The sequence below is a fragment of the Diadema setosum genome, chromosome 11 (assembly GCF_964275005.1).
Source record: "Diadema setosum chromosome 11, eeDiaSeto1, whole genome shotgun sequence".
NCBI lineage: Eukaryota > Metazoa > Echinodermata > Echinoidea > Diadematoida > Diadematidae > Diadema > Diadema setosum.
Window position 1 is genome coordinate 7,826,761 of NC_092695.1, and position 117,515 is coordinate 7,944,275.

Genomic DNA, 117,515 nt, shown 5'->3' on the forward strand with positions numbered 1-117,515 from the left:
GAATCTGTGCCCCATCTACGAATCTCTACGAACTCCAGAATTCGTACGAACAGTGACATTCGTACGAACGCATCATTCGTACGAACCTTTGTGACCGTAGCTTTAGATATGGGGACGGGAGTCCGAGTACGGGGACTGTCACAGCTGATTGCTTTCGCGTATTCTCGGTCTTCCCGTCGTGTAGCGAAAACTCCCTACTATGTCTCTGAACAACGGGACAGAGAGTTCTTCAAAATGCATAGGAATAATTATTGCACTTATTGATGTCATTATGGCTTCGTGATGTAAAGGTTAACAAGAATGGATCTTAGAGACTTCAAGAAAATGCGACCCATATTAGGCTGTTTTGATAGACAAAGTCCTATTGGATTCATTAGATAAATGCTATGTATTAATGATAATCTAATCTAATATATATTTGGCGTAAAATGAAGTGTAATGTATATATATTAATGTTATTCAGTATCAATGATATATATATATATATATATATATATATATATATATATATATATAATATCTATTGTTATTTTTCTCTTTTTAGATTAAGAACATCATGGTAAGTATATATTCTGAAAACATCATTTTCCACCTTTATTTTATTTTTCCTTCTTCTCTATCATGTAGCAAAATGCGACACCGTGACTGAAATAACATGCAAAGGCAAAAAGAAGGCTTGCGTGGATCGCCGTTTTGAGTGTATTTACGAGCGTGATAAATACGGATTTCCAAAGGGCTGCCGTGATTTCACCCATCTAGACCATTGCAGTAAGCGTGATAAATGTATATCACCTTTTTTTTTTTTACTTTCTTCCCTTCCGGAGGCAGAGGGAATAATATGCCTTAGAATAGAAATATTTTTATCACCAACAATGTGTGTTATTCATGAATAAAGCATAAACAGAAGTGAAATTCACTTCATATTTTTGTTACATTACGTGATGTAACGTATTGTTGAATCCTTCTCATCCATTGTAACGATACTTGGATGTCTCATAAACAGTAAAAAATAATCACTGAAGTGTCCGATTGTCCTTTTTTTCTCCAACTGCTCATTCTGTTCAACGAGCCCCTCCATTTCTCGTACATTGCATATACTGTATTGTTTACTCCACACTGATTATTCATTGCAATTTTTTTATTACTATAATGTTCTCTATTGTTGTTTATTCTGTTTATTTCACATCTCATTGTGTATATTGTTTTCTGTTGCAAAATAAAGTGAAGCTTCCGTTATGTCTCTGGCGAAAAAAAATGAAATAAATATGAAATGAATTGAACTGAACTGAATTACCTAATTTTCATGAACTTGTGACACAACATTAAAGTGTTGTGTTATTCTTATTTCTCAGTATTATCTGGAATCATAATGAATTGTATTTGCGGTAAATACCGTGCGATAAATGTAAGATACAACTCGAAACATATCTATTTCTCTTCATTTGACATTCGAGGGAATTTTACGTGTCCCATCGGGTCGATAAAGTGTCCAGATTCCTACTGTATTCCGCTGAGATATCGGTGTGATGGAAACATGGATTGTCGAAACGGAGAAGACGAACAACTTTGCGGTAAGATATAACTTTATATCAATCTGTATTTCAGTGCCTATAGTTAGTTATGATTCTCTAGAAGTGCGACGAATGAAAACAATATTATTGGTGACAGATTTAAAAGGTTTTAGTTTCAAGGGAAAATGATATTGTGTTGTTTTCAAACCATCTCTTTAATATATAACTTATTTGTGAGCATCTCGAGCAATATTTGTTACTGTAAAAATTATGATTAGTACTGCACCCAGTAATGATTTTTATTATTTGCATCATTATTATCATCGGGTTTTTTTTTTTTTGGGGGGGGGGGATGGGAAGTGGGGATCCCCCAGTTTCTGATCTTTTCTCTTTGGAAAATGATGTTATTAGCCAACTAACTATATTTTTAATCTATCATGTGCACGGTATAGTACTATATCAGTCAGCTGGATTACATATAAAATTCCTATTCATGCGCTGATTGGAGCACCATTATTTGTAATCACATGAATGTATCTTATCAGATTCGTATGTATGTCCACCTGCATCGTATCGTTGCCATGGAGCTTCATTCTGCATCCAGCAGCATCACGTGTGCGATGACGTCACGGACTGCCCAGAGAGGGACGATGAACTTTTCTGCGGTAAGATTGTCTGCTGACGTAGAAGCATACCTAGTTTTTATGTTAAGGATCAAATTCGTAAAGACTTGTGTAAATGTGGTTGTCTTTGTATTCATGTGAATGCGGGTATGTAATCTAAAGAAAAGATACATTCATAGATGGATATAGTATGATTATAATAATCTTTAATCTTTTTAAGATATATATATATATATATATATATATATATATATATATTATGTATGTGTGTGTGACGTAATGCCTGCTTGAACGTATAGCACAGTAACATGCACATACATGAAAATCAATTGCTTTTTATGCAGACATAGGACTCCCAAACTGTGGTAACCTCGACCAACACTACTTTAATGTTACTTCCTTTTACCAAATGCGGAACTTTGCGTTATATGCATGATTTTAGTCATTAATCATTACTATTTTATGTATATTTTTATATACTTCTTTATATTACAAAGTTCAATGTATCTGATGAATCTTAAACATATTTTGTGTGTCTCAGAGTCTTGTCCCAGTGGGTGCACCTGTGACGGATTGTCCTACAGCTGTAATGCGACGTCATCAACCCTTTATTCGCTGTCACGACAAATCCGGAAATTGTGAGACTAATTGTTTAAAGCATGCATTTAGTTTCCAAAAACTGCATACATGAGGTAGTGTAATAGTTTTATTGCGTCTGAATAGTGAAGTTTTGAAGTGTAAATGAATATGAGGTATTAGCATGCTTGAACACAGATTAACGCATTTATAGTCTTTAGTTTGCTTAATTTCGTAGGTTGGTTTGCAAGAGACCATTCCGAATATCGTGAGCAATATGCTGGTTCCAATTTTATTTTTTTCCCGATTTACATCAACTCGCAGTAATATTGATATAACCTATTTAAGTGGCAATGTTTGGAATGTCCAGTCATAACTCTATGCAAAATGTTTCATATTGGAGCTCAGCGGACCGAAATCTTGTCTTGTTCGGCATGTTCGGTATCAATAAAGGCTGATGTAATATAATGTATTAGACATCGATTTATTTAGGAATTGTTGTGACTAGCGTGAGTTGTGACTTTTAATTGAGAGGTATTTGGGTAATTTCGATCTGTAAACAATCTAACACAGATATCTTTCGACGATACATCCCCGAGGTAAAATACGGATATTGATTTCTGTAACTGTAAATAATGTTCAATACTTATTTGTTTGAAGGTCACTCGAAGGTAATAGTTCGTCTTTGGTTGTTGCGACGCCAACAGTAACCACCAATGTTACTGAGGGAGACGTCATGTTTGTACTGCCACCCCTGCCGAATTTGATGTTCCTGTAAGTATTGTTGAATTTCACAATGATTTACTAACTAACCATCAAATTTAAGAAATATAGCATCCTTTTGAGAGATTATGAAAAAAAGGCGTCATCGCCGACGTTTAAGCCCAGTCAGGTTGAATGTTTTCCCATCTTGGGTTATGCGTTTACATTTTATCATAGTTGATCTGAATCTAAATTCACAAGGATGATCCAGTATCATCACAGTTATAGATCTTTTCAAAGATGCTGCTTTATCAAGATTTGTACAGAGATAATCAACATTTCATAACAGTTCCTAAATCTTTGATAAAACGTTGGTTGAATTTAAAGATTTCCGCCTTTGATCCAAATAATGTAACAGTACTGAGTTCTCTCATAAAACATTGGTTGATTTAGACTTACAGCATTGATCAATATTACATAACAGTTCATAGACGTTTTATAAAACGTTTGTTGATTTATATTTATGGAGTTGATAAAAAAACTATATGACACTTTCCAATTCTTTTTGCAAACGTTGTTTGATTTCGATATACAGATTTTACGGAGTAGTTCAAAATTACCTAACAGTTCCTCGATCTTTTATATAACGTATTCCATTGCATACATACAGGCTGTGCCATGACAAAAAGTCGTGGGGATTAGTCTGTTTTCTTAGAAAATATCATCCTGAAGGATACCAGTAATATATGAACTATTGAAACTATCTCGTGCGTGGATACAACGATAATGCAAATCAAGGAGTTATTGTCTGATAACTCCTTGATCAAATCAAATCAAATCAAATCAAATCAAATCAAATCAAATCAAATCAAATCAATTTAAATGGAATTAGTACTTCAAAACTTAAGGATCAATTACCAAAGATCGAGAAGGATCTTCTCTGGTGATGTATTGATATCCTGACATCTTTTTAATATAAAACAGGAAAATATTCATCTCATCTGTGATACGTAAGAGGGGTGTGCTTAACGCTTTCAAAGCAAGGGAGTTTTCTGTGCCAATTTCGGCTCAAAGCACACAAATGGTTAAGGAAAAATTGGCTTTATCTCTTCCCTCACTCCTCCATGCTCCCTCTGACTTCAACGTTCAATTTCTCCAGGGATTTACAGAATACCGGTGTTCATTGGATAAACCCTAGGTCCTTTAGTGAAACAAGAAATATCTTACATCTGTAAGTATCAGGCACTGCTCATATAATGGCTTCTGGAATTCGTGTATGCATAGAAGTGTTTACAAATTATGTGTGTGTATATAATGATGTATATTAGATGAGGAATTCATCACACATGTGTTATATACGTTGAATCATCATTACCACTTTTCATTCAATCACTCAATATCATTCGTTGCTCATATTATTGTGCAGCACCGTTGCTCAAAATTCTCTACCGGTAGATCGTGTGGTAGTACCGGTGATAATTCACGGCGTCTCTCTCTCTCTCTTTCTCTTTCTCTTTGTATCCTGTATGTACCATTGCACTTTTATGACTTTTTATGTTGCTATGAGGATTTTTATCTGTCAGTATCCTAATGATTCATTTGATTTTATAGTGATTGTATCATATGATTATTTGGAACATTCACTGTAGTCATCGATTTTGATATGCCTACAGATACATTTGGGTTGACTCTGATTTTAAAAACACGATATGACGATAACTTAAAATGCCAACTTATTTGTGCCCAGCCTTTACTTGTGTGAATCATAAGAATGTAATGTATTTACAAAAAAGAAAAGATAAATCCATACAATGTCCATTTTGACGATATTGTTGATCTCTTCATTCATTTTTTTTCCCGTTTGATTTCAGAAACCTAGCTTTGAATAGATTACGGTCACTGCGGTTTGGAATTTTTCATGGCTTACAACGATTGCTTAAACTGTAAGTTTGAATGTTCACCGAAGTTCAGATATCGTGATAATCAACAGATCACACTATGAGCAGTACAGTGCGTGTCAAAACACAATATCATGTGCATTCTAGAATGTCAGGTCCCTTAAATGGTGGTATGAAATGCCAAAAACCAAACTTATACCAGTAGTAAGCTGTATGCTTTCTGTTGCTAATGATTATAATGACGATATCTCAAGTGAGTGTAAAATTAGAAATGAAATAATTCATCGTATCTATCCTGAATGAATGCCTTTTTATGTGTTTGATTTTATAAGCGTAAATAAATGTTCTTTATTACACAGTCGCCTACAAAGTGAAGCTAACAGTATAATCTTTTAAGATTCTAAGTTATAACCTACATTTATATTGTCCACAGAAATCTGTCTGGAAATCCTCTCCAAGAAGTAGACAGAGGGACATTTGCAGCTCTGTCAAGCATGGAAGAATTGTAAGTAGAATTTGTGTTCCAAATGTGTTCCAAATCAGGAGTTGCCTCAATACTTTTCAAAAATTGTCTAAATATTGTTCAGTTCAGTTCAGTTCAGTTCAGTTCAGTTCAGTTTTTATATTCTAAATATTGTTAGAAGAATATACAAAGAAAATTATCCTGTTTTGCATAATATGGAATGATAACTACGTGCATTTATACGCTATTTACCAATGGTCAATTGGATGATTGTAGAGAGCCAAAAGTAAAGTGATTATAGAGAGCAAACTTTATTGTTCGTTTTTTCCATACCAACAGAGACATTAGAGGTGCCGCAATTCCCGTTTCTGCGACCTCCAACACGGATTTGTTTAAGGGTTTGCACCTCACAACAATGTAAGTATACAAGCTCCGTAGTTAATGAAATATGACATCTAAAATTTGCTAATTGGGTAGGCCTATTAGACTATGATATGTTATTACATGAGTTCTTTTGGATACATAATATCCATTGTGCACAGTAACAAAGGATACAATGCCTGTCGCCTTTGTAATAGAAAGTTCAGAAATCTGCACATTAGCTTACTTATGATTTTTTAATCGAATTTACAACTGTCAACATGGAAATGCTGTAACAGTATGGTTATAGACTTTTTGTGCATGTACATGTATACTTGTACAGTATTTTAATATTTCCCTCTTGGAAAAAATCTGGCAACATTACACTTAGATTACATGCCATGTGATTGGAACTATAAAATATATGTTGCTATCCGTGCAATGAAACCGGTGGACCATGATATGCTATAATTTGCATGGGCGAAATATATCATACAGTAGTATTCCTTATTTTTTTATTTATTCGCAGACACGCAGATGAGTACAAATTCTGCTGTCTAGCCGGACTGCGCGATGATGACGTAGGTTGCAAAGCACCACGTGACCAGTTTTCTTCCTGTAAAGATCTAATGTCCAACACTGTTCTGCGCCTCTTCATTTGGGTCCTTGGTTCTAGTGCTTTCATCGGCAACGCGTTTGTTGTTGGATACAGACTGGTCCATTCGAAACGCGACAGAAAGAGTAGCGTCCAGGACAGCCTTATCACCAACCTGGCTATCTCAGACTTCTTGATGGGTCTCTACATGATTACCATAGCGGCAGCAGATCTGCAGTATAGAGGAAAATACGCCCTCTATGCTGATGAGTGGCAGTCAAGTTTTCTCTGCAAACTTGCAGGGATCACGTCAGTCATCTCGAGCGAGGCCTCTGTATGTCTTGTTATGATGATCAGCATAGATCGATGCTGTCATGTGGTGGCGCCTTTCAACCATAAACTCCACCTTTCTCTCAGAGGGGCGCGTTATGTTGAACTCACCGTCTGGATTCTGGCCCTATCAGTTAGTCTGCCCCCGGCGCTGATACCGTCGTACGTCGAAGGGTCCTTCTATGGCCAATCTGGGGTGTGTCTAGCATTGCCCTTGACAGCCAGTCGACACACGGGATGGCTCTACTCTGTGCTCCTCTTCATCGGCGTCACTTTCGGTGCGTTTCTCGTCACACTAATGTGCTACGTCGCCATCTTTGTGTCCTTCCAAATTTCCAAGCACAGACTTGGTAAAGCGGAGAACAGAAGCCATGAAAAGAGACGACTTGTGGCTGAAATCAAGATGGCGTCCAAGATGGCGTTGGTCGTTGGAACGGATCTACTATGCTGGATGCCAGTTATCATCATGGGCATTATGTCTGCTGCAGGCAAACTTGTTATCTCGTCGCAGGTATGAAGTCGGATGATGTCCGTTGTTCCGAAGGTTCGTTAATCCCAAAAAGAAATAAAGTTCGTTATTCCGCAGGTTCGTTATTCCGAAACACAAAATGCCCTATTCCTGATTGAGATCCGTGAACTTGTAAATAGAATAAGGCTCGTTGATCTAAACATTTGTGGCATGATTCCCAAGGTTCGTTATTCGGAATGTTCGCTAATCCGAAAACTTTTTTCATTTTTGGACCACCGAACCTTGAGAATATCGAATCTATATCCATTTTTGGATGAACAAATCTTTAAAATAATGAAATTTATTTCATTTTCTGAATTGCGAACCTTCGGAAAACGAACCTTACCTTATTTTCGGATTGGCGAACCTACCGAATACGAACCTTGTTTCATTTTCGGATTAACGATCGCTATTCATTTCCGGATTAACGAACCTTCGGAACGACGAATCTCATTGAAATTTTCGGAATTACGAACCTTTGGAATAACGAATTTTATTTCATTTTGGGAATATCGAACCCCCAAACTGACAAAAACCTTATTTCATTTTGCGGATTAAGGAACCTCCGGAATAACGAATCTTATTTAATTTTTGGAATTACTAACCTTCCGAATGATAAACTGAAACAAAAAAAAAAGTTTTCGTTATTGTATTTTTTCCGAGATCGTTGTTGTTAATTATTATATAGTAATCAACAAAAAGGAAAGATAACCTGAGGAAATACACATGTATCTAGTTTCGTATTTTCCCTTCTTCACCAGGTGTATGCATGGATTTCGGTGTTCATCTTACCCGTCAACTCTTCCCTGAACCCATACCTCTACACTCTGTCAAGCGTGTATGGGTCTAGGAAACGAGCCTTCCCGTTTATAGGAAACGCAAGAGGCGATCAGACGAAAGGTAGTGCAAGCACGCGATTTTACCTTCCATATTGAAGTTATTGAGAGTATTTTTGATCAGTACATTACATCCTTGTTGTGACCGTGTGTCTATTTTGTTTGAAGTTTGGAATCTAATAACGATATGTAAAGAAAATAATTTTTCCTAAAGATGAGAAATGGTGAAAAGAACTACGAAAGAGATAATTGACGATAACATAGGTTGTAAGTACAACAGCAGTAATGACGATATCAGAAGTTGTTAGTAAGACAGAAGTAATTGCTGATGTCATAAGTTGTAAGGATGACAACGGCAATTAATTGACGATATCACCAGTTGTAAAGGATGACTACCATAAAATTGACAATATTATTATAAATTGCAAGCATGACGTATCGGAATAATTAATGATCATAAGTTGTAAGTATATCAGCAATATAATTGACTATAGCATTTACAAGTTGTATAAGGGGGACAACAGTAATTGACGATGCCCTAAGTTGTAGGGATGACAATCGGAATGACGAGCTGATAACAGCACCAACCAAAACATTCTTGGGTGAAGATAATAATTTCTTGATGTCTTGCTCTTCTTGCAATCCAAGGGAAAAACTATTTGGACGATACTTGTTCTTCGCTGGTCACATCATCTAACGGTGTACTAAGTCCTGGGTCAGAGCGCATGCGCGAGTGGCTACTACGAAACAAGCGACCTTTCACCAAGGAAGAGCTGATGATCTTGACCAATGACCTTTGTGAAGCCGTTGGTCACGTGATTGAAGGAGGAATTCAGGCAGACTACTTCTTGAACTTGGATTCGGTCGCTGTCCAAACGGTGAGCCCATAAGCCATATTACTTTTTTTTTTTAATTTAATTTCCTTTGGTACTGAGGGTTAGTCTGGAAATTAGAGTCAATAAAATCTTACAAATCTTACAAATACCTTCTGTATCTACCGTTTTTTTTAGTATGGTTGTGGTATAAGGCGGTGCAATCACAAACGCAAACGTCTGCAAAAGGGTTCTGCATAATGTATAGACTTTATAGACAGAGATAGATCTGTCTGTCTACATGTCTGTTTCTCAACATATATACCATATGATATGAGTGTCCTCTAATATGAAAAAAAAAAATGACATGGAAACCTACCACCCTCTATTTTCCTATAGGATGCTTCTGATTCCATCGAACGGGCATTCCTGGTCATGGACCCGTCCTCAGTAGCTGCGGAACTGACCTTATTCAACCAGCAAAAGTCCAGTGACAAGGAGCAGAGGGAGGCAAATACACTTCAACCCTTAAAACAGTAAATGGCCTCACCGATTGGGGGAAAAAAAAAACTTGTAACGTCAAGAGCACATGATAGAGCTATCGCTTCTTGAAAAGTTCGCACATTAGTTGTCTCACTTAAAAGCCATTTCCCCCAATCTGTCTGGTCTCTATAATTATGTTCAAACGCAATGTGTACGCCGAAAGAGAGAAATTAAGCACTCGGTTACACAGTCCAATTTTCACAATGCATACGAGCATGTATATATGCTTTGGTATCATACTCGTTATTTGTATCATATTCATTACGCACGCAAAAAAGTGAGTTGTTGTTGTTATTTTAAAGATCGAAAGAAGAGAGAGAGAGAGAGAGAGAGAGAGAGAAATGGGGCCCTATACAAATAATTGGCCCCAGACAGCACTTATAACATAAAACAAACATTATAGATCTTAAAGAGATATAAACAAGAATATTAAATGCATACCAAGTCTCCTCGAGGGAGCTCATATCGTCTCCACGAGGGAGCTCATATTGTCTCCACAAAGGAGCTCATAAAGTCTCCACGAGGGAGCTCATATTGTCTCCATAAAGGAGCTCATTACGTCTCCACGAGGGAGCTCATTTGATTGATGAATACCTCATATTATTCTTCAGACAAACTCAAATAACTACACAATACACGCGCGCGTGTACCGCACACTAACTCATCCACGTGCACACACTCAACCACATACACACACCTTCAACCACGCACAGACACATCCATATCATGGTTCACCCCAAAATAATGTACAGTATTTAAATAGAGCACACACACAATGATATGTTTTTTACAAAATAGATAAAATTACTATAACTGTATCATTGTTTCGAAAGAAAGAAAGAAGAAGAAAAAAAAATATATATACAGTGTTTATATCAAGGAGCTCTAAGGCGTTGATACAGAAAAATATTTGCATATACAGAAAAATATTTGCAGTGTTTATATCAAGGAGCTCTAAGGCGTTGATACAGAAAAATATTTGCAGCAAACAACGGAGAAATATGATACAGATATAATCCTGGAATCAAAGACGTATGAGTATACCTGCGGGCTTCAAGCCCCAAAAAATAAAAAAGTACAATTTAGTGCCAGAAAGTGGGAGTCATAATAATCTTCAAAATAAATTCAAACCACAGATTTAAAGTATTAATTAGGTGCAGGCGACTCATACGAAAGGGGATTAACAAACATTTTAAGTTGTTCTCACCACAAAAATGATGAACGGTTTATCATTTATAAAATTACACTATAGGTATATGAACGAAAGGATCCCCTGTTCTTGCTAGGGAAACGCACGCAAGGAACGTAAGACAATATACATGTATATATTTTATATAAGAGAGACCCATTGAGGGAGATGCCGGGATCTGCAGCAGCGAGTGACTCCCCAAACCCGCTTGCTGCAGATTCCGGCACCTATAGGCGAGGTGGACGGATGGAGGCCTCGACGTGACGGCTGACCAAGGTGGGCTTGTTGTCGGAGGGGACCGGAGAGCGATGTCCGCTGCGAATGTCGTGAAGGTCTATTACGCTGAGGATAGGGGAGATTGAAAGTCCTTCCCCTGTGTACTGGGAAGGGGAAAACGAGACTAAATAAAACATAAGTGAGATTTATCACAATCAAGCATGAAAAAAAAAACAAAAAAACAAAAAACAAAAAAGTGAGTAAAACAAAATAAAAGCCATACCGAGGGAGCGTCTAGACAAGACGCAATAGCCTGTAGAGGTAATTGCCAACTGATTTTTGGTTGTGTCAAAACGAATTTTTCGCATTGAAATAAAAAAAGGGTATGTGACGATAAGTTTTCCTGTTCAATTTAGAACTTAGTGCATGGCGTGCAAAAGTATTGATAGATCTTTCATTTTTGCATATAGTGCGTGAAAAAAGGAATAAATAGGTCATTCGACTTCGCTGTAAAAGTAACCAAATTATCCAATCCATGCCAATCGGCATGAATGCCTTCGTTCATATTGAAACCAACTTTGCTCGTGAAACTCTTTCGAACTGAGAAGTTAGAGCATTCGATGTCGCCCTATCCAAGGGCATCATTATTTTGTGTATTCAATTTAGCACAAATATGTCTATTTGTGTTCTACATACATTTATTGCTTTTTAAATCACTTTCTCATGTTTACATCTTCGTCCATTGATTCTACTTTCCTTTGAAGGGGAAGGGATAATTCTCTTCAATCTTTGACCGTATTAAGTTGCAGAATGTAATAATGAAAATATCTATCGGATGTCCTCCCATATATGCCAAAAAAGAGAATAGCAACTTTATCTCTCAAACACAAAAGAAAACGTCAATAATATTGTTATGTTGTGTAGTCGTAGACCTCTTAAGCATTAATAGGATAGTGAACAAAACCAGCAAAGCGAAATGTGATCTTAAAGAAGTTAGGACGACGTTCATAAAGAAATCTATCACTTCATTACATAAATGATTATCTTTCATGTACTGTATGTAATACCGTGTACGTCTATACAGTTCTACATTGAATGCACTTTAAGCTGTGGATATAAATACAGTGGCGTATCTAGGAGGGGGGGGGGGGGCAAGGGGGCACGTGCCCCGGGCGCCACTCCTTGGGGGCGCAAAAAAAAAAACCGAAAAAAAAAACCGAAGAAGAAGAAGGAAAAAAAAAACGAAGAAGAAGAAAAAAAGAAAAGAAGAAGAAGAAGAAGAAGAAGAAGAAGAAGAAAAACCTCCCCGGAAGGGGGGAGGGAGAATGGTTGGGGGGGGGGGGGGCAGAAAACCAAATCAAACAAGATAAAAACAAAACATGATGATGACGCGGACAAAATGACAATGTTTATTGTGTTCACACAAAAATTCCATGTTCTGTGAGCTGGAATACAAAAATTTTCGGCTCGCTCTCTGCGCTCGCTCGCCAAAATTTATGTAAAAAAGAAGGTAAGAACAAAATGTGATGATGACAAAATGACAGTGTCTATTGTGTTCACACATGTCATTTTATAGCAGGCAAAATGTTTCACGGAGCAGCGGCTGCAATTTCTTTCGTTCTGAAGCGATCGCCAATTGGATCAAAAGAAGGCGCCAACGGTTTCGAACATACGGGGGGGGGGGGGGGGGGCGCAAAAAAACCCCGAATCAAACAAGATAATAACAAAACGTAATGATGACGCGGAAATATACAAATTTCGGCTCACTCGCTCCTACTAATTTAGAGTATTTTTTTCAAGTCTTCAGTCTGTTGGTATAAATCGTTATCTATAAGGCCATCACTATATCTTGATAACATTGTAAGATTTAATAAGCAAAAAATGACAAAAGTTTCATGATTTGTAAGCTGAAATACAAAAATTTTCGGCTCGCTCGCTGCGCTCGCTCGCCAAAATTTGTAAAAAAAGAGAAGAAGATAAGAACAAAACGTGACGATGACGCGGACAAAATGATAATGTCTATTGTGTTCACTCATGTCATTTTATATTTAGCAGGAAAATGTTACACGGAGCAGCGACTGCAATTTCATTCGTTCTGAAGCGATCGCCGATTGGATCAAAAGAGGACGCCAACGGTGTCGAACATACGGGGGAGGGGGGCGCAAAAAAAAAAATCAAAAAAGATAAGAAAAAAAACCGTAATGATGACGCAGAACAAATTTCGGCTCATTCGCTCGTACTAATTTAGAGTATTTTTTCAAGTCCTCAGTTTGTTGGTATAAATCGTTATCTATAAGGTCGTCACTATAATTGTGAGATTTAAAAAGCAAAAAATGACAAGAATTCCATGTTTTGTAAGCTGAAATACAAAAATTTTCGGCTCGCTCGCTGCGCTCGCTCACCAAAATTTATGTAAAAAAGATAAGAACAATACGTGATGATGACGAGGACATATACAAATTTCAGCTCACTCGCGCGCACTAATTTAGAGTATTTTTAAAGTCCTCAGTTTTGTGGTATAAATCGTTATCTATAAGGCCGTCACTATATCTTGATTAGAATTGTAAGATTTGGTAAGCAAAAAATGACAAGAATTCCATGTTTTGTAAGCTGAAATACAAAAATTTTCGGCTCGCTCGCTGCGCTCGCTCGCCAAAATCTATCAAAATTCATTACATTAAATTTAAATCACCCTCAAAAGATCCCTTTTAAGTGCTTGAAAAAGCATCATGTGGACTTTGTTTAAAGTCCCTACCGGGATGGGGTTGGGGTTGAACACTTTTTCAGAAATTAGGGGCGCACTTTTCGTGCTTGCCCCGGCCGCCGTTTTCCCTAGATACGCCACTGTATAAATACCCTATTTATGGAGAAACTGAATGGCAAGTTCTAGTTTCAGCCACGTGTCCTCTTTTGCGAAAATGAATGAATTTTTCATATTTATGAGTGCTGTATGGCGAATTTGAATGTTCATTCTGCATTTAGCAACCCTATGGGGGATGGCATATTTATCTTCGCACATGCACTAAATGCGAAAATGCATGGGAAATCGTGTACCCGATTATATTCTAGGCTACACATTTCGTGGAAAAAAAAAATCAGATTTTATGTTTGCATAGTGTCAGTGTTTGATGAATCAAAAGGACCATCGTTATGGTAAGTGTGTCTGCTATAACAAACGACAATAATATGATATTTCACTCATCTTGTATACAGATAATTGAATTTGACCGAACTAATTTCTTTTCTCATGGCCACATTATCTTAATTTTTCAATAATAGAAATAGGTACACTCGTATCAGGTTAAACAGTAAACATAATTATTTCATGAATATGTGTTGTCATGGAAAATTAAGTCTATCATGCCTCGTATACTGTCTGAATATGTGAGAGCGTACTTACTATTGTAGAAGCCCCACATCATGTCATACTTGACAGTTTTCGCATGATTATCGTGCTTTATAATAATTCGAATCTTTCGTAAATCGTTTCACTATTCAATGTTTTTCTTTACTTGGTCAAAATACGTGGTATTTCAGGCACCTTATTGTAATTACCAATTCTCACTTGATTTTCTTGGTTTATTGATTCATTTAAATGCGTATATTGAAATGATCGTGTTTTCATGTAATATTCTTTATTTCATTGGCCACAGAAATGAAATTTGATGATTTTTTTTTTTCAAATCTGAAAAGTTAGTGTCGATCCTTGTAAATATTATATTAACTCACGAATGATGTCATAGAAACACACTGTAATGATGCAAATGAGAACGTAAATAGAATGGCATACCGTAAAGAGTTCAGTGTGTTTTGTATTGTGTGGTGTAGATAAGTATATTCATATGTGTTTGTGTGTTTTGTATTGTGTGGTGTAGATAAGTATATTCATATGTGTTTGTGTGTGTGTGTGTGTGTGTGTGTGTGTTCTCGTTGTCTGTTTTTTGGTACCTGTGTTTCCCATTTCCACGTTTTAGCGTAGCTTTTAGGAAACCATCAAAACTCCATATTTCTCATGACTACAATGCTAAGATAAAGTTCACACAGATTTCTCTTGAGAAAGAATTGAATTTCGGCTATAAGCTGGCATGACATGCGTTACCAATAGTTTCATAATCAAATTTGTACAGATTTCTTTCAGAACCCGAAAAGCTATTGCTGAGCGATCTTCCATTTAGCGAACAGCCATATTGGAAAAGTCTTCTGCTTTTATTTACGTGCGTTGGGGATTGGCTGGGAATCCACTTATTTGATTTTATTTGATAATTGCATAAGTTTCTTTTACTTTTACTATCGATTACACAAAGAAATCATCATAAATGAATTCAAATATCGCGTTATTGTAACACGTTATACAATGTATTTAGACAAATGAATTACACATCGGTATACTGAACAAAAATCTGTCAAAATGATCATACGATCGAACCTATAATTATAGCTGCAGCCTTCGAATTTAGATGGAAAGTAACTACCGACCCAAAAGTGAAAAAAGGGCATTACAGTTATGCTACGATAACAGTCAACATTTATACGTGCAGTAGCTACTGCTCTCCCATCCATCCACACACACACACACACACACACACACACACACACACACACACACACACATATATATATATATATATATATATATATATATATATATATATATATAGCACTATACTATGATGTGAAAAATTAAAAAATTACAACGACAAAACGACAACATAACATTGTTCTCATATAAAGCAGCATGACCAATGTGTGTGACAAAATTAATATACATTTTTTTTTTAACCTTGATGTTTGAGTTTTGTTTGGGTTCTATTCATTGTTCATCTGAAGTGCTGATTCGTATCTTTTAACAGGGACATTTCCTTCAATTGTGATAGCATCCCTGAAACATTATTAGATATATCTCTGTTTGATTCAAATAGAACAGTGCCAACTTACTCAAAATTTTTAAGAACACAACTCAATATTGGTATTTTATCCTGTCATCAATATTTTGACAGATTAGCATATTGCTAATCGTATACAACATAGTAAATCATATTGCTAACATTGAAAATCAAACGAATACATTTATTTTGCATCGTTTGTAATATAAGTTTTGTTTTATTGAAAGAGATGGCGTATTTGTAAACAATCATCTAAGTATAAAAGGCCTTGTAATATAGGGTTAGTGATATATATTCCAGCCTTCGGTCAATACTCGTAACAAGATTTTATGAAAGGAGGGATTTGTTTAGTTTATTAACAATATTATATTTGCACCTTAGGTATTCAAAGTTATTCATGCATTACATAATCTTTGTCTACTATGTTCAGTCCCATTTGTGTTTGTGTTTTGAATGCCGAAATAGTGGTAGGCATCGACCGTGGGGTGGATTGGGCGGTGTTTTGTGTCTGTGTATGAGTGCATTATATTCATGCATGAGAATAAACACACACAAACATATATATATATATATATATATATATATATATGTGTGTGTGTGTGTGTGTGTGTGTGTGTGTTCATATTAATCAAGATCTGGAGGAGCTGTTCTATCCAACATTAGAGTACATAAAAACGTATTGACTATCATAAGAGAGGAGGAAAACGAGATAGCCGTCAAAGGTAGTAAAATAAGATTGCAAATTTGTAAATTTGTTTTCAAATAATTGATGATTGTACTCAAAGTTTCATTAATCTATTTTATGCACATCACGTGAATGCTTTTGATTACTGCACTGATTGTTTGGAATTACATGATTCCTGAAAAAGGGGTTCCTGAATGTGCATATATATATATATATATATATATATATATATATATATATATATATATATATACATACACACAAATATGTATGTATATACATATATATATATATATATGTACACAGGTATATATGAGTAATATATATATATATATATATACATATATATATATATATATATATATATATATCTATATAAATACATATATATATATATATATATGATGTATACGTACATATATGTATATATACGTGATGTATACGTACATATATGTAAATATATATATATATATATATAAAAATATATATATATATATAAATATATATATATATATATATATATATATATATATATATATAAATATATATATATATATATATATATATATATATATATATATAAATATATATATATATATATATATATATATATATATATATATATATTTACATATATGTACGTATACATCATGTGTGTGTGTGTTTGCAACCAATACAAGAAATGTGTGCATCTATCATCCATATATCCGTATGGATACATTTCATATCACTGAAAACACATCTTCTTGAGAAAACTGGCGATCTAGATTTACACTGAATTCCAGTTTCTTGACATTAAAGGAGCAGACTGCCGCAATAGTAAACACGAAAGAGATGAACAAAAGACTACCGTATTTTTGTTCAAAAGGGCCTTCATTATTACTTTTATTGAGGAAAATCTGAGTTTGGCATGAATATGATGCACATATATATATTCTTTAGCTATATACATTTCTCAATAAAGACAAGATTACATAGATTAGCACATGACAGTGAACATAAACACCACCTACCTTCAAAAACCTACATACACACATAACCACTCCAACTCATGTCAGACTCAAATTATACACTGAACAATTTTCGTCAGTATTTCTGTGTACAGACATAGTAGCTATTTCAGCTATCATAAAACTCAACATTCAAATGAAAATAGTTGTGAGTATCACACCAATAATACATTGATTCCCGTCGATACAGCACAGGGTAGGATGTCAATAATGTCATAATAATTTCACATAAGAGGAGGTCACCTCTCTTCCTGCAAAAAAAGAAAGCACATATAAATTGCAAGGAGCGTTTCTGCTACACAAGTCTTAATTCAACACAATATTCCCATGTAAGATTACACTCCAAGAAGAATGCATTTACATCTGGCATAACTATCAACTCATATCAATTACACAAAAAAATATTTCCATACACACACACACACACGCACGCAAAAATATAGATAGTTACCCAACCATCATACATCAAAGTGGTATACCATCATACACGTACATGATAATCTGCTATCTATAGTGATTTATAACGGCAAGTCTGAAAGACCCCAGGACTCTGAGCATTACTGAGGAAGGATCTTTGCTTGAAAAATCAAACTGTTACACAAAACAAACGGAAAGGATGCCAGTTGGAGAGTGACTCGGCTACGGGTGCATAGTTTTCAACCTTACACTTGGCAACAAGTCAATCCAGAATGTACGCCTCTGCAAACAAATCAACTCAATATAAAATACATTACCAACCTTAGTTTGGTCCTATGAGTCACTGGTAACTTGCAAAAAATACTACGCAACACAAGACTGGAACCCCTTCTAAAGCGTTCACTTATTCCAAATATTGACACAGTCAGAACAAGATACTCGGGCAGTGGGATGTATTTTCACAACCTTCATACCATTGATCCTTTGCAACAGTATGGTTACGAATTTCCCTACACTCTGATTCTCGCTTTGTTATGTTCATAATCTGCATCAGGTTTTCTTTCATTTTTCCATTGACATTTTGTATTCTAGATGACACAATAAGGATGACATTAGCTCCGAGATTTTACATCAGTAACAAAATATTAGATATTTACTTAACTTTTGTTTTGATTGAAAGTTTCTCTACGGGCAATTCATAATTTGGTCTTAAACTTTTAAACACCACTAAACATACAATCCTCACTGACACTTTGAAATTGTGGAAGCCGATTAAACTGCAGTGATAATCAATGATGTGGTATACATTCAGTGACTTGTACCATTAATCATACCATTGAGCCACAGTGGCAGGGTCCATTGAACATCTTTTCAAAGTCCATTGAAGGGAATAATTACGATCAAAGCTGATGAGGGGTGCAGCTGTGATGGTTGAAAGTTTATTACATTTGAGATCCAACATGAAATGTTGAAAACAGGTGTTTTGCACCTTTGGGTACTATACCATTGATTTCTTTTTTTGAGATGATCCTAATGGTTTGGCGCAAGAAGGCTATTACAACACATAATTAAAATGAAACCAGCACTGGCTAAATTCTATCAGCATCAACAGTCCCACATAGCTTTTCTACTCACTCTAAGAAAATTTGTAGAACTCTTTTTCTCTTACAGCATTTCATTTTTAATCCAAAGAAAAAGCATTAACTGCACTCCCCAAATAGCTTTGCCATAGTTTTTTTTATATTATTGTTAGATAACCAGTTTATAAAAAAAAAAAAAAAAATGGAAACAGAAAGTTAGTTTGAGAGTGATTCTTCTAAATCCTAAAGTAAGTGTAATGGCAAGTAAATTACATACAATTACAAATTATTGCAAAACTGTTTACTACAATTCCTGTACATGTTATATGAGCACAATTTGCAAATCTCTGGCAAGGGATGTTGTTTCTACATGTTTTTTCGTACTCCAAATGTGACATAAATTACAATTATCAACCCATCATTTTCAGAACAGACGACTTGAAGTGGGCCTGTGCTTTGTCAAAAGTCATCCCAAAAAAGCATGAACAACTTCTCTTCCATACTATCTTGAAATCATTCTTATGACAGCTTAAAAAAAAAATAAAGCTAGTCTAATTACTACAACGGGAAGGAGACCATGTACCATGACAGAAAGAGCAGAAATGCCACCGATACGCTAATTCTACACACTGAGCCGACCCAACACTGCAACGGTTACGCCGCGGAGTCCGCATTTTTCACAACAAATCCCTGGACGGATGGTGTGCTAATGCTTGCATCTCAAAGTTTTGGTTGTTCTCGCTGGACAGAGGACTACCAAAGAGCACTCTTGAGAACACCTTTCAACTAGACAAAAATTTCATTCACTCAATATATATATATTTTTTTAGTTGGCATGGCTACTTTGCACTTATAGACACATGCACAACTTGCAATGCATTCACAAAGATTAAAAAAACAAAAACAAAACAAAACAACAAGAACAAGCATGCCAGAGTGGGATGGCAATCTCGACACAAATTACTAAAAAGTGATTTCAAGTCATTCGCATTGACACAGGAGACAAATAGGATTGAGTCTTGTACCAATAGCCAATAGGTCTTACAGGGCAGCTTTGATTAAATTAAAAGTAAAAAGAGGAAGACCATCATTGCGAGATGATCCTTGAATACACTTGTATTCAGTGAGTTGTAAATTTGCAAGTACTTTCATTCTTAAACTTGAAAAGCAACCATGAAAATTTCCATACCAACACCTTAACGACAAGATTTTGTCAGGACACTTCGTCGGTTGAGAATGATAAGGGCGTTAAGTTGCCACAAAACCCATAGTGTTCAAGACAACTTAACGCCCTTCTCATTCTCAACAGATGATGGTCCCGCTCTCATACAAAAGTCCAAGTAAATGCATTAATTTCCCAGGGACCCAGGATTACTGTTTCGAACTACTTCACATATACCGGACTTACATCCCTTTGCACTCATACTTTGGGAATTATCGCTCATGCATCACTACTGCAGCACAGGCCCAAAATGTCTATGTGTCTATCATATTTCAACTCTTGTGCCTAAGTTGGGCATTCAGTAACAACAATAAATGCAGAACTGCCATTTTATGCCATTCTCAAATGACAATAAAATCAAATATTAATCACATGTAAAAAGTAAGATGGAGATAAGAAACTGTTGTATTATACCAAGTATTGACAGTTAAATTACACTATGTCTATGATGCATTTATACTGTTGGTCTCCACAGAATCACAGCTCTTGTTCAGTAACAGGGAATAGGCCAGCTGATGTAAAAACATCTGCTATCTATCAAACAGAGATATGATAAATTCACTCATTATGCATGCTTTCAAGAAATAGCAACTGCAATTTCAGAAAGTGAACCCAACGAGCACACATCATGCTATAAATTATTGGGTGGGAATTCTGCAGTATGTCAGCATTGGTATAAATCACAAAATATGAATATGGACTTCTACAATTAGATCAAGCTGTCTATCAACACACCTGAAACTTTTCCAAACCAACAATACTAAAGATTTAATGTCTCAGACTGAATAAACCAAATAAATGTATATCAAACCAGGTAACATGCATTACCACTAAATATCACACACATACCAATGGCATCTGGGAACAAAAATGGTCCCTCCAGTTTTTCGCCCCTCCTAACCCCAATCTGGCCCCCATAGACCCACACTCCTCAACCACCCACAACACTCGCAATCACATCATCATGTTTCTTTGCAGCAATTAATGGCATATAATATATATACTTCTATATATAGTTCTGGTTTATAATATAAAACTCCAAGCATAAGTTTGTGTGTAGTAACCACAGCTTTCATAATAACTGATGATCATTCTCTAGGTAGGTGGAGATCAGCACCACTAAAATAACTGAAGAAAAACAATACACAATAAGTGGATCACTTTCTGTAGACAGAGAGGTTTCACACTAACAAAAGAACCTGTTGGAATGTTCTCTAACAAGTTTCACACTAATCCAGTTACTTTTTGCAAGTCTAAAGGCAAACTTGCATCATCCTTCTCCAAAAAAACGTTTGCCTAACTAATCACATTTGGCCAGCTGTGGTCTCAAAGGAGCTTACATATCAAATTCTGAGCAAAATGAGATACAAATTTACAGTCTGAACTATCTGACCCTTAAAACAAATGTTCGAAGAGGAGCTTTTCTTGATATTGGATTTGTTTCCACAATGGTGTGAGGTCATGCATACTTATTCTTGTAGGTATGTTGCTGTGAGTTGCATAATATAAGATAGACTGGCCAGATATGACATCGCTGTGGTATGGAATGTCGTGTGCCAGCAATGTCGGTGTGGATTCACCAAAGTGTCTGAACATTCCATAAATCTCTGAACACCATTCGAAACGTGATTACAAGCAAGTTCTTTCGAAAGTCTGAAACCCTCCACAGCCACCTAAAATGGAGTCACGCAGAATGTTTTGAAAGTATTACGAGCAGCACAAATGAAATACAAGAGTCAGACTTTTTTTGAGACCTACTTTACTCCTGCAGAGATTGGTTCTCATAGCTCACATAAAGAGTTCCTTTATGTCATGCAATGTCTCATAATGACATACACTTATTGTCTCATTGGTACCATGTATTTGCACTGACTACCCCATTAAGCTTGAAAGTTAACCTAAAAGACAAGTATTCTTACAGGGACTTTCAAAGTTAGACCAATATTTAACTCTAAGCCACTGGTACAAATAAGTCTTTTTTAACATAGTCAAAATGAAGAGAAAATTATTATTATTATTATTATTATTATTACTATTATTTATAGTGCGCTTTTGATGAAATTTACAAAGTGTTTATAAAAACCATATTGCAAAATCCTGCATAATATTTTCAAAGCTATGGTAGAAACTTCCACTACAGTGATCTACTATATGTGCTGAACACTCTCTAGCCCATGGACGTCTGTTGGTTTTTTCTAATGTGTCAACATTACATGACAGGCTTCAATATAGCATACAAAAGGGACATCACGCAGGGTGACATGGTTCGTAGGTTTGTTATCACGTCACATACTTATAATTTATGTGCGACTTAAAAGCAGAGATGAGGGTGTTAAAAATCATATCATAAGACTTGTGTTCAGAACCCATCCCTAGACTACATCACAGTATTTGAGATACAAAAAAGAAAGAAAACCAACAAAGAAGACACATAGTCACCACTGCTAAACAATACGCATTACATAAACATGTAAACAATGAGTTCACACAGCAATTCACATAGTAAGCAATGTTAATTCATCCATACCACATGTACATCGGGGGAACGTTACAGTATCGAGTTGGTCTTCACACAAGAAGCATACGGTACACACTTGCTCCCAACACAAGAAACAAAAAAGCAAAATCATTTTTGCTTTGCACGCAAAAGCTTGTTGCCCAGTGTGCAAACTCATTTCATGGAGCAACTACCCTCAATCAGCATTATTTCTTTGCACAGAATTGCATTGGCCCCATAATGATTGGTTCCAGATTTGGGAAGTACAGCTGCGAGACTTTTCCCAAAGACATCTAATTGCCCAAAAATCTTGGCATTTCTTCTGCAAAAAGAAAGAAGCTATAAGTCACAACTAGAAGACAAATTTTGAAATTTTCTACCAACATCAACAGTGATTGTAACACAAAAATGGTCCCAACCCTAGCCTCTCAGAGCACAACATATACACCACGCTGCATGTTCCTCATCGAAACAATCTTTCCACATCGTAATTGGCCTGAGGCTATGACTACGACTAAAAATTTACTGCGTGAATGAGGCAATCAACTTGCCCACCGTTACTGTGACTACAAGATTTGAATGAAACTGCAAATAGGTACGACAGAGGGCAAATGGGAGGTACAAAATCAGCATATTTCTGGCCAGCTAATTGAGGTAATCATATCCAACCTGGAGAGACTTCACCACACAGCCACTTCCGATGTAGGTACTCTTCAAGTAAACACAGCGTAAAAGCAAATCCAGGTGAGCAACCAACTCACTCAATCTGTGCTAAAATATGTTAATATTCACTATACAGATGGGATATTTCTGAATGAAATGTAAAAAGTGGATGGTACATGTGTGGGCTAGGAATAATAATGATGAATGAGAGTAGGTTTAAGCTACGTGTAGAGTAATGTTCAATCATTGTTGCACCTTGTACTAATAATCCTCCAAAAAAAAGTTTTGAAGCATTTGATACAATTTCATCAACAGGCAGCCAATTGCATAGCCTCAAGACTTCTTGATGGCTCGGATCAATACAGAGGAAATATAATTGTGAGTAAATATCAGCTAGAATATACACTGACTCTTTTAATTCAATGCACCATTGATAAATGCCTTGACACAAAGGGTACGCCAAGCGATGTGATACCCTTAAACCATCCATAATACCTTACTTCCAACAAAAACAGGGACTCTCTTAGTGGGCTACACCTGCTTGATCCATACAATAGTTTGAGCTAGACTCCCTGACCATTTCCTATACTGCTCTGCTTCACTTGATTCCATTTAACAAGACAAAACACACTTAGTCTAAACTTTGCAAAGATAAGTGATGGTGGTACAAAAAAAACCCTCAAAAACACACAAACACAAACACTCAAATTCACTGCCACATACTTGCACACACTAAGAGTTTGGCTCACACTGTTACAGCCCGCTCATTGTTTCACTGACCACTTGCAGACGTCCAGCGACACAAATTCTTCTTGCGTGGTCAAGTCGGCAGTGCAATGGCTCATACGTACAAACTGGACTTCTGGAACAAAAGATATTCAGAGATATTAGAGCCATTGTGTGCTAAAATCGGTGCCCGCCTCACAAAAAGTGTTGAGTTGGGAGGTGGGTATCTCGCTTGGAGACATTCATTGAGTTGAGTTTGCCTCTGCAAGCACACACTACACACTCCATTCTACCCTGAGATGCACACACAAAGCCTCAAAGGGGATCAAAGTCCTTTTTAATCTCCAATAATAATCCACTGATGTCTGTGCTTGGTGGAGACACCAATACCAATGCGTGGAATGGAGACAAGTTTTCAGGGGCCGTGGTTGAGCCCGCACAACTTCAAAGCAGCAAAGCTGTGGAAAAAGGACCTCGTACCAACGGGGCAAGTTTGCCCCGCCATGCGGTAGTGGACAGGAAAAAGGTAAAGCGCGGTGGAGTGAACGCATGCAGAACGCCGATCAGTGCCTCTTCATGTGGAGGGAGAGGTGGTCGGATCGCGAGAACGCCCTCTCGCAGTGCGGACATTTGAAGGGCTTGTCACCCGTGTGCTTGCGATAGTGTCTGGTGAGTTCGTCTGAGCGGGCAAAGCTCCATCCGCAGCCTTCCCACTGACATTTGTAAGGCTTTTCACCTGCAGGTAAAGCACAACATGGAAAATAGAACAGGTTGAGAAAAATCTATACAGTTTCACTGGTTTAAAGCCTTGCATTGATTTCTTACTACCCACATGTCTGATATCAAATAATTATTACAATCACCAATGAAAGCTACTGTAAATATACTACTGCATACTTGTAGCAAGAGTTTGAGCACTTTAATAGCAAGAGATGGCTAGCCATGCATCCAGTAAATTTGCCATGCATTGGTCAATACTAGACACATGATAGAGAGGAATGGATTTTCTACAAATATTTGTCTCCTGTTCTAAAAAAAAACAGATGATGCACATATCCATATGCATCCAGTAAATTTGCTATGCATTGATCATTCATTACCTCACACATTATAGAGAATGGATTTTTCTTTAAAAAAAAAAAAAAAATTGTCCCCTGTTCTATAAAACAGATGGTGCACACATCTCTTCATGTGTCAGTAGGAGTAGTGTGCATACATGAACTATGGAGTCTAGTCTAAACCCATTTGGCTGTGCCTCCTGGGTTAAACAATTCCATAGTTCCCTTATGCAAATAAATGCTACTGATGCACTCAGACCTGTGCATCATTTGTATTTTTAATGCATTTCAACTTTAATACTGATTGTAAAAAACACAGCTGGAGTAATTGTAAAACTCATTTGTCATATCAAAGCAATCAAATCACACAAGTAAAAGACTTCTGGGCCCATTATTCCAGCACAGCAAATTTCACTTTGGGTTATCAAATGTGAAAATCACCAAATAATATAAATGTTCCAGCACTAACTGACTTTTGCTAAATTTGCTTAATGTATACAGACACTGGAGGGTGATGAATTTCAGGTCTTTCTGCTACTCACTTGTGCTTGTGGTACTCATCAAATCAAAAACTCCCATTTACACAGGAAGGGGTGAGAAAATGTTCATAAAGTGGTATAAAAAGGGCTCTGTGTCAGGCTGGAGGTGAGACTAGTGTGTTTGTGTGTGTGTGTGTGGGGGGGGGGGGGTGGGGTGGTGAATAGTTGTTTTTGTGTCATTTTGTTCTTTTACAATGAAAAATATGATCTGATCTGCCATAATTTGAGGTGAAGCATGAGCAGTACTCCCCCATAAGGCCTGTTGGGTATTCTTTCTTGGGTGAGTTCACAAAAGAACGGAGCAAAGCAGTCTTGCAGCATAACATTTTTGATGGGTCGACTGTCTGTTGTTGATGTACGTTGCACCCAATACTCTCTACAATCATGTCGTAAGAATGCACACTCACCCGTGTGTGTTCTTCTGTGGGCCTTCAGGTGGGAGCTCTTCGTGTAGACCTTGTTGCAGCCATCAAAGTCGCACTGGTGGACCCGGCGCCGCTTGCCGTTCTCCATGACGACCGTCTGCAGGCTGAGAGGTAGGTTGGGGTCGGGCACGTGGCCGGCGAGGGCCATCCGCGGCCTCCGGCCGCCCGGAGTGGCCTGGTGGTGACTGGTCTGCCACGACCGGGCCAGGTTGTCTGCGATGAGACTGCTGTTCGTTGTGAAAGAAGAAAAAAATGCCAAAACAGCAATAAGGACTAGAATAGAACCAATACACAATAAAAGTACAAATTTTTGCTGTGTGGAATCTTAAGCACATTTCAAACGACACATTACTTGCGCAAAAATAAAGCACAGGACTATTTTGCTTCTTACACTATATTATAATACCATTTCATATTTTGATCCTGTGTGATGAAAAACATACAAAAATCATCTTACCTGATTGAGTGCAATAAAAAACTAGAACAACAACAAAAAAGACACTCAGCTGAACATTTTCCACATTAACAGATGTGTGGAGTGGTTTGGAAATACAGTGTACGGTGAATGTCAAGAGAACTTGATGTACCTCTTTCAAAAGGCAGGGGGAATAGTATTAGCCTTAACATGTGTCAGTAACAAGTAGGAAGAATGTGTTGTTTTCACACACACACACAAAAATGAAATTGTGTTTAATTTCCATGTATATTTCCTTTGTATCATTCTTCATACGTGGAGGTTATGTTTTTGTGGGTATTGGTTTGTCTGTTGTACCTCTTTCAAAAGGCAGGGGGAATAGTATTAGCCTTAACATGTGTCAGTAACAAGTAGGAAGAATGTGTTGTTTTCACACACACACACAAAAATGAAATTGTGTTTAATTTCCATGTATATTTCCTTTGTATCATTCTTCATACGTGGAGGTTATGTTTTTGTGGGCATTGGTTTGTCTATTTGTAAGTTTGTTTGTCTCTTTGTGAAATATCTACAACAGCCATGGACAGATTTGGATGCAAATTTCAGGAAAACTAGATAGTGACATGACACAAGGAATGAATGATGAGATTTTGATAGTGATTCCGAACACAGCAAGAAGGTAAGGTAGAGACAAAAGAAAGGATTCTTTAACATTAGGAAATAAGGCAGAGGTCTGCGCTCTCGGAATGCTTTTCTTAGATATGTTTCTCTCTTTCTATAACACTAGAAAGAATTCTTAATCAGGAGGAAATAGGGCTATTTTCAGCATAATATGTGAATGTGGGCGGAAGAGAGCTGTTTGGTGGAGGTCTGCACTCTCCGAATGCTTACCTAGTTAAGATATGTTTCTTGTTTTCTATCATAGAAAGCCTTGATCTCGTGTCTTAGTCTTTCTCTGTCTCTCTGTCTGTCTGTCTGTCTCTCTCTCTCTCTCTCTTAAAGGGATGGTACAGTTTGGGTTGTGATGGGGTTTCAGGTTTCCAATGTATTTTGACGATGATTTTTTGAGAAAATAAGAAACCTTTTATGAAACATGAAAAACACAAAATTCTAAGAGGAATTCAGATCTTATTGGAGGAAAATTGGTTTTGAAATGCCTGAAATGTTCCAAACAATGCACTCCTAATAAAAGGTGGGATCCACCCTTTTATTAGGATCGCTCTGTTTTACTTTGTTATCAAATACCTCAGCCATTTCAAAAACTGATTTTTCATCAAATCAACTTTGAATTCCTCATGGAATTGTATGCTTTTCAACATTTCATAAAGTGGTTTCTAAATATTTCACAAAAAGTTAAAAGCTGAATCCTCACCTCAATTAACACTATACTATCCCTTTAACTCAAAATGCACTCTTTACCTGTATGGTAATTCATAACACATGCACTGTAATTATGTCACAGATGTATTTGTAATCAAAATTGTTGAAATTGTAGAAACGAGCTATAATGAGCATCATATTTGTATATATTATGTTTGATTATGTTGATAAAAAAAATGTAAATGATGCCACACAAAGAATAAATAAATCAAATCAAATCAAATTAAAATCAAATCAAATCAAAAGACATCTGCTTACTCAGCTGCTCTGGTGATTTTGATGAGGGCGCCAGCGCCGGTTCTCTCAATGCTCTCGAGGCTCACGTTGGGTTGGTCAGCATCGTCCTCGTCCTCCTCTTCCTCCTCATCCTCCTGCTCCTCCGCTATCCTGACGTCGTCGACCTCGTTGCGGCGGCCGTTGTGTCTGAGGACCGGTGAGGGGATGTTGAGGGTAGCCGCCGAATGCTTCTTCAAGTCTAGCGCACCATTGCCTGCCGTAACAAAACAGATCAGAAGTACTGAGAAATAGGCCAGCAGGACACAATTGCATTCAACAGCAATTCCAAATTGGGGTGAATTCCATCAGTTATGTGTTTACAAAGTGTATTATCATTATTATTATTTTATTTGGCAGAAAACCTACAATATAAAACCAAAAATTGAGATAACAATAATTAATCATTGTAGTAACACTGCTGATTTTTCTATTTCATGTCTTCTCTTGGCATTGTTTTGTCACCTTTTTTTTTTTTCAACTTTTTAACTTGATGATATTGCTAATGGACCAAATGCGGATAATTATTTTTGAGTAGTCTTGCAGACATGTGGGAGGTGATTTGGAATAACAAAATTTTGCTTCACACAACAAGCAATTTCAAGCTTCTTATAAGACTTTGCACAAGTCATATGCCACAATAAGAGCATATGGTGTGCACATTTACATATCCTATCCTCAACAGCTTTTTACTATCATACTAATTTTTTAGAGCTACAGTATATGAAAATCATACATATTCAGGCAGTGACACCAAAGTTGTAGGGGTTTCATACTCGCAATTTCTTTCCCATACTGTAAAGCATGATATTTTTGTGGCATGAAAATTTTCAAGAATTGGAGCCAATGGCCTTTTTCGTGGCATGCAATTTTCTTGAATTACCACTTGCATTCAATACATTTTAATAGTACAGACAAACAAGTGAAGAACTTTTGTGTGCATTTTAATTTTGCAAATCTCAGCTCTTGCGAAATTGGCAAAATGAAAATGTATGTGAACATTCCTGGTTTTACAGTAACTAGATTAGGCTTGTCCATACTGTGTATCAAAAGTGTCACATTGAGGCATTGTCTCTGCTGCCACCTAGTGTTGGCTCATGTCACATTTGACCTCTGCCAATGCCCCTACATTATTCATAGCAAGGCTTCCATTGCATGTATACATGATATCACCTGGTATAGCTGTTAATATCTGTAGTACCTTCCCTTGCTGTTGTTTCTGTTGAGCAATACTGAATACACCACATTTAGCTCAATTGCAGGAAATACGCCTATTTACAAATTTTTCTTATTACAATTTTGTGTGTGTGTGTGTGTGTGTGTGTGTGTGTGTGCCCACATTGTATCTACAGGAATGGAATTCTCACATATACACAACACATAATTTGAATGTACTCTGAAGGTTCATAACTGCACAGTACATAACACCAGTCATATGCCACTCTCTAAATTTGCAAGATCAGCATGAATCCACTTCGCATTCTATCAAATGTTTACGTAGACTCTTTTGGTTTATGTACCTTGGGTGCGCAACTACATATTATGAAGTATGATATTTTTTCTTGTGCGAACAGCCAGACCATCTGTCAACAATACCTGCACTCTTCTGACTTCCTGATCATATTTCTATACACTAAGGTCCTTACCTTGTCATACCAACAAAAAAAAAAAATAAATAAGCCATGGTCATTTCATGCCTTCAGATCTGTATCAAATTTCTTGAAGCGGGATTTCCGTAAATACTCTTTGCGAGAGCAGGACATAGATGAGAGCAAAGTACTCTCAACATATTAAAAGAGGTATGTAAATTATTGACTGGTATCCCAGGGTTCAACTATGAAGAGAACAGAGCAATGTACAATCGCATATTTCCCCAACTTTTAACCACTCCCCTTAATATCTTGTGTCCTTGGTATTTGTGGATTAATTCATTCTACATGGTATTCATGTGAATAAGAGCACACTTACAGGGCTACTATGACTTGAAATGCTATCACTTGCTGTGTTCCTAAATAGATTCTCACTCAGGAGACTCCACATAATACAAAAAACAAAAAACAAAACCCCAAAGCAAGAATTGCAGCCGTTTTGTCCCAATCCACTATCTTTGAAGAATCAACTCCCTGAAAATACATAACAAAACTGTGCTTATCTCTCTATCAATCAAAATATAATCTTATATCTCTCACCTGGGTGTGATATAAGGGTTTCATAATGAAGACATTTCATGCGAAACATTACATAATAATATTCTGCACACAAAAAAACTATATCATTTTGTATAAACTCGTTTGCGACTCCACCCACAAAGGCCCGCCCACCCCTCGTTCATTGTACTTTGGTGGCCAAACCGTTTTGCTTCCCACGCCGAGGATTCACAGAATTCTGTTGTTATGTGTGGAATAGTTTACTCCATGCTGACGAATCTGAACATTGGCAGTTTTGCTGCCAGGAAGTGCACACCACATTCTCAGTGGAAGTCAATGGATTATCACAAACTTGATCAATACGGAAATGTGGCCAACTGAGAATAGGCAGCCACCCCATGTTTGAAGTCGGTTACAGGTGACACTTGACTGGCTACAAAGAAAAGGGGTAGTGTTGAATTCTGTGTGGTGTCAATTGTATAAATTGTATGTTCTCATTCATTGTCATTATGTCTGCCTTTTATCAAGACCCCATCCCTACCTCCACCCCCCCCCCCCCCCCCCCGTCATTTTCCACTACTTTATGAAATTTCTCTTGTCATGTGCCACGTATATGCTCTCAGAGAAAATGTATAAAAAGAGTGTTCATGGCTTGAAATGACAGAAACCTGTCTGCAAAATTATAGTATGATATTACATAGCTGCCTATTATAAAATGTAATGACATCATCGTGCATAGTTGTTGTTGTTGTTGTTGTGTTTTTACATTTTCATTCCAACATGACTGTAAGACATCAAAGCATTCCAGGAAAAGATTTACAAAGGGATAGTCCCAGAGTGTTCCCATGGGCATATGGGGGGGGGGGGGGTGTTTAATGTGATACTTGGCACGTTTTGGTTGATGCCAACTGCTATCAATATGTGAAATTCAGCAGTTAAAGAGGGAAGTGCTTGTAACAAGAGGGGTTCTGCCACTAGGAAAAGACGCCGAGTATTTCCACGAAAAAGTTCTGCGCTGCCATCGATCGTCACTTACTGTCTACAGGATGGTAGGACTTGAGGGCCTTGACGGGGTATATCGAGGCCTTATTGCTCTCGGGCTGGGACGTGGACCGCTTCCGATGCATGGACAGGTCGACGGGCTCGGTCTGATAGGGCTCACCATCGTCGATTAGAGGCGGTGGGGACGAGGATGTGTACTCCTGTGAGAACGAGACAGAGAGAGAGAGAGAGACTTTGTGAGAGAGAAAGATCAGGAAGGCTGACTCATTTCTGGCCTATTCCTAATGACGGGTGATTCACACTACTGATAGCTCTACCCCCATCGCTACCAAAAGTCATGTGCTTCAACCATTTCCCTTTCAACTGTATCTTTTCTTTGTCTCTTGTGTAAACACCTCTTTTTTCGCCTCCATTTTCCTGTGGCTAAAACTTTTGTGCAAATGAACCTGAGGCGAAAGCCGGGCTAACAAGGTATGACAGACGCAAACAATTCCCCTCACACTAAAAGAAATCAAGTTTGCATAAAAAAAGGGGCTTTAAAGTAAAATGCAAAATCATATGTGGCCTTATCACACTCCACAAAAATAAGATATTTTAAGTACAATGAGGAAGTAAGAAAACCTAAAAGATACAAAGAGACAATATTGCTGCACACAAAAGTCAGGAAGCTAGCAGTCCATCCGGACAAGTTTATGTTTGTTTGTGTCTGTGGTGGTATGCATGAATGTATTGTGTTTCTTTGTGTGTGTATGTGTGTGTCTTTTACCATTGTTTTGTTTCACTCGTCTCACTGAAAAAAATCATCTGGGGTTTTCCCTGCTTTGCTGAGATTCCATAATGCCTCCATCGCCTGCCCCCCCCCCCCAAAAAAAAAGGAAGAAATTGCATTTTCTTCTTCATTGCTCTAGAGTATTTCAAAGGTTGCCTTTGGTTAGCACTGGGTCAGTGAACCAGAACTGCCAACAGTTTTCAAAGTAATGAAGAGCAGACAACAAACTTAGGTTAAAAATCACTCTTATTTTCACATCTTGGGGGTAGAACAGAAACTCACAGAACAGATGGCATTATAGACTTTTCCTTACTCACAATATTCGCTTGCAGTACAGCTGAAAGAAGTACGCACAATGTTTACGCACCACAAATTTTGTGACTTGTCTGGGTAACTTTAAAGTTGGTTTTGAGTCAGCAGTAATCTTTTTGTTTCAACCTGTTTGCCTAAAAGGCTGCAGACCTTTTGTCTAATAGCTAAAAGAATGCAAAGGCATAAAATTCATTGAAGCTTTTACATCACCTCATTCTAACCTCTTCTTCACTGAAAGATATTGAGGTATGTCAACAATGGGATCCACATCCATTTCATCCATTGGTATTAAGGAGTGAAGTGAGTTATATCATGCAAATCTTACTACTTCACATGGTTAAGTTCTCCCTTTGTTGTCTGGAAAATGAGGAGAAAAATGCAGAAAATTTCCCAGAGGCAACCCCCGAACACAAGAAAGCGATAAATGGACCCTGTCAGACGTCTCTTTGAGACCAGGTATGCCTCCACTTGTGCTTCATGGCACCGCCCAACTTATTTACAATATACCCGTAGTTTCAATGTAAGTTTCACCACCTATGCTATTTCAAAGGGGCTGAAATAGGGTGGTCTTTCTACCAACACTGCTTGGGCAGAAAAATGTCACCACTATTTGTGTGTCATTTGGACGTGCCTCGGTCATGGCCTCAGAGTGTTACTATTGGTGTGATTTGTTAACCTGTTGCAGACGAGTCTCGATTATATTCGGGCAAGTGTCGATGGGAAATGCATGTTGCAGCAAAATCTGCCAATCCTCGGTGGGTTTTAAAACTGACATTCTCTCATGTCTTAAACCCTCCTTATTCTAAGTTTTCTTGTACTTATTCTAGTTGTTGTCATTTACAGGTCAACTTGCACAGGTGCTTAGCACAGTGTGGATTGAAGCAATGTCAAAAGCTGACTGTTTCTGAAAATGAAAATAATCCCACATAAGATAGCACCGGATACTACCTTGACATTGCCTAAAGGACATTCAGTGGTATATTATTATTTGATTGATACACTGACGATTGAAATTGGCAAACACAGGTCTTCCACATCTATACCTCAATGCCATAATGTCCACCAAATTTGATTTAAATTGCCTCAAAATCGTGGTAGTAGTTCACTCCACAAGATTTTCAAGAAAATATATGTGGTTACCACGGCACGCCTTGTTGGGTACAAACACAAAGTATGTCTTGCATGATATTCAACTACACCTATAGATCATTTAAACAAACCACATTTGAAATAAATCGCTATATACTGTGAAAGTAGTTTGCTCAACAAGGTTTTGGGGAAATTGTGGTTACCATGGCAATGCTTCCTCTGACAAACACACACAAAAAAGTCTTGTCCATCTACACCTAAATGTCATCATGTACCCAAAGTTTCATCTAAATTGCTTCTAAACTGTAGAAGGAGTTCGCGTCGCAAGAATTGAAACGGACCGCCCGCCCGACTGACCACATGCTGATTCCTACATACCCCCTTTTTTTACTTCATGTAGGGGTATAATGATGGGATATGACAAATGTTATGAATATGAAAGTATCATATTGTATGAACATAATCACAAATAAAACATACCATGCATTCATTGGGAGTTTGGCCTTTAATTTGAAAACAAAAAGAGAGAAGTGTTCTGATAGTACTTAGACACGCACTCCACAGGGTTGTGTACAGTTTGCTACATAAGAGGTGTGCTCAGGTCCACGCCCTCAAAGTTGGCAAACAGGCGGATATGGCGCGGCTCGGGCCAGGGTAAGTATGTTTGCACGCGGCCCAACCCCCCTGGCAAAGGGCTGCTGCTGCACTTGCCGCACACCATGGTAGGAAATTGGTGCATGCACGCCCCCCCACCCCCACCCCCCTCTCGACAGCGGGGGACGCAAAGGAATGCGCCATTTCACCTGTAGGTGGAAGATTCCCAATTACTCATTTTGGTAAATGTCGCAGTGACCTCCTTCTTGTTTGGGTCGATCATGTATCACGCAAAGGGGAGGGCAGCCATAGTTGGACTCGTTTCCGATGTTTGTCTGTCTGGCTAAATTGTCAGAGTCAAAGCTGCCTGTAAATAGTAACACAGCAGGTGTGTACAGGCGATCTATCTTAATTAAAGCTGTCACGTAGAATCCTCACCCAATCTCCTCAAACTATTTATGGCTACCTGTTTAAACTGCGTTTGTCTCTCTTGACAACACTGTCGTCACATTATGCCACGTGTTACTCCATACTCCTTGAATATAATCAAATATGTGTATCAATTCTTCTATTTACTGAATACCTACACACTGCAAGGCACCCTATTAAACCTCAACACAAACCTTCTCTCAACCAATCTTTACTCCCAGAGCTCAAGTAGAGGGACGGACTTCACAAGTTTCAGAACTATGTGGCAAACATTTCACATATTTTTTTATCGGCCTTCTCCAAGCTCTCTTCCTTTCCCACCATGTTGCCAACATCTTCAGTGCACTTCGTATTCAGTGCAACAATTTTCTGAGCAGATACTAGTACAATGCTTAAAGGACAAGTTCACCTTCATAAACATAAGGATTGAGAGAATGCAGCAACATTAGTAGAACACATCAGTGAAAGTCTGAGGAAAATTGGACAATCGATGCAAAAGTTATGAATTTTTAAAATTTTTGTGTTGGAACCGCTGGATGAGGAGACTACTAAGGCTCGTGATGTCATATGAGTACAACAGTATAAAGAAAATATAAAGAAAATTCAACATATTTTCACTTTTTTCGCATAAAAAAGAGCACTTGACTTGCCTCTTTCTAAAGGCAATGGGAATAATATTGCCTATAACATATGTCAGTAACGAGTCAAGGGAATGTGTACTTTTTTCAAAAGATGAAATTTTGTGAAATTCTCTTTTCCTTATATTGTTGTACGCATGTGACATCATACACTGCAGTAGTCTTCTCATCCAGCGGTGACTGCACAAAAACTTCAAAAATTCGTAACTTTTGAACGGATTGTCCGATTTTCCTCAAACTTTCAATGAAGTGTTCTACTAATATTGCTACATTCTCTCAATCCTTATGTTAATGAAGGTGAACTTGTCCTTTAATTTTCCGACATATTTCTCTCCTGTTTCAAGAATGTCATCAACGAGCACTCGCATCACTGTCATACAGTCATCATGGTTGTAGCTCCCGGCAAGCACTGGGGGGGGGGGGGGGGGAGAAATAATGGTGAGCAATCTGGAAGCAAGACTAGCCAGCAGTCAATGCAGTATCAATGTAGTGTACCTACAGAAGATACCCAAATTCTGGTTCATCCTAAAAAAAAAATATTAATAGCTAGTTGACATTGCATGACTGAATGACTAAAAGTTGCAAACAAGGCCCATTTGTAGACAGTTGTCATTGTGAATGAGGCAAAAAAAATGTCCTGTCTGATTAGTGGGTAATCAGGCATAGAGGAAGTAGCAAAGGGGGAAGCCATGGATCACATAATTGCTGCGCATGAAGCAGACTTGGGGTCATGTTTCCTTTTAAAGTTCACAGGGACAGCATTTATGTAACTTGTGACAGTTTGTTTCAAGTTCACCTCTAGGCTCAAATCACTGTGATTTCAATTTATCTGCAATGCAGACATCAGGGTTTGTTTGTTGTTGTTTTTTTTTTAAACATGGTGCAATGAATGGATACATCTACCTTCATGCATTAACATGATATCAGCACTATCATAAATAATGACTCTCCAAATGAAAACTGTCCAGTGTAAACTAATACTAACGTACATGTACAGTCCAAATTTAAAGAACAGCAAATGGAATTTATGTATAAACTACATAGAATTTTGGGTACATATGGTAATTGCAGCTGCAAGACTTCTTGAGTGCCACCTCACTGATACCGTTACTGTATCAGTATATCAGTATTTATGAATATAATATTGTTTGATGTTAGATTCTACTTGTTTACATAATTTCATAACACTGTATAGTCTGCTTTGTTATCTGTAAAAATGCTGCTACAATTGGTTGTTTCAGAGCCTTTCTTTGTAAGGAAATCATCTGTATTATGCAATAACTAGAAGGTAAACTTCATATTATGTTTTCATATTGTACTTCCTTCCCGATTCTACATGCTATCTTGCATCTTTCCTAAAAATAGAAGGGAAAAAATGCCGGCTACCAAGCCATGCATTACGCAGTAATTGTTTTGGAAACACGGAAGGGGACTGCGTGGAACGGCACGATAAATTATGCATGCACAGCAAAAAGATAGGCGCATGTGATCAGAAGCTATGCTGTACACAAAGCTGCACCCCCGTCGTCATGGCGACACTCATGAACGGACTTATGCAGGGGAAGGACGAACGGGGCCATCAATCAATTCATTATGCCTACCAGGGTAGGAAGTACACAGTTGGAGTAGGGCAGGGCTTGGTTCTGGGTGTGTGCAGCATGCTGTGGAGTAGGTATTTGGTTAGTCTGCCACCATCAAAAATCATATAATCCATCAATACAGAAATGGTCCCCACCCCCCCCCCCCCCTCCGCTCCCCTCAGCTAATCATAATCTATCCTCTCCCACTTTCTGCTTCTACTTACAGTGTCGTTAAGGGTGTGAGCCCATCCTTCTCCTCATCCCCCCCCCCATCCTCTCCTCCCCTAATCTTCCCTTGACAAAATCCTTGCTACCCTACTGTTCACCACCCCCCCCTTCTTTAGCTCATACAAGAGAAAGAAATTTCCTTACTGAAAACACTGCTTATGACAATTTTCTGCAGCATCATTTTCTCGTGATGCTGACTGCAGTCTCAACATGTAAACTGGTTGAAATGGCATGCAAGAAAAGGTATCTATTTGGGCATTCAAATTTACCCACACAACGACGCACTGATGCACAGAACAACACAGTGCAGGGTTCAAAAGGTATATTGCACCTGGGCACACAGCATGTATCTTTTCATTTTTTTTTTTTTACAATGATACATTCCGATGCAGCTAGGATTGTAGACTACAGGGTTTGAGTTCTATTGTTCATACACAATGCACACATGCCCTACCCATTTCATATAATGTCTCAAAGAGAAAAAAGAAATAAAAAAAAACCAGAGTATCATCAATCACGTGGACATTGAGCCTTAAAAGCTGTGGTTTAGTACACACACTGCTTTATTGCACACTGTCTGTGTGTGGTGTGTCTCCCCCATGCAATATGAAACATGCAGGTTATATTTTTTTGAAGTGTTTAAACTGTGAGGCAATATTACACAAAATATCTCTGCATATATTCCAAAATACCATCAGCTTCCAATGTTGACCGATCTTCTCAAACTGTATTCCCTTACCTCATGAACCTTCCACAAAACCAAGACTCTGTAATTAAAGTATCAACTATTTAACATCCTGATGCTTATGCATCAAAAGTGTCTATGAAAGATAACAGCTTTAGCGCATTACCTTCATTTTCTCTACAGGGTTGCCCTGTATAATTATCTACAACGGGCATCTGGCTGCCTGAAATCAACAACCAAGTGTTGCCTAAAATGGGAATGTCTTCACCCTGAAAATTAAATTTCACAATGAAAGCGAAGAGGATAAAAACACACATTCCCCACTATGAATGCCCAGTTCATTACAACGCTCTCAACACAATGACATTAATTCTGATCAAGTACCACTGATTCTGCAGGTCTATGCACACTTTTCTGCTTTGCTTATTTCTGCTTTATTGGGACTGTGGCAAACTATAATCAATTGAATGCGAATGTTCCGTTGCATTATGTACACTAATGGCTATGGTGGTGGATGACAAATTATTCTGAGAATTGCACCAGTACATTGCACTGTTGCAGAGCTATAGCTAAACAAGCACGTCCCTAATGATGATTGCCAGATCTAGGCCAGAATTTCATCTATTAGGCCCCTAGATGGAAGATCTATTAATCGAGTGGGCATTATCATTGGGATGGTGAGAGACCAATGGTGAACACCTTTTTTTTTTTTTTCTTTCTGAGTAAAAAGATGCTCTTAAAAGGACGTAAATATGCAAAGTACGCATTATGGATTTACATATTATTTACCTAGACTTGTCAAGGGTTATGATTGACAAAATGTAGGATGTATAGATGAAAAAATCAATCTTGAAAGGCTACCTTGTCTTTTTATTTCCTCAATCTTCTACTAGAACATTCAAAGTCCAAGCTCTGCATGTTCACATCTCTAGCTGTCACACATTTCAGTCAAACCCCCAAAACAAATGGATTATTCTTCACTGCACTGCACATATAGATACCTGTCTCAACTGTGCATCACACCCTATTATTTCTGGAGATGCTGCCAAAAATAAGGAATTTCCATTCAACATTGCTTTCACCCTTGGCAAATGGGTGTACAGGCAACACCAGAGGGCAGCAAACATATGTCTACATCTACGGGTGCAGAAATGACTTGTTGAACAAGGTGTCTTGTAAGACATCTCGCTCATGCATGGCATTTAGCAATTCACTACACTTGGGGCACATACACTTTAACAGACTTGGAACTTTGGTCTCTATTTGCCTACAAAGAGTATACTTGTACTTCAAATAATAAGCATCCTGTTCTTTCATATTCTATAAACACCCCTCTCAAGAACGTAAGCTGCAACTAAACTGACAGTCGGATTTGTCAATCCAACCAGGTTGAAGGTTGGACGTGCAGTACTATAGTGTATCACTATAGGGAGCCTACTGGAGTTTTGGTCGGAGTTTTAGTCGTTTTGGTCGGATATTTTCCTGACAAACTGTTACAAGCTACTGAAATCCTTGCATCTAATTGGCTAATTGGCTGGGAGTAAATTTGTCTGACAACTTTGTTGGACAAAATGCTTCATGAAATGCCCCCCTGATCTTCAGAGGTCTGAATCACTGGACACTATCTGTTGCAGTGATAATCGCATTCCTCTTATCCACTTAGGAATCACATTGGCCTACTATGTACTGACCAACAGAGAAGCATATCAGGGGTGGGGGGGGGGGAAATTTGGGGGGAATTCCTAAAGTCTTAGATAAAAGAAAAGCACGAGGACAAACATATTAATGATTAACATGGTATGCATACAACAGAAATTGAAGGTATGCTTGTGTCCGTGCTTTGTTTTGTTTTATTCTGGGTTCTCTTTCTTTTTTGTGGTGGGGGGGGGGGGGGGGGGGGGACACAAGGTGGCTTTTGAGGCCAGCATCAGATTATAAATTCTTAATGCATGACTACAGCTGCTGTTATTCTCTTGTGGCCTGCAGAGTAATTGATAAAGGAAGGTTTAGACGAATGGACACTAAAGAAATGACGTCATCATGCAAACAGCCTGATTGATACACAAAGGTAATAGAACTGAAGATACGCACAACAGATATATTAGAAAGAGCATTGACCTACAACGTTGGAGGTCCATGGCAAGAGGTAGGCCTATACAAAGGGATGGATACATATCGTCGCTGGGGTGACAAAACCTCGTATCTCAAAATTGTCAAATGTTCAGGAGAGCAAAAAAACATGGCGGCCAAAGCACTATAGTGAATGGGAAAGCCTTCTCTTTGACATGTCATGGTGGCTTCATTTTTGGAGTAAGACAGTTAGGATTTGGCCAAGACATCACTTGACCCATTATTTGACCATTAAGTTAAATTTTTTTTTTTTTGACATTTTTGAGAAAAGAGGTCTTGTCACCCCAGCGACGATATGAGGGACGGAATACAAAGTAATAAGGGTCAAATGCAAGGAGGGGTGCTTTGTTAAAGTATGTGTACATGACACATGTCTCAAATCAGGGAGCTCCATTGTAGCTCCATGCTCAAATGGACCTGTGGAAAGGACTGTGAAAACAGTTTGGGTAGAAATAGACCCATGGGAAAAAGATGGCGAATATTATTCAAGGTGTGTGACGAGATACTGTAAAACCAGAAATTATCACCTGCATGAAACTTTCAGGAATTTCATGAGGAGCCAGAATTCGTGAAAATAAAATGCACACAAAGGTTTTTGTCTATGGCCCGTTTCACGGTTAGGCGCCACTTTTCATTTTTTTCAGTTTTCAGTCTACTACACAGAATAAGAGTAGATTCATGAAATGTTTTGATATGCATATGTTAGACCCCCATGGGGTCTACCTCCCATAGCATAACGAAAATGCAACTCCAAAGCATTTGCTCACAGTGAGGCAAGATGTGCCCAAATCAGACCCACTGTGTGTCAACCTGGCAAACATCCCTTTTTTGCAAACTTTCCCATTCTGTATCATATCTAGCTATGAGTTAAGTGAGCATATCTATGTTAAGTGTATGAGTAGCCATAATGAATCATATCAGAGTTAAAAAGTTTGAACTCCTTTTTGTTACATTTTTTCCACCCCAAAATTCTCTTGGTGGATGTGACATTGTCCGTTCACATTTAATCATCTGCTTATATGGGTTGTGTAAGTAAGAAAACAAAGGCAAGTCTCAGGAAAATAATGTAAAAGTAAAGTATAGCTTTGTATGAGTGACTGTAGAAAGTTTGCTTGTGCTTCAGTTCCATCTGATGAAATGACAGTAATTTGAAAACAAAATTTAAATGTCCGTTCACATTTTTGTCACATCCACCAAGATTTTATAAATCTATAACTGTTTAATGGTTTAGATTATTTCTAAATTTTTGCATAAATCAATGATACACAGTTGGGTGGCTATCCCTCTGAAGCAATTTAGGATTTGAAATTCAAATGCTTTTTTTATTTCACAAAACATGGTATCCGTTCACACATGTCACATCCACCAGCCTTTCTTGTCAGAAACACATTTTGGTGTGCATCTCAGTAAATAATGGTCCAATTAACTTCAAATCTCAACACATTTTAGACTCTTTAGTAACCTTATAAATGCCACTGATTTTGAGATTACTATGAAACTAAAAATTTGAAAAACTTAAAAAATATGTGAAATGCCCTGGTGGATGTGACATTTTAAGATGTGAACGGACATTTCCGTGAATATCAAGTAAAATCTAGGAACACTTATTTTTGGGGGGACAAAATATGTTTAGATTTAAAAAGCATGTCTTTCCCAAGATATCTAGATATCAGACACCCACTTTTATACCACATTCACTATAATTTTACATTAGAATACTTGTTCACAGTGAGGATGTAGTATGATTTTGTCACTGTGACTGTGAAAACTGATGTTCTACATATTCTAATCAATTTTCCAGATAATTAATCTCAAAAGGCAAAAGAATATAAATGCTATTTAATTACATTGATTAGACCTCTCCTATATACTGTATTTAATAAGTTTAAAAATGATTGAATATGTGGTGGATGTGACATTTTGGGGTGTGAACGGACACACAGTATATCTCCCCAACGCACAGCATTTTTCAGCATTAGTTCCCAATGCTTCACGCAGCATCAACACTTGAACACAGTGTGAAATGATCCACAACCATTGGAATGGTTAACTTAGATTAAGGGGTGAAAAAAAAAAGTTAAATTGATTTATATATCACTTTACTGCAACTGATTGAAAATTGCCCTTCAACATAAGTAAGCACCGGTTATGTAGTGTTCTAGTAGTAGCCATGACAAAAAATAATGGGCATTCAACTTGGATCAGATTTAAACCAGCTATCTCCTGATGTTTAGTTTCCAGTGAAGGTACAGTGAAGGTGATTCACAGAGATAATGGTATGGGTCCATCTCACTGAAGGGGTCCGTTTAACCCCACTTTCCAATGCATTTTTAGAAAGAAAGGAATTCTTGCATCAGCATAGTTATTCAGTGTTTTAGGAGTATAACCAAATTTGATGTGTGATGAAAAATCATGGCCATATGATACTCAAGCTGGATTTAAGTCGACCATCTCCTGATTACCAGACTGGCTTCATATCCACTAGACTACCAAGCCCGCTACAGAGCCCGTGCTAGTTCTACAATGTACATGTATGTGATCCTGTGCAGTAGATACTGTGTATTTACCTGGTATTCAAATAAATGAATTCTTACATCAAGTTGTTTTTAACTGGAGCTGATTGACAAATTGCCCCTTGTCGATGTACAATAAGCACCAATTATTCAGTGTTTATAGTTGTAGTCCTAATAAAAAATCATGGGCATACAACTCTGAAACCAACAAGCTCCTGATTATTAAGCAGGCATTGTAATTCATATCCACTAAACTGCCTCAACCCCAACAGCCAACCAGTGCTCCTTCCAATTCTTTTTAGCAGAGGGTAAGTCAATATTTATGCAAATAAATAAACCCTTGTATCAAGTTGTTTTTATTGCAACTGACTGACAAATTGCCCGTTGTTGACAAAAATTAGCATTATTCAGTATTTGCCATGATTAAAAAAAAAATACACTTGCTGTATGTGCTTCACAAGATTACATGTTATAGCCAGCTATCAAAAGCTCATTAGGGTTGTTCATTATTCCCAATGTTTGTTATTCTGAAACACACAAATTCCCTTAACTTACAGGTTCGTTCAGCGAAAAAATGAGAGAGGGTTTATTTTTCTGAGGCTTTGTAAATCCAAGAATTAGATAAAGGTCATTATTCCAAAAGTTCATAAATCCAAATATGAAATAAGGCATGTTATTCTGAAGGTTTGTTCATCTGAAGGTGTAACAAGTTTTGTTAACCCTAAATTATTATTTTTTAATCTGAATACATAATGATACTCATAAAGCAAAAAGGGAAATAAAGTTTGTTATTTCCACCAAAAAAAAAAAAAAAAAAAAATGAATGGTCTTCAATTGACAAAGAATGGCATATCCTGGTGATGATGTAGGAGAGGTGGAAGGGTGGTATGAATGGATGAGGAGGAGAAAATGCTTCTTTTTACAGAACACAAACTATACAAATAAAGATTTCATTTTGTCAATATGTAGGGCCTACCATGTATACCCTGTGCATTAACATACTAACAGTGGTGCTTCAATATCAACAAACTATGGCAAATTAGAAATGTGATTTTTAACTGACATGATAAAGTTTATGGGTGGAATCCTGGTAGGTGACATATGCGAGAGTTATTGTAGCTTTTGCCTGTGCTGTAGATTTACAATGCGTAATGCACACAGGATCATGACCACATAATCTGCATTTTTTGTTATTATTATTGAGGATTGGTCTTTATACCAGGTTTTCACTTTTAAAGTTTGTAATAGGCAGAAACTATAGGTAGGACGAAAGGGAAGATTAAGAATCACATTACTTGTACCTTTTCTTTTCGATACCCTGGGAAAACACTTAACTGCACATTGGGGATTTTGATCACAATAAAAATGTCACATTCACCATGTTGGATATCATTTACTGTGAGAAAAATTGAGTGCATAATTCCTCTATCAGAAACATTATGTATGACTTCATTGGTTAAAGAGTAAGGATGTCATTACTATGTTGATGAATTTATTGTTTTATTAATATGCAGTTCACATAAATTGAAGGTAAAAAAAATGTCTGTTCACATTTGATTTTGTCACATCTGCACCAAGGAGTTTCAGGCATTCATACATTGAAACTTCAGAATACAACTGTATGTGGACCCTTGTGAGCAGTGATTTGCATTCTAAAATGTGGTTTTTCTATGTGGTTCTTCCAAGTAGGATTACTGTTACCAGTTTATGATAAAGAAAGATTAAAATTCGGAATTCTGTTCACAATTTTGGCATCACATCCCCTGTGTTGGATCCAATTTACTCTAAGAGAATTAAGTGAACTGTACAATTAACAGTGTACATGTATGTCTGCAAAAAGACCTAAAAGATACTTTGGTCATTCAGTGCATGTGAGCCAATAGAAATGTTAGTAATGATTTCAACTATTACTATTAAGTATAAATTGAAGAAGAGTAAAAATGTCCGTTCACATCTCCAATCCGTCACATCCACCACTTATAAGGAATTTCAGGCATTCATAACTTTTACAGGACATGGAACCTTGTCAGCAGTGACTTGTACTTTGAATACAGCATTCTTGATGGTACTGCATGCATTATAATCATTGGTTGCAATGCAAGGTGTGCAGGAAAACAGAATAAGGAAATTGGTGTTCCGTTCACATGTCACATCCACCGTGTTGGATATTACTGATATCATTTATGCTGACAAAAAAAAAAGAAGCTTTCTTGTGAAACATAATTTGTTTCTTACTGTAAACTGACTTGTGCTGACTGTTCATTGGGTAATCACTTGGCTTATTTCTTTTGATTATTGCTCAAGGTGTAAAATGTCCATTCACATCTGTTTTTGTCACATCCACCACATCCTCCAGCTGAAATTTTAAATGTAAAAGTTGGACACTCACAATGTTAATATTAGGTGTGTGTATGTGCCCCAACATAAGCATTATCTCCATGAAATATTACACATCCTGAATGAGGAAGTGTAAAACAAGAGAAACTTTTTGAAGTCATTTACTCTATTTCACACCATATTTTTCCTTCAAAACGGTGCAATTTTCCAATAAATCCAAATAAGAACACAAAATCTGGCACGAAGTTTGCTTAAATATCACTTAATCATGTTACAGTATCAAATTACCTGTTGGACACATAGTGTGTCAGCTCTGTCCATGGTATCATAGTGTTATCTTTCAGCAAAATTACCTTCATCTCCTATAGAACCATTCATAATATCAGATATTGTAATAATAATTAAGCTCTGGCATTACATTTTCCATTAAATTCACATTCTTGGGAATAAAAAATCAAGACATTCCATCTCTTAAAGAGAACTTGAAATTTTGAACCCTAGGTTGACAAAAAGTGGCGCCTAACCGTGAAACGGGCCCTATACAATGCATTGAATGGCAGTCACAAATATTCACATAAGTTTTATGCTGTGACACAGGCCATTGGCTCCACTTTGCAAAAGTTTCTGGTTTTACAATACATGTACCTGGTACACTTTTTTTTTGGGGGGGGGGGGGGTGGAGAGGGGAAGGGGTGGGGCAAATGGGATAGGAGGAAGTTTAGATGGGATGGGGACAAATCCAGAGGGATGAGGGAGGGAATCTATGATAGGAGACCCTTCTCTTGTGGCCTACCTGACCATGAGACAGGGATTATTAAAAGGACATCTTCCTCTTCAAAGAACAAGAGACCCGCGGGTCTAGCGCTCACCTGAGTATCGCAAGTTCACCTTTCACGCAGTCACTAATCTAAATTATTCACAGCTCTACCAAAATTTGACCAGGCATCCTCAAGTAGAAGATGAAAATATACAATAAGGGCCCAATTTTTAAGATTCCTTAATTATTGGGGATTGGGGCCACCTGGGGCCCTCTGGGTGGGGCATGGTGCCCATTTTGATAAATTTAGATCCTGACCCCCTAGGGACGCTACCTGCCAAGTTTGACGAAAATCCATCATGAGGTTTTCAGGAAGATGATGAAAATGTGCAATTCAGGCCCCCATTTGGACCTTCCCAACCACCCCCCCCCCCCACCCCTGCCCCCAAGAGGGGCACCCCTGGATCTCCTATGAACAAACTCAAAACTACAGTCATTAATGTACTCACTCATAGTATTATCTTAGCTCTATAACTTCTGATTCTAGAGAAGATTTTTAAAGATTCCTTCATTTTGGGGGTTTGGGCCCCCTTGGGGGCCCCCTGGGTGGGGCATGGTGCCCATTTTATCAAATTGAGATCCTAACCCCTTAGGGATGCTACCTGCCAAGTTTGGTGAAAATGGGTCATGGGGTTCTAAAGAAGAAGATGAAAATGTACAAGTTAGGCCCCATTAGAACCCCTCCCCACCCCCTCCCCTGGGTCCCAAGGGGGGGGGGGGCACCCCTGATCCTGCCATGAACAAACTTGAACTATAGTCATCAATGTACTAACTCATATTATTAACTTAGCTCTATCACTTCTGGTTCTAGAGAAGAAGATTTTTACAGATTCCTTAATTTTGGGGGGTTTGGGCCCCCCCTGGGGCCCCCTGGGTGGGGCATGGTGCCCATTTTAACAAATTGAGTTCCTAACCCCCTAGGGATGCTACCTGCCAAGTTTGATGAAAATCGGTCCTGGGGTTTTTAAGAAGAAGATGAAAATGTAAAAAGTTTACGCACGACGCACGACGGACACCGGACGAAGGGCGATCGCAATAGCTCACTTGAGCCTTTGGCTCAGGTGAGCTAAAAATTCCTTCAAACAACCTCCCAATAAGCTGGAATATAATCATACTTCAAGGTACTCATATCCTTTCATTCAAATGCAAATACTGTTGCTGATAATGCAGTGTGCCATTGCTTTAGAAAAACCTTCCTATCATACACAATTGTGTAGAAGGGAGGGATCTACAGACTTTAGTAGCCACCCCACCCCTCATAAACAAAAAAGATGGTGACCTTATTTATTACTGGGTATATTATACATTGGGGTAACTGCTTGGTAAACATAATCTGTTTGCTTTTGTTTACTGAATACATATTCTGTGATTCTAAAGAAGGAAGATCTGGTACAACTATATATCATGTTGTATCTAATCATGGTAGAAAAGATGAACAGAACAGAAGTAAAAGCAAGCAAAACTAAACACTGGGCCAAAATGAGTTGTATGGCTTGCATTGATTTTCAAGTCCTGCATGTATTTACAGTGAAACATCACTCAATATACACAGTGACCCAGAGACCAAAGTTACTAGGAAACAAACATCCAGTACAGCAGGAGCTTAATCAAAATGAGATATTAAATCAGAAGAAACAAAATCAGCATGTAAATTCAAAATTTCACTTATGATTTACAATCACACAACTACATATATTACGCAACTGGAGAAGTCTCTATAATGACATACACAAATATCTTTACTAAATTTCCATTTTTGTGTATTAAGTCAGTAAGAATGAGTTGTACCTTCCACACTAAATTACTGCAGTTTTGCAATAACCTGGCAATGATGACTTTGGGCGTGAAAGGGTTGTAGTTACTGACATAATAGATTATTGCTCAAAAGTATGGTTTCAGTAATTTTCATGTAGGACCTACATACTAAATGAGTTGTGAGGTGACTGATGACATCACTGCTTCTTCTAGTTTGTGAGAGTGGTTCTGATTACTGTCACTATCTGCCGTGAAACTCTGAAATACTGATTACTTTCTCATTTTATGTCTAATTATAAGGAACCCCCTACCATTCTCTGCTTCTGTTATCATCTAGTTCATTAACCCTTTACAGTACTGGAGACTTTGGGCAGTGTATACAGTGCTATAGAGTTTTTCTGTGCCCACCAGCACTCAAAGCACACAACAGATTAAATCCAATTTCAATGTGATGAGGAATTGCACTTCAACATGACCATGAAATGGCATTTTACTTGAAGAGGTCCTAAAAATCTGAGCTGATCCTTTTGTAGGGAGAGTCTCGCTGCCTTCAAAAGGTATTCATGCTCAGAGGGCAGTAGCAACGTCCTTCTGTCAATAATTGTAATGTCTGCGGTAAGTAATTGTGAAGGTCTCAAAAAACTCAGGTAATAGAGGAAGTAGTCTACTTACTTATACCCTTTTTGGACCAACTCAATCTATTGGTCACCTGTCAAACCATCTCTACCTGCCCATCCACCTCCCCTCTTCCTCGCCCCTCCCCCCCCTCTTCCTTACCCCTCCAACTTCCCCTCTTCCTCACTCCTCACACCTCCCTTCTTCCTCTCCCCCCCCCCCCCCCCATCAATCAAAAAATTGGTGACAATTTTGCTCTCTCCACCTACCTGTCATATCAAAAGGCAACGACTCTTGATGAAAATCATGAAGGCAAAGAGTGCCTTCAACAACACGGGCACGCTATCAATGTGGCCAGATCGATATAAACACGCACCTTGAGTGATTTCCCAGAGTTTCCATGGTAGAGCTCACCAGAATACAGTTCCCCCTTTCAGTCACTTACAAAACTATTTGGAGGTACTTCAGGGGGTGAAGATGGTGACTCAAATTTTCATTCACGGTTTCATCAATGTTTCAACTGGAGCTCAGAGGGGAGTGCTTTTCCAACAGCAGAATTCTAGAGGATGTCTATTCACATCGAGTGTGAAAATTGCAACATTTATGTAAAAATTGCCAGGAAATCGCCCAACCATTGCTGACTAGGGTACAATTCTTCAAACTTTACCTGTAGTTTGCAGGGACAATATGCAATGTGCAAAATTTCAAGGGTCATATATCGCAATTTGTAATGCCCTGATATCGATATTTCCAAATGAGAATGGTTCTTAAGCTACAGTCTTTGGAAATTGGCAGGTGTGAAAGGGGGGCATTAGATTGAGAAAAGGGAATGCCTGTTACACTGCCTATGCACAGCTCTCTGACAGGCAAAGCCCAACCCCCTTTAGCCTACTTGGAGGAGAGGAAGATGGGTGTGTATGTGTGACTGGAGGGAAAAGAAGGGGGGGGGGTGCAAGCAGCTGCCCAAACTTCTCTGGCAGCAGGTCGGAAAACAGGGCTTTGGTGTGTTTCCTGTTTTTCAATAGGCACATGATGGTTAGAAGTGAAGACTTCCCCTCAAACCCCGCCGCCTGATTCATACCTAGCTAGCGCAGTCCCGTCGGCCCCCAAAGGTGAGCACCTCCGAATTATTGACTCACCCGCAATCCCTATCTCGGAATCTCACCGCAAAACAAGGACTCCCTATGTCGATGTGCATGTGAAATGTTCAAGGGAAGGTTTGTCTTTAATGTCTCCAAAAAACAAATGCAGTACAATGTCAGTGCTGAAGTCTCTTCCTCTGAAGTAGGTAACAATCCAAATGTAAGGTGACTAGCAGAAAGGCACTAACATAACTGTCACATACCACTTTCTTGTTCTCATCATGATAATCACAATGTTTCATCCCAGGCCAGACTACAGAAATTTGTAAGCACCGGGCTTTTTTCTTTTTCCTCGTTAGGCAAACTACAATTTAATGTGCTCGAAGAAGAATTCTGGCTTACATCCACAAACAGAAATGGCAAATCACAAATTTGTCCTGTTCACTGCTTTTTGTTTTTTTCATTTAATGAGTAGCAAAACATACAAAATGTAATCTTCCAGAGAAAAACCCATTATGAACACTGCCCCAAGGGAGATCAAGGATATATATATTGCCAGAAAATAAACAATTGCACAAGCAAAAATTAAAAAAGAAGAGAAGAAGGCATTAACACTCTCTCACTGGATTTCTTTCAACCTGTCAGTGGATTTAAGCATTAGACTGAAGACAGGCAAGATACATTAAATGCTCTATCCACAAAATTCATGTTGAGTAGTGTTTTGTTTTGTTTTTGTTTTTGTTTTTGTTTTTTAAAGAGAAAGCAGAGAAGGGGAGGAGGAAGATCACTAGGGGAAAAACATGCAGAACATTTAAACATGCAGAACATTTTAGCATGCTTAGAAGTAAGAGATACTCTCCGTTTCTGGCTGCATTGATGCGGTATTAGCCAACACTGTATGTATGCACCTGTAACTAGCTCATCCCATCATAGAGGAATCAGTAGGCTATGTGGGGGGGGGGGGGGGGGGGTAGTACTAGTGGTGCATTTCATTTCATTTTTTTTTTTAACTACTTGACAGATCACGGAGGGACAACTCAATATTCAGCTCTGCTGATCAGGGTGTTCCACCCCATGAAGTTGCACTAAATTCAAAATCAAATCAAAATCAAACAAAACTAATATGAGTGGGGAGAAGTTTTGCTTTGCTGAAAATATGGATCAATATTGTTTTGTTAAGCTTTGTTTTTTTGTTTTTATTTCAATGCTCCCCCCCCCCCCACCTGTGCAACCACATTCAAAGGATGATTTTCCAAACCAGTACATCCAAAGTGTACAAGTTACATGCATACACAGAAAATCACCCCACAGAGTCTGGACTGAAGCCTACACTTCCCATACTCCTAACCCTTGTGCCCAAATATATGGTACATATGATTATGATAAAGGGTAAGGCTATACTATTGTTGTTTCTTACTGGTATCTGACTGCTTTGTGAGTTGCAATAATCTACTTTACTTTGTGCAAACAAAAGTTTTTTTTTTTTTCTTTTTGTATTGTCTAGATACCGGTACTAAGTGTGTGCATAGTGTGCGGTATTGAATGTTTTTATGCTTGGATGGGCACACTGTATTACTCAGTGTCTGATCAAACAAGACATTTGGGAGGGGAAAAAAAAAGGACCAGTTTCACAGTTTGTTTCCTGGATTGTAAGCTTGGAATAATGGTTGATCACACCTTGGTGTGAAGGAATGCATCTCATGTATAGTCAATGTCATGTTGAATTCTGCTGCAACATGAGCAAACAATGTGTGTTTTTTCTCCATCTTTGCATACTGTAAAAGTGGAGTAATTTTCTGCGACCAGCCGGGTAAAATAAATTTCATGTTTTTATTTCCACAGAATCAAAAAGATGAAACATCATAGAGGCAAGAATAGTCACACACTTCTATTTTCATGCTAGTTTCATGTGGCGCAAAACAGCCAAAAATTTCCACACAACAAAAATGTCAACTTTTACAACATGTCGTTGATGTCCTTTCAAGTACATTCACCATATTTAAATATCATTTGTTAAACCAGACTCGCATTCTTAAAGGTATTTGAAGCTAAGAAATCGTCCTGGAATATGGGCTTTCAGATTTTAAGTGCTTAAATCTAATCATCATGACAATTACGGTATCAAATTCACTTCCTAAACAATAATTTTTTCTATAGAAAATAATAACAAAACAACTAGTATAGCGAACCTACTTTTTTAATTAATTATTATCATTATTATCATTTACCAAACCTGAATAATGGGTCTTCACAGAAAGCTAGTTGATATAGACTGAGTTTGGCTCAACATTGTTGCTATTATCAACAGCAGAAAAAAGTTTCAAGTGATACGGTTACCATGGTGATACATAATCATTCTCTTCAAAAATCTTATTACATCCTTATGTCAAACAATAACAACAGATACTAATATTTAGCCATACTGCCAAGAAATAGCACTCCACTATGGGCATTTGAGAAGATATTTACATATGATACTGGGCATTGTCACATTAGCAAAGTTTAGAAATCAGTGTTTGAGAACATTTAAACCTACAAGCAAATCAACTCTGTGATAGGTCTTCATCTACCTTAATTATTCTCAGAAAACAGAGTGATGCACAACAGCCTACTGTAACAAATCCTCCTTACCAGTTTCCTACCATCTTATGTCAAAAACTACGAGAAGTTTCTGGAAGAGATCGTCAACAAATTGCATGCATGCAAGATCCCACAAGACTGCAGATTTGTGAAGATGAGGTTTTGGATAACAGTATCAAATCAGAACCATATTTCTGAATCTCAAGTCAGTATTAAAACCTATTCTTTCCCCCATCACATAAACACAGACAAATGTATTTTATTGTACTTCTACTTACTGTAAAATATGATGTATTCGCGGCATGATTTTTTCGCGAATTGGAGTCGACGGCCTTTTTTGCGACATGAAATTTTCACAAACTGTCACTGGTATTCAATGCATATAGTGTAGACGAGAACTTTCGTGTGCATTTTAATTTCACGAATCTTCGCGCTCGCGAAATTCGCGAAATCACAATGCACGTGAACATTCCTCGTTTTACAGTATCCTGTTGACAATACTTGTTGAAAAATTTCTTGAGTAAATTTCTCCAGAAAATTTCTCCACTTCTTGACTTTTCTGCTTCATGAATGATCTAGAAAATAGGGAAATTGCCTCCACCGACTACTTAGAGTCTAGAAGAAAGACTTTAGAGATTTTAAAAAGTATGGGAAATTTTGCTTTCCGAGAATTAAACATTCCATGTGCTTTAACAGCAATGACACAATGTCTTTTCATACTTCCGAAGAGGCCATTTGGTTTGAATGACTGTGGCAATGGAAATATTGCAACTGTGTGATACTTGCACCAGCATACACAGATAAGAAACTGCAACAACAAACATCCCAGCACAAGGACTCGAAGATTATCGATGATATATTTCAGAGATACATGACTCGGTCAAACTTTTTTGCATGCCCTTAGCCCTCTGTGGCCTACCTTTAATCCACTTGTTAGACGCTCTAATCCCCGCTGTTGTCACATGACGCGAGAGAAGCGTTGAATCACGCAAGTAATTGACCCGTTCGCAAATCTTTCTCTACTACGGCCGTGTGTCACTTACAAGACCAACATCCAGTGTGCTCATCAAACCTCCCGAATTTCGGACAAGAAATTTTAGTCAGGTCGCTACTGTTTATGAGTGCAGAAAGAAAGGTTCAAGGAGGTAGAAGGGTAGTATTTTTACATAGTACTAGACCAAAGACATTCTCTATTAAAGCACTTCAGGTTCTTACAGTCCACTATGTAACTTATGTTTTGTAGTGGAACATGTCTTATAAGTGCTTCTCTTTACATTACGCAAATGGAGACAAAGAAATATCATGTGGCAAGTAACATACTTCATATTCTACATAAAATAAAAAAAAAGAAGTTTAATTTTGAGCTCTCATTCAAAACTGTGCACTGACTGTACGCAATAAAACAATTCCCTAACCAGCCACATTAGACACTGAAATATACATTACATCAATCTAGGTCAATTTTTTGTTGTTGTTATTTTGTCTCTTAGGCAGAAAAAAAAAATACCATGGCGTCCTGAAATGGGCGTGTACATTCTGTTTACCTTGGAAAGGTTTGAGCAAACAGTCTTTTTTTTTTGGAGGGGGGGGGGGTGGAGGAGGGAGATGGCACTAAATACAAACACTAATAACACACACAAATGAGTGCGAGAGCTGGTAATATTAACTTGTTCCCCCAAGTTGTAGGTACACACAGAAGGAGTGATGTGCAAATAATGTTGATGGGTTGGGCAGTTTGGTAGGGGTGTGGAAGACTGGGGGTGGGGGAGATGCTTTTGTATGTTGGAGTGATGGCTTTTACAACATGTATCAAAGGTAGCCATGAAAAGAGCCTTGATGAACGTGAGGTCCAATCTAGATTTAATCTTTTGTTTTAACTGTAAGACAAAGCAGTCAAATGTTTCTTTTTAAATGGTTGCATTCTAAAAAAACATTGGGCACATTCTAGATGACTATAACCAGCAAATACTCAAACGTACCAGTAATGGGGAAAAAATGCTACAGACTTCCAGATGCTAAAACTACCAACACAAATATGAGTATATGGGGCACCCACACAGTTTCACTTTTGCATGTTTCAATTTCTCTGTCTTTGTTTTTGTGCTTTGCTTTTAAATTTGTTTTTGTTTTTGTATTTGTATTTGCTTTTGTTTTTGCAACGTAACCTTTTACAGATTATGTATATCAATATAGGAAAGTGGAAATGTTGGTCTCAACAGGTACATGTATCTTGTCCAAACCTTCCCTGTTCATACAGTATGTATATTATGTGATCCTCAAAAGGGTGCTTTCTACACTGCTTTGGGTGGGATTTCACGGAGCACGCGAACGATTTGCGAATGACGCGAATGGCAAAATCCAGCATTCGCATTTTAGTCTGCAAAAGATCGCCAAACAAACGTGAGGGTTCGGAAGCGTCGTCAATTGTTCGCGAATGTCGTTTTTACTTCGGCGAGAATTTCAAAAAAGTTTGAAATTTTTCGCGAACCTTTTCCGCACACTTAGTCGGGATTTGCTCGTGAATTGTTCTCGAAAGTGTCTTTAAAGCTTCGTCATATGCACAAGACCTTCGCAAGACACGCGCGATGTTCGCAAAATGTTCGTGAAACCCCAAACAGACTCCGAAACTTCTGAGAATGTCTCGCGTATGTTACGCGAAGTCTGCGAAGTTTTTCCGATCATTTTACGACGTAATCGCAAACTGTTTGCGTACCTTTTGAGACATTCTCGCGAACGTTTAGCGCACGTTTGGGGGAAGTATGCCCTGTACGTTTTCTGCAAATAGAAATCGTAGCATACATCTAAACATCAAACAATTATTAACAACTATAGTAACAAAAGAAATTATAGACTAGCAAAGAGAAAGAATATTTGATATACAAAAAAAAAAAAATCGCAGAATATACTTAAAATCAATCTTAAGTATGTAAATTCCATTTGAACTATAGAGATTATGTGTTGGAGGCACTGCAAAAAAAAAAAAAAAAGATCAAATGCTTCACTAGTGGAGAAACGTCCTAGGGGGAAAAAATGTAGGCAAACACACGATAGAGAAATGAGAGAAAACGAAAAGAGAAATAGAGGAAAGAAAAAAAATCAACTCAAGATAGCTGATTTGAGTTGATTTTTTTTTATTGCTTCCACCTCTCCTTGCTACATTTTCTCCCATGATTATTGAAAATTTTTCGTTGTTCGCATTTCCATCGCGTGTTCTTCGTGTACGTAACATGCTGTACTTTAGCAATGATACACACGACAATCGCACATACGTCGTGGGAACTTCGCACAAATTGCGCAAGAATAGTTTCCGGCTTCATTGTCGGAAAACATTCGGAGAAAAACTTTTCCGAATGTTGGATTTTGTCATTCGCGTCCTTCGCAAATCGTTCGCGTGCTCCGTGAAATCCCTGCCTTTGTAAGGTCGATAGCATAGCTAGAAATCTCTACTGTCATAAAGTGCACAAGTCGTTAGTTCTTTAATGCTCTGTGCCCTATTTATCCACAACTCTTCTCTATCACTTACCAGAATTTAATTTGTCAAACTCCTTCCATTTGCATTCTTGGGAATGCTGCAGCTTCATATACAAATGGGCCATGTATTGTTACTTTTTTTTTAATAGACAGATGCCATTCAAATATTCCTCCCATACAAACCCACTTTGAAACATGTCAAACTGCTCAGCTGGAAATATAGTTCCTCTTACTCATTAAACTAACATTGTGTGTGAATGACACCTATTGTGTTAGGTACCCTGACTGCCTGTTTTGTGCATGGATGAAATTGAAACCTGAATTTAAATGTTATGGGAAAACTGATTTCCTTCTCATCTCACCACAAAGTAAAAAAAAAAAAACCAAACAAACAAAAAGAAGGAAATATCTTATATTTAGTTATCTTGATGAAGATTTTATATACATCAGACATTTGCATCGATATATCAGGCAAAATAATGAGATTGGCATCATATTTTCAAGAAATTGAAGCTTTCATTTAAAATGTATCATTGTCAAAAGTTGAATGTCTCCAACACATACATCCTCTTTCTGTTAATACAGTCTGTTAATCCCGAGGTTCGTTAATCCAAAAATGGTATAAGGCTCATAATCCCAAGGGTTCGTTAGTGCGCATCTTCTTTAAAAATGTCAAAATCTGTTTTGGACTCTGTTCTTACTGCAAAACTTTGTTTCTTTGGCAAAAAAAAAAAAGCAAAAAAAAAAAAAAATCACACAAATTTGTGTCACTTGGATCCTGACCTCAATCTCCAAAAACATGTTATTTCCGTTCTCACTCTAAATATCTTGAACTTTGGGTCGTGATTAGGATTGCGACCTGAAAAAAATGTGCTTTTATTTTGAATGTAATGAGAATGACATTAATTTCAAAAGGAGGGAAGGCTAGAAGCATGCCAAAGCAAAACAGAGAAGATTACAACTTTTCATTGGCCCTGTGTGACACTATCGATGTGTGATCTTCTTTTTCTGGTCTATAGGTTTGATTGAGAGTCGAAGCGAGTTGTACTCACCCTTCCTTTTCACTTACCGTTTTTTTCCCCTCTCTTTCCACAATAAATTTTGAATATTTTGTAATTTGTGAAATGGTACGCACAACTACGCATTTTACAGCGAGTTGGGAGCCCCACGCACACTTCCAAGAATGTCTGTTTTGACGTTGTGAGGACTCAACCAAACCATGCATAAAACAACAAAGCAGTGGCTGTCATTATGAGCTGAACAGATTTTTTTCTCCTTTTATAACAATAGTACTGCCTGTTGCGGAAAAATGGGGGAAAACAAACAAACAAACAAACAAACAAACAAACAAACAAACACAGAATATCACAAAAGCCAGTAGTATGTGAAAGTTCTCTTTAACCCTCTAAAGGTCACAATCTCAAAATACCTTTGAGAATGTACATAGTAGACATCATACTCTTGGTCATCATGGGGTTAATGAACTGTGTGTACGATAATGTTTGCATTGATGTAGCGGGGATACAATCAAGTCAAAAGATACCTCAGTATAGGAGCACAAGGCATTGTAAATCTGCCTGTTCAGGTTGTATCTAGGAGAGAGTCAGGTGTGGATGGGAATGGCATTCATATTACTATCATTAATAGAAAGAGCTACCTGTACAGAATGGGGTGCCTCGTTCGCCGGGTGCCATTTTCCAAACGTGACTACTCAACCGCTTTACACCGTCATGCTATCGGTACTCCGACGCCGTGGAAATGGAAATATGTATACCTGGTGGGGCACTCCCACAATTGTTATTACAAGGGCGATATGTGCATGTCAATGGCTTATGCACACAGTACTCAATGCATACTTGAATAGCTGAACTAATATTGGGAGCCTGTCACATTGTTCTTACGCCTTTATTACAGGAGCAGAAATGACTAGATACTTGCTATGCATGAATGAGCATCAGCTGCATCTAGGTGCTTTGTCTTTAAAATTTGCCTACATTTTTAATTGACTTTTTGAACATCTTTTTGCTCGTTATGGAAAGACACAAATAAGAGAAAGAAACATTCTTACCAAGAATCGATTGTGGTGGCAATCTAGTTTGTAACTGTCTTCTTCACTGCAGTGTATTAAAAAAAAATCCTCCCTTTCCCAATTCCATCTGCTACCTACATCCCCCATGATAATAAAGAGAGGCCATTACATGTGTATTAATGCTAAAAACAGCCCTGTAAAAAAAGCAGTATGCAATGACTCATCGCAGGCAGATAGTTGAGTGCATGTGTAGCACACCATGTCTCCATTTGTGATGGCCTAATACTGTAATAAATGCACAGAATCTTCACTGTTAATGTGTGCTATTATTGGTCCCAATAATGGTCTAGGTTTAATCCTTATTCAGGATTGCAGCCAATAACATGTGTAATGCACAATGACATTGATCACTGCACTATCAAACCTGTTGGGTAGTTGTTTTACACTTGCATGTATACAATTTGAGCATAGTGGCTCTTGAATTCATCATGGAACAGTTTCACAATGAACTTGTTTACTTTTGCTATATGATGACATAAATGGTATCCCGGGGTACCAAACAAAAATCAGCCATTTTGTTGAATTATTTTTTTTTTTAAAAAGGTTGTACCCTGGGTGCCAAAAAGAGGAAATTATTTTGGTGCTGGAGCTAGCGCGCGCTAGCCACTGCACTGCACTACACGAAAGCACACGCTAGTGGTATCACAGCTTCCATGCACGCATAGTATAACATGTAGTGGCATGGGAATGACTATGTACAAGCACACACAGTGCATGCATTTTTCTCTGGCTGTCCTCGAGTGGACGTGAGGTGGCGCTATACAACGCGGTTACCCGGGGTACTACGGTAACCCGGGGTAACGCGTGATGCATCATATCATATTTGACCATTAATCAAAAAAAGTCATTTTTACCAAAATTTCAGATACAAGATCTTGTCACCCCAGCAATGATATAGTGATTCATGGGCAGTTTGGGTAGCCATCTTGGTTTAAAGGCATAATTTACTATTTGTAAATGAAACAAAACCCCAGCTTTGGTGCTTCAAAATAGTTCTAAAATTTTAGTTAGGATAGAAACAACTAATGTAAAAATTGAATAAGTATAATTAATGTTAAGTACTGTCAAAAATACAAAATGTGAACAATAGTTATAATAAAAATGTTTCTATCAGATTAAGGGTGCGTTTATAAGGTTGGTTTTTTTTTTTTTCTGGCCAGAAACAGTGTTTTGAAACACTGTTTTGATACGAACAAAGTAGTGCATTTCAAAACAGTGTTTCTGTAGAAGCAGTGTTTTAAAAATCTTATAAACGCGACCACAATCTCAAACACTGTTTAAATGATGTCACAATGCCTTGCGCACGCCCTTTTTTACCTTTTGCTGAGGAACAAACTGCGCAGATTGAGCTGCGCAGTGGCACAGTCTGAGAAAGCCTCGACACGCTCAGGAGAAAAATCTTATAAACGCTGTTCTGACAAAACCGTGTTTCAAAACAGTGATTCTCAGCACGCAAAATCTTATAAACGCAGCCTAAACTATCTACAGTTATGGTTTATTGAGAAAAACCGTGTGATATCTCCTTATATTGTAGGCTTTATTGCAAAATTTTTACGTGGTAGGATGTTTTGTGATACACCTGGACCCCATTTCATAAAAGATGTTAGGATGACAACTCTTGCTGGAATGGCAACTTCCCACAGCATCAGCCAATCAGGAAGCTGGATTCTTGTCATTACCATGACAATTGTCATTCCAGCAAGAATTACCATCTTATCAACTTTTTATGAAATGGAACCCTGACCTCCACATTTGCATCAAATGTGATATCTCAAACATTTTTTTAAATCACTGCTCCCAAAGGTAAACTGTACCTTTAATACAAAGACAATGCTGTTGCTCGTATGCATAACAGAAAACACTTGGCCCACCTATTGCATTGTGTGTGATGGCGGTAACTTCTCATTTCTTTCCAAAGACAACTTCCTTCCCGACTCGAGATATTTCAAGGATATCACATTATTACTCATCCACACAGACGACGGATGTAGTTTCCTTCAGGCTAATTCAAGGAAAACAATATTTTGATCTCTCTTGCTTGCAAAACAACTGAAAATTTCTCTGCTGGAATACCACGATTACATGATTTTTGTGGTGGCTATATGGAGGTCCTCGCTGGATGCTAAAATCCATGCTGACTGACTTTTACTGAAAAAAAACAATGTCTCACTGGATCAAATTTCTGATAAAGACTCAGCTCATATGAACACCCATTTGTCTGACATTATTGATACCACTGTGATAAGAAAAAAAAAAAAGAGATGAAAGTGTGTTGGAAAAAAGAATTACAATTTATCTTCTCAACATATCAATATATGAAGAGTTTGTTCGCAAAAAACGATAAGTCCATATTTGCCAAATGGAGATATTTGCGATTAAAGGTCAAGAAAAATAAAGAGAATAATAAGAAAATTCTTGCTTCTTTTGACCATAACTTCAAAAATGTACCTTCATATGTAATGACCAATATATCATTTTAAAGGTATTATTTTGTACTTTATGACAAAGACCCTACTTCAAAATCTTCAAAAAATGGACTTATTGGTTTTTGCGAACAAACTCTTCATATGCAATTCATGTCAACAGAAGTTCACTCGATATGGGGGCCCTATGTTAAACCCTTTCCCATCCAACAGTCTAATAAGGGTTGGGCAGGAGGAGGATGAGAAGTACAAGTGTACATGACTATCAACCTTTTAACCCTTTGAGGACGAGTCCCAAGTATACTTGGGCAGGTGTGTATGGGAAATGCATGTTGTCGCAAAATCAGTCTGTCCTCAATGGGTTAATACTCCAGTGCACAGAACGATGAAATAAATGTCTACCACTTGGAGTCTATGCAGGTGACGGCTTTTGATACATCTTTGAGCAAAAGAGTGAAGACCTCCCGGCATAATCCTGTTGATACATTGCAGCATTTGATATTTCTGTAAGACCCCAATGAACAGACCTGCTTTTATGAAGTATGTTTTGTATGCAATGTGGTTAATGATGAGTCAGGCTTGTAGGATTCGTATTCACATCAGCAAAAAAGAAAAAAAGCCATGTGTTTGACTTCTTATTCAATTTGTTCGGTCTACGTAATACACCTATCAGCATGCCTAGCATGAGTGCCTTTTCTATTTTTTTTTTCTATAAGGGAGATGGAAGGGGAAGTTTTGAGAGTCTGTTAGCCACATTTTTTTTTTGGGGGGGGGGTGGGGAGACACTATAGAAATATATTTGTTTCTCACATCTCGAGCTGAGCTCCACATGGCATGTGAGAAAGTTACACATGTACTTCATAATCTGTTAGCTGCTTCCTTGTATGAAGTAAAACAACTATCACTGGGAGGAAGACCATCATAAAATCGGTGCTTTTTAAATGCTCCAAGCAAATTTGAAACCGAAAGTAAGTTTATATCACACCCCCCCCCCCCATACCAATACCATCACTCTGTCTATTGTACTGTCTGAAATCGCTCCTCCCCCGCCATCATTTATGAATGAAATCTGTATCAAAATAACCTCATAACTACCTCTGACTGCTACAAATCTAGGGATCAAATTCAAAGAATTTCTTCAATCTTCAAGCAGTAAACTTTGATGAAAAACATGATTGTTGTTTTTTTTTTTAATGTAGTGCTATCCTCTGAAAAGAAAAAGGTGCTCCATCTCTCACCAGAGAAAAATTCTGAATGCAAAGCTAATTCCTCTTTGTTATTATTATTCTTTCATTTGCTCAGATATTCGCAAAAAAGGAACCTCCGAGGTTCCAAACGGTCACACATAAAGTGATAGACACTCTAATGCATGCTTGTGTAATATTCACTTCCATCTGCACTTGTAACAATAAAATAGACCCTATCATGCTCATATTTAGGAAAGTCAAGTCCACTGTAAGGGGAGGGGGTAAATTAGGACCGGTGTGGGGCGAGGGGAGAAGTAGCGCAGGCTGCGGTCAACTTACTGTTTTACTGTTTGCTATACTAGTGGCGGGGTGCGCTCTGTAGACGATGACTCCGTCATGCATTGTGCCGGATGACGTGGTGTGCATCACGGATGTGTGTCCCTGAACGCATACAAAAACACAGCGTATACAAAGAGATCAAAAGAACACTAATTAACATATAAATACATACACACACAAACACACACACACATACACACACAAATACACAAACATTGGTGAAATCATCTGCATGAAAAAATCTGCACAAACAAGTATACATTGACAATGGATGGATGGCTGCACTTGTAAATAACATGTTGACGGAACATAAAAGCTACTATGCGTTTTCTCCTCACAGAATTCAATATATTTTCTATAATAATCAGATGGCATCATTTTTCAGCAATCCTTGTGATCTATGTATGATAAATTCATCAATATCATTCTCTACAAGATATGGCATAATATCTCATGAAAGCTATTTGATTTGACTGAAGTCAAGTCTAATGCTGTAGGCAATCCAATTCAGCTGCCTGCACTGTTTCCTTTCATAACAATAACGTTTAATTACCATACAATACAATTGTAGCAGTCAATGCATTGACAGTCCTCTGGTTGTATACAGGGAAGCTGATATTGTAGCAAGTTCTTACCTTGGAATTATGGAGTTTCTATCCTACTTAAGCCTAAAAACTAAATAAGGCGCGGTCAGACTGGCAAAAGATTGAGAAGTTTAAGATCGCGAAGATTAAGATCTCGAAGTTTTGCCAGTGTGACCGCAAACTTCCAGCGAAACTTCCCGTGAAACTTCTCAATCTGTTTGCGGGCGGTGTCTCCGAAGCACGAGGCCATTGTCATGTACAGATGTGCATTGTTATGTCACAATCACTAGCCATAGGACGGCGCACTCTTTCTTGCGCACGTACCAATGGCCCAAACTTCGTGATCTTAAACTTCTCCATCTTTTGCCAGTCTGACCGCGCCTATTGTGTAACCATTTTATATCTCTACATGCACAACATCTTTCATAAAGAGTATGCTTATCATTCTTTCTGCAAAAAGGTTACAAAGAAAGTCTTTTGATAAATCAGTCATCATGGTACAACCGTATTTTGTATACTATTCAAAATGGCTGCCATCATTTGAATCTACGTTCTCTCTGGTTGTGCATTAAAAACATAACTTAATAACTTTTAGATACTGCTCTTTCTCATTACCTTTTTTTTCTGTTAAATCTCCAGTAATCTCACTTGGTCAATTGCCTACGTGGAAACTGAACAATTGAACTGCATGAATGAAGCCACTGATTTATCATTTCCTTAAAGTATGGGGTCATCTACCACAATCCCTTTCAAGGTGGCCTTCCTTAGTGAATCCATTTCCTAGTGTTTAGGAATTTTAACTCATCATCTTTCGCATATATATCATATAAAAAAAGAAAAGAAAAAAACAATGAAATCCAAGAACTTGACTGGTTTTAAAGGTGGGACTTTTTTTTCCTCTTCCCAATTTGATTTCATGTCAGTTGACATTGGTTCGTTTTATTTTGTTTTATGTCGGTTTGCAGTTTAAATCATTATTCGCTGTTCTGTGTATTTTCTGAGGGTCCCATATTGTACAAGCATTGCTTCTTAGTGGAACCCTCAATTTCCATCCCCATCCTAACTTGTATTATATGCATATGTATACTAAAAAAATACAGTTGTGTTTTATTGTCTGTTATTCATTTTCATACGTACTTTGTTAAATGTTTTTTTGCAATTATTACTAGTATCTTCTGCTTATACATTGTATATAATTTCTCTGTTTATTTGATGGAAATGAAAATAAATTTGAATCTTTGAATCTGAAGCTTTGAATCTTTGACTATCCTATGGGGAGATTCCTCTCAAAGAAAGCGGTATAACTATGCCTCCACTTCAAATCAACACCTAGCCACAATTATCAAAAATAGCAAGAATATTCTGACTTCTACCAAGGCGGAGATTTTTGCCCTTGGTTGGGCATAAGATGAATTTCAAGTCTTTTGCATTTTGCCTACTAGAGAAGGCATAGGGTTATAATAAGAATGAAGTGTAGTGCAAAGAAATCTTTTTATTTTATTTTGCTGATACTTCTTATTATAAAACGCATGAAAATTCCATTCTTGGATATTGGTATGATTACGGTATTTGAATATTTTAGTGTGTCAAATTAGTATGACACTGTGCAACTATAGAGCTGACCATGTTGAGATGTGAATACTGGCACAATCTGTACACAAATCCACTATCTTCTACAAATTCACATGCATGAACATTTCACTATTGAAATTCAGTGTTTTTCTTTAAATAGGATATATCTTATTTTATGGCTCTACTCCCAAATATCATAGAAGCACTGATCTCCACACATCCTTTCAGACAGAAAGAGTCAATGACTGTATACCTTTTTGAAATACAAATTAACGTTTACAACGCATTTTGGCCATTTTTCTGCCCATCAAACTCATAGGAAATGTGAGAGTATCATGAAAGCCCCTCCCCTCCCCCCCCCCCCCCCCCACCCAGATTTGTGTCTGGGATGGGTACTTTGAAAGACCCATGGTATGCTAATATGGAAGATAATATTTCAATATTTACATCATCATTATTACACAATAATTTTCCTTCCTCGTTTAGATTTTCATAGATATAATACCTTCAAGTAACTGCTTTTCTTCAAAATAACTTTTTTTTTCTTTATTTGGTGGGGGCAGGGATTGACTATTAAGGTGCTAAAACACAGTTAATCTTCTGATACTCTTGCATGAAGGCTCTGTGATTTTTTTTTTTACAGTATATTTCCTCTTGTGATACAGGATTTTTTTTTATTTTTTTTTTTTTAAGAGCATGCTATGTGAATTTGATCTATACCCTATCTAGTCCCATGTTATTTTACTCTACATGGGCTATAGATTCACATGATAAAATCCATGTATATAGTGTATGTCTAGACCTCCATTTTCATTCTTCTACCCACTTCTAGTGTCGGAGGATCGTGACAAAATGCACAGGGGATGGCACGAAAATACAATGTCAAGTTGCAATAAATTTGTATTCATCTACACAAGTTGAATGCCGTGACTTATGCAATGAAACACAAAGTGTAAGCGAAGAGTCAACGATATGATTTACGGCTCTCCTACCCTCCCAGTCACCCCTCGCCCCTTTTCTTAAGTAAGGGTGTCGACAGACAACTTACCTGGGGTGATCCTTGTACCTTCTGTTGTGCACATGGGTGTATTCCACTATTGATGTGTTTTTCACTGCAAGGAAATAAGACCAAAGATAAGAGCTAAGTCAACAAACCTTATGACACAAGAAACGAACAACGTCTTTGGTAAAATGCAGGATGAAAAAATATCCGGGCAAACTGATAGCGCAGTTACACACTTTGCATTTTCCTACGTGACAGAATTAAGAAAAGAATGTGTTACCAATAAAAACTTAGACACAGCCCCAAGTCATTATTTTTTAATACAACCAATAATACTTGGTATTCGGCAATCATATGGAGTAGTGTCGTGTGCATGCTCTTTATACCCCATGGGGTATTCTCTGCATGATCTACTCACATGCTTTGTGAAGATGAATTTACATACTGCTTCCACGCCCCTGTAATTGCTTGGTGAGCAACCACAGAGTAAGGTGCACCATCTTTACAGCCCAAGGAGTATTCTCACCTTTACTGCTCTACTCACACACAGTGTGCAGACTATTTATTCTACACATGGCTTCCACACCCTCCTACTATTTGCCATTACATGCTCCAATATTTTCTTTTATACCAATGAAGAAAGCCAAGAGAACTTTCACCCATTTCAATGACTCATGCATTTTTGACCAGCTCCTGGTCCTAGCTAATTTGGCCCGCGCCAAGCAGTAAAAATTGTGTTCAGTAACTATAGCAGAGCCGCACTACTCTTACGATGACCCATTCACAAACTCGGCCACATACGGGATAACTACAATTACCATGGTAACTGAATGCAGGCTCCTGCACGGCCAGGTAATTGTGACCTTTGACCTTGCAAGGAATTTTGGCCAGAGCCTGGCGCTGCTAGCGTTCATAAACTATTCAATCAGCGCCAGGCCTGAGCCAGAGGAATTACTGAAAGGGGTATACAAGTAGGAGCCATCTTTTTTGGTTAACAATGCACTTGAAGCACATGATAGACCGAATGGTTTGGGATTCTACAAACCCACTTGCTTACCTGCCCAAAGCAACCTGAACTTCAAGTTCGGAACCTTCTGCCTGATTACCCTTCAAACAGTTGGGAAAAGTATACTTATGAAAGCCTGTATTTCAAACATGAAAACTCCTTTGTTTTGTAGAACAGGAAATGTATGAAAATATGCCAACCCTTTTCCTCATCTTCAACACAGTTACAAAGTTATGTGCACTGACAGTGATTTACCCGAATACAACAAGTATTACATGCAAGGGAACAGGAAACTTAAAAAAGAGAGGAAAAAATATAATTTGTAGTGTTCCTACATCCATTTGATGTGAATAATTTTATTGTTAGCATCTGAATGCATTGATGCAATCACACCATGTTGCACCTCTAGGACGAACTAAACATCCAAGCAGGGGTTAGCACCACATTTTCAACTCCGCTGTGAACAGGAGCGCTATGTTCCAAGAGTGGGGACATCCCCTTCTCTTGTACGCCACCAACTTTGTAATTTCTGCTCTGCCCCCACCCCAAATGCAGACTCCATGGTATTCTTTTTTCTACCTGTGGATAGGAAAGTTGCCTGTTTTGTTTGCAGGGGGAGGGGGAGAGGACAATACCCCTTTCTGGATGACAAAGCTGGGTAAATGCTAATAGAACCTTATGAAAAGGATATTTAACTCACACTGGAAAATTGTAAAATTTCAAAATTGAAGGTAAAGGGAGTACCCCTTAGTTCCCTATAGAAATTGTCCTATGAACAGCACTGCACATCATAGTCCCTCAGAAACGGTCCCTTAAAAACTCACATCCGCCCTTTCTTCAGCAGTGAATGCTAATTTTGTAAAGTTTCTGTACAGAGAGAGTATTGTGTCTGTAAATGCTATACAGACATCTACTACATTGTAGCTACTGAAAAAATTACTCCCTTTGATAAAGTTTGTCTCCACCTACTTCACGATACTCACATCTCCTCTTATTAGACTACATACATGAATTGAGCCTGAAATGTTCATTTATGACCTAACATCATTTGGTAACCCATGGCCAACTATCCTATACCCAATTCTGTCACGCAAGAAATGTTCACTGCATGGAATTTTTGTGAATTGGAGCTAACGGCCTTTTTTTTTTTTTTTTTTTTTGCAGCAGGGAATATTTGTGAATTGTCACTGGCATTCAATGCATGTCGTGTATACAAGTTTTAGTGTAGACAAAAACTTTCGCGTGCACATTAATTTTACAAATCTTGGCTCTCCCAAAATCCATGAAACTGAAGACACAGTTTGCCACTGGGAGCAGTGATTTAAAAATGTTCTAGTTATCACATTTGATGCCCTAACCCTAACCCTACCATATAAAAACTTTTACCACATTAAAGCCACAAATATATGGAGATATAACTATGTTCTCAATAAACCATAACTGTAGATGGTTTATTCTAGAAATAATTTTATTGTATATATTGTTCACATTTTTTTATACTTAACAATACTCAACATTGATCATACTGATAAATATTTTTACATTGGCTGTTTCTATCCCTTACTTACATTTAAGAACTATTTTGAAGAACTAAAACTGGATTTTTATATCATCTGCACATGGTAAATAATGCCTTAAAAGTGCACGCGAACATTTCCGGTTTTATAGTAATAGCATTCTATTCTGGGTGGGTAAGCTTGAAATTTCCCACTCAGATATATAGCATAGAGAGAATCAATGAAACAAAATTTAAAAGTATTGGCATGAAACTGCATCCTTGAAATGAAGTTATCTGACACAAATCCACAAGGAAAATATTTAAAGGAATGTACAAATACGTCAGTGGTGGGATGGTGGGATATGCTTACCTCAACAGCAATTGCCTGTGCAGGTACAGATCGTGATAATACAACATAATTCTCCAGTATAAATCCATAACTAAAGGCAGCCAGTCACAGAATACCAAAACTCAAGTCACAGCTTAGTGCTGGGTACAAGACAGTGGGAGGGGAAAGAGGGGGTACAAATCAGGAGAGATAGAGGGGGAGGGAGAGAGAGAGAGAGAGAGAGAGTGCGACCGCCAGCAAACAGCAGGTTTATGATTAAGAGGCCAATTATAGCGCTTGACAAACAAATATTCACACGTTTTCTAGTCAGATCACAGAGAGTCCTATACTTCCTGCTCGCTCTTCTGTTTCTCTTCATTTTTTTCTTCTTCTCCCTTTTATATGGGGGGGGGGGGGGGGGGGCATTAATTCGGAATCTTATCTCTGAAGAGAAGTTAACTGTAGCAGCAGGTGCTGTACTGGGGAAGTGGGTGGGGAAAGGCGGTGCTGGCAGCCCAACCCTCCTTTTTGGGGAGGTTGGTTTAAATGACTAGATGTTGTTGTTTTTTTTTTAATGCTTTGATTGATCTTTCACTGCAAGACTGAGCACATTTAAACCAACCCCGTGCCTAATGGACCGTTGGCCCAAGGTTACAGGCGGTTTTTTGCAGCAGGCCGACTGTCATAAAGGAGTTGCAGGCGACAAAACGACCAAAAAAAAAAAAAAAAAAAAGCAAAAAAAACCTCGGGATCCTTTTGGGGAGTGACTGATGCGACATTGCTGCAGTTGCGTGATTCTTTTATTGTGCCCAGAGGAAGGTGGGTGCATAAAGTCAATATTGTCTGCTTCCTTGTTTTGCGGCAGGGTTGGGCTGAGGTCCATCATTATCAATTTTACCTTTTATCTCTGTTTTTGACCTTTTTACTTTTTTTGCCTTTTTACCTGATGTCGTGTTTTTTTTTCATGCTCCTTTTTTTTTTTTTCTTCACTCTGGCAGACAAAGAGAAGCCCCAGTGCTTCCTTGTGGGTCTAAGAGCACAAAATCATACCATGATCAAATTCACCTGGTTATCACTACTACTCGTTAACAAAGCATGAACATCTGCGATACACAGCCGTGCATTCATTTTGGACGTTGCTCCATAGTTTGCAACATAGGGTAGTACATGCATCAGAACTCAGTGATTCTGCTATACAGCTCCAAGGAATACAGTGCACATGTAGATATTACTGCATAGGGCCTAAATGCAAAACCCTGAAACATTTCTGGGAAGCAGAAAATGTAAAAATGCAACAAAAAAAAATGCAAAAAATCTAAAGTATTAGCACTCTAAAATATAGGCTTACATATTACAAAGGTGGTTCAATCCACATTATCTGTAAAAAGTATTGTATCTCCATTCTCTATAACTCTCTGGATATGCTGTTTGTATAAAACAATGATGTTTCAAAATCCCATTCATCCTAAATTTTTGACAATGAAAGTGTCCTCACACCCCATTCCCTTTGAAGTAAACAAACATGGTACCCCCCCCCCCAAAAAAAAAAAAAAAAAACCACCACCCAACAACACCTGAAAATGACCTCATAGAAAAGAAGGGGTCAGCTCAGTTTGCTGAACACAAGGAAAATATTTACAAGCAGATCTGTGAGCGAGAAAATCCAGGTCACATGTTCAATGTTTATGCTGAACAAAATTCAGGGAATTGTTGAGCCCACAAAAGTGCGATGGCACAGTAAAACTGGACAAAAGCGGCAAAAATTACCATACACACCCTTCCCATTCATCACCACCATACTTTGACAGCAAGGGCGGCATGTTATGACCAGGAGAAATGCTAGTACCACGACTGTTTACAGTTCTGGTAGCTAGTTAAATGTCATCTCCCCCGAAGGTCTAGGCTTCATCTTTGAATGAGCACAATTCAAAATCAGAAAATAAAAGATATCCTAGAAAAAACATTAATCATTCCAGATTATATACAGTGCTCTTAGTGGAATATATGCTTACATATTATAATCATTTCATGGAAGATCAGAACCCAATTTTAGCATTTATAAGCAAATCTTCACAAACATAATCCATGACTTTTTGTGTATTATTTGGCACATCTTTCAAATGCAAATGTTTCTTTTAACAATTCCTTTGATTGAAATAAAAAGGCACTATTCAGCAATTAATCCAACCGCCCATTTGTTGTGAACAAGGTTGCTTTAACCCGTTCCGTATGGGAACCATGTGGCCTGCGTACTACTACATACGCCAAATATTTTGCGAGTCAGCTGCTATTCTAGAATTTAAAAACACGCAAAAATATTGACTCTAATGCCGATATGAATGTGACGTGCGCGTACACTTCTCCGTTCAGTACAGGACTCCACGATCGCGAATTTAACCACTAGCGAAATCGTTGGGAAGTCCCGATTCGCAAAGATTTAGACTAGCGAAATACAAAGATGTATATGCCGTATACAGTACGTCAATGGGCATTTCAGAATTCAGTATGGAACAGGTTAATAGACATAACTGTGGGTCACCGACAAGAAGTAGGTTCCTGCAGCATGTCACTGACATCATATCTGTTGCCCTAGTTCCTAGCTGATGGCATTCTTTCCTTTATGTCAGCCAAGCAACTCACAGGATTGAAAATAGGAAAATAGTGGAAAATGGCTCTGACCTAATTACAATGCATTCCCTGCAGCCTCCATCACCTGAAAATTTGTAGCACCATGACTATTATAAACAAACAAACAAACAAACAAATGATATGAACAGCAAAACTTCAGCTCGCATGAAGAAACACAATGGTTTTTCTAATCCATCACTGTCTTTTTCTGCATGGCTGCTACCACATACACCTAATATCGTGTGCCTCCCTAAAGTTTGGTCCATTTCAGTCGATCTGTATGGAAAGGAGGTCACTGTTCATAGCCTTTCACTTCAGGAAATATTTGTAAAGAAAAGATGATAACAACAACAAAAGGGTTGCATAGGCCCTGCAACAATGAAACAATGCTGCTGAAAGACAAAATTCCCCAGTAAGATTTTCCAGTGTTTTGGTACCAGGTCAGACAAGCAGACTCACTTATCCATTTAAAACCAAGTTACAGCTCAAACAGAAAATGTTAGGCTGGTATATAGGCCTAATGTTTCTGCTATGTTTTGGGGTATGATGGTTTGTTTTGTTTGTTCTGTTTGTTTGTTTGTTTGTTGTTGTTTTTTGGGCTGTTACAGGCATACAGGCTGTTGTTGGAGCCTACTTTATAAAATGGTTTAAAAGTATCAGGAGTGCATATCATCCAATGTGATTATTCTCACCTGCAATAATGACTGTACTGGAGTTATCATAACCTCAGTAGCAGGTGGTACCACTCTTGAATAAAGATGATTTCTTTGGGTGAACATACTGCCAAACCATTCTGTTTTCAAAGAGATACCATCTTTTCTGAATTATGCAGTGAACACTTTAACAGTATAATACACAGCCACTCCTAAACATCTGCCTGCCATTGATGACAAAGATAGCACTCCAAAGATACTTCACAAAAAAGGGTAACACCGACATACTATGTAAGTTCTTCAAATAAAAATTCTGTATTCATGGTTCATTCATAGCAGGGTTAAATGCATCGCCCCCCCCCCCCAAAAAAAAAAGGCTATCCCTGTGCAGTGGAGCATCCAAGGCACAGGCAAGCTGAATACTTTGGATTAGTTGAGTGAAGATCTGCGTGCGTGCCTTCATTACACATCCTTTGTTAATTTGGGCATTAAGGATTTTTTTTTTTTTTGTCCTTGGCCGAGTCCACACCTCAAGCTTATTGCTACACCCCTTTGAACGACTGACAAGCGGGGGAAGAAAAAGGGGATGGGCCTTGCACCCTCCCCTTACCCCATGTCCCTACCCCACCCTCCCCATTTAAAGAGAGCTGATGTGACCTTAAACAAGGTCACTCCAGCTGTAAAGGAGGGCTGTGGTATCCAGGGTTGGGGAAAAGGTGGGGCAAGGTTATTTTGCAGCAACTGCTACCAACACCAAGCTCCAAACAAAACAGAGATTACTGGGGAAAAAAAAATCAGCTGTCAAAATCTGTTGAGAAAAAAAATATGAATAACACCCATTAAATGTCTCCATTTCTATTCCACCAGTTATATAGCACAAAAATATCCAACTGCTATTTCCAAAAGTATACTATCTCCTAGAAGTCTACCCGGGCAAATCATAGAAAAACAACAACAGATGTACTTTTCCCTCTTTCAAACCTCGTAAAGTATCTTTAAAAACAACAAACACATACATCGCAGGTCAAAACAAAAGACACCTGAAACTCCTATGCTGCAGTAGAAATGTCAAAGTGTACAAGAGAGCCCTCTCTTGACAAAGGCAAGACAGTCAACATCTTCTGTCATTCCTACATTTTCAGTTGTATGCCGATGTGTTCCTGTCATAGACACCACTGCTTATGACTGTATGCAGCACATATCACAGCATGCAGTGTGCTGTACTTGCAAGAAAGGAAACGACATTTTCATCACGTGAGTAACACTAACCTCCACAACCAAAACCTGATACTCAAATGTTAACCTTTCAAACACATCCAACTCTTCAGGGGAGTTTGCACACTGTAAACAGGTAACAAATACCCCCCCCCCCCCCAAATGAGAATAGAACACACACACACACACACACACAACTCTTAGCAAAGGTCATGGAAAGATAACAGACCCTTGATGACTAATATCTGAACAACTGCAGTGTAAACTGGTGCACAAAATGTGAACAGCCACACTTCCATGGTCCTTGGCTTCAATGGGTTAGGTAGTACAATGTACTTGCTTTTAGAAACATCTATTTTTGCCACCACTTGCTAATTCTGTCCTAAAGAGAGAAGAGTTTGTGAGTCCTTTCTTGCCACTTTCCCCAAATACCCTTGTTCCAAATATGATGGGGTGACTAGTCCCCTATGAAAGTTTATTTTTGGGAAGAAGAGGTTTCTGATATCATTCTCAGAATATGAAAACCAGCAAACTGTCTCAGTCACACTCAAACACACAAGAAGGGCATGTCCATGAAATTACCATATTTCTAAAACATACACCAGGGTAGCACAGCATTCTCTTTTGTTTTGACAACTCTTCCTACAAGTGCAAAATATTTAAAGGTAGGAAACAATCAACTATAATGAATAATGTATTGTAAAGGGTAAACAATTGAAAGAGTGAAAGGTGTTTTGTATTCCTGGATGTTGCTACAGTTCATACAATTTGAACTCCATCAAAACAAAGATAAATTGTGATTCGGAATAATTTGGAAAAAAAAAATTAAATACCATTGTCGATCACCCCTAAAATCATTTGCAAGTGGGGACTATTTACTACAATGTACAGGCTAAAGGCAAAGTTAACAAACTGATTGATGTCCACAAACAAGCTGTCCTTGTGTAAAGGCTTGTGGAAAAATATCAATTCATATGGGAGGGTCATGGAAATGGACAGATTCCGGACAGTAGGTCAGACTCACTGACTTGCAGCTTGACCACTTCCAACCGCAAGTGATGTTTTTCCAACTACCTGGCTCAGAAGTATGATAAATGCATGAACAGTTATATTTCATTGAGCACTACAAATTGTATTCATAAGGATTAAATTCATGGGCTTTCCAGATACCATTTATTAGTTATGATTCAATTTATGGTATCAGTTCCTTTTGTTTTACTTTGTATCCTTATTATATTGTCAGTTTTTAACTTAAGAATTGATTCATGTTATTCATTTTGATCTGCCTGTCCTTTTATTTTGATTATTATTGTCATGCACAGTTGATGATGATGATAACAATAATCACAATCACAATCACAATCACATTCACAATCATAATCATAACATATCATGGTTATGAAGTTCAGAAGTGATTGAGAAATCTCAAGGACACTTTTTTTTTTTGAGAACTAGGAACTATGATACTTCATCATAAGTATTTACAGTAGGGAATCCTTATATTTTTTTCGCCATCTGCACATAAATGCAACAGCGAAAAACTTAGAAATATAAAGAGACTATAAATGAACCATCATGAAGCACAGGTGGAGTAGCAAACGATTGTCTTCATTTTTCAAGAAGTAAAAATAACCTCTATTGCTATAGTCAGTTTACATTTGCTTGGCAATCTCACCCAGACCTATGAAAGACTCTTTTATTGGGCAGCCCTGTCTGTCAGGAGTGTGGGGTCAACCAGATGGAAATCTGACGTCTCTGTCGCATTCCTGAATAACATGGAAGCAAATGCTCTGTGACAAGAAGAAATACAGGTGATGATTGAAATCCAATTCTCAGAAAAAGAGAAAGAGAATATCGAAAATTGATGGATATAAAGGGAGACACACAAAAAAAATATACAAGCATATAGGCCTACATAATTCTACACACATACATTGCACACACACACACACATCCCCCTACATATCTACATTTGTGTATGTAAAGTATATGGTATACAATGTATACTGATAGTGGTATAAAACATACAGGGGGGGGGGGAGGTGGGTGAGAGAGGGAGAGAGAGATGGAATGTATAAAAGAGAGAAGAAAGAGAGAGACACACACACAAACAATCAACAAATACACATGACTGGGACTAAGGGAGATTAGAAGAGAAACAAATCATAATGTATTCAATAGGACTATCTCAACCCTGCACTTCAGAATAATCTACTCCACAATTAAAGAACATTCTTAACATGAATCTATTTCACTCCACACAGGAATACTCATACAGATAAAGTTAGAATATATTTAAGATTATGACTGAAAAAGGCTTTCTCCACATACTGAAAGTGGGTCACCATCAAGGGGGTTAATTCTAGTGCTTTTCTCATCGCAATCAGGGCTGCACCTTTTTTAAGCGTTCTCACTGTAAAAATAACAGGAAAACATTAGGCGCACATTCTGAATAGTTGCTTGAATTGTCTATGTCTCAAGGCCAATTAAATATACCGCAGTGCGCCAAGGCATGGTAAAAATAGCAAGGAGCAACACACGTGGTGCACTGTGGGGTGTAAAATCTTGAAATTTTTTGTAGTCACCATTCTCACTGCACAAACTTGCATCTTTCTGCAAAAAATCACACTAATTTGTGCGATTTGGATCACGACCTATATTTAAAAAAGAAAAACAACAAAAAAAAAAACTGTTTTACCTGCTCTCACTGTAAAAATTTCTAAATTTGGGTCGCAAGCACGATTGAAATCAGGATTGCAGCCCCCCCCCCCCTCCAAAAAAAAACAAAAAACAACCAAACCCAAAATGTGTTATTTTGAGTGCAATGAGAATGGTGTTAATTTCGAACATGAACAGCCCACACCCATCATTATTTATAAGTGTGTGTTTGAGTAGTGCAGCGCAGTAGTTTGAAAAGGTTGGCCCATTGCTTTAATACCCAGTACATCCTTGTATCTTCCTATTCTGCAGGGAAATCTGCACAAATATTTAATCGATTTGCCTTAAAGCTAAAACATAGTTGTCAGAAGGGCTCAAATTTAATCTTTTCATGATTTGCAATTTTGCTTGAAATATGTCGAAAGGCTCTACAAAGAAACTTGTTTGGTTGATGTAATTTGCCAGGATAATGAGTTGTTTTGGAATATTTTTAGATCAAAAGTATAAAATAAATTTGATTGTACTTCACAACTCTTTAATTCTAAAGTGCCTGTACCTGTTCAGCAGTGGGTTGGCAGAATATGACTAGAATGTGACGATTGAATATAACCCTAGCAGTAGTAATGAATCAGCTAGGGGTAGCTAGCTTGTTACAATTGTAGCTGCATGCGATTTACTCTCGCACGATGGATACTGAGCTACTGTCCAATATATTGTAATTAATGTCATTGATTTTAAAACATCAGGTATAGCAACTATGACCGGGTTTGCTCTGAGATTGCAATACTTCCGGCATACCTTCTTGGTACTACACTGTATTTCGCATCTTTGAGGTTCCAAACTGATATTGGTTATCAGAGCATTGTGCATTGATGTTCCTTCATTTTAGAGCAAGCAACAATGCTCAGTTTATGCAGTCATATGGAAACAATGTTCTATCTTTAAACCATACAACAGTGTGATTCTCCCTGCTTACTTTGGTGAGTGTAGCTGGACGTGGCAGAAAAGTGGAGGTGGGTTAATGCACTGGTTCACACGATTACAGGCCATAATAAAGAGCTCAAAGATAGAAACAGAAACCAGAAAGTTCAGAGAAACCTCCATCTGGTAAATGTCTTCACTTGCACGCAAGCTATCCTCCAAACAATAGCCGTACTCCAATTACACAGATTACGAGTCTCGAACAAATCAAATCTGCTTTTGAGCTCCTGACTTGTGAAAAAAAAAAAACCAACAAAGACCAACAAATAGAAGAGCAGACACTTTTTTTTTTTATTTCTTGTTTCCATTCTAGATAGCAGATATGAAAGCTGTAGCAAGAATGAGCCATTCACTAGAAAAAATTAACCAACTTTCTTGACTAAAAAGAGAAACAGGCAGATCTGTACAGGCATGCAAGCTGTTGCAGCCAAGATGGCTACAAGGCACTAAATCTCTTGAAGAAATGAAAATACTGAATATGGTGCATGTACATAATTTGCTTTAAATACAAGATCAATGTAAGAATGCTGAACTTTGGGGCATGTCTGTTACATAGAGAGATAAAAAAAAAAATACAGCAAGTATCCTGGGCATAAGTAGAATCAATTAAATTGACAGGCAGAAAACTTACCAAAATGTTTTCATACAATCATCACAGGCTGTGTACTCTTGAGCTGAAAAGACAAAAGTACAAATAAAAAACATTGGTCATCTGTATTCATGATGCAAGTTGGAGACTATATTGTAAATGGTTGCTGAAATGGTTGAATATTATATTTAGGCTGGCTCTACAATGTACCGGTAGTAAATGAAAAATTATTGGCTTTATTTGGGCAAACCAATAAAACAACCAACTGTCAGAAAATGCACTATGACACCGTGACATTTCAACAGACACTTACCCTCAAACTTTATTAAGACACATGCTGCTTGAAAGTGTATGAACATACCGGTAAGGCATATATTTGTGTACATTTTGTGCATATGTACACGCACTGGGAGCCCATTCGATGATGCAGTACATAGCACTGTACATTGTTATGTACACACAGGAAAGAAAACACTTCCAGATGCATTATCATATTCTATGCTGCGCACAGAACGGGAGAGACATTGCTATATGCCTTGTTGGCCCTACATCATGCTGGGTTCCTAAACCACAAGGTACATGTACATGTACCATGCATCTCATGAGCTTAAGATGATAATACAGAAACTGAGATCTTACAGACTTCTTCCTAGGTGCCTTGCTTGTGTACAAGCAAATTCAATGCTAGTGATTCACCAATTGAGGCTCACACCATGAAATTAAGGGAAAAATACGAACCAAAAGCCAATTCTTATGTATTCCCACAGGTATTGAGCTGTTTTAGCATCAGGATTATACACAAAATACTAATGTTTGCATTAAATTGGTAACATTTGTAAAGAAAAACCTTCAAGGCTTCAACTCTGGCAAGAAAACCAGAGTCTAAACTGCATAATTTGGTAACAAAGACACCAGAGGAGAAATCATATAAAAGTATGATTATGAATGTATGACTTCATGGGTAAGGTAGGGAACTCACTTTCAGCAAATGCTGAACAAAATGTGTGCCAGAAGGCACTAACACAAATATGGGTAAGTAGGACAATGTATTGTGAAGGAGAGAATTTTCACTGTTTCAGTTCCATGATAACATACAGTACTTCTTAGTAAAGGAAGTGATTTTAGTCAACATCCTATGTACCTGGTACACAAATGCTAAGCCAGGATATTCAAGAGATATTTGTGAAGTACAGGAAAATGTTGCAATATTAGCAATGGGTGTCGATCTTCTAAAATTGGTTCGCGCAATCAGTGTTCAATGCTACATTGTACCTACACAATTGTATACCAGCAGTCTAAACTACTTAAGCTGCATTACGAGTTCACTGGTATAATGGGTATTATCTGTCCCTATTTTTTATTCTATTACACAGAATTATAAATAGATTTAAGAATGAATAACAGTCATGAAACCATAAAATAGTGACATATAAATGTATCACTAATTCTTTACTAATTGTATCTTCTTGGCTAATACAAGTCAAATCAGCAAGAACAAATTCATGGAAGCAGTTCGGAATTCTGTAACACCATATATGAAGACAGAACCAGCATGAGCAGTAATGCAAGCACACAAACAACTTCGTTCGAAAAAAAAGATAAACAACGACAAAAGTTGGAAGGGCAATAGTACCTTTTCAAGTCTTCAATCAAAACCCAAAGATTAAACTACAGTACAACAAACATTTTCTCACAATTACAGTTCTGCAAATCTGCCACAAGTATGCGGAGTGAATCTATGTTCCTTCATATCAAACCTGCTGCATTAATTAGCATATCACAGACATTCCTCAGGGTAATTCACACCATGCGTATAATCCTCTGCGTAAGCACGCTCGGATTTCAACGAGGCTTGGGTGTGGTCCCCAGTGCTAAGGGCGTAGCTGCGACACTAATGCAATACGTGTCTAATAGGCATACCGCTGACACTGACCTACATTGAGTACCCACACTTGACTTGCACTTCAACACATCAACATGGACTGAATAAACTTCAGTTGAACCACTACAAACATACACACACACACAAGCGTGCACACACAAACACTCAAACCCTGTGATGTCTTACTAAGGGGCATTGTGTCATTGAACCCCTCTCTCTCTCTCTCTCTCCTCCTTTGACAATTCAGGGTTCGCCTATTCCATGCAGAATGTAGCATCAAAACATAAAGCTACTTTCAACAACACAAACAACAAATATGTCACATGGAGATATAAAATGTTAAAATTCTCAAAATTCAGATGAGATATCACATGGAAAGACATCTAAAAAAAAAAATGTCCATGCACCAAGCAGCAATGCAAATTATCAAAATCAAATGTACACTAATGCAAAGCAGGAAATGTTCATGGCATGAAATTTTCGTAAATTGCTACTGGCATCAGTTCAATTCAATTCAATTCAATTCATTTTAATCGTCCAATAAAAAAAAAATACAGGAAATTCAATTCAATGCATACAGTGCAAGACAAGAACTTTCACATAATTATAATGCATTTTAACTTCACAAATCTTGGCTCACAAAATTCGAGAAATCAAAATGCAAGCGAACATTTCTTGTTTTACAGTATGCATACGGTACCTGTAAATTGAAACTTGAAAGACATACCATAAAAATTATATCCAAGCAGAATATGATACAATACTGCTTCCCATTAACCTTACTCCAACCTGCCTGGAAATTAAATATAACGTCGCTGGGGCAACAAGACCTCGTATCTACAAAATGTCAAATGTTCAGGAGAGCCAAAAAACATGGCGGCGAAAGCACTGTGGCGAATAGGATAGCCTTTCCTTTGACATGCCGTGGTGGCTTCATTTTTTGAGTAAGACAGTTGGGATTTGGACAAAACATCACTTAACCCATTATTTGACCATTAATCCAAAAAACTCATTTTCACCAAAATTGCAGATATAAGGTCTTATCACCCCAGCGACGATAAACTGCTTTACAAGTGAAGTTTTCTCGAAAGCCAAGGAGAGTAGGTGCAGATTTAGTGCAGGGGAAAAGATTAGTGAAACACTTATTGAAAGTTTGAGGGAAATCAGATAATCTGTTCAAAAGTTATGAATTTTCAATGTTTGGGTTAAAGGGACTGTACAGTACTGGTTGAGGTGGGGATTAATGTTTTGAACATTCCTAAGTGAGATAATGAAAGCCTCTTATGAAATATGAAAGAGCATGTAATTTTAAGAAGGATTCAACGTTTATTTGATGAAAATTGGTTTTCAAATGGCTGAGATATCAAAAAAAAAAAATGCTAATAATAAAAGGCGACATGCCACAACTTTATTAGGATCTCTTTGTTTCACCTTGTTTTTGGATATCTCAGCCATTTCAAAACCGATTTTCATCGAATAAACTTTTGATACCCCTTAGAACTGCATGCTCTTTGACATCTCATAGAGTGATTTCTGAATATCTCGTAAAACGTTACAAGCTAAATCCTCACCTCGACCATAACTGTACACACCCTTTAATTCCATGTGATACCATTTCTAAAGGTCAGAATAGTATGATATGAAAAAATTAAGAAGAAGTTCATATCATAGCATTTGATGAAAAGTGCAATATTTCTATGACAGATTTATTTCAACTATGATGCAGTCTTGTACATAGTATCTAATATTGTTCTCCATGCCTTGTGGAAGAGCTCAGGCAAGTCAGCTAGCTGTACCCTATGAAAATAAACTTTGGGGAAATTCTTTTCAGATGAACATACAATACATGTAGCATAGTTCGACTATTGTGACATCACCAACTGTTACCATCTTGAGTTTCCACCTCGAGAGGGCAGCACATAAAATTAACCGAAAGTTTAAACATCCCTAATGTAATTGGGATTTCAAATTTTCTGCCTGTTCCAAGGCAGTGTTTCGCAAAACTTTCTCTTTTAATTGAATGTAAAATATTTGACGAAAAAAAGACACAAAAATTCCCCCTTTAAGAAAAAGAAACATGTATTCACTCTCACGTAACAAATGAACCTATAGAATGTGGAAAAGTTAATGTTTCCTCAACTCCAGCCCTCACAGACTGGGATCCTTCCTGGGAAATGGTAAACAGGAGAGTCAGTTGGGTTAGCCTCTGAATTTACATACAATTGGCCCATGGGTCCTGTGGTTAGACCAAATGAAACCAAAATTATGACTAACACACACTCAGTATAATACTCTGTTCTTTCCTATTAAAAAAAACGAAAAAAAAAAAGATACATGATGACAAAGTTAGAAGACATAAAAAAATGGCAAAAATCTGTCATTAAAACAGCATCTGTTACTGAAACATATCACATTTACAGTAAATTCTACACTGCTATCTACTGTAAAAGTGGAAATTTTCGCGGTGTTGAAATTTTCGCGCATTTCGCGCAACCAGAAACTAGCGCGAAAATAGAAACACGCGAATATTTTTGCTTGCCATTCGTTCCTGTGCGTGATGTCTTGATTCCGCGGAATTAAAAACACGCGAAACTCTTCTGACCCGGCCTAGCGCGAAAAATTAGTCGCGCGAAAATATCCACTTTTACAGTAGTTGGCAACTTGAGTGAACTTCTTCTAAACAATAGGCTTTGGCTGTATAATAGGGGATGCAGAAGCAAAGTCATCAGAGGTTTTCATTAGATAATTGAATGGATATTTGCAGTACATACATGTAAAGCACAAGCTAGCTGACTTTGCTGCGAACAACCTGCTCTCGTCAGAATGAGAAGTAAATCGATTGGTCATAGTGAAACAATGTTGTACCTGTTGTTCGCTATTCACCACTTTGAGAATGAGTCACTCTCAACATTCTTTGTGATCAGGGCCATTCCCGAGGATGAGAGATTCTAATTATCATAGATGCTGCCACCCGAATAGCAATATATTATGACTAAGATAGTAAAGAGTATGATATTACAGTTCCCTGTTTCCTTGGTGATACACTCACTGGCATTACTACTGAATATTTGTGCACTGCTCCACTTGTGATTCAAGTCAGATGAAATTGCCATTAACAGGGGAATTCATCTTCAAGAGCGAGATATTTTGTATTGAAAACAGCAAAATCAAGATCATACTCTCCTAAAAAAAACCAAACAGACTGAAATCATACTACTGTTGTCAAGGACTTTCTAATTATTTTAATAGTTCTTTTGAGCAATTCAAATAGAAATGTAGCTGTCCCCCCCCCCCCCTCCAACATGTGACAATGGAGAATATAAAACTCCACATTTCTTGAACATATTCCTACATATGTCTCTCTAGATAGTTTTTGTTTGACAATGTTTCCCATGACTCGAAAAAGAAACATATCATACAGGTAGAAATCATACACCAGATTATCTGACATACATACAATAAAAACCACAATTGTATAGTTATCAAATAGTACAATGTATTATGTGATTGACAATAATGATGCCTACTGATAACTATGAACCAGAGGTACTTGTAGAACTTTGGCTGGCTCCATTTTACAATGTCAGCCTTCAGTGGCACTATATGTATCAGTATGATTGGCATGTATACCTACTCATACTATGCAGGGGCGGATCCAGGGAGGACCGCAACCGGCGCACGCCCCCCCCCCCCCCTTTATTTTTTGTTGAAACAAAAGAAATAAAACGAAAAAAATGGGGGAGGGGTGCGTGCGCCCCCCCTTTAATTTTGTAAACACGCCCCCTCTTTACGGAATTCCTGGATCCGCCCCTGCTATGCACACTAGCCACTGATACAATATTTCTGGCATAACAAGCATACAGTACTTGGGGTTTTTTTTTCCCAACAAAGTGTCTGAAATCCTGTACATGAAAACATGTAAACAAAACAACAGGACCCTGTCATAACCAAAATACATCACAACATGATGATGATCACTCAGAGAACTTCCTGTGCAAACGTGTGCACCCTTGCTTCATGTTTGAGCATTTACAGCATTGAGCACCTAATCAACACTTCTCCATGGGAAAATGTACTTAAATGTACAGTAATTACTATCCATCTTAAGGAAATCCGGACTATTATGTGAAAACCTATGTTCGTAATCAAACTGCAAGATGTATTCTCGTTAACCTACAATTTTTTTTTTGTTCTTTCATTTTTTTTTCCTGCTACAGAATGATATGAATGCACAGATTTGGGGGAATTACAAAATGTATGAACTGTTGATCTGAATATTAAGTCTCATTTCTGTGGGCCCTCTACCAATAATTCTTGAGCCTACTGACTGCTACAATGTGAGGCAACAAACATTTACCGTGAAATATACAAGGCCATGATGCACAGTGTATGCATTGAGTGGCCAGCTTGAATTTTTAGAATACTATCCAGTCAACCTTGCCTAAGTCCAATCTATGTGGACTGAAGAAAATGCTTCAACTTAGAGAAAAATCGACCTATGAGGGATTAAAATCAATAAAATATAAAGAGAAAAGGACTTGAAAAGACCTTCGACTAAGGCGATTATTCGACTTATGTGAGGTCATTAAGCAAGGTTGACTTTACATAGATGTAGTATACTCTGCACCATGTGACCAAAGTAAACACAATCATGTGTCCGCGACGATCCACACACTATGTTGTGCATGCCTACAGCTGTAGCAGACCCTTTTATCATCTCGCAACCATTGTAACACTCTGTTGACCTCTGACCCCTACTCCATATAGCTCACCAGACAAACAGCCATGATGATTCTGATAGTGGGAGGAAACTTTGTAAACGTTTGGCCCATTTTTGCACACAATGTGGACTTCTCATATAATATCTTCTCAGGTTAATGTTGTCATACTATAACTAGAGAAGCCTGTCTCATGTTTTCCTTTCAAGAGTAATTTCTGGATTTATATGGATATCTGAACTGAAAATATTCTTAGTAAGAATTTTATCGGTTGTCTTTAATGGCAGTCATTTTCTATATGTAGATTATAAGGGAGGGGGCAGTCTATGTTGAGATGAAATTCTATACTCGTCTGGCATATTTTGAAGTGGTTTTCACCACTGTACTTTCTTTTCTGAAAGCACACAAAAAGTATCTAAACATTGCTTTAAGATCTAAAAAGATTCTTTAAAAAATGTCATTTTACCATGGTCAAGACTTGCATGTAGGCCCCACACGGCAAGACATGAGAGCCATGGTTATCTTATTAAGTGGTTATATGTTGATACCACCTACAAACTTCCTCCATGATATAAAAAGTGCATCACATATTTCCTTTCACTGCTAAAAAAGGAAGTGATGTCTGTAATTGGCTTCCTTTGACAATTTTTTGTTTTCAGATCAATTTCAAGATTAATTTCTTGCATAGATATGTATGCAGATTTCAAGATACAACAATGGCATTCATAATGTATGGTTAAGTCATAATGTATGGTTAAGTCACAGGTCATAGAACTATCCATTCTAATCTTTAGTTACAAGTCCAAGACACAGTGCTAACAGTAATAACACAATGATTCATTATGCCCTAAAAATGGAATGTACCCATTTTCAAAAACAATCACGCACACAAACAACAAACAGACAAATAAATGATGTACAACTAGTCATTGTTGGAATTTGTACGTCTACAGTGTCATGTGCACATTTTATATGCATTCAATATTTACATATTAAAATCCATGGATTAGATTTAAACTGTGTTAGGCTTTGGATTCCAACAGATATACAAAATCCTATGATACAATATAACTGGAGCCCTTTAATATTATGCCAACTGCATTTATCAATTATCTTTTTTCATAATTGTATACTGTATATACACCTGCACTTTTTTTTTTTTTTTTTTTTTGGGGGGGGGGGGTTCCTGAACTACAAGATATTTATATCAAACATTACAATGGTAGATACCTAAGATGCATATAATGTAAAGAAATATCAAGTAACCTCCTGATCATGAATGCATTGACATACACGTACATATATATACCCTTTGCATTTGACATATCACGGTATGTTGTTGTTGCATACACATGGAAATTATGGATGTAACCTTTCTCATTGTCTATTGCAAACGGAAGGATTCTGTATTAACAGACTCTATAGAAATTTTGAATCTATATTTTGATACAGGTCTAGTAGATCTAAATGTAGTCTATATGGATTTTCAGAATCTCCGTGGAAATTTTTTTAATTCTTGTTCACAGGTAAGAAAACCTTTTACCACTTGTCTACTGACCATTCATCTAGACTGACACTTTATTTTGTTTTGCTTTTTTTTCTCACGCCCGTTTTCTCACCAAATAGTCATCATTAAATGCACATATATATTTTACATATTAAAAAACAATAAATTCAAAATGTACAGCACAAGCAACGAGGGTTCCGTTCATGATGTAGATAACTACATTGCAGTGGACCTACTCTACTACTACTAGCTAACACCGTTGCAACTACGCACCTCGGCTCTGCAGTGCAACTATGCAGGAACCCCATTTAATAATAAAAACAGACACAAAATCTCTTGCAATAATAAAACCTTTTGATAAATTCGCAGAAATGCACTGTTACTGGCCTATAATACTGCTTCGAAAATAGGGAAAATCATGACTTGATCTACCTTGGGTGATTTGCAAACTCTGACGACAAAATACCGGTAGGCATCGGTATACAGCTCTGCGAGTGGCATGCTAACGACAGGCTAGGCTCGTATAATGAGGAACACTATCTGACGGGTTTCGGGCCGCACCCGTATCGCGATGCATACGCCCTACTGCTGCTGCCACAGTGTGCGGGTGGATGTGTGTATGTTATACCCAAACACGGGTTTGGCTGGGTTGGGCACGTATTACGGAGGGTTGGGCAAGGCAATGGGCTGACATCAAAACACCACCACCAATCGATAGATCACATTCTAAAATAGACATAAGAAACTACTTCTTTCCACTTACCATTTTCGTTACATTTGAGGTATGCACAGTATTTATTCCTCCCTAGCAAGACTTCTGTGCCTTCGTCTCGCCTCTTATCGTCAGCCGGCAGAATAGGGCGTAGTTTTTTCACCGCTGTCTCAGCCGAGCCTGACGGTGCACACTCCATGATTGTGTGTATGTTCCCCTACTCTCGGATCTCGCGTTGACAGCGAACTCGCCCACAATACAAGTTGCCACACCCTTTGTCAGCATCCGGGTTCTTCACTACAGGGCACCACCCCGACGATCATGCGACTTCGATATTGCCGCACCCTTCCAAGTGCAGGCTGTATCTCCACCGCGCCTTTTTATTACGTATTTGTTTAAGTCATTTAACGCCGATATTCTTTATTTGTACATTCGCCAATCGTGCTCCGCCCCTCTAAACCACTTTACCATAAGACAGTAGTTACTGTACCTGTTATTTGACATAAATTTCCTCTAAGCTCCCAATTTTCACTCAATCGCTTGTCTACACCATGCGAAAAAGGAGATATGAATACCTGGTAGTCTCTTCAACTTGGGTCTGGAAAGTGGGAACTGAAGTTATATTATTTACAAATTAAGATGACGAGCGTTAATCATGTGAGATCGACTAGATGATAACTTCAATGTCTGCAAGTTTAATTTGTCCGATTCATTTTGCATGACCATTCCTTTGGAGTGGTAAGCAATGTGACTGTATATAGGTGTTGGTTCCCAGCTAGTAGATAGAGTAAAGGAAATAAAGAAAGGGGCGTGTTAGCTCTGACAGTGCTAGCGAGGACACAAGCAAAGAAAATACAGTAGAATGATAACACGATTGCTAATCAATCGGAGCAATTTGATATCGGTAGCTCAGTACTAATCAATTTTGCGTAAAGATAGGGGGCGGGTATTTTCTCGTAAATAGGCGGGTGGTGTGGTTGTTTGGCAGCGAGTTGGCCCTCTATAAAGTCAATTTGATAAACTTGCAAACAATACGTTCTACCGCAGTACCACCATCTTGCATCCATACAGTTGGTTACGTAATAATGTATGCGAATTCTGTGTATGCCATGAACGTATATTATATGAATATTGAACAGTATGATAAAATTTGGGGTCTCGATTTCCTGCTCAGATAAGACCGCATGCATGATAATTCTGTTAAGCCCCTAGATGCTGTCGTGTTAATATGGTGTCCGGGGATTTCCGAAGGTGCGAACCTGGATATGATTGATTAACTTAACGATATTCCCGTGCACTGTGAACGCAACTATTGTGCGATCGAAACCGAAATACTTTCTCGCCATTCAAACCGAGAAGTGGGCGGCGGCTCTTGTTCTTACAATTTGATTTTACATTCGTGCAATTCTCTGCCTTTCAGTGTCCACTGTGTGGGAATGAGCGGCAAAATATTATCGCACGGCGGCACGCGCACGAAAGAATCGACCGAAGTCCACTGTCTGCATGCCTTGTATACACTGTTCGGGAAGGGAATTTGTGCATAATCCTATGTATTACGCCACATGTTTCTTCTTATTAAAGTTCTACCACTGCAATATACTGGCCGGTGGAACTCGGTGAAACGACAATGTCTCAAAGTAACTTGCTCGCTGCGTTGTGTACGGGGCATACAAATTGCACTCAAAATGATTTAATTGAACAGTTCGAGGCCATTTCAAGCATAATACGCAATGAATGAGTGTTGCATTGCATTTCGTTCCCTGCGTTTCCCCACAAACAATCCATCACAGCCAATTTACGGTGTGACTCCTTTCGTATCTTCGCAAAATGATAATAATAAGAAATAGATAGAACACTTTTAAAAATTCGCGACAGAAACTTTAGTCTATAGGTTAAACATGCCCCTAAGGAGCGCAGTCAAAGGTGTCTGCAGTGAGATAAATTATTCGGATCACATAGCCTTTCTCTACAGGCGCGGGGCGGATGCTCGGGGTCACACGATGTCTTTACCCGCCGGAATAACGCTGCAGGTTTAAAAGGCCAGGGGGCGTTGTCGAGGCTTCGATCATCCAGGGGCGGGACAAAGATGGCGGAGCTATGTCTCGGTTAAGAAGAAGAGGAGGAAGAAAAAACAAGCTGAAACAACAACATATCGAAACAGTACCTAGAAAGCTATAGGATAGAGAGAGAGAGAGAAGGAGAGAGGGGAATCGAGGGCCTATTCAGGAAAGGAAATACAACACTTGCGGAGCCCTGCGACGCAGCCATAAAGACTCGCCCGAACATTTTATGCCACGCAAAGCTCTTAGTCAGTATTTACACGATAGCATAATGTACGATGAGTTGCAATTTTGAAAAAGTGATTTTTCTGTCAAAGATGGGATCATATCAACTCCCGAATGAGCGATGAAAAGTCAATCACAACACCACTGTGACTTTTCTATATCTTTGGAATTTGACAGAGTCGTACACTAGCTTCATAATTAATTGTCTTTGTGACTAATAACAGTTTAAGCGATTCCCTCCAAGAGTTATCAGTGATTAAGGATTCGAACAAAAATGTCTTAAAGAGCTTGACATTGTCACCAAATTTATCCAGCCATTAAGTGACTTTCTGCTTCATGTTAAAAGATTACAGTGGAATAAAACTAGTTAAATTAAACAGACAAAAAGATAAAAGTTTTCTTGAAAATCTATTGGGGGAGTCATGGAATTTAAGCTTTCACGAGAACATCGATTTCGGTTACAATCGGGTTTGCAGATTAGAATGAGGGGATGATTACGTAATTGCCTTGCAATACTCTCTCATTACTTGTGTACTGTACGTAAAACATGTCTTCTTGAATTTTATTGTTCATCAAAAACTTAAATTATTTTGTAATTCCCATTACATTTTTTTTGTTTTTTTTTTGTTACAAAATTTCGACATATTTACCATTCTTTCTGAAATCATAAAAAGTAGTGAAAATGATGCGCAGATCTATGGCGGCATATAACTGATGAACACTCAACGAATGGGATGGTCTAATGTTCCTTACTTGACGTATCTCATGCTGAACACTATATTTCATATTTATCTCATGCAGTGTATATTAGGCGCCATATTTCGATGGAAAAATATTATGATACACTGACGACTGAGTTGAAGATCGTTCTTATCTTACAATTTAATTCAATTCAAATTTGAAACAAATACAAAATTCAAATACAGAGTGCAAGATCTCTTCCTCTTGAGCATGAAAAGAAAGTGAACTCTCTTTCATCAGCATAACGTAGTCAAAACATCGTGGTATTTTGTAGTTGTGAATAATAAGAAATCCATTTTCAGTGAGTCATCAGTCCATGTATTACATTTTAATAAGCTCATAATATACGCTATATGTCTATCTATGCTCATCGGAGTGCACATGGCACGGCAAGCCTTTAAAACCCTCCAAGTTTTTAATCTTAGAATAAACGTGATGATAACAATAACAACAAACCCAGCGGTTTGTGCATGGGGAAAAATAACATTATGAAGTAGATAAGGAACATACAACTCTTTCAGACACGGCGATCAATGTCAAGGAAACTGATCAGCGCTCATAACAGAAACCAATAAGGGTTGGGTGGGAGAGAGACCTCTCCCAAGTATCTCTCTATATCATTACTATACGTAGGAGCATTTGCACACACACGCACACACTCACACACACTCACATACACACACACACACACACACACACACACACACACACACACACACACATGATATTGATGACGCTACAGTTACCTGGGAAAGTGGTACAGTGTATCATAATTATATAAAGGCATATATATATATATATATATATATATATATATATATTACATGTATATTGATATATTGCTAAGTGGTGTTATTGTGGTAAAAGATGAAGTAATGTGGGTGTCTCATTGTCATGGAGATTATATAAGTGGCGACCTGGTGGTGACTCGATTCTCGCTGGTCGCGGAGTGGTCGCGGAGACGTCTCCGCGTGTTAATTACAATATTTTTCAAATCTCTATATTCATTCATTCATCCATGCATGCACATGGATCTTTAATTTCATATATTGGACATCATGCAATGAAATGCCAAAAAAAAATAATAATGAAAAATTGCAAAAAGATATATATTAATACAAAAGAGCAATGAGAAAGAACACCTCAAAATGGTACGCGCCACAGCATGACACGAAACAACTATCTTTCAGAAACTTAGGCGTCAACCACTCAACGTATCTCCATCCTTAATTTTTCTTTAAGACTGATCGCATCCGGCAGTTCAGTTGTAAGAACGATACTATAAGTTGAGTCGGATCGAACTCGGAACGCCGTCGCAACCAATTCGTGTCCTAGATTCCACTGCACTCTCAAAAAAAAGGCATTCCTGGACCAGTTGAAAGAAAGCCTGAAAAGAAAAAGCCATACTAATTTTGATCAGCACAAAGGTGAAAATTTCATCACAAGTGAGTTCATGCCATTGCTTCCCATACTTTCATAGTATAAAGTTAGAACGTAAAATCATAAAAACTTTCATTTTTATTTTCAAATTCAATTATACCCCATGAGAAGTAGGCCTATATACGATAAAATCCATCAGTTCTGTCTGAGCATCATTTTGGACTTATTCAGCCATGAGTAATTGTGTTACTTTTTAGAATTCTTGTCAGTTTTTGTACACATCAAGAAAGTGACGAACTGTAAGGAGATGACATCATCAGCTTATTCATTTTCATATCAATTCGAGGATTGTTCAGTGAAAAAAAAAATATGTATAGGAAATTTCACAACAGCATAGGCCACATTTAATTTCACAAATTTTCATCCGATTTTGATCAAATCTGCACTGTTATGTTCAGAAAATTTTGCTCCTTAAGAAAGAAAACACACACACACCCACACACCCACACACCCACACCCACACCCACACAAACTTTTAACCTGCCCAGCTTTGCCCTACAGACAGATGATATTCATTAATCCGAAGGTTCGTTATTCCGAAGATTCGTTATTCCGAAACAAACAAAGTTCAAATACACTGATGTTCGTTAATCCGAAATGAAAGAGGGTTCAGTAATCCAAACATTATTGTGGAGTTATTCAGAATTTTTGTAAGTACAAAGGTTCATTCCTACGAAGGTTCGTTAATCCGAATGTATAAAATTAAAAATCCCCCCCCCCAAAAAAAAAAAAAAACCAAAAACACGAATCATTCATTATTCCGAAGGTTCACTAATCCGAAAATGAAAAAAAAAAAGTGCGTACTAACGAACGTGCGTAATCAGGAACCATATTTCGTCCTAGGGTAACGAACATTCGGAATTACGGAGTTACGAGCCTTCGGAATATTTAACTGTATGATAACCCTCTGAACTCAGTTGAAATCGCACTAGTCTCTAATAATATGCTTTACTTCATTTGCACATCCAACACGATTTTACCCTCGTGACACAGTAAAATGAAACAGGTGTCGCCATGGATGCTCGATATTGACTCTGAAGATTAGTATGAGGGAATACATTTAAACATATTTGTAGCACTTTCACTAAAAGTCGACCTGGTATAGAAATATGATTTTTCATGATTTTTAGGACTTCATCAATATTTTCATAAAAAACGCGCAAATTGGAAGATGCAATGATGTTATTATTCTATACCTCACATCTCTTTCATTGATTTGTGAAATGTTGTATGTACGTATATATATTGTCAAGACTCCTGAAGAAGGCGGAGGCGGCTGAAAATTCGAGTCGAATAAACTCATTCTTTATTGGCCAAAAATTCATTACCAGTTTATTTCTTCATTCATGTATATAATAGCAGTTTTTATGATTTGTTGGACAGCTTCACAATTGCTAACTCATTTCCCCCTGGAGATCACTGTTCTTTGGCCTTGACAAGAATACAGAAAGTGAATGCGAGGGATCCATCTTATTCTTGTTGATTTCATGCATGTAACGGAAAAGAAATTGACTAATGAAAATCTGTATGCATTTTATTGGGTCACCTCTGGCACTTTGAATACATCGTGTTTGCGACTCATACATGTCATATCACTAATTAAATTTTGTGAAAACGCTTAAGTTTTAATACTCTTGTACAATTTATGGTCTGATCTAGAGATTGAAATATTGTTCTCTTTGTCCGATCGTACTCCATGAAAGTTATTCGAACGGGATTATGTGCATGCATGTCATTATCTTGTGAATATCACTGAAAAGCGATATTTTCCTATCAGTTTTAAATCTTATTTTTCTATTTGCAAAATATAAATTTCATCGAGGACATTTTATACTAGGGAATATAAGATAATAAAACTGCGTTCGGTGAAATATTGAGGAACCCACAGAAAAGCAGTACTATTAGATTAACGTGAGTCCTTCATACAAACTATAATAATCCCACGAATAAACCATTACTTAGTATTCAGCTTTTAGCTTGTGTATAATAATTCATATACACATGCCATTAACCATCATAGCACCAATGCAGTAATTTCGAAATACGCTCTCGAAGATTGAAGGCATTATTCAAATCTACAGTTCACAATTTATTTTGGCAAGTTGATGTTTTAACGTAAATCGAGACGTGTTACCAGGGAGGTGAGAGGAAAGCACCTCCCTGGTGTTACTGATGCCGTGTGAACATGAATACCGCTTCTGCTATAACAGTAGCGAATAAAGTATTAAAGCGTGTAATTATCTTAAGCGATGTTTTTCAATGTATCAAATAATGTTAGTACATCTAAAACTTTTTCTTTTTCGTCATCTTCTTTCTTTTTTTTTTTTGTTCTGTTTATTTGTTTGTTGTTTTCTTTAACATCTAACAAACCGATCCTCTCCTTGTAATAAACGATTTAGGGCATGATATAGCTATATTAAAAAAAAATAAAGATTTTATCTATGTTTATCGCACTATCATTGTCACAACTGACATCGAAATACACAGTTCTCCTTGTTTCTGTATATACTTGGAGCTTGTTTGCATAAAGTAGATAACATACCTGTGATAGGCCATACTTACATCGTGATAATCTTAGAATTGCGATGGAAAATCTATGTGAATCTATTTGTGAAATAGGTACTCCGAATAATTCCACACACCATGCAATTAATTGATGTTTGCCAATGTTACAGTTGGTCTAATTAGACCAGTAATATAGATTATGTATTTTTCATCGTTTCATTTCTTTGTTATCATTGACATATTACTATGTTATGATATATTTCATATGCATTCTGAAATTATTGTAAGTATTGTTGATAGTTTATGTTTATATCATCAGCGTCATAATTATCCCATTGATTAAATATATACAATGGTATATAGATGAATTTAATATGAATATATTTTATTGGTATATTGGTGTTACTGTTGTTTGCATTTCAGTGTTCCATGTCCTATACAAGCTTGACTTTTTAGTGGAACACTTTTTTTTTCCATCGTGATCCCACTTCTTCTTTTTTGTTACCATGAGAAAGTGTGCATTGCTTCTTTCTTTGTAATAATATCATGCGTGCAAGTATTGTGTTCAATGACCTGTCCTTATCAGTTGAATGAAAGTCAAATTGACACACGTACTGCTTTGAATCATGTTTTTATTATGGAAATAAAAAATAAACTACTGAATTGAATTGACTTGATCGCTTTCCTATACATCATTTCATATGCGTGATGCAACGCAATTATAAAGAATTATATCCAGGCACGGACTGGATAGAAATCGTTATCATTATCACCATTCTCTAATTTTAGTTTTTTAAAGGTTGTATTATACCATTGTCAGTCTTATTATCTTCGTACAATAAACTTCATCGTCCTTCTACCGAAAGTTCGTAATTTCACAAATGAAATAAAATGGTACGTTATTCTGAAGGTTCGTTAATCCGACAATGAAATAAGGGTCGTTATTCGGAAGGTTCATAAATATAAGATAAGGTTTACCATTTTGAGGGCTTGTTAATATGCACCTTTTCATTTTCGGGTTAACGAACCTTATTTCACTTTCGGTTTAACCTTCGGAATAGGGAACTTTTTTTTCGGATTGATGAACCTTCGGAATGATTTGAACGAGCTTCTTACACCTATAATGGATTATATTGTGGTCTCCCACTGATATTCACTTTGCCTCAGGCATCACGTGACAAAACTCGGCGGTGCGTGGAGTTACTCTTCTTTAGTGTGGAAAAAACTCCCAAAGGAACTCGCCTTATTGCCCTCAATATCTCTCTTCAAAATAATCTCAAGAGGTTCTTAGCCTTCTCTCTGAATTTCCTATGACAGTTTTCATTATGTATAGTGCATTGATTTATTGGATTCAACTGGAATGCGCTCTATAAACACTGCTCTGTTGTTATCATTATTATAAGATCATTAAAGAAGAAATCCACTCCAAAATTTTATCAATTTTATAGGAAAGAGAAAACAATCCCTGCAGAACAGTGCAAAACTGATCAAAATCGGATAAGAAATAATGAAGTTATGACATTCCGAATTTTTTTGCAAAACACTTCTTGACCAGTAGTTACGAATATTCAAATCAGCAAGCTGATGAGGTCACGCTCTCACTATTTCTTCTTCATTTTATATACAGAAATAAAAAGAAACTCATATTTCAGCTGTATAGGCTTAATTAATATAAAATTTACCTTAAAACTACCCAAAATAAAAAAGAACAGAATATTACCTCTGATATATTTTGGTATGGGAATATGTTTTTTACCTATATTAGTTAAAAATAACATTTTTCCGAATTCCATATAGGGCCTATAACATACATGAAAAAATTGTGATTGCATGACATCATCAACTCCCCTATATTTTCAGAAAAAATAATGTGAAATTTCAAAATGTCATACCTTCCTTCTTTTCTTTTCTTTTTTTTTTTCATTGTTGGATCGTTGGATCGTTCTGTATGGATTTTTTTCTCTTTCTTTTGGAGTTTATTTATTTTGGATGGAGTTCTTCATTAACTTTTGCTTTTGCCTTTTTTTTTTCAATCCTCTCCTCGATAGCATGCTATATTTGTCAATTGCTTTGCTTGCTACTTTTTGTGTCTAATGCACTATCGACGCAAATAGTCCATTACATACGATTCTTTTGGTGCTGGAACCTAAAAATTAGAAATATATACCAATGAATATTGCAATTAAAGCTAATGAATCTACTCCACGACTCGTGCATAATATCAAATGCTCGCTGAACAATTCGCTGGAGTAGCTAAATAAACGTTTACTAAGTGCACCTTTTACAAAATATATTGTGTATTGTTTGGTCTCAGTGACCTCCAGACTGCGGACGCAGATAAGATACGGGCAGATAGAACGATTACAATCGTAAACATAATCCGGTTTTAGTTGCATGAGGGTATATATATATATATATATATATATATATATATATATATATATATATATATATATATATATACAGACCGTTAAGGAAGCAATGCCTGCTAAACGAACGTGTCTCAATTTGGTCAGTGTATTATAACGCACAAATTACAGGAAATCCACTGCATTTGCTCATATGCATGGAACAATTCTTCTTGTTATACTCATAGAGACGGATCTTTCACATCAGTACAATTCGAATCACTTGCAGACGTTCATGACGACAGCGTATTTAGGCAAGGACTTCAGTAGAGAAACAAACAAAAAATAAAATGAAGAACTGAAGACATGCTAGCTTTTCCTTCCACGCCTTCCACAGGGACGTCTGCTAGGGAAGAACGGGTGATTTACCGAGAAAACGCCAAAGGTTAAGGGGCGTTGGTTCGAGGGGCGTTGCCTCGACTCGATAGAGCCTGCACCCCCTAATGACGCAAAGAGGGATCGTCCGTGCGTAAGCGTTCTCGGTATAGCACGCCATTCTTTGCAAGAGAGTACCTAGGTTTTCTATACAAGTATAGTATAGTTCCTTTAGTTTTTCAAGGCCCCTTCCAACCAGATTTCTACACTCTAAAAAATACCTAGTCAGATATGACTAGAATCTCGTCGTATTTGACTAGATTATAGGATCCCAGGGGCACTTACTCTGTTCTAGTCATTTTTACTAGAAAAAACTAGTCACAGATTTTGAGTAGAAATCTAGTCAATGTTTATGACTAGAAAATCTAGTTGGTTTGACCGGTTTCTAGTAAAAGATGATTAGAATATACTGATCAGTTATTTGACTAGATATGTAGTCAGTGTTGTGATTCATGAATCTAGTCAAATTCAACTAGTTTCTATTCAAAATGACCAGAACATCTTTTCAATCTCACCAATCACACATCAGTCACAATTCAAAATCAATTATGAATGCAATGACAAATTGTGTAACATTTAACTGACACAAATGCATATTTTATTCTGAACCAATAATCATCGGAACATGCTACTCGTAACACTGAGTATAAAGCTTGCAATGAATATTGCATTGATTCATGAACATCTATGATTTTTCATTCATTTTCTTTCATGACTCTCTCTTTGCAAATTGAAAATTCAGCATTATCAACAATGTGTGTAGAATACAAGGCATGTACACGAACGTTTGTTTTTTTTTTCTCAAAATTAACATTCATTTTCACTCGGCCTTCCATGACATTCTACCTTGTCACATATCTCAAGTTTCCTAGATCATAACAAACGAGGCATCATGTAAACTACAATAATCAGGCTTTCAGTTGATAGCACATTTAACAATGGCAAGTTAATGATGATAGAGATCTAATTGATCGAAATGGGCTTACAAAAAAAAATGTTTCGGATAAAAAGTTCACATAGACAATTTGATAATTGATATTTGATAATATTGAGTGATTGATTTGATCAGGGAGCCCCACATACACACAGCTCTCCTGCATTGCGTTCGCACGCCCAGTCAATTGGCGAGTATATACATGTATAGATAACGGAGATCAAATATTTGAAAAGAGTCAAAAAGTATGATTGTTCTCATTGGGTACGCTCAAACCCGGCCATCTTTGATCTCATACACAATGCTGAATCATTGTGCAGACTTCCATTCGGTTTGTAGATTCTGAAGTTGAACAATAAAACAATGAAATATCTTTTTTTGGCTCATATCTCAAATTGCCAATGCTGATGAAGCCTTTTTTGATGAAGCATTTTTCTGAGGAAGATGACGGTTTTGAGATTCGAATTATGTTTAACTAAAAATGTCGCTATGGCGACTGGCATGCCTCCGCCATATCACATTATTCTCCATTAGGTGCAGGACATATTGCCAGTGTAAGACCGTATGTTACATGACTGGTACATAATAAATTTCTGGTGATTATACACAAAGTTCCATGACAGTACTTAAGAGCCACTTTCAATATATGGATGAGCAAAATTTTAGCATTTTCACTTGACCCAAAACTTTTCCTACACAATCATTGTGCATTAATTTGTGTATATTTATGTATGAATATACATATTTTCTCCGAATGAATATGGAGAAAGTAGTGTAATTTTAGCATTCAATAATGCAATTTTAGCATTTTAAGGTGACCTTTGACCCTTGATCTTTGATTTCATGTCCCAAAACATCCACAGAGAAGCAATGTCAGGCAACACATGTACATTGTATATGCATTACGTTTCATGAAGATACCGTGAACCATTTCAAAGATATGAAGAAAAATGTGAAATTTTAGCACTGTCACTGGACCTTTGACTTTTGACCTTTGAAATTACGTTGTTACTCCAACAAAGCATAGAATAAAAACGAATCAACCAAATATTATGATCTTGGTGTCATTTTCTTTTGCATCATATAGACTATTTAATCTAGGCAACACAAAAAGGGCTTCTACAATAAGGCCACCAAAATCGACCATCCCTCCTTATTATGGCCAGCTCATATAAACCTGGACAATCCCAAAGAAAATTTCCACATGCCACAATCCACAAAATCAACTATATCTTCAGAAATAGATATGTGTTACAAAAACAGATCAATATACGATGTTACTGTTCAATGAACATTTCAATTCAGCGCCCTAGCTGGTGTACAGTGGAGTCCTTACAGCTTTACTCTTGCTCAACGAAGTTATTAAGCAATACAACAGAGGATGTTGGTGGACCATCACCCATTCCCAGCCCATACACATACTTTTGCAAATATGTTATGTATGACTGCACTGCCAGCAGTAGTTGATGTCCAACACATAAGTAAGTTTGAAGCATACATCTACTGCTTTCAGCAGAGATTTGCAAGGGATCGCATCTCCTTCAACAGCCACGAATGCCTGCTCCGGATTCTTTCTCCCCCCGAAGACCAGGACATGAGGTTCTCGTTTCCCTTCCAAATACATAGGCAGGTTCGTCCCATCTATATGTAAAAAAGCAAATAAAGAAATTTCTCTAATAGCTTTAATAAGAGATTAACAAACAGATAAAAGACAAATATTCAAAATTTTGATCCACAACTGAGGCATAAAAGAGAAGTGCTTTTGAATAATCTAACCAATATAAAAACACAAACATCAATCAGTGTATCAAACATGAATTCTGTTGATATACCATCATAAACATTGGGAGATTAATTCATTTTCTGAATTTGGAAAAAAATATTGCCAATGAAAGCCCCCTTCATCTACATGATTTTGCCCTGCCACTTTTATATCATTTTTTTTTTTTTTTTTTTTACATTTCCTTCTGCACACCTCTATCTTCAGCCCTTCACCAGTTTATGGTTTTAATTTACTTGATCTTGCCTTTCAATATATCAAGCAGACAGTGAGATAATTCCAGCTGCAATAAACTATGGACATACGAAGCACATTTTATTATGGTGACTGTAATTGTTATCATTATCATTAGTAGTAGCACTAGTGGTAATACTGTTATTAGTATTCTTATCATTATCATTAATAGAAATTCCATCGATTACTTACTAAATGAACAGGAATCAGCAAGCATTTTCAGAGCAATTTGACTATATGGTGAATTAAAGGATAACTAAATGTCAATTAAAGGATAAAAGGAATGTGTTCACTTGACTGAATATAGATCTCAAGTGACAAATATTTCATAGCATGTCAACTGACCCATTCACACAACACAGGGTATTGCACTATTTTCAGTGTTAGATCCCTATTTCTATCATCACCTTCTCGACATTGATGAATGCAGGCATGCTCTCTTCCATAGCTGCACGCTGTACACTTCTCTGCCCGTTTCTTCACCCCAGCTGGAAACAACAGAGGAAGAACTTGTAGAGCCAGGTTGCTCTTCTCATCATCTAAGGAGAACACAAACATTAGCAAACAAGTTCATGAAATGTGGCACGTGGAGTTTTATTACCTTTTTAATACTTTCTCTCTGTAAAAATTCAAATGACAAAGAAGATACACATTTCAATTCCAATCATCCCTTATAAAGGTTGCATTCTCTAGAGGGTTGCATTTTTTCTCATTCTATTACCAAAATTAGTTTTATTTCATTTATTCATATCAGAGTTTTTAATTTTAAATCTTTATCAAGACTCAGGAAAAGATTCATATTTTTCAAGGATTTCAAAAGATCAATAGATTATGTATCAAATTAAAAAACATTCAATGGTCTTTTAACCTGGTATTTGAAACAAAGAGAAACTTAATGCATGAGTGAACACATTCATTTTTCTCTTCTAATGGATCCAACACCCCCCCCCCCCCGTCAAAAAAAAAAAAAAAAAAAAAAAAAAAAAAAAACTACTACAGATGAATCCTCGACTGCACAGGGTCAAAATTTATGTCTCCACCTTTGCCAGATCAGGAATATGACAGTGTCAATTTGAAATGTATTACACAAAGTGGAAAATAAAATCTACTTAAATGACGTTGCGTCAGGCCCATTTCATATTGATCTAAAGGTTCTCAACACTTAACCTGATTAAGCCCGGGCTATTTTGGCGGGGCAGCAGCTCGGGAAGGGTGTGATGTGAAAAACAAGTGTGTTATGCAAATAGTGGCTGCCGGCCAGATCAAATAATGTCAACGGTGGGCGAGGTCGAAGGTCATTGACATTACGTTTGCACATAACCATGCAGATTCCCCATCTATAGGCCAATGTTGTGATCCCAACTCTAATATGATCGTTGTCCCTCTCATATGCAAGTATGATTCATGTTTGATCCACCAAATAAATAGTTAGCACAAGAGTGTCCTTTTCACTTATATAAACGCAATGACCTTGACCTTTAAAATTGTGACCCCAATATCTGCTTAGATCATTGTCCCTCCTATATAATGCATACATGAGTCAAATGGTTAAGTTCCCGTGAGAATTGTGCTATTTTCATGGTAATGTGATACCTGAATGTGGATCTTCGACATTGAGAATCTTCTTCCACTGCACTTGTTTTTCTGCATATTCCAGTACTCTTGCTGACATTTTCGGCCATTTTTCGAAGAGGGCATCTGCAGAGTTCACTTTCGAAAAGTATCCGAAAGCCTTGATCAACCTGTGATATATAAAATCAGAAGTTAACATGTAGGCCTTTCATTATAAAATTAACAAACCCCAATCATAACTTATGCATCATCAGAAATAGGATTTCATGATTAATTATTAAAAGATATTGAAAATTTCATGGTAAGAGCAAAGGGAAAACACATAGGATGTTCAAAATAAGACATTTTGGGATCAAAAGTCAAATTTATCCATTTATAAGATGTTACCACCTTATCCTACCTCATTCTCAATTACATTTTGGAAATCCTCTGGAAATTCATTTTTGAAAATGTATATCTTTAGGGATAGAATTGAAATATTTTAAGTTATGACCACTTTGATCCTGATAGGTGCACAACATTTAGGTGTCCTAAAGGATACTTTTTTGTTTAACTTAAAAACCAGAAATGTCGCTGTCGGACCACTGGTATGCCTCCGCCATATCACATTATTCTCCTAATGGGTACAGCACATATTGCCAGTGTGAGACCATAATATAACATGACTGGCACACAATCATTTTCTGGGGATTATAAACCCAGTTCCATGACAGTACTTAGAGCCACATCAGTTTGTCGAATTTCCCTTTAGATATGTCAGTGTCATTAGACTTTTAATTCTAGACTTAATTATAGTACGTACACAGCCCTGTCGCTCAACCGGCTCCGCACGGCGTCTGGTCGGGCTATTCTAAAATCTAGACTAAGTCTAAAACTATTTTACACGCAACTGCGCGCTTGCATAGTGAATGAGTGTGGACCTATTTCACGATAATGCCTCTAGGGCTTCTCACTATTTAGGGGTTCTATATGAAGGCTAGACCTTTTGTCTGGAACTGGTGGTAGTTTCTACAGTAGACCTATAGATCCGAGGTCTAGGCTACCATTGTACCAAGCGCAAGTGTCAGTTAGATCTAGACCAAATGAGAAGAGGACTGAAAGGGCTTTAGACTAGCAAAAATGAATACGTTGTAGTTAGAAGATCTAGACTAGATGTTCAATTACCAAGTATTTAGATCTATGTGTATTTGACTATATTTCTAGCTTATCGTATCAGGAAAAGATCAAGCAACTAAGACTAACTACTACTAGATTCTAGTACGGTACTTTACACGCACGTGCACGCGTGCGAAGAAGTGAATGAGGACCTATTTCACAATAATGCCTCTAGACCTAGTACTTTACCTACATCCTTTATAGATCTACTAGAGTTCTTCTACATGAAGGCTAGACCTTTTGTCTGGTACTAGGCATCTACTGGTACTGGTAGATAGGTCTAGGTCTACACTACAGTACAGAGACTCGATAGATAGATCACCGGTCTATAGAATCTAGGCTACCATTGTACCAAGTGCAGTTAGAACTAGGTGCCAAATAGATCTTGGACCGAAGGAAAGAGGACGGGTGGGGACTGACAGGGATGAGCCAAAATGAATTAAGCCCCCTAAAATGGCGGAGATCGGCTCGTTCGCCTGTGACTTGCGAGTGCGCGGTTGTTTGTGAATTCATTCGAAAAGTGAACCTTCTGCTAATTGAAAGGTGGTGAAGTGCGGTAAATCTGATTACATCACCGTAATCGTCTCTAACCAAATTAGTAAAGACCTCCCAATATTGTAACAGCATATCTATCTTACAATTGCTTGAAACCATATTTGTCAAAAAGCCGATTTTGGGGGGATTTTTTTTTTTTTTTTTTTTTTGGCAATGTTCACCGATGTTTACCCTGCTAATCATTGCCGCCCAACAACGCAACGGTTCATGCAGCACGTTTTACACATTTAGGCTAGGCGCGAACAATTTGAGGCAACTTGATAGGCCCAAGGCAGCAGCAGCTCTCCCCCGAGCTCGCCCAATTCGTTAGCGAATTATCTTTTTAGATAATACTGAATCAATACCTAATATGAAGCTGTACACTACAAGCTTCTAAACACGATTTAGAATATGCTACAAAATAAATACAGCACTTACCCTCAAAATTTTTGATAAATTTGTCGAGGCCCCACTCAGAAAGCTTGTCATCCACAAACTCCATTTTGATCAAGTACAATTTGTACGTACTGTACTATAACGTACGTACACGTACGTGGCGCTTGCTAGGGTAGATACGTTACATATACGCTCAGCATACATTCCTCACGGATCGTGCGATCGAGTACGCTTTTGCTCTCTGCCTGCGCCGCCATCTATAGTCCGGGAGCCAGCGGGGGTCAGCCTAGCTAAAAAGGTTACCAATTTTTATGTGTATAGCAATTTAGTACATATGCCCCTGAGTATGGAAATGCACGTCTGGCTGGTCATAGGTGGTGGGTGTGGCCAGGAGGGCCACAAAAAGGACCCCCCAAAATTAGGCTAGCCTAGCTGGAAAAGTAACCCCATGAAAACAACTGGAACTTGTTCGTTACACTTACAGGATAAATGAATGACCATTGCCAGACGTTTTAAGTGGTGGGGGGTAGCCGCCAGACGCTCTTAAAGGCCCAACTCCAGCTAGGCTAGCCTAGCTGGAAAAGTAACCTCATGAAAACCACTGGAACTTGTTCGTTACACTTACAGGATAAATGAATGACCATTGCCAGACGTTTTAAGTGGTGGGGGGTAGCCGCCAGACGCCCTTAAAGACCCAATTTTTTCCAGCTAGGCTAGCCTAGCTGAAAAAGTAACCTCATGAAACCCACTGGAACTTGTTCGTTACACTTACAGGATAAATGAATGACCATTGCCAGACGTTTTAAGTGGTGGGGGGTAGCCGCCAGACGCCCTTAAAGACCCAACTTTTTCCAGCTAGGCTAGCCTAGCTGAAAAAGTAACCTCATGAAACCCACTGGAACTTGTTCGTTACACTTACAGGATAAATGAATGACCATTGCCAGACGTTTTAAGTGGTGGGGGGTAGCCGCCAGACGCCCTTAAAGACCCAAATTTTTCCAGCTAGGCTAGCCTAGCTGAAAAAGTAACCTTGTGAAACCCACTGGAACTTGTTCGTTACACTTACAGGATAAATGAATGACCATTGCCATACGTTTTAAGTGGTGGGGGTAGCCGCCAGACGCCCTTAAAGACCCAACTTTTTCCAGCTAGGCTTGCCTAGCTGAACAAGTAACCTTGTGAAACCCACTGGAACTTGTTCTTTACACTTACAGGATATATACATGACCGTTGCCAACAACGTTTTAAATGGTGGTGGTGGTGGGGGGGGGGGGGTAGCCGCCAGACGCCCTCAAAGACCCAATTTTACCAGCTAGACTAACCTATATATAGCTGGAAAAATAACCTGAAACCCACTGGAACTTGTTCTTGTGATACACTCAAAGGATAATTGAATGATTGTTGCCAGACAATAGCCGCCAGACGCCCAAAGACCAAACTCTTACCAGCTAGGCTAGCCTAGCTGAAAATTAGGAAAGTAACCCCATGAAACTCACTGGAACTTGTTCTTACGCTTTCAGTGGTGGGGCGTAGCCCCCAGACGCTCTCAAAGACCCAATTTTACCAGGTATAAGGTTCACATGAAGAGTTTGTTTGCAAAAACCGATAAGTCCATATTTGTCAAGTGGAGATATTTGCGATTAAAGGTCAAGAAAAATAAAGAGAATAATAAGAAAAATTTTGCTTCTTTTGACCATAACTTCAAAAATATACCCTTATATGTAGTGACCAATATATCATTTAAAAGGTATTATTTTGTACTTTATGACAGAGACCGTACTTCAAAATCTTCAAAAATGGACTTATCGGTTTTTGCAAACAAACTCTTCACATATTTCAGAAATAATAGCAGTGTAATTCCATAACTATACCGCTTGCTTGCGAGTTCACCTGTCTATGCATACCTTATTCTTTTGTTCTGCTTCCTTGAGCCCCAACTCATGCATTCTTATGGTGACTCTCCCATGTCATCATCCTTGTTCATTGCAGTTTGTTCTATTTTTTTGAAAATATTCTTATTCTTCATCCCAATTATCACAAATTCTGAAACTCTGTCCTCAGTATAACTAATTCATAGTTGTACAAATGTAAAAATCTGAGAATCACCCGGAGGTCTCCTTTAATGGGGGAGTTTCTTGAGCGCACAGGGAAACATGCTTTGAAATATCAATAGGGCAAGTGTTGAGACGAAATACTGTAGAAATATGAGAATATACAGTGCTGTGGTTTTGGTAGAAGAAATAGGGTATCTGTATTTGTCCTCAGTGATAACCAAAAAACTTATTTGGAAAGAATGATAGACATCAAAAAAGAATTGCCCAATCAAACATGTCGGGATTTTTCTCAAACATCAGTGTTCTCATTTTCTTTGCAGTGTAAAACAAAAATAAAAAACAAAAAAGCAGGGCCGGATACAGTATCCGGATGGAAATTGGTGGGATGGGCGTAAACCCGCGGGTATTATAACATACTGACGTGAAAAAAAAAAGAAAAAAAAAAACAAGACCAAGAACTACTTTCTTTCTGTGCCCTGGGGAGAAATATTCATCAATTGCATTTTGGAAATGTTGGAAATCACAACTTTTGATGAAATTGTCTCCTACAGTATCTCTTCTTATATCATGAAGGCTTTTTTTTTATAATTAAGTTTCTTTCCTCTATGACCATGATAAAACAAACCCCTGATGATTAAGACAATCAAAACTTGGCAAATGAACTCTTTGGACATTAGCAAAAGGGAATACATTAACAGTTTTTGCAAACACTTTATACAATTGTCTAATACTCCATCAAGCTCATAAAAAATACAATTCTACTGCAACAAGAAATCCATTCAGTAAGACTCGTCCTCGGTGTACATCGCTTAAAATGCCAACTTTTTAAAAATAATGCCCCAGCTCTTAAATTTACTTTAAAAAGGGGAATTAAAGCTCAACACCTTTGGCCTATGACTTTTTTAGGTACCGTATCACCTTACGGTTGAGGAGATGGGTAAAGAAAATTATTAACGAAATAAAACTTATAGGAACATGCTTCACATGACCTCACCGTTTTCTTCTCTTAAGAAAGAAACGAAATCTGAAAATTGTTCAAGAGTGTTTTTGAACATAGTACATTGCAAAAGCAGAAAAAAATCAGTGTTTTTAAGAAACATAACTCACAACAACAAGGAATTCCTGTCGTGTCTAGTATTGCACGTATTTTGGTTTGGAGGGTTTAGGATGCTAATATTTCAAGACAAGTTTATGCTCCGGCACTTCAATGAACTTAACTGTAAAGTAATGATCAACCTCTCTTGGCAATAAACTCAACATTTGCTGTTCTTCAGTAAAGCATATGACAGAAACATATGAGAGACATGTCTAAAATTCATATGAATAAGCTCACAGCAACAACAAAAATACTATGTTATCTATAAACTAATACTGCATGTACTTAGTTTCGAGGGATTTAGATGCAAAATGTTATGACAAAAGCCCCTACGTGGCTACCAGCAATTAAACATCCTTCAACTTCTTTAGCAAATGAGCTCATGTGTATCATCTTCTTGTTGAGAAGACGAAGATGAATAATGATAAAATAACCAAACTATCAACTTTCCTTAACATGTTTTACATGAAATCATTATTGCCTTCTCGTAACGAAATAGAAAAAAAAAACAGAACATCTGAAATTGTTCAAAATCGCTTCTTGATAACGATGAAAGCAAAGGAAACTTAGTGTTTGTAACCACTATGACACGTGTCTACAGATCTGTCATGCTCATAAGAAACGTAACTCACAGGAATATAATTTTATACAGTGTAAAAAGTACTTGGTTTGGAGGACATTTAGATGCCAACTTTTCAAGAATAATACACTAGCACTGACATTAACTGATGAAAAAAAGTAATGCTTAGCTTCTTTATCCAATTAGCCCATAGGTAATTCCTTGTAGTTGAAAAAAAACCCGAGTACACATAAAAATATAGACTTTCCGTAACATGTATCACAGGTCATGATCTTCACATTTTTGCTCCTCTTAACTTAAAAGAAATAAATATATATTTAAATTTGTTTTAAATGACCTTTAAACAATATGAAGAAAAAAATTATGTGTCTGCAAAGGCTTGACACGTGTCTAATACTGGGTCACGCTCATATTAAACGTAGCTCACAGGAACAAGGAATTCACGTGTGTATAAAATAATGCTGCAGAGAGGGTGCAAAGTTGAACCCTTTATTGAGGGTGCGAAAATGTTCCCTTTGATACATCTTTCCACCCACACTAAGTGGTGCTAGGTTGCACCTCTTCTTGAGGGTGCATCTTTCCACCCACACTAAGGGGTGCTAAGTTGCACCTTTCTTGAGGGTGCGATCTTGCACCCTTTACCTTTCGGCGCACCTTTGCACCCCGTGTAGCCTTTACATCTTGGTGCAACTTTACATCCTTTCGTGAGGGTGCAAAGAAACACCCAAAGTTCCAAGATTGTGCCTTGTTTTGAGGGTGCAATCTTGGAACTTTGCGTGCTACTTTGTACCCTCAAGAAAGGGTGAAAGTTACACCCTCGGGAGCAACTTTGCCCCCTTGAAAAAGGCGCAACCTCTTTCCTTTAGGTGCAACTTTATGCCCGAAGGATGCAAGAATTTATACCCTCTCTTGAGGGTGCAATCTTGTGCCTTATTGGTATGATGTTGCACCTATGTGGTGCTTATTTGCTCCATGACTGCTGCAAAATTGCTCCTTTAAAGGAGCAAGTCAGTGTCATCGCCTGCTCCTTTATAGGGGCAATATTGCCCATCATCTCAAGGTGCAACTTAGCATCACATACTCGGGTACGATTTAGTTCCTTAACTACACTAAACCTTGAATAGTGCGAACTGATGTAAGCCTATTTGCTCAGAATATAACTTATGTTGTTGCACTCTGCAAAGTAAATAGGATTAGTGTAACTTGGATCTTGTGAATCATGAAATGTGTGTGCGTGTGGAATTTGTGAGTTGTGAAAATGTTAATGTAAAAGTTAACTTAGTTGTGTTTGAATAATATACTGAAACCAAAAATTTACCCAATTACCTTTTCAATATTAAAAAAAGGTGAGCACTATATCTATCAAACAGTTAACCTTCTCGGCAAGAGTATACATCTGCATGACGGAAGAGGTGAACATATGATATGCAGTTGTCTGGATACGTTTTATTCAAAACGTTTGAATGCGTATTTATTCACATAATCTATAAGAATAACATATTATGCTTCTTACCAGTACTCAAAGCCTCTAAAACAAGAGCATGCTTCTTACACTTCTAAAGTATACACCATATCTTAAAAACAAAATGTAAGAGGATTTAAGAAGCTGTTTGTATGCATTCAAACGTATCCATATTTCTATCTAAAATCTAAAACGTGTCTTGTTAAAGGGGAATTCGTTTTATAATGACGATGCCAATTGTCTGAAAGTCCTTATCACGACATGTCTTGGAGTTCACGCTTATTGAAAACATGAGATTCTTGGCACGTAGATTACAACTATGATTTAAAGAGTTAACTGAGATACGCATACCGTATACGGGCATTTCGATGAAAACATTTAAATACAAGGCACTGTAAATAATATGAAAATCAAACTTGATACCAGCCCTTATCGGCAACCAATAGAGACTATGGAGGACTGCAGTTATAATGATTTATTGTGTTCAGATATTGTTTTGGGTGATACACGCATGCCGACTGATTTGGGATCAATTCGAGTCCCTCGAGCTGAGATTCCGGAACTGCAATGAGCAAACCATCATTATGCATAACAAAGTGACTGAGAATAATGCATGCACCAGTTTCTGTTTCGTTGTTCTATACACAGAAAGTTGTTTCGTTTTCCAATCCTGTGCAGGCACACAGATTTTACAGAATTCAATCATCTTTGGCTATAACGCCATGGTCGCGTGCAAAATGAATGCAGCTTATCTAACTTAACCTGTAGTTACTGAATAGGGGACTACTGTATATTCAATTTATACATTATTAATCGGATGATAGAACCTGTCAAGAGTAAATTGCGGATATCATATACCATTGTCAAATTCACTTTAATTCTATAAATAGTATCAATGGAATGTTATGAACCACTTCAGCATTAACAATCATTATCATAATTATTTCCCTGAAACGGCTGCATTTGTATGAGAGGGAAGAGTTTGGCATCATACATAGCAAGAGTCGTGACTACAAAACTAAATACATGTATTATACAAGGTTTTAGGACACTTTGAATCATGCCCCCCCCCCCCAAAAAAAAACAACAAACAAACAAACAAACAAACAAACAAACAAACCAACAACTTAGTGAAATGTTGTACAATATATGCCCTACTTCCATTAACCTATGATCTTTGACCTTTGAATACATGGCCCGCATTTTTTCAACGAATAGGCATTTGGATGCAACGTAGGTAATATACAAAAGAAAAAATGTTTTAGGAAAATACATTCACTTCAGAAATAATTATGGAACAAATAGCAAAATATTGACACGTTCACTTCTTCCGTAATGACATGACAGAAAACTTTCCTCACCGAATCGTTCTGCCGTAATTCATGAGCAAGTCATGGATATATACTTAGTTCGATTAAAAGTATACATTGAGTCATTGCAAAAGCATCTAATGAAAAGTATGCTTCAGAACTACATCATTGTCATTTATTCTATAACACTAATAATATAGAGCTATTGGTCCGCCATATTGCCTAACAGGTCGTTGTCCTCCTATCACTATACCACGTTTGTTTAGCAAATAAGGCACAGAATTTAATTTTGCACTTGTTGCCAAAGACTCTAATCTTCTTTACCGCTATTCCCAGACATGTATGATGGTGCTGTATGAATTAGAAACGGAAGCTTACAAATATTCACCATCTAGCAAGGCAAGCGAAGTGATGTCTCGTCCACGTATCGACTTTGTGATTACAGAGATTTTCAAATGGCATAGGCCTAGTTCATTGACTTTTTGACTGTTGACGTAGTCGGACTTCACCAATATTAACACTTGACAGCAATCATTAGATGATCTGAGGAGTGAATTTGGTGGTCATATAGCTCAAAAGTGTGGAAAGTTATTGAAAGAACACCAGAATACTATGTCGACAGTGTTTATCAGGTGAGATACAAACATAGAACAAGTTCCAGTGGGTTTCAGGAGGTTACTTTTCCAGCCATCAGGGCTATAGTCTACTCTCTAAAAAAAAATCGAGTGAAAATATTCACTCTAAAAAGAGTGAATACAAAAAAAGAGTGAATTTCGAGTGAAATTGGAGTGAATTTTGAGTGAAAATGTTCATTTTCACTCATTTTGGAGTGACGTCAGGGATCACTCCAAAATCTTCGAGTGATCCCTGACGTCACTCCAAAATGAGTGAAAATGAGCATTTTCACTCAAAATTCACTCCAATTTCACTCGAAATTTCACTCTTTTTTGTATTCACTCTTTTTAGAGTGAAAATTTTCACTCGATTTTTTTTAGAGAGTAGCTGGTAAAATTGGGTCTTTGAGGGCATCTGGGGGCTACCCCCGTCCCCCCCCCCCCCACTTCTTAAAACGTCTGGCAACGGCCATGCATATATCCTGTAAGTGTAAATAACAAGTTCCAGTGGGTTTCATTAGGTTATATTTTCAGCTAGGCTAGCCTAGCTGGAAAAAGTTGGGTCTTTAAGGGCGTCTGGCGGCTACCCCCCACCACTTAAAACGTCTGGCAATGGTCATTCATTTATCCTGTAAGTGTAACGAACAAGTTCCAGTGGGTTTCATTAGGTTACTTTTTCAGCTAGGCTAGCCTAGCTGGAAAAATTTGGGTCTTTAAGGGCGTCTGGCGGCTACCCCCCACCACTTAAAACGTCTGGCAATGGTCATTCATTTATCCTGTAAGTGTAACGAACAAGTTCCAGTTGTTTTCATGGGGTTACTTTTCCAGCTAGGCTAGCCTAGCTGGAAAAATTTGGGTCTTTAAGGGCGTCTGGCGGCTACCCCCCACCACTTAAAACGTCTGGCAATGGTCATTCATTTATCCTGTAAGTGTAACGAACAAGTTCCAGTGGTTTTCATGAGGTTACTTTTTCAGCTAGGCTAGCCTAGCTGGAGTTGGGCCTTTAAGAGCGTCTGGCGGCTACCCCCCACCACTTAAAACGTCTGGCAATGGTCATTCATTTATCCTGTAAGTGTAACGAACAAGTTCCAGTTGTTTTCAAGGGGTTACTTTTCCAGCTAGGCTAGCCTAATTTTGAGGGGTCCTTTTTTTGGCCCTCCTGGCCACACCCACCACCGATGACCAGCCAGACGTGCATTTCCATACTTAGGGGCGTATGTACTAAATTGCTATATACATAAAAATTGGTAACCTTTTCAGCTAGGCTGACCCCCGCTGGCTCCCGGACTACTAGCTCTTTGCGTGCAGCGCGCAGACAAGAGCCAATCACGTTTCAAAGAAGTGTTGACAAGACGGTTCTAGCTAAAGCGTAAAAACGATTGACTCGATTGTAGTCAAATTTGCTTGAAAGTTGATAGAATTCTAGTCAAAATAACTAGAATTTAGTTGAAAAAATATGAACCAAAAATCTAGTCACAAAATGACTAGATATTTTTAAGAGTGTAGGAAAACAGCAACAACATCAACAACAATGATAACAAATTAAAGGAATACCGCAGCTTCAGTTATGAAGGGATTTTGCTTTCAACAGAACACGAATGGATAATAACAAATAGAGAAAATGAATAAGTCAAGGCAAAGTACAAGGCTAGATTGCTGGAAACACCCCTGAATGTACTATAAAGATTGATTCAATGAAAGAATAAAAATGGGAAAGAGCAAATATGAGGTTTCAGGCAATAAAAACAAACCAATAAATAAACAAACCGATAATTAAAGGATGAACCCCCCCCCCCCCCCTCTCTCTCTCTCTCTGTCGGTCTTGCTATCTTCGAATGTGACATATGAATACACAAAAGCAAAAAATGAAAAATACTTCCTGTCTTGAAACAGAATAGCTCTACAGGGTTTTGTAATTCATATCTTCTTCTTTTTTTCTCAGTGAATAGAAATATTTGCTGCTGTTATCTATAGGCCTACTCGTATACTAAGAGAGCGAGGTGTATAGTTGTGATGCTTATAGGTGTCATAAAAATTTAGGAATTAATGTATATAATGGCATATGGTCATGTGCGTTGACGCACGAAGTGCGAGATATGATGACTACATATAGTTGTCACAGACATATGTTTTTACAAACGAGAATAAAAAGACTCCACTTCCACAATAACAATGCGCCCCGGGAGCTAGGCTATTCGAGCTTTTTATTGGCTCCGACAGATCAAAGCGCTCGTTAGTCTGGGTGCCATAGTCAGATCCTTGGCCTAACCTTGTCTTACCCTCTGTCCTCTATTTTTTTTTTTATGTTTTGCCTAGTTTCGAAGGTTCTCAATCCGAATCTCTGTGATGCTACTCTTGAGAGTTTTGAGATGCAAGATGGCCCCCAAAACGGCCTCAATAAATAAAAATTTCCTACATTTCCTTATAAAATATTGAAAATTGGAAACAAGGATGAAAGAGTTCCATCATCCAGATTTTGATTCAACATTCTCAAAATAGGATAAAACCATGAAAACAAACAAACAAATTGGGCGGACAGTAAAACAAGAATATGCCTCTGGCACCAAGTCTATTGCAGGACGAGGACGACATGCTGTGCATAACTATCATATTTTGCTGCACGCTGTACAGGGGCGGGTCCATACAGAAAGGGGGAGGGGCGCAATCAGTTTGTATTTCTGGTGCCACAGGTTTAATCAGTTGACAACAAGAAAAAATAGCCTTAGCAGGAGTTTTCTTGTATTTTCGGACTTAATCGGCCGACAAGCAAGCAAGAAAAAAAAAAAAAAAAAATTAAAGGGGGCGTGAGCCCGCTGCATCCCCCTCCCCAAACCGCTGCTGTATATTTGCATTTTAAAATTTTGCTGAAAAACAAAACTCTGATTGGTATATTTGGAGGCAAAGAAAGGGCGGTAGTTTAAACGAGGTTTGCACTTTGTCTTCATTTATCACTATTAATATTATGATCACCTTTATCATCATTGCTATGCTCGTTTATTTATGAAATGATTCACGTATGCGTGTTCGTACTTGGAAGAATTTCCTATAGGTCCTAACATTTACCAAAACTTGTGGACCTTCACACTAGAATGATGTACATGTACTTTTAAACACGTTTTCGAAGTTGCAGGGTTCATTTTGCATCATGATATATGACATATTTTGTTTGGCTTAAGATCATCATTGTCATCTTGTCATCATTTTTTTTTTCAGTTAGTTGTAAACTTCAGGAGGGGTAACCATAAAGTATGACAGAAGGGTGGATGCATTTATACACAGTCCGATTTTTTTTTTTTTTTTTTTGCTTCTCCGCGCATGCGTGGAATCATACAGTGATTTCCAACTTAAACACTTTTCATCGTCATCATTTTCAAAGTTCTTCTTCCGAGAATTACACGGTACACGGATCAGCAGTAGATGGAGTGTGGGAGAGCCAAAGAATCGCATGTTGTTTGGAAAGGCTCCACCCCCTCACGGTGGGCGGGTGAGTGCTACACTGTATGGACTATAATACCTTTGATCATAAGTCATTGTAAATCCTTTGTTGGTAAGGGTTTGCAAGGATAAAGCAATACAATGCATATCACAAGAGATACAATCATAGACAATACGAAAATACACAACATGGAGCACAGGACACCACTTCTGTTGCACTACGAACAGCTTCTAAAATTGCTTGATGTTGAATGCAAGTAAAACGGTAGAAGGAATATTATGTTCAGGGTTCACACCCGTAAATACAATGAACTATCCCAGACCCCTTCACAAATTCGTACCAAAGATACCAAAATAAATGAAGAAAAAATTGATTAAAAATCAATGATGTAGTTTGGCAAAAAACTGAATAGTTGTAGATATTGAGTATGAATTCCTCTACAAATTGCATTTTGGTTGGAAGATGAAAGCTTTTCTGGTGGAATTTGAGGGGACTATATTTCATTGGGTACGTGTACGGAAAATGGGTGATTTTTTGAGTGACAAGAACTCGTAGTCTGGCTTTGCGGACCACCCTGAGAATTTGATGGATGAAAGGGTATATCTAACTTATCCAGGTTAGTGAAGCTGAAACACCTCATTTCTCCCAGCTATTTTACAGAATTTTTTGAAATTTGATTTTTAACACACATCCCTATGGGGAAATATTTATGGGTGTGAGCCCTATAGAGGATGCATGCAATGGACACAAGTCTATGGGAAGTATTCATCCCATACAAACTCTGCTGGTTTATGTTGATCTATTGTGTCAGATTTCTTCTTCCCTCCCCCCTTCTACTTCCTACCCCCCCCCCTCCTCTACCACCCCCACTCTATTTGGCTACAATTTTATTTTCTTTTTATGTTGTTGTGTTACTAGTTCTTTGTACATAGCAGTCATCAGTATCACACAACTTTGAATGACTGTGTTATTTTAATGTATTTCTTTGTTTGGCTACCTCTGAAACAGGTCAAAATTCATAAAGTTAGTCTGTTTGACAAAACAAAGTCTTTTCAAGTATTTTGTAGGCAATAATGTGATGATGACACCCCACAACCAAAGATTACTGCCTGCATATAGGTATTCATCTCATGAAGAACTGATCAACATTACATTTTTATTTCTAAAAAAAAAACCCTCAAAGGGCATGAGATTCAAAAGTGTCCCTTTGAGAAGCTTTATATCCCTTGAATGTGTAATTTCCCATGTGATGTAAGGGCAAATATCATCAAAAACACATTTATGATGTTTAAAAGTTAAATGAGAAATTTGACCTCCACTATAGGGCTCACACCCGTAAATACAATGAACTATCCCAGACCCCTTCACAAATTCGTACCAAAGATACCAAAATAAATGAAGAAAAAATTGATTAAAAATCAATGATGTAGTTTGGCAAAAAACTGAATAGCTGTAGATATTGAGTATGAATTCCTCTACAAATTGCGTTTTGGTTGGAAGATGAAAGCTTTTCTGGTGGAATTTGAGGGGACTATATTTCATTGGGTACGTGTACGGAAAATGGGTGATTTTTTGAGTGACAAGAACTCGTAGTCTGGCTTTGCGGACCCCTGGACAGAATTTGAACTAAATTATCCACCCTGAGAATTTGATGGATGAAAGGGTATATCTAACTTATCCAGGTTAGTGAAGCTGAAACACCTCATTTCTCCCAGCTATTTTACAGAATTTTTTGAAATTTGATTTTTAACACACATCCTTTTGGGGAAATATTTATAGGTGTGAGCCCTTCATGCATTATACTCTAAAGTGCTGTCTGGAGATGGCAGCAAACAGATATGCCTTGCGGACCGATTCGACAGTCGCATGTATTCGCAGCTCTAGCTAGACACAATTATAAATCCATGCGACAGTTCTGTGACTGTGAAATCGGTCCGCAGTGTATATTATTCTGTTTGCCGCCATCTCTAGGTAGCACTTAAGAGTATAATGCCTAAAAATAATGTTCCCTCTGCCGTTTTACATGCATTCAACCACAAGCAATGTTTTAGAAGCCGTTCTTAATTCAACGGGGTCTAGGGCAATTACCCCCTGGGCAGTTTTGTTACCGCGGACCCTTCCCCTAATCCTAACTCTTGTCCTAATCCTGAACCTAATCTTAACCCTAACCCAAACTCTAACCCTATACTTACCTCGACCCTAATCTTTACTCTAACCTCATCACAAACCAGTAACCAGCAACCAGGGGGAGGGGGTAATTGCCCTCGGGGGTAATTGCTCTGATACGGTTAAGTAAGTACATTTTTCATAGTAACAATGTTGTGCCGGAATCTGGGTTTACAGAGATGGTCTATAGCTCTTCGCAATCTGCTCACTGACATGAGGATTATGTAAAGACCATTTCAGGATGAATACATAATGTGTGTTACAAAAGATGGATTATCTTTCCACTTTGATCTTTTAAATCGCATTATACATCCTCTTTTGATTTTGATCTTTGAATCTTAATAATTACTATAACTATAGTAGCAAGCTCCACGCTTCTTATTCTTTTTGTTCTCCCAGTATCAACACTTGAGAAAGAAAATATATATAGTGCGTATAAAAAAAGGTAATCCAACTTTGAAGGGCTACTATTTCATATTATTGTCAGCTATGAAGAGCGCAGCGTTGGTTGTTAGAAAAGGGGAACTCTTCCTCTTTCCATTGATACCTAATTATGTTGATAAACCATGCATGACTGAGCATATGAACTTTAAAAAACAATAATGACAAGTGGAACTTTTTCCAAGTTTGAGTGTAACATGAAGCAGGGGCCGATCCAAGAATTTCGTAAAGGGGGGTGGTGCAAAAAATATTTCTGGTGCTACTTCCGGGTTTCATCTCTCTTTTTTTTCTTTTGTTTTAACAACAAATAAAGAGGGGGCGCGCGTCCCGTGCGCCCCCTCTGGATCCGCCACTGTGAAGGAGCAATGAACATCTCACTGAATGGATGAGATAGCTGTCAATGAAAATGGCCATATGTGTATTATATATAAACATGCATGGTAAACACATTTCACATGTCTCGATCATCTCTCGAAATTATTTTACAGAAAAGAATGTGAAAGCTTCTATGAAATTCATATCTGTAATGGAATTCATCCCTACCATCTCCAGCGAATCATTTTCGCGGATATTTGTGTGTGTGTGTGTGTGCGGTGTGTGTGTGTGTGTGTGTGTGTGTGGGTGTGTGTGTGTGTGTGTGTGTGTGTGTAGTGTTATTATCATTCAATATCTGTGATCTGTGGAACTACCATGATGTAGATATTAAAGGAATTATGTGCATGAAGTGTGACATGTATAAATCAAAAGTGCACCAAAGCGACAAAGTGAACAACGGATACCACTTCATAGCTACCAAAAGGAAAAGCAAAGAAAAACAAAAATAAACCAAACAGAACGAAAACATCTTCTTCTAGAATAGGGGTACATATCAAAGGATATGGACGTAATGAGTACATGTATGCACATGATTTGTTTGAGTTTGTGTTGAAAGAAAAAAAACACATAAAAGAATACTTTTATTATATGTTACAAATTAGCACAATGTATTTCAAAGTATTGCAATAGATACCAAACCCTTCCCCAAGCACATTAATACTGACAGTCAGTGCAATGTAAGGGGCAAAAACACAACCTGTAACAACAGTATAGACGAAAAGATAACAAATTTACACAGTAAAAGTTTATCACTTTTAGTTTATAGCGCCCTCTTTATGTCATTGGCGACAGATAATATCACATGATTTACTTCTTTCACTCACATTCTTTCTCGCAAAATGTGCAGGCACTGATTATAATAGATATGATTATATTTACACACATGTACATTATACTTTTGCACATACCCTGTGAAACGTTTTGATCGTATGGAGTGGTTCAGTAAAAGATACAGAAATAATTTCAGAATGTGTCATCGAAATTGGAAGTAAATGTTGTTGTTTTTTCTTACTGAAGTAAGCTTTGTGGTGCTCTCAACCGCTCAGTTGTAAAAGAAAAGCTTTTATACTCATTTTCCCTACAGGAGGATCGAGACACAACTTTGGTTACATTATACAGTTGCTTTGTTCTCTTTTGAGTAATCCAATTTGGAAAGTGAGATGGAGGTTATTGTGCTCTTTGAAACACCAAAATAGCGTATTTTCTACAAGGATACAAAGTTACTTGATTTCAGTTGGTGTACTAACCCCATTAGCATTTATCTTTTTATTGTGATTGGATTCAAAGTAGTATATAGTAAATGAATATCAACATCCCCTGGCCCAGTCGTCCCCCCCCCCCTTCCCGGATAAGGATAGGTAAAACGTATTCCGCGAAAATAATAATAATTTGAGCCCTGTTTTTGCGTATTTGATTTTTTTTTTCATTGCAGGACATAATTTATGATAAGAAGCTTTTAGATTAATTTGATTCATAAATGATCCTTAAATTGGCAACGAACTTCTGCAGACGAATTGGCATAATTAATGTTGTGATAGGTTTCTGATTTTGTGCATATCAAAGACATGTAACCAGTTCCATCTTATCTCTCTCATTTCCAAGCCAACGGAGTAAAATTCAGAGTTGCCAATTTAATTTTTGCAGTAAATAACCAAGGACCTGATGGGTTTAAAGGTAATCAGAGGTGACCGTTTTCTTCTTTTCCCCCTTTTTTTCTTTTCTTTTTTTTCCCTTTCTTTCTTTTTTTTTCCCTTCCCAATTATTTTGATTTCATGTCAGTTGACATTGGTTCGTTTTATTTTGATTTATATTGCTGTCTTGTGTATTTTCTGAGGGTCCCATATCGTACAAGCTTAGCCTCTTAGTGGGACCCTCCATTTCCATCCTCATCCTTAGTAACTTGTATCATATTATGCTTTATGTATATATTAACAAAGATATAATTGTTCTTTTTTTTTTCATCGGCTACTCATTTTCATATGTACTCTTTTAAATCACATTCTGTCATTATTACAAATATCTTGTGCATATACATTGTATACAATTTCTTTGTTCATTTTGATGGAAGTGAAAATCAATTTGAATCTTTGAATGGTAAGCTCAGAGTTCTAACATGCTGAAATAAGCATCTTCGTGGAGAGCGCTAGAAATTCATCTTCTTGCACTATACAAAATATATGAAATAAAGTTGAGTATGTTGAAATATGTTGAGTAGGTACAAACTTTCTCCAGAAGCACTTCAGTATGATTTCTTTAATTTGAATTTGAATGTTGTCGTCGGAAAGACGGAAACTTCTTCCCAAAGAATGAATTGTTAAGGATTCAACAAACACAACAATTTTTAGCACATTGCACCATGAATGAAGTGTAGATTTTTGGGGTTCCACAGCGAAGCTGACAAGCTGTCCTAAAAATGTATTCCAACAAACAAAAAGAAACGAAAAAGACAAACTTTGTGGTACACACTCCATCACTAAAGCGTAAGATGACCACGATTTTTTCAATCCTGTTTTACATTATTATTTCTTTGGTGATACATCTGTATCTTTCTCTTTCTTTTTTTCTTCTGGTGAAATGATGATTTATAATTATAGATATTGTAGCACGAAATCTCTTTCGTCAGCTCTTTCCAAAGGCGATCATGGGGAATAAGTCATTCATGTGATGGACACAAATATAGAGAAAATAAGCACACGGCATGAGTAAGGCTGCGAAATGTAAGAAATGTACAAAAATCAGTATCAAAAAGTGAAGGCCTTATATTCTGCAAAGGCACACCTTACATTTTGATGAGATTGAAATTCTTCCGAGAACTCGTGCGTAGAATGGAGTCTACCCCAAAG

The 117,515-nt window shown here is 37.6% G+C and overlaps 1 protein-coding gene and 1 pseudogene across 1 annotated transcript; both read right to left on the reverse strand.

The window, feature by feature from the left end:
• Positions 1 to 22,680: 22,680 nt before the first annotated feature.
• On the reverse strand, positions 22,681 to 84,978 carry LOC140234754 (uncharacterized). The gene is made up of 8 exons (XM_072314793.1): positions 84,831 to 84,978; positions 76,003 to 76,045; positions 64,450 to 64,513; positions 61,246 to 61,347; positions 31,618 to 31,783; positions 28,420 to 28,651; positions 26,349 to 26,593; positions 22,681 to 25,080 (listed from the first exon to the last, which is right to left on the reverse strand). The coding sequence occupies exons 1-8, from the start codon at positions 84,976 to 84,978 to the stop codon at positions 24,908 to 24,910; spliced, it is 1,173 nt and encodes a 390-aa protein (XP_072170894.1). The 3' UTR covers positions 22,681 to 24,907.
• A 10,136-nt stretch (positions 84,979 to 95,114) lies between these two features.
• Positions 95,115 to 101,234, reverse strand: LOC140234749 (uncharacterized; annotated as a pseudogene).
• Between the last annotated feature and the right edge of the window lie 16,281 nt (positions 101,235 to 117,515).

Excerpts from the sequence above, each read along its gene's own strand:
- LOC140234754 (XM_072314793.1), bottom strand. The coding sequence starts at position 84,978 with ATGGAGTGTGCACCGTCAGGCTCGGCTGAGACAGCGGTGAAAAAACTA. Across the intron at positions 76,046-84,830 it reads CCTCAAATGTAACGAAAATG|CTCAAGAGTACACAGCCTGT; the intron begins GTAAGTGGAAAG and ends TTGTCTTTTCAG. Across the intron at positions 64,514-76,002 it reads GATTGTATGAAAACATTTTG|TGAAAAACACATCAATAGTG; the intron begins GTAAGTTTTCTG and ends ATTTCCTTGCAG.